The 141,467-nt window shown below is 37.9% G+C and overlaps 5 protein-coding genes across 8 annotated transcripts; 1 reads left to right on the forward strand and 4 right to left on the reverse strand.

The window, feature by feature from the left end:
- Window positions 1-8,864: 8,864 nt before the first annotated feature.
- On the reverse strand, window positions 8,865-25,598 carry LOC131785717 (sushi, von Willebrand factor type A, EGF and pentraxin domain-containing protein 1). Of its 2 annotated transcripts, none has more exons than XM_059102651.2 (12): window positions 25,290-25,598; window positions 17,360-17,554; window positions 16,669-16,869; window positions 15,476-15,673; window positions 14,729-14,980; window positions 13,948-14,193; window positions 13,252-13,500; window positions 11,970-12,273; window positions 11,406-11,587; window positions 10,431-10,592; window positions 9,621-9,800; window positions 8,865-9,081 (listed from the first exon to the last, which is right to left on the reverse strand). In XM_059102651.2, exons 1-11 carry the CDS (start codon window positions 25,561-25,563, stop codon window positions 9,628-9,630), a joined length of 2,436 nt encoding a protein of 811 aa, XP_058958634.2. In that variant the 5' UTR covers window positions 25,564-25,598; the 3' UTR covers window positions 8,865-9,081; window positions 9,621-9,627. The 2 variants fall into 2 exon arrangements, with proteins under 2 accessions (XP_058958634.2, XP_058958636.2); XM_059102653.2 differs by lacking the exon at window positions 25,290-25,598 and adding an exon at window positions 19,413-19,689 and having other exon boundaries at window positions 8,866-9,081.
- A 1,483-nt stretch (window positions 25,599-27,081) lies between these two features.
- On the forward strand, window positions 27,082-35,899 carry LOC131785417 (uncharacterized). 2 transcript variants are annotated; one of them, XM_066161291.1, is made up of 16 exons: window positions 27,082-27,122; window positions 27,798-27,837; window positions 28,152-28,254; window positions 28,899-29,086; window positions 29,437-29,604; window positions 30,023-30,161; window positions 30,318-30,490; window positions 30,663-30,902; window positions 31,168-31,344; window positions 32,059-32,256; window positions 32,626-32,802; window positions 33,346-33,525; window positions 33,896-34,097; window positions 34,435-34,495; window positions 34,927-35,095; window positions 35,514-35,899. In XM_066161291.1, the coding sequence occupies exons 3-16, from the start codon at window positions 28,205-28,207 to the stop codon at window positions 35,624-35,626; spliced, it is 2,235 nt and encodes a 744-aa protein (XP_066017388.1). In that variant the 5' UTR covers window positions 27,082-27,122; window positions 27,798-27,837; window positions 28,152-28,204; the 3' UTR covers window positions 35,627-35,899. The 2 variants fall into 2 exon arrangements, with proteins under 2 accessions (XP_066017388.1, XP_058958286.2); XM_059102303.2 differs by lacking the exon at window positions 27,082-27,122 and having other exon boundaries at window positions 27,689-27,837.
- A 451-nt stretch (window positions 35,900-36,350) lies between these two features.
- On the reverse strand, window positions 36,351-41,394 carry LOC131785416 (fibroblast growth factor 16-like). The gene is made up of 4 exons (XM_059102301.2): window positions 41,320-41,394; window positions 40,846-41,045; window positions 37,770-37,873; window positions 36,351-37,088 (listed from the first exon to the last, which is right to left on the reverse strand). Exons 2-4 carry the CDS (start codon window positions 40,988-40,990, stop codon window positions 36,636-36,638), a joined length of 702 nt encoding a protein of 233 aa, XP_058958284.2. The 5' UTR covers window positions 40,991-41,045; window positions 41,320-41,394; the 3' UTR covers window positions 36,351-36,635.
- Window positions 41,395-42,733: 1,339 nt separating this feature from the next.
- On the reverse strand, window positions 42,734-64,163 carry LOC131785418 (von Willebrand factor D and EGF domain-containing protein-like). Its single transcript, XM_059102304.2, has 24 exons — window positions 63,816-64,163; window positions 62,298-62,354; window positions 61,378-61,691; window positions 59,620-59,715; window positions 58,230-58,541; window positions 55,489-55,568; window positions 54,767-54,836; window positions 53,968-54,189; window positions 53,463-53,623; window positions 52,344-52,779; window positions 51,308-51,573; window positions 50,678-50,792; window positions 49,891-50,154; window positions 49,606-49,720; window positions 48,644-49,048; window positions 47,886-47,996; window positions 47,342-47,452; window positions 46,514-46,708; window positions 45,870-45,983; window positions 45,376-45,495; window positions 44,943-45,043; window positions 44,549-44,607; window positions 44,270-44,424; window positions 42,734-43,630 (listed from the first exon to the last, which is right to left on the reverse strand). Exons 1-24 carry the CDS (start codon window positions 64,045-64,047, stop codon window positions 43,245-43,247), a joined length of 4,497 nt encoding a protein of 1,498 aa, XP_058958287.2. The 5' UTR covers window positions 64,048-64,163; the 3' UTR covers window positions 42,734-43,244.
- A 13,862-nt stretch (window positions 64,164-78,025) lies between these two features.
- On the reverse strand, window positions 78,026-113,360 carry LOC131785410 (von Willebrand factor D and EGF domain-containing protein-like). 2 transcript variants are annotated; one of them, XM_066161290.1, is made up of 24 exons: window positions 112,851-113,360; window positions 108,209-108,265; window positions 107,567-107,880; window positions 99,858-99,953; window positions 98,851-99,162; window positions 93,316-93,395; window positions 92,597-92,666; window positions 91,798-92,019; window positions 91,284-91,444; window positions 90,164-90,599; window positions 89,091-89,356; window positions 88,465-88,579; window positions 87,834-88,097; window positions 87,544-87,658; window positions 86,016-86,420; window positions 83,176-83,286; window positions 82,631-82,741; window positions 81,679-81,873; window positions 81,048-81,161; window positions 80,551-80,670; window positions 80,115-80,215; window positions 79,899-79,957; window positions 79,634-79,788; window positions 78,026-79,157 (listed from the first exon to the last, which is right to left on the reverse strand). In XM_066161290.1, the coding sequence occupies exons 1-24, from the start codon at window positions 113,314-113,316 to the stop codon at window positions 78,724-78,726; spliced, it is 4,779 nt and encodes a 1,592-aa protein (XP_066017387.1). In that variant the 5' UTR covers window positions 113,317-113,360; the 3' UTR covers window positions 78,026-78,723. The 2 variants fall into 2 exon arrangements, with proteins under 2 accessions (XP_066017387.1, XP_058958280.2); XM_059102297.2 differs by having other exon boundaries at window positions 80,551-80,925.
- Between the last annotated feature and the right edge of the window lie 28,107 nt (window positions 113,361-141,467).

Below are 141,467 nucleotides of genomic sequence, written 5' to 3' on the forward strand. Positions count from 1 at the left end.
ATCAGCACTTAAAAATGTTTTCAAAGACCACAAATTTCACTCGCCCTACGGGCTCGTGCATTTTGGTAAGCCTTTGAAAAATTTACTTATGCTGATCCATCCCAGATCTTGATTGCACTCGAAATTATGTGATAACTTTTACTAATAATTATTCAGGAGGCATAATGCCCCTGCTACAAGCCAAAAGAAGGCTGCGTTCACTAAGTTAACTAGTTCAGACGAGTGGAGTGTTACACTGACGCAGGCGATAATTTGAACACACGAGTGTTTTCGATTTTTTTTTGTAGACTTTTTATTACCACTCATTACTTGGTCTACTATACTGATTCTAAACTATTGCGAAACACCATGGCGGCCTTTGGAAATGCCTCCCTAAATCACCTCGAAATAACTCAAAGTAACAAGACGTCCTCTCCAAAACAGTGCTTTTCTGGAGTGAGTCAAGTGTCCATTGCAGTACATGTTTTCACTATTTTAGCATCCTTGATAGGAAACTCCCTTCTGATCGTCTCTTGCACGAGGAAAAAAGAATCGTGGCTGCTCTATATTATGAACATGGCTATATCCGACCTACTTGTGGCGATATTTTTACTTCCACGCTTCATTATAGATGAAATTACTGGGTCTGGTGCTTTCCTGGTTCACGGACTCGGAGGCACATTTTTGTGTAAAATGTGTAGTTTTCTGAGTGATATATCCCTGTCCGTGTCCACCCTTACCTTGGTGACGATCGCTGTTGAGCGCTTCCTAGCAGTGGTTAATCCTCTTCTGCACATTAGAACAACGAGCTCCCGCAAAAGACGTCGTCTTGTGATAGCTTTAACTTGGATCCTGGCTGCAGCAATTCACTTGCCGTATTTTTACACATTTAGACTGACGAGAGTAGCTATTGGTCAGGGTGACTACATCCAAATCTGCTTCCCAAGCTGGGAACCAGCTTTCGATGACAACACGGGACAAGTTTACTACAACATCTTTCTATTTACGACCGTTTTGATTCTACCACTACTCGTGATATCTATTTTGTACATTGCTGTCGCTTTGCGCGTTCGCAATAACAACAAGGGGAAATTTCAATTTAGAAAAGTTTCGAGACGAAGACAAGAATTCACCCGGAATTTACTCAAGATGGCCGTCGCTACCGTTGCAGCCTTTTCAGTATGTTGGACGATGTTTATTGTGATTGCCTTCATTAACATTTTCTCAACATCGCTGATTCTGACCTGTAACAAGAGCTATATGGTAGTGTCTTACATTGCGAACCTATTGGCAAGTTGCTATTGTGCAGTTAACCCATGGGTCTGCTTTATATTTATTCCAGGATTTTCTCGTGAATTGAGAGTTATAATACAAAACCAAAATTACAGAGGGTTCAACGCAAAAGACCGAAACAGCTCGCGGAAGTCACAAACAACCCACGTTGTCCTTCCTTTAGAAAGTTTTGTTAAGCACGAAGTTCAAGAAAGGTATCATTTGTAATAACCATTGGTGCAAAGTGTGTTGTTACATAAATTTTCATGAGAAAATTAGAACAGTTCGTTATGTATGAATATTGGGTGCATGCAGTGCTTATCTTATTTACGTTAAAAGTTCTAATAAGCCCTCGGGAGGGCACAGAGCTTCTACGCAGGAGTTATTAGAGAGGAAAAGCGAGTTAATTTTCCTTAAAAACTCAGCGGGTGGCATAGTTGGAGGCATTGAGGAAGGATGTTTTTCCCACTTAAAACGGGCTTGAAGTATAAAGAAAATCCGAGCTAAAAGAGCCAAGAGCTAAAATTGATCGCTTCAGTTCAGCCTTTTCCTGTGGAGGTGACACATTTTAATATTGTATCTGTCATGCTAAAACAATGATAATTGAACTTAGGATCACTTAATTTATTACAAATAACAGTACCACTAACTTCGGCATCGTTATCGATCTTGGAGAAGGAAACGTCTTGAATCACCTCTTCATCATGTTTATCACTTTCGTCTTTGACATCAATTTGGAAGTTCATCCTTCATTCACCCCTCCAAAGATCATCAAATTAAACCAAGTATAAAATGATTACCTTTATCTATCTCATTCGAAATAGAGGAACAAACAATTGCACTGAAATCAAATAAATTTGTCTGCATTTGATATCAGGAAATTTTTTTTCTCCAGACTCATATAAATTAAAGAGCTAGCGAGCAGAGGGGCGAAAAAACCATTTCTTGGTGTGGAAGGAGGGTATATTAATTTTTAGGTGTTCCTACACCACCCTGATGCTAGTAAAGGAGACTTGAATGATTATGCCCTCGGCGATTCTTGGCCAAAGGTTCCCTGCGCTTGGCGTAAACATATAACTTAATGATTGTGACGGACCTGGCCAAGTTTCAGGTTTCAGCGATTATGTGCTTTTGCTGTTTCACAATAAATAATTCAACTTCTGCGTTATAAAAAATGAATGTACGTTCTGGGCGATCCAGCGGGCATCACATTAGTCATTTCTTTCCCAAGTTTCTGAGTGTGGATCTCACTAACAACATATATGTGAATCTTTATTGTTTCAGATCTAACCCGTGAAGTAAAATGCATGTACAGCTGTGACCGAACTAAAGCAGCAAGTAACGGATGGATGAGAATCACCTCTACCAGTTCCGGTGTACATCTTACTTTTTATTACGCTAGAGCCATGATGATTTGAAAAGAATGAGTAGTTCTTCAATTTTCGCTTTCCTCGTCGGGTTTTATTTTGCTGTTACAAGGCTAAAGGTTAATCCTTTTTGATCGCTGGATCTTTTCGTTCCAACCATTGTTTTAATATTTTTACCATGTATGTACAAACTGAATTTTAAGATCATATTCTTAGATTCTCGAGTTGCAAAAGTGGTAGGTTCTTTGGAACATATACTTGAGATCAGAATCCTTGAAGGAAATGTAAAGACTTCAATTTGACTTTAACAGAACTCGATTCTTTGTTCGCTGAAAAAAGAGAAGCACTAGGAAGAAAATTTCACTTAAATTAAGAAATACACGTTGACATTTTTTGCTGAACTGCTGATAATGACGAAATTTTTCTTAAGCTACACTATTTAAAAACTGCCCGCGTCTCCATTAGAATAGATATGTTTGGAGACAAATTAAAACACATAGAAAATGAACAAGTGTATCTTGCTAAAGTAGCGCGTAGGACCTGGCGATTTTTGTTGACACTAATTTTAAGAACTTTTAACTTGTCTGCAGTGGCCAGGGTCAATGTTTCTGTCAAAAGCGTTTCTTCCTACTGCTGTAATTTTGGTGTTTAACAAGATATTGGATTGTAATTGGAAGCTTTGCTACATTTCCCTGGAAAAATATCATTTGCGGTGTTTGAAGGTAATTACATACATCGAAGAGGAACATCACGAGCATTCAGGTCTTGAGATACGACTCAAGGGGGAATGAAGATTATTATTTTATTTACCATAGCCCATAAACCTATCAGGAAAGAGTAGCTAACTCATAAAAATAGAAGAAAACCCCTTTCGCTTGTCATACTGTTCTGCTCCCAGCTACTGATTCCAAGCCGGATATTACTCCAAGATCATGATATCACAGGGTGTGAAATTGCGCCTAATACAGGCGCCAATGCGACTAAATTTTTCACTTTGGCGACCAAATCCTGAAAGTTAGTCGCCAAATTGGCGACTAGAACGTTTCATCATAGCCTTACCAAGAGATATAGTGAATTAAAAAAATTTGCAAAGATAAATCCGCGGCAAACTTCCTCGTTAAGTTTGTTTCCAAAACGTAACACATGCATCTCGAGCGATAACTAGACGCCATCTTGGATTTAGATGAGCCTGAACGTTGTATATCATCCATCCTAGTGTCCACTTTGTAGCACGTTAAAGATCTTTTCCCTAACTTAATTTTGGAGGGTCTATCTTGAACGCTGGCAGCGTAAAGAAAGATTTTGTTTGTCTTTGAAAATGGCGACCAACTTTTTTGAATTGGCTACCACTTTGAAGAATTTAGGAGCCAAGTGGCTATCAGAAAAAAAAGTTAATTTCACGCCCTGTATCAATGCTTTAATTCTTGAATAACTTCATGTGTTTACAAAAAGTAGGCTTCGTACGTCGTGAAAAACACAAAATACTCGTACATTTATCATTGGATATTATCTGTTCCTCGAAGCTTATAGCTTCCCTAGTGCCTTGCTCTTTGATCGTCCGGGTGAGTGTAGTCCTGAAAAGGACTGTTGTCGGTAGTGGTGACTGAAGTTCGACAACCTGAGCGGAAGTCATCATCAGAGTCAAGATCACATGTTACCCCCCCGGGCTGAAACCATTTACTTACTAAGTAAACTGTTTTAGAGCGAAGGTCGATGAGAACCTGGTACAGATCTTCAGTGACAAATATGCCGGCGAGTATTGCAGTCAAAAAACCATCTGTCACACATTTCAACACGCTAATTTGATTTTAGAGTACATTGTTACGATAGTGGTTGCAAAAGAACTCCTACTTAATTACTGGTTGGAAAGGAAAACAAACGATAAGAAATTGGCATGACATATTTAAATTTTGGGTTAAAATTTCGCCAAAGGCTCGATGTTTTTACCATCACTTATAGCGCTACATCTCAAATTCAGCATAATGTATGTGAGCAGCATTGACTTGTTAACATAACGATTTCCACCCGCAGACTACTCAACTTTTGTTGATTTGGCGTTGTTATTTTGCAAATGACGGCCAAGGATATTAAAAGCTTAAAACGCACCCCCTAAGCTTTTATTCTACTGATAAGATCTTTGGCTTTTCCACATACCTTAAGCTGTCGTCGTCATGGTTTGCTGAAGGTCCCGACTAACCGTGGAGATTATAATTGACCTAAAGTCGATGGACGGAAAATAATGGGGACGAAAACGTGATGATGGTAATCTCGAAAAATTTAAAAGCAAAAGGTAAAATCAACAAAGAAGCCGAAACGAATCGCGGATCCTGAACGTAGAAAAAAAACCTGGAAAAAAGAAAACAGAATTCCGACCACGCAATCAATAGGGCAAAATTTCATTCATTTTTGATAATAAGAATACAGGAAACATCTTTCACTCGAAATGTGGCCGCAACGGGCAACATATTTTAGAGCGATTAGAAGGAATTTCGTTCATTGCCCTTGAATTTTTTTTTTTTGTTTCCGTGTAAGTGGTAAGTTGTAACTTGTCCCCTTTTTTCTTGCAGCAATAATAAAACGCTCTGTCATCTTGAATTAAGCTTTATACGAAGACTTTCAACGCCCATAGAACGTTAGGTTTCAAATCGGAGAATGTCGCCTTGGGAGAAGGACCGAAAACTCCCAAGTTTAAGCTAAGCCATATTTGGTTACGTGAAGCGCTTAGCCCAATCGCGCGTAAGGGAAGATATCTGGCGTATGAAAGGAATTTTTTAATATTTTGCACATCATTGAAGAAAATGAAAACATCAGTGCCATTTTCGAATGGGTGTAGCAAGGGATCCAGGTGTCACTGATTTTTCCTTGCTGCGCTAAGTAATTTGTTTGTAAGCCACGCTCAAATAAATATTCACTACTGGGTGTGATTATTTTTTTCTAGTTCTTCCGGCGGATTGCCACGTTCGTTTCTTATCCAGCTAGTAATATCTCGATCCTTGATTGGTCCAGATCTGGCCCGTGAAGGAAAATGCAGAACGAGAACCAAAGCGAGAAAATAGTGGTCGCGAACCATAAGACCCAGTTTCTGCCGGAGAGAAAAAAGTGAGGGAAAAGTAGGAAGTATTATGACCTAAGAAAAATCCTATTTTTTGGTTCCAGCGGTTGATTCACGTGGGGTGGTTTGATTTTATCAACCAACATAACAGAGACACACAAATGTTCTTACTGTTGAACATTATATGAATATTTGTATGAATGCCATTTCTAATTTCTTTTACTTTGAATCAATTCTTCTGTTTCTTCCGCTAATAAATCTGAAAATTTTTCCTGAATCTAGGATGTGCGAGAAGCTTTAAAATCAAGTTCTGTCAGATCATCTCTTAAATAGAAATCCGGCAATAGCATGAATAACGAAGTAATAATAAAAAAGCAACATGCAAAGTAAAGCGAACAAAGGAATGAAAAACTGAGAATAAGTAAAAGATTTAGATCAATTTATCAAATGATTAAAGAAACCTTACCAACATTATCTACCCAAGTTCGAACAGTTTATATCCATAAGAGCTGTTATAAGCAGCTTGCATTGACGAAACCACTCGTAGATTACGGCAGATTTCTTGGCACTGCATTATTTTATTAACTTGGAGTTTTTTAAAACATGCTGGTATCGAAAAAACATCAGATAAGATTAAGGAGTTAAGAGTAGTGTTCACTTTTATTTTCCTTTAAATACTAGACGCGGGATATCTGGATTATGTTTCTTTAAAAGCACTTTTACAAAGAGGTGAAGTACTACGTCGGCTAACAGATAAATAAACTTGCTTTTGATTCGCCACGGTGAATTTCGAAATGGTGTGTCGGTGTTAAACTTCTAGGAGAGCTAGGAATCGAAAAGTACGTTTTGGATTTCTTCTGGAAGGATCGATTTTCCATCATCTGCCCCGCGTCCATAATCAGCTAAGGCTAGTCAAAATAAGCTTCCCAAGTGAGCTTGGGCCGTATATTATTCTGCAAAATAAGAAAATTTCAGTATCTGTACCAGCTTCAATTCAACAGCCAACCAAACTCTCATTTATTTTATTTCATTGTACAAAATTACAGGAGAACCCCGAACCGATTAGACACAAGGATTTCGTTTGAAGCTTTCCCAAAGGTATCTAGATGCTTCAAAACTTTATTATTAATGGCGGTAATAAAAAATATTCAATAGCCAAAAGACTATCAATCGACATCTGGTCTTAAGATTAGAGCCTTAGCGAGTCAAGAGCTGACCTGATTTTGTCATAACATTGTGTTCTTTGTTTGCGGATGCACTGATTGGGAAGAGAATCTGACCAACGTCAAAGAGAAACCTTTCACCCTCGTACGCTTAGTTCCCTCACTTCAAACTTCTTGATGCCCGTTTGACTGAAAGATCAATTTTTCTTTTCAAGGTGCACTTGTCAGTAACATTTTGAAATGTTCGAGTCTGAAGTTACGAAATGGTTTCAACGGCGCTTATATTTAGAGAGCTTGGTAAGATTTCCTCACATCCCATATTATTCTAAAACAAAGTCGTAGTCCTTAAGGTTGTTTCGTCATATATTTGTATTTTATATTTATCTAAGAACTGTATGAAGAAGGGGCCGTGCGGTGTTTCCAACAGATAACTCTAGACAGATAACGTTAGCAGTTGCAAATGGTTTGGGTGATTACAGCTACTGAAAATGATAAGAAAACTCCATGCAAGAAGGGAATGAAAAAAAGGTTTAAAAACTTGAAAGACATTTGTATCAAAATAATGTTTTTCAATTATTCTCATGTGAAAACCAGATGGTCTGCAAAGTGCGGAAATGAGATTGTTAAAATCTGCCACCGGTGGTTTCTGAGATGTGGGGAAGAGTATAAATAAATGAATGAAGAGGAAGTGAATTCAAGAAAAAAATTGATTCTGAAAGACCACCACAAATATTGCCCAAAAATATGTTTAGAGTATGTTGCTCTTCAAGACTAGGTTTACACTAAAGCAGATTTTTTAAATATTCTTGTCTGGAATGTTTTGGCACTGGGTTCGTTTTGCCGATGTAACAATAGACGAATCCACAACGAAAACATTGCTGTTCGACTGCGCGGTCTTCGGAGATTTTTAATCCGGAATTAAAGTAAGCATTTTGCTCCCGAATGCCTTAGAATTAGAACGTTTAGTTGTGTAGATGATTTTAACATGTCAATGGAATATATTTTTTTTCAAGGCTGGTTTGGAACTATAATATATTTTAAAAGAAGATGCAGCGCGAGCAGCACCATAACAGCAAGGAAGTGAAACAAATAGCTGATTATTAATACAAAGCTGTCGTTCCAAACTCTTTTGTTTTTTCTGTTGTTTCCTTTATCCAAGAACTGTATGCATAATTAAGAATGGGGTTGTATAGAAATCTTGCCTATTTTTCTGTCAAGACAATTTTAGTATTGCAGCAACGTCTCGTTCGCCTCTCACCTGAATGTTTCATCTTCCTTACTCAAACACAGATCCATGCAGCTAAGGTAAGTTCAAAACAGACTTTCAGGTGTAATGATACTCACATGAAGAAGTGAAATCTCTGTATAAAAAGCTGAGCCGGTAACCATCACCTTGGAAAATGCCGTTGAATCAGCAGCACTAATTTTTTTTATTGCAGTTCGTTTCACTCTCAGTAATTTCAGAGGTATTAACACATGCCGGAAACAACAAATTGTAAAAGCAATGCACCTATTCTTGGAATCCTTTTTGGATTTTTTTGAAAGCGTTACTTCGCATCATTCAAATTCGATTCTAAAATTATTTCAACAACCTTTAGGAACATGCATGGAATCGAAAATGGTATCCATATCAATACTCGTTGGTGCCTTGTTTACACTTTACCTTGGGGAGAGCAATCTTCTCGCTAAAGATGAGATACAATGTTCTGCAAGAATCAGTCACAGCACGGCTGTGTTTTGTCCTTTGTTGATGACATATCTTCACCAAGTAATGCAGTTGCAGATTTTGGGTAAAAAGAAAGATTTCCGTATAAGATCATACTTTAATTTCTAAAAGCCGTTTTCCCGGAGGCATTATCTTGGTCTTCGTCATATTTTCATCCATCCAAGAACTGTAAGCACGTTATAGGTTTACATTTATATTCTCTTGGTTTACTCACCAGGTTAAAAATCAACCATGAAAATATGCACCGCTTCGGTTCGAAATTTCACAACATTTCATCTCACTTATTTTTAACATACAAAAATGAATAAACGCTGTGCTATTTTGGCTTTCATTATTATTTATTTTCTTGGCAAATAATTGGAACCGTTTGCCTTTCATTCCATATACAGCTATTTTTCTACTTCTACAGCACTGAATAATTTCCACGGTCTAAACATAGAAAATTATTTTTGTCACTTGGATGCTTAAAGTTACACTCGTATGCTAATTTTCATTCGCCTGGGACCAGGAAAGCTTCACTTCCTGAAATAAAGAGAACAATTTTGTATCAGTGGTTTGAAACTGACTCATTGCTCCTCTCGAAGTCATGTTAAGAACGTTTAGGCCTTCCAAATTTCCATAATCTTTCGAAATGAAATTGTCTTGATCTTTCTTTTGATAGAAGTTCGCTAAAGAGCCAAAATCTTCCATTTTTATGAGATTTAATGGCCATATTCTAGAAAACATGTGGAACACGAACAGTGGATTCCCGATTTTTCGAGCCTCCATGGGAAATGAAAATCATTTGGAGTAGTTGGGTTGACTGGGGGAAGGGGAACGATTTTAGTTCGAGTTATCGTACCTCGTTTCCCATTTAGTTATGATTTTTTCTTCAATTCAAGATAGATTTCAATCTATAGCACAAAGTTAGCTTGAATAGCCCGAAACATAAAAGTGTATAGAATTAAATTGCTAATAAAGTACAACGATAGGGACGTTGATGATTACGATGATTATGATGGTGATAGTGATGGTGATGATGGTGATGGTGGTAATATCAAGTAGTGACGACAGATAGTTACCACTGGGTTAATGACAATCATTTATGGAAGTAGAAGCTTTCTGTGCAGTGGTTTTTCCACTTGGACAGGGTTCACATTTCGTGGCGCGAAATTTTGGCTGGTACGTTCCAATTGGGCACATCAGACAGTTGATAACTCCAGATTTTTCTTTCTTTGCATACTCTCCTGGCTCACAGATTTCTAAGTACACAAATTCAAAATAAATATATTGTCTCGCCGGGCCGACATGGCTCCGTCGTGAAAATGTTTCTCTTTGAATCTACTTTTTAAATTGACTTAGGATATTACTATTCCCCTTGGCTAAGGTGACCAGTACTAAGTAATTCAGCAGGTTTAACCCTTAAAATCTGCAATGCCTATTTTAATCCCTGGTACCGTAAGAACACATTGCTTTTTTCTATAAAACATATTCTTTGCTGCGCATTCTTTGGAAATACTTAGTTGGCTTCTGTTCATAGTCAGAGAATTTCAATTAGCAGAATAGAATTGTTCCCCATACCTATTGTGTCTCTGGAATAATTCAGTCTTAAGAAACTGCCCAAAGTTCTAATTAATTACGAGAGGCAACCCCTTTCCAGACCCTTCTGGCTAGAGGCAGTTGAAAAACTATCACGAGCTATTACCTACTCTCATGTTATCGTTGGAAGAGTCAATCAGTGAAGAGTGAGGGGTTTTTCGTTTCTTAGTAGAAATTACCATATATTTTTGTCTCTTTTTACTATCCGAAGAAGACAATAAAATTGCAAAACAATATTGAATATTTGTAATATTCAAAGTGAACCTGATCTGATCATAAAATCATTCACGTACCGAAACATTCTATGAAACTCTTGGAATGGCCTCCAAAGCTCCATCTTCCTGCTGGGCACGGCTCACACGAAAATTGTCCGGTGCGATTTTGAAAGGATCCTTCCGCACAGTTCTGGCAAGTGTGGGTGTCCTTGTTATAGAATGTACCGGCGTTGCACTCGACTGAGGTTATAAAACACTTAATCAAAACTATAACAAAATTATCAAACGCGATTTGAGCACTAATAGGGTAGTTTACGCGTCATGCTTGTACTGGACAGTGTAATAGAACAGTTAAAGGGACAGTTAACATGTCACGCTCGTGTAAGTGGACAGAACGCGTCAAGTGCGTGCGCTGTTGTCTCGCATTTTGCCGAGTTCACTGATGGTTTCTTTTTTTTACTTTCGTGTCGTCCAATTCTGTTTGTAATCATTCTCGTGATTAAATTCTGTGAATCACTCTTATGATTACAGACCGAATTGGACTCCACTCGGTCCTAGTACCATTGTCAATATTACTGATAAAGTTCCCTAAACTTACAAGGTACTTCGAGTTTGTGGTGCATTTTTAAAATATTAGTTAATAAACGCATCTGAATCGTAAGACTACAAGTTTGCCATCACATAAGAACATTAATGACAGAGGTGATATGACTACAAAGAGCGGAAAGAAATGTAAGGTACCCAACCAAGGTCATTTAAGGTTCATTCATCCCCTCTATTGCCGTAAAATATAGCGGTATGTTGAGCTTTGGATAAGAGCTGAAGGAATTGTCTGGACGATCATTTTTTTCAGGCAATAGAAAGCTTATAAGGCTTTAAATGAATCTAAGGTTTTATGAATCTCTTGCCAACTAAAAATGAAATACTTTTACAATTATCTGAAATCTTCCGCATGGCTTCTCGTAGTGCTAAAAGAAGGATATTTCAAAACCCCAAAACTTCCCGTGTAGCTTATAGCATGAGTACGAAAATGCTTTTTGGTTTGTTACTTACTGCAGACAGTCCTCTCCAATTCTGAGCTATCACCAGGTACAACCTTAATCACTTTACCGGCTGGGCAAGCAGCTGAACTGACAGCTGCTGATATTTGCATTCCAGGCATCTGTGCATCGTTTGCAAAATCCCCCCTCAAATACGATTCCAAACTGTCCAGATCTTTCATTATCTTAGCGATTCTATGAAGAGGTACCAGACGAATCAAATAGATATATTAATAAATCAAATAAAAAATGAAAAAAGGCAGTAATGTGAATATGAAAGTGATCTTCACAGTAATGAATGAAAAATGAGATGAGTGGAGAAAATTTTCCTTCATGTATTCCATTTCATTCGAAGTGATCATAAAGAGAAGAAACAAATGAGTAAATACTTGGATAGAAAACAAATTTAGAATTGCTCGACAGGAACGGTAGCTCACGGAAAGATTTTATCATTTGATAGGAGACTGACCCTTATACGTGGTTTGGACAGCATGAAGGACTAACATAACGTGGTAGCTTCTTATGTTTAGGAAGCATTCATTCAGAAAATTTTCTAAAAAGACCTATTTCTACATACTTAGGGGCTTCTTCCTTCGGATCTGACGAGGCCTTCATATCCTTGATTACAAAATCAAATGTGATGACGCGTTGTCCACCTACGCTTCTCTTTCTGGAGTTCTGTCCGCAGTACACTTTCACGTTTTCAACCACACAGTCCTGGCCTTGACTGACGTCGCACAAGGCGTAGTTCGCCAGGGGACTATTTTGCACGGCATTCAAGAAGTTCAGGCGAATTCGTGCCAATGCTTCCTGCTCGTTATCTTCGCAAGAACCAGTGTAGAAAGTGAAGTTTTTCTTGGCAGCGTTCACATTTTGTTCGGCTGTTGAAAAATAATTGCAATAAAAGGTCGTCATTAAAGGAAGCGTGGAAGTAATTATCACAATGGAACCTATCTAGAATAATGTTTATAGACTGTCTCTGTTAGAGGAAGTCTTTTAGAGTCCTTACCACATGACATGAAACCTCTTCGTCACAATAAGTGAAATATAACCATGACCAAACCAACGAGGTCTTTCACCAACTACCCTTATAAAATTTTCATGAAGACTGAGAAATGAATAAAGTCTTTCAAGCACAAGTTCCACAATCCAAAACAATCTATTGAAAATTCAAGTTTCGGCTTTGCCACGCGCTGTAATGCATCAAGTATTCAGTCTTTTTATCCTCTGTTCATGAAAGCAGCGACTAAGAGAAAAGGCGAGGTGATGTTAAGGTGCTTATGGTTTAGCTGAAGGAAATGAGGGGACAGAGAGGGACAATCAGAGCGTTGGCAGGGAAATGCTAAAATCATCTCTAGAGTAACTTCAATTCAGTTTGAGACGCCGGAAAACAGCAATCTGTTCACCTGGGGGCTCATACCGTAGTTTCTTTCCTGAGAAATACCGCTTCCATTTTTTCTAAATAGCTGAAAATGTATGCTCCAATTTGAAGGCCAAAATACTATTTTTATTATTTTCATTCAAAGGATGAACTTAGTCTTCTTGTGGACTTCTTGAAAGCAGCCGACTTCCGTTTAAAAGGTTGTATGAATATCGTATGTGGAACCAACTAATCCCAATCAAGGCCTGGATCATCAGCCCCTTGTTCGTTCCGTTTGCTCACTGCCCTGAGCTCTAAAGGCCTTAAACGCCCTGGTAGATGAATCAGCACACTAACTTACGCGCCCAATCAGGCCAAAGCCGCTGACCATCCAGGCCTGTACCATCAGCCGACTTTCCTTTCCGCTCCTTCATTTTATATAATCTCTACCTACTTTCCTCTTAAACGCTAAGATAGATTAATCATCATAATAACTTACGCGAGCAATCAGGCCACGGTCGTTGACCATCGGGTACTGGGATATGCTGTATTCCATAAAAAAGCTTGGTCCACACTCCATCCGATCGACACCAGTAAGTATTTGGTGTTGTTGGATCTGAAAATCCGTATCCCTGTTTACATTGAATCACGCAAATCATTTCATATTTCACACCGTTAGAATCCGTTGTCTTTTTGTTGCAGGCTCGTATTCCATACGCCGGAGCATCATAATACTTGCATGGTACCGCTAATGGAATGGAAAAAGAGAGATGAATAAGTTCACATAGGGGCATTATAGAAGAAAATAATGAATGAATTTAACAATCAAGAAACATTAGAAAATAAATGACTTCATGAAAAAGAAAAAGCAACAATCATCGCTAGATAAGATCTTTAGTTCACTTGCACATAATTTTTCTTGATTACCCTGGAATTTCTCGCTAAATTGTTTAAAACGAATGCAAGCTACCTCTTTAGAGCTGGGAATAATTTATTCACAATCACTTTGTAGTTTCATTAAATCATGATTTCTGTCAAATTGGCGATGACTTTTATAAATATACTGAGGTTTTATTAATCCATATGGATGGTACTAACTCAGCTATTACTCATTGCTTAACCCCTCAAACTCTCTTTTTTGTCAAATTTGCTAACCTAAAATGTGCCAAGTATACTTTTTCACATTAAAACTTACGGCCAACTTCCACTGTAAATTCACATTTAGCCTTATTTCCTGCCCTGTCGGAGGCCTCGTAAATCACTGGATATATACCCCACGGGAACTCAACTCCCGGATTTCTATTGCTGGAAATTAGAAGCTGAACTGGGGGCTTGTCAAGGTTGTCTTCGAATCTAGGATACTCCCACGTGACCCGCACTGCATTTTCGCTTTCCCTTTTGATGTCGCTCGGACAAAAATCAACACGAGGTCGCTCAGTATCTGTAGGCGAAAAAACATACAAAGGAGGTCGTCAAGAACGCATTTCAGAACCTCTCTGGCTTTTTGAGTCACAATAATTGTTTCTTTGAAAGCAAAACATTTGACGCAGAATTGATGTTTCAGTAACGCAGAAAAGGTAGAACAACAAGAAAGAATCATTGGCGATTGATAAAAAGAAAATTGTCTCATTTTATACATTAAGTAAACTCATGTGTTATGATTGACGGCTATAATAACTTTGCTAATTCCTTTGTTGTACTGGCAAAAAATTAAGTTGGTGCATGTCAGAACACTTTTTATCTAAACTGTTGTTGCACTTGCTTTCTTTTTTATTAATTTCGTTAATTTCGGTGACACCTTCGATCAGCTTCATACACTATTCATGTGTCCCAAACTCTACAAAACCAGTCTTTTCTTTTCTTTTTCTCTTTAAAAAAATTATTGTTCGCTTGAATGAGAACCTAACATTTTGCAAGCGGGTAAGATAAACTTTATACAATTACTTAGGATTAACTACCCCAAGAAAATCACTGACCTGATACTGTTATTTGAAGTGTGCATTTCGATTCCAAACCTGCTGCATCTCTTGCAGTATACACCACTTGGTGAGGTGTTGATTGAGCTATGAAGTCTTTACTTTCAGCACCTACGCTTGTGGTGATCGTCGGCTGCTGACCGCTGTTGTCGCTGGCGGCGGCTTTGGGTAGGCAAACTTTGGCGGTTGCTTTGCCAAGATCAGTAGAAACAGAAATCGAACTTGGACAAATAATGGTGGGAGGTCGAACGTCTTGCAATTGCGAATTGAAGAAAAAGAAAAAGAAAAAGAAAAAAGGATACAAGAAAATTATCGAAATTCCTGTCATCTATCCAATAACTAATCTCATACGCCAGTAGCTCATTAGCATACGCCTAGAAACCGTAGCAGGTGAAAAAAAAAACAGAAGCAAAAACAATTTATGTGATATGCTGAAATGTACACGCCTTTTGATTGGTTCTTACCTATAATATATTAGAGGACAGACGGATACATGCAACAGATCACAGAATACGTCAAAATGCAATAAGAGCATTAGTGACGTATCTACCTGCGCCTTATGAGTTACTTTTTAGCTCTCACCACATTTCCACGTCACTTGTTATCTCTAGCTAAATAGACCAACGGCAACTAGGAATTTATTTATTAGATAGCGAAAGGACTGAAAACAACTGCCAACGTGATTCAGTAGGTGTCTCCACAGACCTTTAACCCAACTCGTTCATGCTCGCTATTATCGCACCATACCTTTACAGTATGAATTCCAGGGCGTGGACCACTGACCGTTTCCCTGACATGTGCGCTGGGACGGGCCTTCCAGCTGAAAGCCATTGACAACGTCACATCGAAGGAGACAAACTGACCTGCATACTTGTGGGTTAGCTCGACAATCGTCTCGATCCCAGCTCCCGTGTGCCGGATTTCCAAGGGCAGGACAAGTGACAACTAAGTGAAGAAATGGAGATTGTTTTGCGATAATCTTTGTCGCCTTTCTGAGAAAGAATATTGCCTTAATAACGAAAGATATATTTTATTAAAAAACTTCCTTTTGCTGATCTAGCTTGCTCTTAGATGAATATTTAAAGCGGACAATCGATGTTGTTGCTTCCAGTACTAAACCGTACGGAGAAGTGAAGCGATGTACCCAAAATAGCAATTTAAGGTAATTAACGATCATCATAAACTTCTTTTTAATTTTTCGACCCTTTCACTCCCAAGATCTCTTTGCAATTCTCCTTATTGTCTGCCATATCATCCTTAGGATATGAGCTTGAAGAATTTGGAATTGGATCAACCAATAGTCTCCTAATTGCTATTTTTCGTTATTCTCATCAATGGTCTTCTTGATACAAGGATAAATTCTGTCTTAGTTACTCCTAGGATTTAAAAGGTTACAGAAATTGTAAAGAAACTGTAAATAATGGTTGAAGTTGAAGGTAAATGTCACATACGACTACGGTTTTTCATCCCTGAGCTGAGTTATTACGAACTATAATAGATCAAAAGGTCAGATCAAATAGGAAAACTTTTTCACTTCATTGAACTGAATAAGTAGTGTGTATGTTATATAAACAAAAAGGACATAGGGGAAGGGTAGAATTCAGCACCTTTGGCAATCCGAGGTTAGGTGGACTGACGTGTAAGAGTAGTATTGTACTCTTTTATTTGAAAATGTTAATAATTGACAAAAAGCTTAAAAGTAAAAAGTTGCATTTCCATGACTGGGATTGTGTGGCATAAACGTTTTCACGATAATTTTAAGATTCTCATTTCTCTGATAATTTGCGCAAACCGTACGCATTTTTTCCATAATTTGGTACTTGAAAGATGTTATGTGGCTATGCTAACTATTTTATTTAATTACAAATTAGAATTTTTCATCTCTATTCGAAAGTGAACATTATCCAAAAATGGCCCACAATCTAACTTCTGACTCTTACCTTTTTCTCTATCTTCTGATTGAGGAGACGGACAGGACTGTGGTCCAATACCATTGCAATTGTCTTGTCTTTCAGTATATTGCCAAGTAAGACTGTAGCTCCTGGTACGGCGCTGGGAGGCACAATGTCCACCTACAGGAGATGAAAGATCCGCCCAATTGCTCCATCCACCGAGGGAGCAAGTCGCATACTTGCATGAGCCTGGATGAGAGGACAGCAAATGATAATGATAATTATTTTTCAGCTCTTTTCAGGTATTTTTTCTATTTTGTTTATTATTTGTTCAATGATTCTTATTTTTTAAGATTTTTTCACATAGAATCCCGTCCCAGGATCTTGCCTATATTCAGTTAACCTTATTCGACATGTATTCAATCCTGCTAAGACCAGGCAACGCACAAACATGCGAGGCCATTTCCTAAAATCCATCATGCAGCTTTAAATCTTAGCAAGGGCAGAAGATCGTTCCATTGTAACAATGGAATCTGCTGGGCAGTAAAGACTGAAGTGCAGAATCTGAGGCTCCCTTCCTTGTTCCGGCAGCTTAATTCATCACAATTAAATGTCATCAATCGAGGTATCGGTATTAACCCAGTGGCTGGCTCCGATGTGTTAGGGTGCTTTCCTAGAAATTACTTGAAAAACCAAGATACTGCCATATTAACCTACGAACGCCGTATATTTGACTTACACCAGTTTCTGTAGTTGTACTCTCGGTTTCCACAAATGCTTGAGATACCATGGCAGTTGTTGTCCCTAATGTCATATCTGGTGTGTTGATTGTAGTCGCGGTAACGACTCTGACGTTTGCATGTCCCTTGGGGAACCGATCCAGACCAGCCGGTCCATGCGTGGAACGGACAGTAATAAGCATTTTTACACGAACCTGTGGAGTAAAATAAAGAGAATGGCAAAAGTTATACATAAACCTCGATGGATAATTCAAGTTGAGCCGAGCTTTCAAGATTACTTAAGATAGAACTTTGCATGGAGATACCGTCTATCGTTGGTGCGTTTTTCTCTCTTGCTTCTTCACCCAGTTAGGAAACTAAGTCGCCCTTAGTATTTACCATTGCCTATTCACTTTGTCCCAGGTTAGCTTATTTATCCGGTTAATAATGGTCCTTCGTAGTCCACGAGATTAATTTTGTAGTAAGTTAACGCAGCACGAGCGGCCATAAAATATCCAACGAGATTGTTCTTAACCAACACGATTCTTTAGAAAATAGGAGTCATCTCTTAAAGTATTCCTTTAACTAGCTTAATTCAACGCATGTACGGCGGCATGAATGAAGTTTCCGGCATGCACTAATTCGGACGAAATGAGAGTGTTAAGATCAATTATCAAAAAAAAAAAAAAAAAGAAAAAGAATGATATTAATGATAATAGTAATAACAGTAGAGATAATAATGATGTTATTATTATTAATAATATAAAAAATAATAATTAAATAATAATTATAACTAAAATGATACAATAATAATTATCAGATTTAACCAGACTGCAACTTTTATATTTCTCTTAATGGAGGTGAGTAAAATTTTTATCTTTACTTTACTGCCATGATAAGAAAAAATACAACTTTTTAAGAAAAGATAATTCCGATTACGATTTTACTTAATTTTTTACTGTAAACAGACGAAGGAAAATTATTATTGACGCAATTTACCTCAGGTTTCACGTTATTCCAAACACAGCCGTTTATGAATCTTTGCGTTTTGCTTCTGGTGTCATTCATTAATCTCACTTGGGTCAACATATCATCTAATTACAAAATTCTAAAGATCTTAAACAAAACTATTCTTTTTTTTCAGCCTAAGGGAAATTCGTGTTTTGGCTTAATGCAGATTTACGTGGCTCTAGTCAATCAAATTTCATCGGAAAAAAAAATTAGTTTCTTTCTTACAGCCTTGCTGAGTGACACGTGATATCACGGTTATATTTACTTTTGCTTCACAGGTGCAAAATAAAAAATGCATCGAAACTATGTCCTATTTGAAGAAACAGTAAATGGTTGATTTTACTCAAGCAGAATATTACAATGAAATCTTTGCAATGGGTTTCCTAAAATAAAGCCACAATATGATACTGATATTAATTTTATCTGTTGCTTGGCTTACCGTTCTTTGCCGTAAAATAATGTATTGAATAGCGATTTATAAACGAGGAATTAACTTTGAATTTAAAACCTTTCGTTCCCTACACAACTCTAATAGGGTGATCTGTTGGTAAAAAGAGTTGTCTTCGGAGAAATAAGGACTTCATGTACTCATTCATTATAGACAACCATAGCAAAATGTTAAAGGCCTCAGATTTTAAAAAGATAAATTGTCGCCTTTTGGTTCTTTAAACAGGTACTATCAGTATATCTATGTGGCCTAAAAACTAATTAAGTCAACGGAATGCGAGTGATCGCATGGAAATAAAAACTACAAGTAGAACTTCAAAGTATAGATATCAAAAATTTAAACCCAATTCTATTTTACTAATTAGACTAAAAGGTTAAGAAACAATATGGGTTTAGAATTTATGGCCATGGGATCAATGTAAGAACCAACAGAACACAGCAAAAAATACAAGATATTTAGGAATTTTTCAAAGCCTTATTGTCCTAATTCTTAAGCATGGTTATATTGATCTCTTAGAGAGAGGGTCTCGATAGGGTTAACTAATGGTCGTAAAACAGCCAAACAATGTAACCGTTAGGTAACCGAAAAGTTAACACTTTACGAGTTACACTTACATAGTGTTCTGTATTGAGTGCTCGGACTACAATGCGATGGAGACGGACAAGGAGTCTTGCCATTATGAGTGGTAGTAATATGGTGAGCATTACGATGTTGCCTCCGGCATTGTTCTTGGGGAAGCGAAGGACCCCAATCGTTTCTCCATTGGTGTGCACAAGTGGTCCATGAGCATGGAGATGGCCCTCCGCCGCCGCCACAGGAAAAGACAAATTCAAGGGTATTGGCGAGCATAAGAAGCTTCAAGACTTTAGACACCGCCATGGTGTCTTACAGCGCTCAAGACTGCGCAATCACCGAAATATTTTGTTTTCTTATCAGCTTTTGTTTGGATTGACGGACGAATTACAGATACTCGGGTTTATGAATGTACACAGCTGGAATGGGAAATGATGTTATTGTCAACTAACCTTGAAATTATATCTTTAGGAGGCGATTCATTGAAATAATTTTATTCTAAACGAGTTATTTCAAAAGGGATTAGTGTATCTTGACTAATGGTTGAATAAAATGAATAGGGAGAAAAATCTAAGGGCGGATAAGGAGGAATATTTCGCCTGCACCTGTCAAAGCATTAAGAATGCTTCAGGGATGTAACGTCCTGTTTTAGAATATAGAGATATATAATAGATATCTTTCTGCATGGTACATGAAAGGGGAAACATCGATCATAGTTATGAAGTAGTATGATTTCGTGAAAGCTTTTGTAATACATAGAGTTTTAAATACTTAGGCAAGCAACCAAAGTTTCCATTCAATCAGTACGTCATTGATTGATTGCAAAGAAGACTCTATAGCGTAATTATATATTTCGAGACCTTAACATTTTAACAATGGTCGTTCTCTTAGATTTTAAATCTAATTGATTGGGAAAAAGCAATAAGCCACAACGATCAATTTTTTTAATGCATTTACTGAAAATGTGACAACCTCCCAGTAAGTCTTCGAGAACATTGTTGTTTTTGCCGACGTAATTGTTAGCAATGGAGGACGATTGTCAGCGGTGCACTTCACAAGTTCGTGTGAGCGTCAGCGCGTGCATCCCACATATGTTGCATCACACCCTGTTAACGAATTGTAATCCATGTACTTAAAAGTAAGATTTTGACTTAATTCAGGAACTTGGGTCGGATTATTTACCTCACTTTCAGAGGTCTTTAAGTTTTTTTCGAGCGTGGTCTGCCGTCGTGATCCTTGAGGATCGACAAAGACTGCTGGTCAGGGAACTTTGCTCCATGTTTGGCCTTGAGCCTTTATTTTGAAACAGCGAAATTTTAAAGCGTAGAAGGTTGTGCGGTCTCCAAAGATAGACAGCCTTCTGTTTCATCATTGAATTGATCAGCTGTTCAGGGTATAATTTATTCTTGGGAAGAATCTCTCCATTCAGTCACCGCGGCGCTTCCTTTAAGGAATGAAGCACAGAAAAAGACGATGGTGAAGGGCTATCAAGCTTAGTGTTCAATACGCATCGTTTGCGGCGATTTTGAACGATACCTTGATAATGCAACAATAAGCCAGTGTTGGTAGGCTTCACGTAGATGTTGATCTCTTTTATGAGGCGATCGACTGGATAGCTAGAGACCAATTAAGGGTAGTATGCCATTTCTTCCAACTCCCTCGGTAACTACAACTGAAAGGTGAGCTTTGAGTGGAATGATAGCTGAGAAAGTAGTTGATGTTGCCTCGTCCGGCAGCAACCCACCTGTGGCGGAAATTTCACTCTTATACCCGGCCTTCTTTAGTAGAAAATGGGTAGTTTTTTTTCGTGCTGATGGTTTTCTTCCGTCAATGGCAGACATTAATAGGTTACTAATAGTGCGTGCGAGGAACCCGTAGCAACACTGTTAATCCTTCCGTAGAAGGTAAACTTGATTTGAAAAAGAAACCATATTTAGGATCTTTTGAGGTTTAAGTTGTATCTTGTGTTGGGCCAATTGTTGATGAAAGCTCGCTTAGCGAGGAGCTTCGGTGTTTAGTCCGAAGGTAGGTCAGTGAACATGGTGGAAACCACTGCTACAACACAGCCGGACCAGTTAACAAACCAGACTTAAACTTACTAACTGAACAATCCCGTCTTTTCATTCAACTAATTTATTCTTGTTTTCTCGTCACCATATTCCCACCAATAGCATAGCTTCATTTTCTACATATAAACCCACACACAACCCACAATTCCTCCAATCGCTCAGCCTTCAACTCTCCCACCGACGCAGCACCACAGTTTCTGTAGAAACTTGCCACCTCCCCCCAATTTCTCGTCTAAGACTAGGATGAATACTCCCTCTCTGGGTATCGAAAGACTCCGTCAATATGACTGAACTCAGATTGTTAACGTTCCTTCATTTCTCTGAGTCAAACTTAAGTTTTTGAGATGCGGAACAGTGCCCTTGGCTACAAGACCTTACAAAGGCTAAGCCGTAGACAACGTTTATCAAAATCTGCATTTTTGTTTTTTCTCGAACACTTCGTAATTATTAGGCTCTCGTTGTGACAGTACAATAAGTATATATATCATAGACTTTTCTTAGCTTTGAAATATCATTTCGTAAGGGATAGAAAGCTCACTTACACTTTGTCCTTTTCTGTGATAAAGGGAAACAAGGAATCGTAGGAGGACAATAGAAACTTCCGTGATGAGTTGTATAGGAATAGTGCGCAGAGCGTTTTTGTGTAATGCAATCGCCCGGTGGAATGTTTGATGGACTCCAGTCGTTTCTCCACTCGTATCCATTACAGGTTTTCCAAGAACATGGTCTAGTAGGCATATAAGCAATAGCGAGGCTGTTACCAAGAAAAATCAGGCTAAGAGCTTGTAAAAGAGACATTGCGCTTTCGAAGAGGTTCCTATCCCAACTCAAAGATATTATGGCCGGGTGGTGAACAATGAAATGCAACGTAGCAAAGTCTTCATGATAAATTAGGACGTATGGGCAATTCAGTGTTTCAGAGTTTACCCAGCTGACGCAAAATACTGAATCCATGAATAGGATATTTACTCTTCTTGACTTTTATGCAGTCTATGCAGGCTAGGGATACAATGAGTACAAAAATACAGTATAGTTGATTATAACGTTTTTTTCCAATCGGCGACGCACGAACTGGATTTAAAACAGTTTTGGTTAACTAATGTTGACCTGATTGTAGGATATTTGCTAATTACCCTTACAACATGAGAATTTGGGGTCATCACTGAGTAGAGAGGTAAATTTATGAGATTGATTCATTCTCAATTGGGGTCAATTAAGAATGTTTATCTTTTGCTTTAGCACTTCTTCATTTTCCTCATTTGCATGAATAAACTGCTCTTACGTCTCCTACCAAAACCTCAATACGGTACGATTTTCTTAAGGAAGAAAAAAAGAGCTCTAGCAATAATGATTTCCGTGCTGTTTTCGATGCTTTGTCAAACTGAGTAGACTAGGCTGTTGCGGAAACTTAACCGGAAACCTGTCAGATTTACCAAAAAAAAAAAGTCATAAAATTTTGTAAATCTTTTTTTTGCTAACATAATTTTAATTACTTATACATTGCACTTTTTGATGTAACAGTCGCCTCCAGGCTGATTCTGTGTCGGAGAATTATGTGTGCTCATTTTGGTAAGTCTTGGTTTGAAAAACTTCCGTATGATCTTGTGCTATTCCAAACGAAGCATTACTCCTAGGGCTGAACTATTTTTTTAGTCGTTGTCTTTCTTTATCAATGAAATGTATGCTTTCTGAGGTATGGGGTTTTATTGCCATCTAATAAGTACAAAAAAATTTCGGTGACCGTATTTTTTGAATATTTAAGTCAACTTCAAACAAACGAACATTCGTAAAATGTTTTGGAGTGTATTGTTGTTTAAAACAACTAATGAGGTATAATTCATCAGACAGATACAAACACTATGAAGACTATCTCTAAATAACAACAAGAGATTATGTTTGCTGGGGCCTGTTACGCTTGGCGAAAATAAATGCGACACAACAACTTGTAGGCGTCCATATACCTTGTGTTCTCGTAAACAACGATGTTTGCACGAGGATCTATCCGGCGGCGATTCGAAGTTATTGCTTCTTACAGGATAGCCTCAAAATCCTTAGCTGTAAAATAAACTTGACAAAAAACGGCAAAGAAAAATTACAAACGACGCTCAAGCAATTCACAAGGCATGGGAAACTGTGCCCAAGGTATATTGTCAGCGGCGTTATAGACAGTAGGTAAATTAAACGAATCGTACAATATTATAATCTCTTGATAACAAGTAATCCAGTTAGCCTTCCTTAGAGAGATAACTTCTTCAACTACTGTTGAAGAGCATAATCCCTGACCCTTAACTTAACCTGAGCACTCTACTGACTTCAGTCACTGCTGACACAAACTCATAGTTAATCCTGCCATCATAAAATCCGTTTTTAAATCTCACGGCAAAGATTTACGACCATAATATCTCCTTACAGCCTCTCCAAACGGTAGGTATATACGTACAGAAGACAACCAATAGAAATCAAGTAAAAATTTTAAAAAAGCCTACCGAAAAAAAAACAACAAACAAACAAACAAACAAAAACAAACCAAGTGAGTGAATTACATAATTATTCTTCGTAACTATTTCATTTCAACTCCACAATTCTAACAACACCTGTCAACAATAGAAGTTGATTCGGAGTTTTAGAAATACATTCTCTTTGTACTCCAGCTGCAGTATTATGAAACCATAATTTCGGTCCAGTATTGTCACATCTACACGATTATAATACAACTTGGAATAATCTAGAAGTTACATCGTTATAGCTACTCTCCAAAAGAAACCAAAAGAAAAAAATATTTCACGTTGGTATCAATAGTATCAATCAATATGGTATCAAAAAACAAAAAAATCCAAACTAACAAAACAAAATAAATAAACAAACGAAAAAGAAAAATTTCTGCTCGAGCATATTTTATCCTTGGTTATTACAAGAGGTTACGATTCATGAAAACCGTCGCCCCTTTCAATGAACTGGTATTATTATATTTGTTGCAGGTGACAAAACTGCAATTTATTGCCATGATCTAAACATTTAGCCCAGAAATCTGTCAACGAACTAGACTTAACCCAATCGACGGTCAAATTTCTTCTCTTTGTACCTTGATGACGACTTTTACTGTCTCGTGTTAGCGCAAAGTCAGGCCTGAAATTTATTTCACTGATACCGAACACAAATAAAAATATGGACTGAGAATATGGCCACCTGTTATCCCTACGTGCTCAACTTATTTCCACCAGAAGAGAAGTTGAGATGTTTTTCCCAAAAAATAAACCTTCCCATAAGATGGGGGAAGCAGAATTGAAGAATTATTATCATCATAGTCTAGATAATGCATATTGAAAAAATCAGCTCAATCTTCGTCTACTCTAATACTTTTAAAGAAATGCTGTCCGAAAACGTGCAAATGCTGTCTGAAAAATGTAAATGTCAGTGCCGGATTAATATCGAATTAAGATTTCTAATTTTCTAATTTGGTGATTTTGGATGTTGGTGCAAATTTCTTGAGTAATTCAACACTTTGCTATTCTGAAGCGAGGTGTGTTTTGTTCGATAACGATCGTCCGCTCTTCTGGAAATCTAACGTCATGAAAGTTTGATGATTAGCGCACGTTCGAATTGAGGCGAAAAGAGGCAGTTGTGTTTAAGAACTGTGAAATTCAAACCAAGTCATCACCTCTTTCTTTTAATTCAAAGAGTATGAATTATGAATTTTCGTTTTAACAAAAAACTCGCCATTGGGGAAAATGCCCCTTTTGACATTTTTTTTGAAATTGGCCCATAAAACAAGACTGACATTCATGTCAATTTTATGCTGTAAAAGTGGATAATTTCTAAACACGAAGGTATACACTGTAAAGTACTTACATATACTTCTCTTCTGATCGAGATTTGCACAAGGAACCGTAGGAGGACATATGAGATTGCCTTTCAACTCAGTGTAAGAATGGTGTGCTTTGCGATTTTGCGTTATACACTTCCCCTGTGGAATACTTGTTGGGCTCCAGTCGTTTTTCCATTCGTGCCCTTTACACACTTTCCAAGAACACGGCCTTCGAATAACTCTAGTGATTTTTCTGAAGAAAGCATGAGTGAGGTTGTTTCCGAGTACAAGCAAGACCAACACTTTTAAAGGATCCATTACGCTTTACCTGGCAGAGCTCCTCATTTCGACTACAAATTTTCCGTGACTAATAAACAAGGAAATCAGTTGGTGTCGCGCGTGCATGACATACGCAAGATACGTCTCTCTTCACGTGATTCAGCATTTCAGAGTTTAAACAGCTGATGAGGAGGATTAATTTGGTTTTCCTGTTTGCCGTTGTCTTTTCTTCTTGCTGAATCGTTCAGTCTTACATTCTATCATGATCTTGCAGTCAATACTTCTATGCTAACATCGGATTTTTATGTTGTCGTAGAAAAAAGGTCGTAATTTGTTTAAATAAGTATTTCAGTAGGTAAATAAGTCACGTCTAAGGCAGTACCTTGTTTTAAATTGGGAACAAAAAATGAAAATTCATCTTTTATTTTTGGCTCTTTCCAAATGTCGATATAGCTAAAGTTAGCCTTAATGTTCCTTAAGTAATCTTGTGTGACAAAAATGATAACAACTTTTTGAGAATATCTGTTTTTTTTTAAACCATTGCCTAGGAAACAAAGCAGAGAGCGCGGAAGCCACGCTCTAACAAAGGATTGGTGAGTAAGTGCGTGATATTGAGGTTATTATTTTTTTCTTTAATTAAATGTTCACTGATAGCAGAGTGAAAGTCTAAAGTCTTTTGTAATTCGACATTGTACAAAATCGGTGAAAGTCAAACGATAAACCCTTATCATTCATTTTTTCGATAAGATCCTGCCGAACACAGCTGAGGAAACGTTCGGTGTTTTATAAGTACAGTTTTTATGTTATAGTAAAATATTAAGTGAGAACAAGTGAACAAATTATATCTCATTTTACAAACACATTACGATTTACAAGAAAAGTAATTTTCTGATGCTTCTTTCCTTTATCAGTGATTTTGAGTCACGTATTATCATGTTGTGTCTACTAATACTCTCATTTAGTGGTCACACATTAAAATGATACGTTACTTACACACGGTCCTTTTCTATATTTAGGAAAAGCATTTAACTGGTGGAGAACATACCGAGGCAAACTTGATCTTAAGAGATTTATGTGAATGATGTGCATTACGCTGTTGTTTTATGCACTTTCCTCGAGAGACCCCAGGGCTTTAGTCATCTTTCTATTCATAGCCACGGCACATTTTTCATGTGCAAGATTTCTTGTTCGGGAGCAAGACGGTTCCAAGGATGTCTCCGAGAACGAGAACGCTTATTCAATTAAAAAAATGCCATATGTCTATTATCCATTACTGGTTTTAAGTCAATGCCAGAAATTCACTAATTCGTATCAACAGGTTGTAATGTCACTGAAATGACCAAAAGAGTGGTTCCCATGGAGATTTTGAAGAACGAATGTATACTTTGAAGAGTTTGCCTTATCCGAAGGTTGTCCAATTTCTTCAGTAATAAACTTATTTCGATGATTAACTACAGAAGCCTGTATAATGATCGAGATTTACATATTTCGATTAACGTAAATCATCTAATCGCAGACAACGTGAATGGTTCATAATGACATGATGATGACATGGCACTGTACCTGATCGACTACTCTTCACCTAAAATTAAGTAAACGTATGAAGCAATAGATTATTTCATAAGGTTAAATCACCACATTTAGTATAGTAAAAATATAATGACGCATAATCTTTACAAGAAAAAAGTAACATAAGAACATGGATGGAAAATTGCAAATTCTAGGAAATTATCTAGTAACTGTATCAGTTTGGATATCGCGAATCCTTTTTGATAGGAAAAAAAACTTACGGCTTAGAGGAATCAAACTTGCCCTTGCTCTTCGAGGCAAAAAAGTTAGCGAAAGTAGCGGCCTCTTTAGAACTTTAAATATATCAAAAGTAATCCGTCAGAAGAAGTAAAAAATTATTCGTCAATAAATTTTTCCTCAGAGGAAACTGTTGACAAACATCATAAGTCGGTACACTTTTCAGCGATAGCGAAATGGAGCAGGTCATACCTAGCTGATGACCTGTGTATCATGACTTTCAATATATGCAAGTTAGCACTACAGGTAGCCTATTAGTGACTTTACAGGTCAAACTAAAGCTTTGGTTACCGTTCATCCTATGAAAACATAGCATTATTTATTCATCACAGACAAATTTTGAAAGTGACAATCTTCATGTGCACGGTGAAGAGTTTGTTTTTCGAACGTAACATTTTGAAAGCTCACTCAGTTTCCTGGGACAACAGATCCAAATGATCTTCGCTCTATGTGTTTCACTTTTCCAGCTTGTTCTGGTGGCAACCGGTGACACTGGTAACAAACTTGGTAAGATGAAATACCTCTCAGTGATTTTTCTGTTTTCGACTGCTAGGCCGTAAACTCCTTTGTTGTTTCAAGCCTTGTATTTTCGAGAACAAGCTGCTTCAAGCTAGTTCAAGCCAGTTCCGTTTCTGACAGACATACAAATAGATCTTTGAAAAACCTTCAAGTGTGTTTATTTCTTAAAATGGCCTAAAGATTTTCATATCTTTTAAGTCCATTTTCCCGTTATATGCTTGGTGACCTGGCCTGTAGCAGGTCTATTCTCTTAAGTGTCAAGGTCATATTTCAAAGTTGCAAAAATGTTTTTTATCTTAAAGGTTACGATAGCCTGGGTTGTTGGAATCTTCCAGAAAATGACACGTCAAAAGTAATGAGTTTAGAGGGTCATCATAGCGGATTAGAAGGACTATACTGGGACAGGTGATAAATTTTAACCTATTTTCTGGAATCCTTGTTGAGGTGTCTCCTTAATTGAAGGGTTTTTTCTTCTTTGTGCTTTGTAAGTGATGTTGGAGAATCATTCCATCGTCCCAACAAATTAAATAAAAACTGCCTTGAAATAACTATTTCCGCGCTTGAAACGGTTACACGCATTACTTTGATTTTAAATTTGTAACCTGTGATGTCAAGCGGATATAGCATGCCAGCAAGAGTTATCTGAGTGATGTCTACGGGTCTTTTCAAAACGGTCAGTCGTGAAGTGTTTTATCAGGTACACAACGTGTCTATTGCAAAACGCAATGACTGCAATTTGGTTCTTCGTAATTTTTTCAACAGCTAGAGTCACTGTCTTCTGGTTTAATGTTGAACATACTGCAAATTTAGGTCATCGCAGATAACTTGTAAACACGCAAAAGGGCACAAACTGCCAACTGACAGAATCTCTGAAAAGAAAAGAGTATATGGAAATATTTTTTACATTACAGTAATATTCAGTCTCTTGCAAATATAAGTAAACGATAATCTCAAGAAAACTTCTAGCCCTGGCGTCAAAAGTCCTTAGGAAGACTTAATCGTTGGTCAAATTACTTGGTCAGCTGGTCATTGCGCTCTTTTCTCTCCAGAGTTGATTCCGTTACAAAATGTGCCGAAGTCGCGCAGAACAAAGAATACAGATATTTCGCAGTTCGTAATGGCGGCGAATGCGTGGCGGGTCCCAGGCTTCAAGAGAGTTTTAAAGCGCATGGAGAGTCGCTGGAATGTTTTGAAGGAGAAGGAGGCCACGAAGCTATAAACGTCTACAAAATAAGAGGTTGATGTGAATAAAACGAAGCAAAACAAAAGGAAGAACATAATAACAATTAAAATAGCAGAAACGTACCGATTACGAAGCACCGAGCCTGCTTGGAAATTGCATCATATTCAAAGCACATAGGAAACTTTAGGATCTAATGAGAATATTAGTTTACATCTTTTTCATAGTCTCATTGACTTAACCTTAAACAAGTGCGGCAGAAGACCAGCAAAGGACTAATTCCTTTCATAGATTGAAAAAAAAATGGTCATTTTGCAATAAAACTGTTTTTTTTAAATAAAAAATACGTTAAGACTTGCTTTGCTTTGTTCACTTATTAGATTGCTTGTTTTTTCTGTCTTTTACAGGGAAAATCGCTTCAGCAGAGGACTTTGAGGGTGATATCCTTCTAACCAAGTTGCAGAGAGCCATGACAAGTCCTTTCCATCAAGACGTAGCGGCTGCCGACGTGTGGGAGAAAGCGAGTTTTCTCTGGCCAGAAAGAACTGTGCCCTATTACATTCCATCTGACCTCGGTGAGAACGGAACAGTAAAAAATAAATGATATACTAGCTTAAGTGTGAGTTCTTCCTTTCATGTAAAAATTCGTCGTGTTCACATCACCATTTACAACGAAGATCAATTCATATAATAACAGGTTATTTTTCCAGGATACGTGAGTTGCATCGATTTCTCGACTTATTCTCCGTCCAGTGCTATCATTAAAGTGCACAATGACGATGTCCACATACCCTGTGAGCCTATTAATTGCGCATAAATGTCATTATACTTTAACAAAGGTTGCGGTCTCACGGTAATTTCGACCTCAACTTTTTGATGAGGCCGGTAAATATCAACCGGTGTGCTTCATCTCAGGTTTTTTTGGCTATCTTTCACAGATTGACATCATCTGATAGCCTTATCCCTAAAATTTTTGTTTTAAATGGTCAACAGTTGGACATAATTTAGCTGATAGATTTCACCACGGTATACGACACTGGCTTGAACAGACCTGCGTCAAGTTCGTACCAAAGAAAGCTGGTCACAGAGACTGGGTGGAGTTATACAGGGAGAAGGACCCTCGGAGCCGTAGGTAGCTAAAGCATTTTAAAGAACTCGTTAGGATTATGAAAGAACTCACTCTAGATTTTTAAACGCGAAGGCAAATACTGATCTACTGTTTGAATTATTAGGAAATTGTAAGACGAGTGTGGAAAGAAAATGATATCCAATTGATTTTTTTATGCAGATGCGCATCTTCTATTGGTCGAATTGGTAGTTACCAACCAATTAAGTTGGGAGATCATTGCCCACCTGGCAGTGTCATTCATGAAGTGGGGCACGCCCTTGGCTTATGGCACACCCAGTCTAGACCCGACAGAGACAAATACGTACAAATACTTTGGGAAAATATTCTACCAGGTAGGATATAAATTGAATTTAAGGTTCCTAACCTACCAAACATTATTGCAAGTGACTAATAATCAACTATCAAACAAACAAGGAAAAGTACCAATAACAAAAGCAACAGGATTCCCTTTTTCAAGGACCCAAAAATCTTGGTTATTTTTTTATTTTTATCTCGCTCGCGCAGGTAGATCAGACCAATTCAAGAAGTATTACCATGGCTCCCAGGACACGTTAAAGGTCAAATACGATTACTTGAGTATTATGCACTACGGAAAAGACTACTTTGCAAAGCTGAACCATAACCGAAGATATTATCTGACTACAATAAAGACCAAGGATCCAAAGTATCAGGACAAGATTGGCCAAAGAAAATATCCCACACCAAGTGATATCTTGATGATTAACACCATGTATGGATGTCCAGGTTAGTAACGTAATTAATATGTTACTGCGTCTCAATATTTCAAAATTGTATACATTCGTCAGGTTATTGTGCCATATATGACGTTGATATTTCAGTAGTACCTATGCCATAAATCACTGGACGGGTCCTAATTAAGTTTTCAAACGCTCCTTTGTGGCATGGTAGGGCAAAGGAGTAACAACGGGAACAACTTTTGTGTTGGTATTAGAAGGTTTGGTTTCTTATGCTTATCACATGTTATTTCTTATCTCTGTAACTCCAAAAGATTATCCATACATGTGGCACACGGGAAAATGGGATGACTGCTCTATTCCATGTGGCTCCGGCAATCAGACGAGAGACGTGTATTGTGCCAAGAGTGACCGGAATCGAACATCCTCCGAATATTGCAGTGAAACGAAGTTACCGGCAAAATATCGCAGATGTTACGGAAAACAGTGTGGTAACTTTTGTATTTTACTTCTCATTTGTAACATATTCATTAAATGAATGAATTAAGAAAGACTAATGAAGTGAATGATTCATTGAGCGGCTGGATGCGTGTATGCGTGAGACGGCGAGTGCGTGGGTGAGTAAAAAAATGAGGATGAATGGATTGGGTAAATGGATGGTTGTATGGACGGATGGATGAATGATGGATGGCTGGATAGATGAACGCTTGATTGAACAGATTGTTTGACAGAGAGGGCAGATCGGGTGGGGGGATTGATGGATTGATCGATGGATTGGTGAATTGAAAGATGGTTTTCGGTCAAGTTCAAATGCAGCTGTTGCTAATTTTTAGGCAAATCCTTAAATGATTATAACAACTTATGAACTACATGCCTCTTAAGTAAATAACTAATAGGAAAAAAATTGAGTTGAGGAAAATTTTTGATGAATTTATCCATTAACTGAGACACCAATACTTTTGAACAGAGTAGGAAAGTAGTTTTAGCCAGCAGTAAATGAGTTTGAATCGGTTGGCCAGGCAATTTACCATCTGGGTAGGTCCCACGGTTAGTCAGTGAGTCAGTTATGGACCCTCTGGCAAACAACCATTAGTTACCTATTCACTAGGCAAGTAGACACCCTTACGCTATTATGTTGTTTTATGTATTCATCCACACAAATTCACTTGGTTGCCATGATTTGTCGATTATCCCTTTTTCTACAGATTCCTGTCCAAAGGGCTGGATTTCTTATCACGATGCCTGTTATCAAATAAACTTGGCCAGAACAAGTCTGCAGGAAGCAAGTAATAAATGTTTAGATCAAGGGGCAGGGATCCTAACATTGAGAAGTACAGAGGAAGAAACTTTTTTGAGAGCAGAACTGGAGAAAAAACAGCTTAACAATATATTTTATTGGCTAGGTAAAAAAAAAAATAGTCATAGAAGGATTTCAATTACGTTTAGACCACAGAGTTATTTATGGAAATGATGTATCTGCTGGCTTTATTAAATATATTTAAGCGAGGTCGATGACGATCTGAAAAAAGAGGAAGGAGAAAAAACAATAAAACCAAATATTTGTGCAACTCAGACAAACACAAGAAATAGAAGCGGGAGACTGATAAAGCGCAAATGAGACGATTAGTTAAAACAAAACACGAAGACTAACAGAAAATAATACAAATGATTGCTTGATAGTTGTTGTAAATCATCTGTTCAAAACAGCCCACCACGTACAAGTCTATGTGAAAAATAAAATTTATTCATTTAATTTCGTTTTCTACGCACAGGTGCAAAGTACAGCCCTAGTAGAGGTAATTTCATCTGGCCTGATGATACAGATGTCGTTTACTCTGCTTGGAATCCAGGAGAGCCTCGCTTTGGATTGGACTGTACCCTGATGCTAAACCGAAAAGGCTGGGGCTCTGATCGATGTGATATGGATCGCAGCTATATTTGTAAGAAAGGTATGTCACACCAGTATTGTGCGTTATGAATTAAAGGCTGTCTGATTTTTTCGCTTGATACAAAGCATAAATTCACCATCATCGAGAACGCCACGATAGGAGATCTTTTATGCGCAAAACGAAGGGAACCCTCCAAGCTATTTTTTCATTCTTATTCTTATTATTACACGCACGATACTATCGTTCATGAGCCCTCGGATGAGGTAACAGATGAAGCTTTCTTCCACTCACTGCCGTGGTTTACTCTTCTACTTCATTTCTTTCTTACGCTCTTTGCTCTCATGGTCTATTCCCGCTACGTATATTTGTTTCCCTTCCTAAGCCCCAAATACCGATGGCAAAATATTTATGGTGGACCACAATTGACCCACCGTCCTCTATCTCCTGTTATGGATGAGTACGTTTACTCTAATATGAAGGAAACTTGGTAACGAATTCTTAGTCTCTATAATACTACAGAGGTAAATTTGACAGCTGTCTACATATCAAACAAAAATAAAATTGTTATGCGTAACTAATGATTCACTCGTTCTCGTCATACAGAACTAAAAAATTACAAAAGGAGCGAAGTGGAGATAAAGAAAGAGAAGAAGGAAAACTATCAGTGGCGTGCAGAAGAGTGGGGTGATTGTTCTGTCTCCTGCGGTGGAGGGAAACGAAATAGAAAGACCCTGTGTTTTGGAATGGACGAACAGAATGAGGTGGACGAATCTTTTTGCGAGGGTGAGGCTATTTCTTATCATATCTGACTATGTACCAGGATTAAAAGCTGAATATTTACGGTCATGGCAGCAATGGCGAGGTGGGTGTCAAACTGTAATATAACAAGAGTTTTGCCAAAAAACGATCACGGTAATTTGCGCAATTTTTGATGATCAGCGCTCTTAAAAATGGACCGACCTTTGCGCAGTGAGGGGATTTTCGCTCAGAAAAAAATACTTTGCATTATTTCGAAAAAGCAAGGTTGTTTCGATTACTTTTAGAATGAGACAGATCTATGAGCAAAATGTGAAAGAAATCGATCCTTTGGAACCGAAATGCGACGAGCCGCTTTTAGAGAGATTGCGTCTTAAAATATATCCATACTTTGTAGACAATCCACCGCCTTTAGCGTGGGAAGACTGCAGCTTTAACCCATGCCCCACTCAATACAAATGGCACGTAGAGGATTGGGGGGATTGCAGCAAAAGCTGTGGAGGTGGAATTCAGCGGCGAAAGAAGATTTGTGCTGGGAAGGATATGATTTCTACCTCCTGGAAACTGTGTAAAGAAGAGCCTCCAATCACCAGAAAGAGGTATGGAAACGACAATTTAATTATATCTTTATTGTAAAAATTAAGATTGATAATAACAGAATCTGTGGAAAATTTTTATTGATTGAATGATTGCATCACTCTGATTGTTCTTGGACACATTTATTTTGGAAAGAAGTTTCGCTCGGTGAGCTTGTGTTAAATGATGTGGAAAGGAATTATTAGACCCGAACTTCTTTGATTATCATAGAGATCTAAGCCTGTATATTATACAGAAAGTTGATTTCTCTCCAATTTGTCATTTTTATTACAAGATAATTTTCAAGAATTTGTTATGGAGATTATGCTTAGGTGCATCCTTTTCTTTTCATTAAATTAGGTGCAACACTAATTCTTGTCCAAGAAGAAACACCAATGTTTCAGTGGCACCCGTTTGGAGGGTGAGTAAAAATAAAGAAAAATATACGCCCCTTTTCAAAAACGTCGCAATTTGAAAAAAAAAAAAGAAATATATACGCCTTTTGATCTCTTATCAAACAAGTGTCTTTTTTTGATGAGAAAACAAAAGATATATAATACGTATTCATATATATATATATATATATCAAAAAGCGAAGCCTTGACTGTGATCTATTCTGTTGTAAAGCACAAAGGAAACGGCTAGAGCAGGAAATAAATGTGGAGTGTTTCTCCCCACTTCTTGACTCAGGAACAGAATTGGCTAGTTGCAACATTAAACTTGTAGTCGAAGGACCTACTGATCGCGTTTTGAATACGAATCCAATTGTTCGTCATTCGAAATTCCATAGGAAAGATACTTCCCACCCGTTGCATTTTGAAAGAACTTTCGACTAACATTTCTCCTTTAAAGGTGAGCTCGTGGAGCAGATGCTCCAGGACTTGTGGGCATGGTCATCAGATAAGAAGAGTGTTTTGCTCCAAGAGTGACAACAAGCCACTGAATGAGACAGCTTGCGCTGGGCGAGCAAAGCCTCTTTCTTTACGACGATGCTCTGCTACGAATTGCAGTCTAAAGAAAGGTATAATTTCACTTTAGAATTGGCTTCTGAGTGTATCGCTTTCTTTGTGAATGTGCATATAGTTAATGATTACTTTTCTCTGTCGTCTTTTTTACGCACTTTCTGAGAAGTATAAGTCGTTCAGCTTCAACGTAAGAGTTCCGGTTCCATTTTCTTATCCTTTTCTTACGTATCAGGATACATATTTTTAACAATTCCTCGTCTGGATTGGTAAACAGCAGACTGGGAAAGAGGAATTTTCAAATGCCACCGTGGATTCATCCAAAATCTTAGTCGGGGTAAGCCTGCTTTAGACCTTCGCTATTCAAAATACTTTTCACACTATTAAACACACCCTGAGAGATGAACCGAAATGGTCTGGGCTATTCCTTGTTTTATCTTATTGATCATTTGGTATCTCTGAATTTCTTGAACAAAGCTCGAGTTTGCTCTGATGGTCATGTGATGTGCAAGATTTGGGCAAAGCAGGGAAGCTGCAAGACAAGCAAGTGGGTTCGGACAAAGTGCCGCCGCAAATGCCATACATGCTGATCATCTGGATCCCAAGAGCGTATGACAATGTATACAGAGCGTTGGCTCACTAAATCGAAATAATCCACCATAAGTGAGACTGTAATCTCAGAGGTCCTCTGTTATACTACTATGGACCCATTGCCGGGTAAACGCATGCAAGATATCGTAATTCTGCTAAGAACTAATTTTTCGGGTCAGCGAAATGTGGCTACTTGGGGTACTTAATATGGGCAGAAAATAGTTCTATTTGATATACCAGAGCAGTTTTATATGACATCGCATTAAGTTGTAAGTCAATCACGATGATTATATTTTCATATAACTGAGTCACAAGGATTAAAACATTCCTTCTGATTTTAGAGCTAAAAATATACATATCTGAATACCGTCGACTGTTCAAATAATTCAAAGATTCTTAAATACACTATATAAATATTTATCAGGCTACCAATTCATCAATTATTGCCCAGTGATAAGTTTCTGCTTCAAAGCTTCTGTTAGCAGACTAAAGTATGTTAGAAACTGAGCGATCTAAGCAAAGAAATCAATCCTCCATATTAGTTAAGGAAAACTGTTTTGTCATTACCTTTCTCCGCCCTTATTAGAACGATAAAACTTTCGAAATATAACTCGGTGATATAACGGAAGAAAACGGAGTAATAATTTACTTTTTTGACGTAGTCAAGTTCTTATATTAAGAATAGCAAGGACTTTCTTTCATTCAACATTTTGATGATTATCAGAATAACTGGGGGTTTGAAAACGAAGGAGCTAATTCAATAAAGTTACATGGGGTTCCTGTGCAACGTGATCATAAGATGACATTTTTTCTGTCCAGTTCTAAGTTTTCCCTGTTCCAGGGTATATAAAATAAGCCTCATTCGTACATAACATTTTCTGAGTGAAATACTAGTGTTTCGTGAGGTCAATTCCCCCATTCAAAGCTCAGCCACACTGTCATTTAACCACTCAGTTAAACTTTCTCCTACTCGATTATGAAACGAGCTGTACTTCTCGTCACCACTAATCATACCGAGGTGGAGTATTCGCCCGATCCAGTCCATTCTCCAGTGGAAGCCGAACTGCCAGAAACACACGAAGAGCTTGGGGGGCTGGGCGTGCTTGACATGCTACCCTCAAAATGGTAAGGTTGCTGCATGATCCACACGATTTCTGAGGAGGGAAGCCCAAAGTCCTTAGCAGTTTTCTTATCACATCTCTTGTTGCTATTTTGGCTTTTCAACGTGTCAGCAGGATCTTTTTCCTTAACTTCATTCTCTTCTTGATCCTTGAGTGTTTTAACGATAAAATGAAGTCTCGGCTCATCACTGTAAGAAACTTTCTCAGCGGTTATTCTGCCATTCTCGTCTACGGATAGGTACCAACCCTTACCGTCTGCGTCTGAGTGACACGTGCGAAAAATATTGTAAAAGTTTTTTCCAAAGAACTCTCGAAATACGCATTCTTTTCTCTCAGCTTCCTGAAGGTAAATAGAAAGAAATGTAATAGTTCAGGAAAGCGCTATGGGTGTCTAATAAGTGGCGAGTCCTCAATAGTTTTTTTTAAAATAACACCTCTAAAATCTTTTCCAACCGTAACTATCCTAGGTGCTTTTTAAGTTGTTCTTCACCTTTTGCTGTTTTTTTCTTTTTTTTTTTTTAACTAGGCGAATCATTGTTCCCAAATTCTGTTTGTTTAAATTAATTTATTTGCATGAAATGATTCCAACGAATCAGTAAATGCAATAGATGGTAATAGATTTTAAAAAGTAGGAAACATAGGTAAAAGTAAAAGTAAAAGTTTCTATGAAATAACTTTAATTCAGGATTATTAAAAAATATTTGGCCCTCTGCTCCAGAAAACGGGCTGATGCCTCGGATAATCTCAGCTTTAAGCACACCAGTTTCATTGTTACTGATCATGACTCCTCATGTCATGAGAGGGATATGAATCAAAACTGCAGAAACATATCTTTAGAAAAACAAGAATAAATTCAAAAGAAAATTTGAGAAAAAAAAAGTAGAAATTTATAAAAGTACAACAAAACAAGCCAACGAATGAACGAATAAAACAGAAAACCACTAACAATCCAAGATTAAAATTGCTTGATAAAACAAACGGTCAGCGGCTTCTCTACCGAAAGTTATTTGACTTGACTCACCGTAGCAAAGATTTTCCCTTTGTTGTCTACTGCCAGATATTTTTTAGCCTTCAGTCCCCAGATGGCGATGAGGTCAGGTCCAATAGAGAGAAACTGCAAAACCGCTAAGGGAAAACACATTTTGTACGATATGTATCAAATGATGAAAACAGTTGTGATATTACGGGCTTTGTTTTGTTTTGTTTTGTTTTGTTTTTTTTCGAGGAGGGGGGAAGGAGTGTTGTGATGGAGATTCTTACTCAGCAGAGGGTTCACGCTAATACTCCGTCACGAAAGCTAAATTTTTAACATTGTTGACCTAAAAATGGCTAACCCTTTCCTAAATCATTCCATGTGCTCCTACAAAGTGGTCGCATTAAAACACCGCATTCCTAAAAATAGCTTGTTATGGAACAGAAAGGTGCTTTGGTTCAAAGAGGTAAACAATTTTATGGTTCATTGATAATTTACCTTATCTTTCGCTAAACCTCATTTATTACCGATTCTCTTGCCTTTCATGTACCTTTTGGGTGAACTCCTCGTTCGGGTAACGATCACGTACGGACTGAAGTAGTACTAAGATTGGCAGCTGACTTTTTACCGCGTTACAAAAAGGCAATGATGCATCAGTGATTAAAATTTACACTGCAGTACTTTTATAAACCAATCCTTAGGCTAGTAGTGAAAAGTAACTTTGCTTGTCCGAACGGATCTTTATGATGCCAACCACAGGTCACTTAAAGAGCTGAAGTCGATTGCATTTTGAGTTATGTTCTCATGCAGGATTACTCTTTCCTGTTAAAAGATGCTTTAGACACAGTCATTGCAGACACGTTTACACAAACCTGTGCCATTGGAAGTTTTTTCTTTTTTTCTTGACCATAAATCTGTTTTTTTTTCAATTTGTTGAAATCTACAACTAAGTATCATACTCGACAGATATTTCTTTAGCATGAAAATAACTTCATTTATTGTTTTTTTAGAGGGCACGGTAACGAATCTTGCAATCTGATTGGTTCTTTACCCGGTCAGTATTTTCCTATCTCTGCCCACGGGCCACGGTAACGCTTTCGTGAGTCGCCGAGTACATCCCAACTTTCGTTGTCATTTTTCATAAATATACCTCGTTTTCCGGCTGGGCAGTATTTTTAAGCAAACACTTCGGTCACTACCTCAAGCCGATAAATAACTTATGAATCCTCTCTTTTCTTTCTATCAAATCACTTTGGTTGACAGAAAAATATTGGTTTCAGAATGAATTTGTATAAACAATAGTGTCATTACGTTGGTTGACAAGCGGCCTAAAAACCGTCTGGAATTAATTTTAATCGTTCACAAAAAGTACCCAGAAAGTTGAAACGCGAGGTATTTGGTTACAGTTAAACTGAACGATGGAACTTTCATTCATTTAATATCTGAATTTTCTCGAGCAATTTGTTCATAGTGAAAGAGCGAGCGAAGTTTTTATTTAAGTTCTACAACAAATATACGCTCCTGGTGAGTCTTTCCAATTCCGTTCAATTTGGACATTTGTACCTTAAATTGCACAACAGAAATTGAAGAAATTTTTTGAGAAAAGGTCGCATTACATCCTCTTGTGTCTCGTTGGAGTGTGCCGTTCGAATTTAGTTTTTGTGAAGGAAAGATCAGAGTTAAACACGCCATTACAGCAAACAAACGAGCAAACTCTCACAACTTCAAAATAAAAAATTGAATTTACTCACAATTACTTTCCTCGCCGTTTACTTAATGAACAGAGGTAAATCTTCGTACATGAATGAATGGTCGATGAGAGTGAATAATACTTTCCATTAGATCATTAACTGATTTTGAAGAAAACTGTTGGTTTTCAAATGTTCCTACGCTTTTTTTTTTCTTGCGCGCTCTCTAATTGACAGGTGTCAGATTGTGACAGATACTTGTAAAAATAATGTTTGGACTTAATTAAAGTTTGTTTGGAAGCCTTTTAAATCACCTTTATCGTTACGGAAATGAAAATGTTTCGCTGAGGCATCTCTCTTAAATTTGCATCACCTCTGTTTTAACTACCATTTACTCACTCAAAAATTGTTCAGTTTATGGAAGATCTTGCCGTATTTACGGCCATAAATCATTCGGGTTCTTTCGGAAAGAATTTCGTCAAGTTCAAAAACAATAAATATGTTATTTACCGGCTAAGGGTCGGTCCGTATGGTGAAAAACTGTGACCTCGGTCTTGAAAATGCTGCCCTCGGCCTACGGCCTCGGGCAGTATTTTCAAGACCTCGGTCACAGTTTTTCACCATACGGACCTCCCAGCCGGCAAATAACATATATTTACAGTATCAATAGATTACGCAGAACGCTCATTTATATGCGTCCAAACAAAATCTTAATCTCACTTTACTTATATAAAAAATAAATCCAAGATATTCAGTATTAATTCTTTGAAAACATAGAGTCAAAATAGAGTAGAAACATAATGAATATGCCGTAAAGCGGTATCTTTCTTGTTGAATATTAAAACAAAACAACGAATATCTTTAGGTGCAAACATACGGTGGAAAATTCATTTCGTGCTGAACTCGTAAACATTAAAGATACTGAATGAATCATGTTTTTCTCTGAAACACAGTCATTTTTATGCAGGCAAAATTTGGTATTTTCAACGCAAGATGTACACTTTTCATTTGCCTTCCTATAGCTTGTAAATGTCGCTAACCGCAGATTAATAAAAATGTTTTATTCTTGTAGACCAAGAATAACATTTGGGCTAAAAAGTTATTCGAAGAACATTCCCCTTCGTTCTAAAAAGCAAAATTGAAAGGTATTTATAAAGAATGAAATATTAATTTTGATTTATGTAGGCAAAAGGAGTAAAGTCGCAATAATATTTCAAATGTTCAGTGTTTACTGCATTCGTAATATTGGAATATTTAGCCTCACCAGAAGAGTTTGTAATTATTGATTCATTGCGGACCCTGGCTTCTTGTCAGAATTTCGCAAATATAGGCTTCAAATTATATTGGGAAGTAATATTCGATTCCCAAAATAACATTAAAAGCAGCATAATACATGTTCAACAAAATTCTATCATCTATGAATAAATTTTCCTCACCGTTTAAACAGCTTTCGTCGCTAGTGCCTGTCACCTCGCCAGTTGCGTTAATCGCGATGTAAAATCCGTTTTTTGCATACAGCTGTCGTTTCCGCGTGTATTTTTGGAGCGAGGAAAAAGTCAGAGAAGACTTTGGACCAGCCATATCGAATCCTACCTCGAAAATTTACACGCAGTCTTTACTTGTCAGTCATAACGACCTGCGAGGAAGATTCGTGATGGATACCGCCATCAACCAAAATATAAAATAATGATGAATTAACGTATGCGAAATTGTTTCCGTTTCATATGACTGTGGCCAATGAAATGACTGGAGATTTGAGTGACTACTCGAGATACAAAGGTTTTATTGTTTCCTCGCTTCGTGGTAAACCGCTGTTGTTTTTGTTCTTTTCTTGCTGTTAACATTAAGACTCTCAATGATCGTTATTGTAAAGTGATCACCTGTGCGAACGAAGTAGCAAAGTAACCTACCTATAAATGTAAACAATTCAGGATTTGAATAACTCAGTGACGGAGAAGGGAAGCTGTACAACGACGAAAACCGAACCACTTTGTTGAACTTTGATCAGTTCGCAGAATACAAAAATAAGATCATTAGTCCACAAAGTACACAGCTTAAATAATCTGGCATGTAAGTGTTTGGAGCTTTTTAAATCCTATGCATTGGATTCTCGATGATGAATACTTGGCATGAGGTCTAGTAGATAGAGATGTTTGCTCGAAAATCTTCTGGGCTAGACCATAAGAATAACAGACCTTGTTTGACCAATGAATAATCTAGAATCATCACACCAAACCAGACTGGTAAAAATGACTAATATATTTACAATTTGGTATGCAAATTCATAATTTTAAAGGTGAAGTGAGCCATGTGCAGACACTAGCACATCTTGTGATAGCCAGAGGAGCTTGTCGAGCCTCCATTCAAGATTACTAAAGAGTGGATAGCTAGATATTTTTAATGCAGCGTGACAGGTTTAATGGAGGTTTTAGAAGCTTTTTCGATCGCCGCATTCTCAAAGACAAATTCAAATTTTAAGGTCGTAAACTAGAGTTAGACTATTTGAAGAAAGGTAATTATCGCTCTAACTTTTGATTATTTTTCTGAAACATCATCCATTCTCTCGGATCATGTCTGACACGGAAACTAATTACTTCATGTTCGTGTTAAGTATGTTGTTAAATACTCAACGCTTTACATATTCGTCAAGTTACTATGGAGACCTATATTAAATTATTACAGATCCCAGTTATTTGTGTGTGTGCGCTACCGTTTCCTACGCTAAGGGTCGATATTGAGTTTATTCAATTGGTGGGCATTTTTCAAAAATCTCAGATAACACCATTCTATGGGCAGCTTCGTGATTAAATTTGGTTGGCTCGGTATTTTTTGAGATGGGATGCAATAAAGCATTAGCATAACTATCTGTGGTATTAGCAAATTTTTGTCCCATAATGACAGCACTGCTTTGCTCCCGATGTCATTCCTGGAAATTTAGTTCTATCGGTCTGGTACTGAGAGAGAGATGTAAAATGTTGTGTATGAAACAGATCTTCGTCGAGTTTGATGCGCAGCAGTGTTCACAAAAGCACTTGGTGCTGGATTCAGGATTAGTTCTGTGGAGAAGGAGAAGGAGAAGGACGGCAAAGAGAACATGATCTAATTTATCTGAGGCTTATCTATGGTTGATTAGCACCGTACGATTGGCGAACTGCACAAAAAAAAAAGAATTAAAAAAAAAGAAAAATAATAGCACACTCAGGATAAAAATTTCAATCTTTTTATTTAGCAGAAGCAAACTGCAAAAGGCGGAGTCTAATCTAATTAATTTTTAAATTATCTAGTCAAAAAATCTAATTAAAAAATCTGCATGAAAAAGGGGACAGCTTAGCGAGCTGTTCTAATTAATAATTCCGCAAAAAATGGGCTGCATAACAGTCTCTTACTATTGTAAAACCTGCTAGAATTTATTCTAATTGGTATTTTTTTTGTCTTTTTAGGTCTTTTTTGTGGTCTCCTAATTTTACCGATGGCTTCACAAAATCAAATAACAAACGTGCACGAGTTGGTGCTATTATAAAAAATAGAGCAGTGACCTTAATAGCGAACAACTAAAAAGCATCTACTCCCATAGAAAATAGTACGGAATCCTAAATATGTTGGAATTTTTAAGAAATTATATCATGAATGGTCGAACATTCGCTACTGACTCATAATCATCATGAGATGATTATCTTACATTTCATCTCCGGTCCATTTCAAGCTATTTATAATTCCCATTCTTCCTTGCAAAGCAAATCACTCTCCGCCTTTTTTTCTACTAAAATGCAAGCTAAAAGAGAAAAAGTCCATGTCGTCATCCTTGATTTATCCGTTGGTTTCTTTGGGTGTGTGCCTAAGCTTTTTTAAGGGAGGAGATTTCGGCTTCATTAAAGGTACCCAAACCCTCAAAGCAATTTGCAGATGGACTCGAGGCACCCAGTTTCTCATAATGCACGGCTTCATTCGAGATGCCCAGTGCGTCATACCGATTGTTTCCAATGTGGGAGACTGGTTTTTCTTCATGAGAAGTATTGCCATCCTTTTCATCATTCAAGGCGTTAGAGGTGAGAATAGGGAGCGGAACTTCAGTAGGCATCACACCCGACCTATTTAATTTGATCTTACCCTTGCTTCGCTGGCATTGGCGAACGATGCAAATTGTAGTGAGAGCAAGAAAAAGAAATCCCCCACACGAAATACCGATTACCATTGGCAAAGGAAAACCTGATTCCGTCGGTCCTAATTGTGGTAGAGAAAAATAGGAGGACTGTTAATCTAACTTAGCATTATGAAATTTTCGTCTTGAGGTAGTGGCAATTAGTATATAATCTCAAATTTGTTTGGCAGCGTCCGTTGGCACTAAGAAGAGAATCTGTGTTCTGATCGGCTACCCGAGCGGGTTAAATGGGCCCTTCTTGCCCGCTCGTGACCGCCCGCTTTGATCTCTCGCAAGAACAAAAATATTGCAATGTCGGCGATGAAGTTGCAAAGAGCGACAGGAGACATTCAAAATGAATAAGACATACAGGAATCTCGTGGGTTTATTGTGCCAAACAGTTGACCTTCTTTCCCAGTTCTCGAAATAAACAGGTCGTTCTTGATTCTTAACAAGCGACCTCTTTCAGCTATATAACAAGTCCTTTATTGACCAAGCTTGTTCGGTTGATCTCTTTTTGCGTTTCTATAAACCTCGAATACGCCTCCTTAAAAAAGCGAAAAAAAAAAAAACTCGGCCGTTATTTAGCCATCTTGACCTCACGCCTGGTCAAAAACGCATATTTATTAGGTGTTTTAGTCTAATTCATGACTGATTGGGAGACCATCACGACTTGCAGATCATGTAAGACTCTTTTAAAGGGAGTTGATTTGTCTTTTTACCTTCTCCTTGCTCGTTTACTTTTAGGGATTCAGGATCAACGCTCCAAGGACCCATCCGGCCACCTTTTATTCCCTCTTTAAGTGGCGTCAATGCCTCTGAATTTTCTAGCTTCTTTTTAAAAGTTAGCTTAAATTCAACCAGAACACTTCCCTTCCTGGCAAAGAAATTGACAAGAAAATATGTCTTAATTACCAAAATATGTTCTGTAAATTCCAACATCGAATTCGAATGCAGATGCACAAAAAGGTTAGCACTTCCAATTTCTTATTAATCCTTACACGAATGATAATATCTCTACGGCAATAAAATTGTCATCCTCAGAATATAGCTCCCGTATCTGAAATAAAGAAACAAATTAAAACAAAAATATACAGATCAGTAAACGGCTAAGAATATATGAAAGTCATATATATGAACTGCGGATAAAGACGTGAATGAAAGTGATCCACGCAGTAATGTGCATTACTTGAGCAGCAGTTTCCACTACTGCTTAAGTAGTGCACATTACTGCGAGGATCACTTTCATTCACGCCAAATATACGTATAGATAGATAGGATGTATAAGCACACGAGGAAATGGTCAAATCAATCAATGAATAAGTACATCAATCAATCAGTGCAAGAGTAGATTGGTGTGATAGAAGACATTTCTATGAATGCGCTAGATCTCACCACTTTTCCAAATTCAAGAGACAACTTTTTGAAAGCTGCACTGGTTTTCTCGTTTAATTCATCATTCCATTCCGTCTTCACACGTAATTCGAAGATAAGTTCTGAAATTAAATAGCAAATCTTAATACACATCGTGAAAACGAAATTAACTTTATAACAGATAGACTTACGAAACAAGATGAGCAAGCAGTCAATGACCCCGAAGAGTAAAATGAACGACCAAAGCAAGAAAGATCCGGAAATGTAACCAAAACAAAATGAAAAAAAAGATAGGAATAACAAACAAATGTACACAAGGATAAGAATAATAGTAGTAAAAATAATGAAAATAATGATAATAAAAATCATGACAAAAAGAAGAGACAATCAAGCAAAATAAGAGCAGAAAACATGAAAGTAAAAAACAACAATACAAGATAAATAAAACAAACACCTGTTTTGATTTCCTCCGTTGTTGGTTCTTTGGTCTTGGGTTCGTCTGTCTCAGGCGAGTCTGTTGTCATCTTTTCTGTCGATGATTCCTTAGTGCGTGGTTCGACAGTTGTTGGTGGCGCTGAGGTATTTTGATTTTTGTGATCAGTTGTAGGAAATAACTTACCGACCGAGGAAGAAATACCGAGCTCTTTCGAGGACGAAGATGGACTTATTTTCTGTGATGCGCTAATCATAGTACTGAAACTTGACGCAAACACGTGTGTGGCCGTAGGAATGACTGCTACATTGGGGTCAGATAAAATCACCCTTGACGCTGAAGGACTTAGGGAAGTGTGTAGTGCGTAGAGATGACTGATCATTGATACTGGGTACCACTTATGGAAATATAGGAAAGAGAGAACTTATCATACTTCAAAAAGCACCCCCTACCCCCCAACAATAAAAAAATATCAAGGTTTCGATAAGTCGTGAGATATAATAATCATAGCTTACCAGTTTCACAATTGGGTCCAGTGAAGCCAAACACGCATGAACACGTGTAATCATTAACACCATCAACACAGGTTGCTCCGTTTCGACAGGTATGACTATGACAATCATCGATGTCTATCAACACCATGAAACAATAAAAAAGGATAGATGTTAAAAAAATAAACATCATTTGGAACTATACTTGAGATGTAAAGAAAGTTAAGTGCTCAGGACTGAGTAAGACAAGAGAAGCCAACGTGGGCAGAAGCAAGATAATAGAAAAAAATTACTAAAGAAATAGGAGATAAATTTAAAAAAATGCAATAAAACAAAGCAGTAAAAACAAGAACAGATGAGAGGGAAAAATACGAAAGCAAAAACCTTTTACCATTGGAAAATAAATCTTTGTGGAGGTGCAAGGAGCGTTCGCTATTAATTTTAATTTTAAGGACAGTCTACTTACTTGCGCGGAATTCATCAAATTTGTTTTTCTTTTAGATCTAGAAAATTCGAGACTTGAAATTTCCCCGTAGATCTTCAATTTTGAATGTATGTATTTACCTTTAAATAACTGTTTTCCTATAAAAATAAGCATCTCAATGGTGTGATTTACTTATCCTCGAGAATATTTTTCACAGGATCATAAACTGAAAAATGGGTGTTACCTATACAATTTTTTCCATCCCCAGTATAGCCAGATGGACATGAGCCACAAGATATCGTGAGGTTATTCTTTGAGCATTGTACACCAGGATAACAAGAGTCGTTATTGCAGCGCGTGATCGGGATATCACAATCACGCCCTGTAAAGCCAGCTTTACATATACAGCTGTAATTATTCATTAAATCAAGGCACGTTCCTGTCGGAAAAAAACAAAAAAACGTAGATTGGAATCCTTTGCTTGCTTAGAATTTGTTGAAGAAAGAAAAAAAAAACCATTTTTTTAAAACTCTAATCTGTAGCATAATAATTAAAAACTACTTAGGAATTAATATTTCAAATTACCGAGAGTAAAAAGAGATACATTGTTTTAGTGTTCTAAACAGTTTCATACATAGACTACCAAAAAGAGCCTTTGGCCTAAATTCTCAAATTATGGCCTTTCCAGGGAATATTTTCATCATCTTGCTTGGATAGAGGCCAAATTTTTTTCTTTTTTTCTTTTTTAAGAAACCCAACTCAGAGAATGAATTATTCCAGTATACTGAGACAAACTGAAACCGTTTTTCTTTTTTTTCTGTTGTGGAACAGCCTCTGTAGCAAAGCATTGTTTCATGTTGTCAGCCATTGTGTAACTAATATTAGGTAAGGAGTTAGTACTTTTCACGATATAGAGCACACACTCAATTAATTGTTTGAATTACCGAGATCACTACGGAGCTAATTGTGACAGGAATCTGGAAGCGAGTAATATAAAAAGATTACCATCATTTTCATCAAAACAACAACGACATTCATAAGAACAATAATTCTTATAAGATTGATACCTTACCATTTAAGCAAGGCGATAACTGACATTCATTAATGTCCACACTGCATTGTTTTCCAGAGTATCCTGGTACACAACTGCATCGATAACCATAGACCTGATCGGTACAATTTCCTAAATTGGAACAAACAATCTAGGATCAATTACTAGATTGACAGTATTCGCACTTGTTAAACTAAATAGTTCATATTGTTTCGTTTGGTTTTAACACGCTTTGGTTACACTTTGCGAAAATTTGTAAATTAGAGGGTGACTTATGAACTTTAAGTGGTCCAACCCAGCAACGCTACTGCTGTTTACGATGCTTGTTCACGTACCATTGGAGGCAAGAAAAAATGTACAACTTTCCCCATGAGGAAACATGGCGTTCTGTCTTGAGCAAAGCCACCAGCTGCTGTCATTTAGCAGTACGTACATTTTCTTTTCTTTTTCAAAAAAGAAGGAAATTAAACTATTTTGGAGCTGGTGCTCCAAAAAAAAAAAGTTTGAATGTAAATTTATATATTGATAGAACATTAACTTTCAGCGCTCTATTTGAAGACATTACCGTGAGAACAAGGAGATGATTGGCAATAATCAATATCGTTATCACAATTTCTGCCATCAAATCCATCATCACAGATACAGGTGTAGTTGTTAATTCCATCGATACACTGCCCTATAAGTCAAGAACACATTCATAACTACAGGTTTTAGTGCTAAAGAAATTGTGGTGCTGCGTTGGTGGTGAGTATAACAGGTTAATTAAGTATTATCAATTTAGTTGATAACGTTTGTTGATTTATGTCATCGTTAGAATCTCGCATACGCTGATTGGTTTGAGGAAAAATAAGCTCTTTTACTCGGCAGAGTACAAAACCCACTCATTTGATCAATGGCGGACCAATTTTCGCTGAGAAATTTGAACAATTTGAACCCTACAAAATTTTCTCTAAGGCTATGAGATCCGAAATTGCTATGTTCGATCAGACATCACAGTATGAAGGTCCTTGGACATACTGCTGGTGATCAATCAACAAAGCTAAATATTCCATAAATGTAGATGTTACATGTCGTGCTCTTGAAGACACGCTTTTTAAAGCTTTTTGAAGACCGCATTCCATATTTGGTCTTATATTCATTCTTCGGGCGTTCACTCAGTAAAATTTCTTACTTCGCATGCGGGAAGTTCCGTCTTTTTTAGCTTTTTCCTCGACTGAACAACTGTTTACTGAGATACTTTATATGTGAAGCTTATATCATTATAATGCTTTCCACAATTATGGCAATTAATTTTTATAATAAAGGAGAGTTAGAATTAATTACCTCGTAAACAAGGAAAAGACTGACATTCATCAATTTCTGTCTCGCAATATTGCCCCGTATATCCTCCGACACAGTCACACGTATAAATACCACTTCCTCTGGGCTTGTGAGGCACGCATTTACCTTTGTTTTTACATGGACAGACATTGATGGTGATGGTGATGTTTAAAGTAGATGAAGCCTGACAACTGTCGGTGGCTTCAAAGTAGAATGGAGTGGTTTTATTCGTTGTGACATTCCAAAATAAAATATTGTTCTGTATCCTCGCTTCTTTGGGAGTGCCTTCCAAACTAGAGATGGTTACTGGCATACCTTCAGGATCTGATACTTCGATCAGCAGCTCAAGCTTCTCTCCATAAAGTGCATAGTAGTCAGTCTTGGGTGTGAATTTGGGTGGGTGGTTGACTAAATGTATATAAAATAATGTTTGAGGCTGTTTTTAGTTTAAGTATATGTACTTATAAAACAGAGGTTTCAATAAAAGCCGAACAATCGCTTATAAGAACTTTTACTGCTAGGTTCCTGCGAGCAGGCTCTTGTATTTAGATTTCGAGTGAGCCTCACACGAGTAAGTTACGAGCCGACTGACTGGGGAGCTATTGATTCACAACTTTTCCCCTCACACGAGTAAGTTACAAGCCGACTGGCTGGGGAACTACTGATTTACAACTTTCCAGCGTTTATCCTCGAACACAGCATTCTGATTGGTGAGGAATGACAGGCTAGTTACATAAGTTTCGAAAAAAGTTATTATAGAAAGTGTTATTTTAGATGCCCAGAAACTAAAGCTAGAATGTACATTTCAGAGCTTTTATATTTCAATTTTTCTGGGCAAGCATGCGTCCAGAACCACAAAACGTGAAAGGGACCTTTACAGCTCCTTTTCCTTGTAAAGACGCCTATCATACCATTAATAGCCGCCTTTGACAGAGTTATTGAGATCGTTTATATTACTAGATTACCTTGTCGCTTACTCCAAGAATTTGCATCAATGTGAGGCAGGCATTGACTACACCAGTCCTTTGGGTTTGCTTCATTAGATGCGAAGCAATAATTGTTGATTAGGCAAGAATTTGTCTGTTAAAAGAAAAGAAGAAATAAACACAAAACTATTGTCACACGGTGCACAGTTATCAAGTATTTTAAGTCGATGTTTAAATGAGGAGGGAAAAGCGAATAATGACTATTCAAGTAGTAAATCCTGAAATAAGCCTGGCGTTTTGCATAATATTAAAATGTCTACTTGCCTTCAGAAAGCATCCTTGTGAAGAATTACAGTTCAAACAAACAGAGTCGTAGGATATGAACTTAAGTTTCTGGTCGCTTTGAGAGAAGCCATTGTTTGACACTGAAATCATCAGTCCAGCTGCTGGTGTTCCTTTCACATTCTCATCATATCGCCTAGCCATCACTGGGGAATCTGGTAAAAAGCAGTCCACTAAAACAAGATCCGTCATCATCGCTGGATATTTAACCTCGGCGTCATTTGGTACCCATGAACTGTTCCAAATCTGGCGAAAGAGAGAAAAAAGGGAAGAAGTAAGTCGAAGAAAAGGAGGGGAGGAAGAAAGAAAGAAAGCAAGAAAGGAGGAAGGAGGGGGGAAATTTCTCATAAAATTTAGTATTTTCTGTCGTATAATATAATTATTACTGCAAGTTGAGGTAGCGCTGAAAGGAGATGTTGTTCGTGACAGTGACTACATTGATTACAGCGACTGACATTTCAAAAGTCAGAGAGAAAATAGTTTTCAGAGTCAAGGGAATTATTGTGTATAATTACATCTAATACCTAATTTGAAAACGGTCCTATTGAAAGTGTTAAAAACATCACTTACGCTGTAAACGGAAGATAAAAATGAGCCGTACGAAATCAAACATCTAATCAGCTCTTTTAATTGATATTTCCTTTTTTCTTATTTTATTAAAAGAAACTCTTTTTTAAGAAAAGAAGGAAATTGAAACAAACTAACAACGTCATATGATCAAATAACACCGTCTTGACAGTAATGACAACAATGTAGTTAGTTTAATTACCTTGACTTCACTTATATGGCAGGTCAAATTGGTCGAATTTAAAAATTGAGTTCCTAAAACGGTTGCCCTCTTACATGGTCTTTGTCGCCTATCACATAACCCATCGCTTTGAAGACTGCAAATGTCAAAATTTAAGACACGCATTAATACATTTCTACTTGTTACATTTCTTTCCCTGTTGTAGGTCGAATACAATCTTGTTGTAAACATAGGCAACTTACTCTTTTTTAGTGACTAATTGATTATGCCAAGCTTGGTTATGGGTGCTTTTACCTTCCTGCAAAACAACCTTTCCTGATATAAAAAAAAAGCTTCAAGGGCTTGATGGTTAAGCGATGCCTTCAATTGAGTGGCGGAGCATTCAATTACAATCTAGAGTTTGGTCTCTCTTGGAACTAAAACGTTGGTCCTTGACCTACCAGGAAGGTTACTCTAGCAAATTGGAACAAAATCTGACTGCGAAATCAGAAATCAGAATTCAGATGGACTGGGGTTCCGATTCTAACAGGGGACCCAAATGTATCCTTTCTTTGTTTTCCAGCACTCCTCAAAAGTGTTTAACATTTCCGACGAGCCCTGAAGAACGAAGAAAGAATATATTTGTATCAAATGAATATTTCGTGAACTAACCGCTTTATAGAAGGATTTTGGTAAATTGATATTGAGCAATCGTCAGCAGTATAGCCCTTATCGCAAAGACATGACCCGTTGACACATTTTCCATTAAAAGTGCAGTCATTAGGGCACATGATCTTGGCGATCTGGTCTACTATTGTAGGCATTTCCAAGTCAGTCATATCAGTTACATTAAATGTCATGTTACGGACTGCCTCATCGTTGCATTCACTCATTAAAAGGGAAACAGCTCCGATGGCAAAAGAAAGGTCGCCAGTGTACTGCAAAACATTAGATAAAAACAAATTTTAAAAATCAAGGAAAGGACAGTTGCTGTGTGTTAGAATATCAGTTATTAGACAATCAAATGGCGGGAATTGAGGCTTATAAATACTAATGCGGCAATAGTGCACCCAGTTTTTATAAAGTTGTTGCTTTCCCTCAGTTTACCTGTCACCGCATTTTTTAATGCCACCAGGTTCGGTATTTAGGAGTGTCAGTTAGTCGTATGATTTTTTCCGCAAAACATCTATAATTTTTTTTTAACGAAAACAGCTTTGTGATGGCCATTCTTGTAGCACGCTTATTAATATTATCAATATACCTGTATCAAAATGTGTGCCGAGTGTGGGTATGACAGTCGTTCTTCATGAGTCAAGTTTCCGATCGTAGTGAAACTGAACTTAACAAACAATGAGCGTACTTAACGAACGGTCTGCATTTCATCTTACTTCATGATCGTTACGAGATCCTCCTGAATTAACTTCGCAAGGCTACCATGTTTGCTTTCATAATATTATGAGTAGGATAGCTATGCGGCAACAGGAACGGGCTGCTGCTAGAGGATTGACTCGCATTGTAATTATTCAAATATTTCTCTGGCAGGTAGAACGACAAGTTGTTTTTCTATTGACTATCATAAGTCTGACACAGCGGTTCAAGAAAATGTCGGTCGCAGTCGCCAAGAATGGCTTCTTTTAATACTGTAACCCCTGAAAAAGCAGAGTTCAAGCCACAAGTCTTGATTATACTTAGAGTGCTTGAAACTTACCTCGATATCAGCCGAGCAAACATTAACTAGTGCTTGTATGTTTGTTCCTAACTTGGCACACAACTTTCCTATGGTTGTATTTTCTAATTTTTCCGTGCAATACCGCGTCGCATTTTCCTTTGAAACTTGAAGTATAGATCGTTTTTGTCGCTCATGAACTTCTGGATGATCACGTTTCTTGAACAACTCAAAATCGTCCTCCGTCAGGTCATCCGAACTTGTTATGTCTCTCTTAATATTCCTGTTACACATCAGTATTCTATTAAGCTTTTGATTAGTTGCGAGGCCCCGGAAGAAAACAGGTATTCCATCATGACAGTCATCTGTTATATTTTTGTCTTCGTCTTCGCTGCAAGCACAGGCCTTTTCAAAGTTTACTCCACCACTGTGTTCATTGATCTTGTCTGGAAGTTTATGGAAGTAACTTGGGAATTTTCTGCAGCATAAACGAGACATAGATTGAATTTAAGCATTCCAAAGTTATCAATTATTTATCAGACAATAAAAACTAAAACAAAAGCAAAAATCAAGCAAAAAAAACTTGCAACCAGGTGATGTTTAGAAAGCTGGAAAATTGATGCTCTTTATGAGGTCAATTACGGAGTGCATACAATGAAATGTTCTATCGGCGAGTTTCTTTCACAATTTACACAAGCTGCCAATAAACTGGTAATAAGAATTTAGCGTGTCGTAAATTCAAGGTAATTAGGCTCAATGAATATTTCTGAATAATCCCCTGGATTTCGTTTCGGGGACTATTCAACAATATGCACTTCGCCTAAGTCGAATAACTGTTAAGTAGCATATAGTGAAGCAGTGGATAGCGTTAAAAGCGCGCTTTGGTTACTCAAACTCCGAATACCCTTTGCTATTAACCTCCGAGCACTGCGCACGGGATTTGTGACCGAAAATATTGTAATCATTGCAGGAATGAATGGATCAAATCATCTCTTTGCGCCTCAATATCTCACTGTTTCAATATTTACTAAAAAAAAATTCACCTCAGTGTCGGCGGCTAGCGGTGGATATTTATCGAGCCCCTTTGCAGTTAAGTAAATATCCATCACCAGCCACCAACATAAACCAAAGGCGAACTAAAATTTTATAAGATATTCTTGCCTTTGACTGTTTCCGAATGTATTTATATCACCCTTTGTTGGTAAATACGTGCATAATCCGTCCTCGTTAGCCTCTTTTTCCGCTTGCGGAGCGTAGATGGTGACATCTATGCCCCAATAATTTCTTTCCAACTCAACCTTTATTCCAGTGGGAAATATAACCTGAAAGAGGGTTTGGCCATTAGTTGCGCGATAGTGCAAAAAATGCAATCGACTTTGAACTAAGAGAGAAAGTTTGTTATTGATATGTTAGAATAATGTTGATATTGCTAATGATAACAACAATGGTTAAGTGATAAATCTGACAACAACAATTTTAATGGCGATGATGATGATGGTATGCATTGTAATCCTGAAAGTAAGTTCAATAATATGAATGACAACGATACTTGCAATGCATCATCAACATTCTTTCTAGTGCTCCCCTTTAACAACAACAACTCTGGCCTCCGACTAAATCTGTTGCCACTTTATTTAGTTGCCTAGGAAAAATTCAAGGCACTTACCTCGTACTTGCTGTTAAAACCTTTAATAACCTGTTTTAAGGATATTCCAGGGGCTAGGCATTTGCTCCGAGGTATGGTGACTTGTATTGGTGTGGTGTCATCTCTGGTAAGACTTGGGTTGCAACAACTAAATTTAATAAGGTCATTATGATCTCGTAATATGACTCCGCAGTTACAAGTTACGCTTTTGGCATTGTTGCAAGCCCACTGTCTTGTCTGCACCTGCAGAGAGGAAGATCACCAGTAAATTCGGCGTGCTACAACAGCGTAACAAAAGGGATCGCTTCCTCGGAAATTGTTTGAAATTTTTTAAAAGGATTTTCTTCCGTTGCAAACAACAGAGCATAATTTCAAATAAACAAAGGACATCATCCAATCGGTAATGGGTGTAAATGCATTGATAAAATTTGGCGAGTTATCTTAATCCTTGATGGAACAGTAGATGAAAGAAAAGCGAACATAATTTAGGAAAAAAATCTGTCTATGAAACATTTAGCACTATATTACATTCGCTGTAATGTAATTGACTACTTCTAAATTATGATAATTAGATATTACAGCTCTGTTTTTATCAAAATATGGAGAACTAAAGAGGTTTGGAGGCCACTCAAGAAGATCTAGTGTTACTCGTATCGTCAACTCTTATTTTTTGTCCCTTCCAAACCTCCAAAGCCAGTTCATTACGCTCTTGATACTAGAAAATCATCGAAAGGAGGCTTCTAAAATTTTTTTCACAAAAAATTTTAAGGTAAATGATATATTTAAGGTGCGAAAATTATAGACATTTGATATATGTCACCTCAAAGTTTTTTTCGGTGTTGCTGTACAAAGTAAAATCACCATGGCCCATGAAATCTCTCCAACCCACGCTAGAAAAAGATTTCAAAAAAAAAAATTAAAACAAACAAAAAAACAGAAAAAGGAGAAGGGATATTTCTTCGAAACGGAAAGAGAGGAGTGTACGAGTTAGGAGGACTTTGATGCTGAAAATGTCAGCAGTGTCGATTATGGTGGAGATATGGCAATTATTAATGGTTGACGGTACTCTTTGTGTTGATTAGGGTTATAATGACTTCCGATAGGATTGTGATGATGGTGGACAGGTGCTTTGATTTTTCCAAGCGTTGATATTAGCCTTTATCTGTATGATTAGTGGAAGTAGCTTTCTGTAAGTTTGGTCTCCGAGGACCATGAGACTTGTACTGCTGCGTCCCTAGCTAGCCTTGTGCTATCTATCTGTGAAACACATTTCAACTTCTAGCTTTGTCTGTTAGTGAAAAATTGGTTCCTCAGCTTCTCACTGCTCTGTGACAGAATTGAGCAGTGTCCTTTAACCGTGCAAATTTTTATATAGCAATTTTACTAATTTTGCCAATTTTAAAAGACCCTCTTAGTATTTTGGCAGATTAATATTTTATAAACGTTTGAACATATCAAATTGGATAAGGCTGTATGGAGATAAACTACTTTTGGGGCTTCTTCCTTTACGTGTTTAGGATTGTTATTGTTATATTTTGCCACCTTGGATCCATCATAAGGAAGTGAGGATCAGTTACAGATCTGCATTTCCTCATCTCAGTGTTTTTCTGTTGTACAGTAACCTGAAAAGCGTAGAAAATTAAATGTATTTGAACTTTCAAATGTGGCTGAGACTTACTTCTCGCGGTCAGTGAGAGGGAAAGCAGTCTTATTTTTTCGCTCATTAGTTGACAAACAAACAGAGAGAATCGCCGTTTGACGACTTAACAGAATATCCTATCTTAGTGTAAACTAAACACTCTTCTTCACCGGTAGCTTTTAGACTCAAGAATAATCAGTTAAAAGAGGGGAATTGAAAAAAGCAAAACGAACAGGTTAAAACCGAATAGAAAAAACAAACAACTCATGTTCAACTAACATTCCGCGTGGCTTTAATAAAGTTCACATATAACGCGCCGTCATTGGTTGAAAGAGCGTGCTCTATCAGAGTACATAACACGGAGCTGAACTAAAGCTGTCACGTCATCTGCCAGTTTGTACCATGTACGACCCATTCCCCGACTTCTCTCTGGGTTTTATTCGTTAATTTGAAGGTGAAATTTCGGAATAAGTGAGCTGGTAAATAACAACAAGAGAATCAAATAAAGGTTTGTAAACATGCTAAGCGCCGAAATTAACGTTTTTATAACGTAAACAACAACAAGAAGAAAGAAGAAGAAAACGAAGCTCAGTTAGATTATAAGCTTACGTACGGTAATAAAACTCAAACCCAGCTAACACTCGTATAATTATACAGTTTCGTGCTCAAAAACAAAACAGAACAAAACAGCAATGTCGAAAAATATTATCTAACAAGCATAACTGTTAAAATTCATACAAATCATGATGGTGACACCAGTTTGTGAACTACTGCAGATTGCGAACTTTGATGGTTTGTGAACCTTGTTGGTTTGGCATTTTTGACAGCTTAAGTCTTATTCAACCAATTAGATTATTTGAACCACTCTAACAAGGATTCTGATTGGCCTTGTATGGCGTGCTTTATGAGAGTATAGAACATGCTGACGGCACTTTTTTTCGCTTCCAAATTGAAATTTGTTTAAAAATAGTAAGAAATGCTTAGGAAATTTGACGAATTCTTTATTACTAAAGAAGTGGAGAGAAACACTCGACTACGTCTCGTGTTTCTCCCCATATTTCTTTCTTGCTAATAAAGAATCCGTTAAATTCCCCACGCATTACTTTCAATTTTCAAAACAAACTTTTTTCCAAAGTGAACAACAGTGTCGTCAGCATGCTCTATGTTCTCATAGAGCACGCTTGGTTCAAATAATTTCTAATACAGAATCTGAAAGTAAAATGTTCAGTGAACTCCGGCCGAATTGTGGCTCATAAAAACACGTAAGTTTTTTTTCACATGACAATTAGAAAACAAACTGTCCAAGTTGTCGGACGACAGCCGAATTTACCGGAAAATGACGGTTGCTCGGGATATGACAGCGCCGGAAAACTCGGCTGATGTGACTGATGTGGCCTTATACTCAACGCATCGGAAAAGTTCTCGGAGAAAACTGTTAGTTGTTCTCTCGAAGGGCGGCCGATGTACTTTTTGAGGCTTACTTGACTGCGATGACCGGAGATCGCCGTGATGAGCTAGCCGCGTTGGACCTCAGCATGACACCGTCATGATAGTATGAGTTTTAACAGTTATGCCAGTTTGGCTATATTTTTCATCATTCCTGTTTTGTTCTGTTTTGTTTTTGAACACGAAACTATCTTTACTACAAGAGTGTTAGCTGTGTTTGATTTTTATTACCGTACGTAAGCTTGCAATCTAACTGAGTGTGAAAACCTTTATTTCGTTTATTCTTTGAGGATTTTCGTCTCTGCTCAGGTTATAATAACGTTAATAACGGATCCTGGCATGTTTAAAAACCTTTGTTTGGTTCTTCTGTTGCTATTTGCCGACTTGCCTGTTCCGAAATTTCACTTTCAATTAAAGAAAAAAAAATATGGAAAAATCCCGGAGAAAGTTGGATATAGTACAGATTGGCAGATGGCGTGACAGCTTCAGCTCAGCTCTATGCTCTATACTCTCATAGAGCACGCTCTTTCAACTAATGACCGCGCGCGCTATATCCGAAATTTATTATAAAAATGATTAAAGCCTTCCCTTTGCTCTGTTCTGTTGTAAAGCATTTAAGAAGCGGCTACAGCACTCAAGAAGTAGGGGGGGACACTCCACTAAGTCTCGCCACTTCGTAGTTACAGAAGTCTAAAGTTGCTATATGACTGAACGAGATCTTTTCCAAACAATTTACCAAAGCTTAATCCAGTCTAATGACCTAATGTGTCAAAATTTGCACGCCTCTTTATTAAGAATGAACTATTGTTCATGCAGTTTTTGTCAACATTTTGTTAATTTTTTGGCCGACTGCGCTTATCTTAGACTTCTATTATATTCGATTCCAGAGGGAGCTAATGGATAACTTTCAAATGCAGAAGTTCCGCGTCTAAAGTCTAATCACATTTGGTAAAAAGTAAGCGTACGAACAATCTCCGTTTCTGTTTAAGTATTTTGGTCGTACTGCAAAACAGGTTTCCTTCATTGGAAAGTGAAAGTTACTTAAGTGAAACTTTTCCTGAGGATATATGAAAATGGGCAGTGAATTTGCTATTTTCGTTAAAACCGCGTAACAAAGTAACGAAACGCTGGAGAGAGCCCTTATTGACAAATAGAGCAGGTTCTATCCATATCTTGGAATTAGTGTAAGATTACGTACCCAGATTGTCGGCAGACCGAGGAAACCCCAGAATTCACTATCCCAATTGTTGTATATCCTAGGGGTGACAACATTCAGCCTATCGCTGCTATGAAGAGTTGTACAAGTAGCCCCTATCTGTACTGTAACAGATTTGGTTCCTTTCAGTTGTATGAGACAGTCTTTTTTGTCCATGATCCATAGGCCCGGAGGAAGGAAAAACTTCACCAAGAGGTAGGAGCCAACGGAATTTTTTCGCACTGGAATTGTTGGGGTGAGTGTGATATTTTTAGGGGTGTCACATTCCTTTATGATGAGGGTGGTGGGATAGACCTGAAAATGCGAAAGATGTAACACTTGTAATGAGTAATGAGTGCAAGTAGCAATTCACCTGTTTAAACTTACTTAAACTAAAGGAAGATGCAAAAGTGACTTTGCAAGAATGAGTAGCCAGAAGCTATTGTAGTTATTTTATCATTTCTTCTTTTATGTCATTCATGTTTTTTTTTTATCCCCAAACTGGTATTTAGGTCAACCAGTACTTTGAAAACATTGAAAAGGGGCGAAAAAATGTTTATTTTCAACCTGGTCGAAGAAGCCGAGAGTCAATCGCATAGTGCGTATGTATGAGGAAAACGATACGTCCAATCTGGAGCCGTTTATGATGTTTTTTTTTTATTCATGTGTGAATGGTACCGAAGTGATCCACGTTCAATTTCACTGGCAGAGTTTCGCTCTTCAAGCTATTCGGAAAATTGTAATTTAAAATCCGCTCTAACCACAGGCGGCCCAAGCTCCAGCTGTGAGGTGATCATCTTGCGAAATAACTGTCATGGCGAAATTATAAGAGTTTATATTAGAAACCATTTCAGTAATCCATTTCGAGGTTTTCCACGTACATAAGGAAAGGGCTCCCTTCAACGTAGTAAGCGGTCAGATAACAAGCGATGCACTGTGGAAGTAAGGTGAAGTATTTTTATTGAGAATTTGACTTATTTTTTATTCCTTAGAGCGGTCGTAAATATTCCCATATAAACTCTTATAATTTCGCCATGGCAGTTATTTCTTAAGATGATCATCTTACAGCTGAAGCTTTGGCCGCCTGTGCTCTAAATGCTCCTTATTGAGTCAAATTACTCACAAAAGATGCAAGAAGTTGTCACACAGACATAAAACTTCCGCGGAGGATTATATGGAAAGCATGGAGAACAAACACACACATACACGCACACACACATAGAACAAGGCGAGTTTTGAAACTTGTAATTAGATTTTGTAGACTACTTTTCTGGAGACAAGACTAATTTGATGAATTTTCATGAATTGAAGACAGCCAATTTGAATGCCTTGTTCACCAGGTCCTCACGTATCATGGCCCTACACCAATTGAATTAATGGTGTTTTTTTTTACCTGTATACCAGCAAAAAAAGGCTGCGTGACATGCAGTGGATCTGACCAGCTACTGGGCTCAACATTAGTGAACCTCGCAGATACATTGCATGATATCTGTCAACATAATGAAGAAATTAAGTGTCACTCATTCAGTCAACGTAAAAATCGTAAAAACGATTGTGTATGGAATGAATCATCTAAGAATGAAGATAAATGGAGGTTGCAATCTTTGAAAAGATCTGTTGGTAATAAGCAGCATATCTGTAATGTTCTAAAACAATTATCCTTTGAAGTGCAGCTGTATTTCAGTAATTCAGGATGAAATTGGAGTTGCTTTGGAAATATAAGGTGGAGAAGGGCATATTCCTCATTGCATTTAAATGGAAGAACATCACACTAGCTGGCAGATTTAAGTCTTCTTGACCCATATCCCTTGGATTTAATAATTCAAAAAAGGTTTAGTTAATTTCCACTTGCTGTCCATGTTTCTATCGTGTGCTTTTCACACGAAAAAAACAATTGTTATATCTATATAAATGACAAATTGTTAATGACATATGTTGATAACCATAATTACGAATATTCTGTGAGAAATGTAACTCAATATTGGTTTATCACATTTATGGTTTAATTTGGTGAGGTAGTATAATTCGCATGCTTTGGGTAATCACATGACACATGATCAGTACCACCAGAAACGGAATTGAAGTTAAAAAACAAGAAAAGAAAAGAAAAAGATAAATCAGTATATTTATAAAGCACGTTTTACAACAACTAGATAGCGCATTATTCACACAAAAATTCTACCCACAAACACAGTTAGCTCTCTCCATGCTGCTCTTTTGATAAAAGAGAGTGATGATCCCATTTACAGCTTTGTTTTATTTTGAGAGCATCATGACTAATGGATGATACCATTTAATTTATTGTTAAAGGGCCGGGGCTGATATATCAGCACAAATCTCATCTGCAGAAATCACATCTCATTTCTTCAGTTTAGATCATATCATACTTCGTAATTTTCCTTGCATTTTATAGATGAAGCATGAATTCAAGTGAATCTGTCAGCTTACCTGGAATATTTTGTTTTTCCTTTCTGTCGATTCATTTTAATCAATTAAATCAAGTAATTGAATGAATTCAATATATTAAATGCAATTAATGCAATTAATGCAATTAATGCAATTAATGCAATTAATGCAATTAATGCAATTAATGCATTAATGCAGTTAATTACATTAATTTGATCAATTACATTAATTTGATCAATTACATTAATTTGATCAATTACATTAATTTGATCAATTACATTAATTTGATCAATTACATTAATTTGATCAATTACATTAATTTGATCAATTACATTAATTTGATCAATTACATTAATTTGATCAATTACATTAATTTGATCAATTACATTAATTTGATCAATTACATTAATTTGATCAATTACATTAATTTGATCAATTACATTAATTTGATCAATTACATTAATTTAATCAATTACATTAATTTAATTAGTTACATTAATTTTATTAGTTACATTAATTTAATTAGTTACATTAATTTAATTAGTTATATTAATTTAATTAGTTACTTTAATTTAATTAATTACTTTAATTTAATTAGTTACATTAATTTAATTAATTACTTTAATTTAATTAATTACTTTAATTTAATTAATTACTTTAATTTAGTTAATTACATTAATTTAATTAATTATTTTAATTTAATTCTATACCTTGGGACAAACTCTCTCAATCATTAATGACTTACTCTCTGGCCTGGCCCAAAGTTGCTTAACTGAGAGCGAATTTCTTTACGTCGACCTGAACCTGGACAAGATTTATCATTTTCCAACTGACCACTTTTTGGAAGGCAGAATGGTGCTGCATTATCTATTAACGTTCCTTCCGAGTACCACTGGATACGGTACGTCACATTCTTCCAAAGCTCAATACCCTTTAGAAGAGACACCTGGCAATAGAGTTTGACCTTGTCTGTGTCAGGAGCAGCGGTGCCGGCGACGACATAGCCTATAGTTGGTCTTCCCAAGTATGTGCTACTTGGAAATGTCACAGGCCCTGCGACTGTAAAGAAAGGGGAAAAGCAGGAACTAGTTTGCTACTGTAAGGCCAACATTTCTTGCATTAAAAAAAGTCGTAAGCAAACCATAACCGAAGAAAAACCAAAGAGTAAAATCTCTACTAGCTGAGTATGTAGGTTTATGCCACGATTTCCAGTCTTTTTAATTGTCTAAAAGTGGTCTGTCTGTCCGATAATCTTAGCTGATTTTTTTTCTAGTATGAAGGATGCACGCCTGTTAAGAAATTTCTTTATTATCCGTTTCTAGGGATAAATGGTGTGACAGGGAATAGCATATTTCATTACAGTAAATGGTGTGAACCTGGGGGTAACATGTAATAGTGTTGTTTGATCCTCCGGGTGAGTGCATTTATCAAGACCGACCGACCTCGACCGACCTACTCCACTTAAGTCTTACAGCCAATAACATCACGGCGAAACTGACCAATCCGTTTATACAAACCGGACTAAAAACAATCGACTGACAACAACTATTCACTTGACTTTGATGATGACTTCCGCTCAGGACTAGACTCACCCAAACTACACTATTAAAGTACATTTAATTTTTGGAGTTTGCATGGAGATTGCCTCTTACAATCCTAGAATACCTGAGCATTTATTCAATGATATTCCTTCCTGTCCATAAGGGCAAGGCTGTCCATTTCCTACGTCATGAAATAGATAAATAAATAAGTGAAAGAGTAAAGAAATACACAAACACTCATATATAGACATACATACATACACGTGTATCTGCACCCGTTTTTAAAAACGTTGCAATTTGATAAAAATTTGTTTTTTCGTCAAACAGTTTCTCTTCTTGATGAGAAAACAAAAGGTATATATAGTTCATGTTTATTTTCAAATTGCAACGTTTTTGAAAACGGATGTATGTACATATATATATATCCGTTATATATACAAATGTTGCAATTTGAAAATGTATATAAATTCGAAATATATATACCATTTATTTTGATTTCCCACTGAAAAAGGTGTCGATAGAATTAATCATTTTAAATTATCATAAAAGGAGAGTACGAAAATTGCTATCAAAGGTGACTTAAAGAATGAGCCAGCAATATTTGTACCAGTAGCCTATGGCAACTATATATTCTCCTGCAGTCTAAATTTTTCAAGATCCCTTCTTATTTTCTGCCTTGTTTGCTCTAAGAAATCTCGAAAGTTGTTCGCATTTCTTAGCTTCCTTTATCAGTCATCATGTATATACTTGCTCAAGTGACCGCTTAGAGCCAGAATTGCGTGACAAGTGACAGAAGATTTTAAATATATGAAATTCATATATTTGCACTGCGGTGAAGAGATGATATTAGGAGATCCTCGCAGCTAAGAACACTACTGAAACGAGTAGTTGATAATAGGACCTGAAAAAAATTGAGGCCCGTACGGGATTTGAACCCATGACCTCTGCGATACCGGTGCAACGCTCTACCAACCGAGTTAACAAGCCAACTGGGAGCTGGTCAATGTGTTGGGTCTAAATAAACCATCCAAGTAATGATTTATCAAACTATTATCAACTACTCGTTTCAGTAGTGTTCTTAGCTGCGAGGATCTCTTGATATCAAGTGACAGAAGCTTGTCACAGTCGCAGTCCCAAAAATTTTTTTGATGGTTTATCAAATGAAGTTATCAAATATTTGGATGAATCTAAAAGTCTAAAAAACAGTGATTTATTTGGCTCTGTTTGGTTAAGAAGCCTTCAATCAAATTGACTGATACTTGCGTCGTACATTCATAAAGAATGTAACAATAGGTATGCAATGTCTAAGGGTAATGGGTTGAATACCATCGCAGTGAGAGCTTCAAACATTTTACCTAATAAGAAGCGATTTCCTTAGTGAAAACCAGGAAAAACCGGTGAGATTGCATGTAGCACGACTCAAATCTCCCAGTTGGCGATCGAATTTCGTTCTCAGCCGTGAGAAATGCCAGTTTTAAAGCCACATAGGCTTAAATAATGAAACAGAATTTTAAGGGTTCTGAGACTGCCGAGCGTTTATGAGTATTCCTAACTTAATATGATAATGACCTTCGAAATTTTTCAACGCTAATGCAATAAAAGAAGTAAGTAGAAAACCAGTTCGAAATGTCAAGATTCTTACCAGCACAGTAGGCAATGTAACAAGAATATGTTGGCTTGAGATAATAGACGTAATATTTCCCACTGCAGTTCTTGACAGTTATTCCAAATTCGTAAAAACAACCACCTCTTCTGTCAAATATGTTTACGCAGGCTTTAACTGATTTTATCACATTAGTAGCGGGATGCGCTTCCTTCAACCAAATCGGAGCTTTAGTACCGCAGTGGTTTTGCTTTACCATCGAAGTCGGCATTGCTCCTCCAACAAAGCTGGTAAAGCGATACCAACCTTCTTTCAGAGTTTGATCACATAACGGGGTTTGACCTGGCTTCCATACGCTTTTTGTACTGCGTCGGGAATCACTTATTTCTTTATAATTTCCCTGTTGGCAGCAGCTCTCGGAGTGGCATGTAATTACAGTAAATCCCACTCGTCTTAGTCGTACGCTGTCATCAAAGATATGTAGCGAGTTTGAATTGACGTCTAAATTTAGATGGACTTCCTGGATGTCTGTCACTCTCGCAAGTGACGATGCATAAAAGGGCAACCCAAAGGAATTGAGGACAGATAAGAATAACAAAAAATGCTTCTCGGCAAAGATTGTCCGTCACTTTGTTATTTCTTTAATTGTATGTCCGGGCATTTAATGAAAACAAAAACAAAGAAAACAAAACACCATTAACAACGACAACCTTTTAGAATCCAAATGCAAGTCATTTTCTTTTCTTCCGAAACATGAATCACTCAGCTTTGACGAAAAAACATTTGAAATTTGCATTTGTGGGGTGAAGCACCTTCAAATTTTAAAGAGAAAACTTTTGCAAGCTTTAAACCTTTGTACCCGTAATTAAATGCGCATAACCGTCTTTATTTAAAGCTCAATACAACGCGAGACGTTTGTCAAACGAATGAATCTGTTCAAACACAATCGAGTTGCAAAGCTAAATCAAGGTTAAAGGTCGTATAGCATTATGAAAGAAAGCAAACCATACAAAAAAAATTCTTCGCTCACAAGGCTGCCTTCTCATAACGATCGTTCTTCTTTTCACGTCAGTGAAGGAATATTTGGATGATCACAAAAGGAAAAGCTATTTTTTGCCAGTACTGCCCTCCGCCAAAATGTCCTGACCAGTACATTCTTTCCCTTGCTGCTAGCCGACTAGTGATGAGACCTTGTTAAAAATTTGTTGGATTAGGCTTTAATAAATTGATATAGCCAAGATTAAAAGCAGAGCTCCAGTTAATTATTTTCTAGCCCTTTACTTTAGTAAAAATCCTCAGCCGTCGAAGAAGTTATTGAAGGAGATTTAAGAACCAGTCCGGATGGGGAACGAGGGTGGGGAATTAGCGGGGCCTGAACCGAGGGGCGATATGCGGGCTACGTGTAGTCGTACCTCCCCCTCCCCTCCCCAAAGGTGACAAGGTGAAACGGAAGCAAGGGAACGTCTACGGCAACCTGACACGAATTGTGTTCAATGACGTCACTCTAATCAATGCATTAGTATGTAACTTGATAATAATTTTTGCGTGCTAGCGAGAAAGGTCATCGATGCAAGCAACAATTCAAATAAATTCATTTTATCCATCGATTCGGGTAAATTGGCAGTTCAGTGCTCGCGTTCCTTTAAGTACTTTGCTTCAAGGATTAAGAAAAAGATTATAGGTGATATTTGAAGAGGACGTTTGTTCGATTGGCATCGCGCATAGGAAACCAAATTTCAACGTTCACGTGGTTTCTGCTAACATTTAATCGTATACATTGCTGCGGTCGTCTATAAAAGTAAAATCATTTGCCGCAGAATCTCAAGGGCTTACAGATTTCTTTAACAGATAGTTACGCGGCACATGTGAATAAAGAGCGACTCATTTGTCAGTGGAAAGGATCGCTGCAAGAAACAGGACTGGCTTTAGTTTATTAGCTTCGCAGCATCGTTCGCAAAGAGACCGAGAGTTGAAGGCGGACAATCCGGACAATCCTCTTAGCGCAAGACCACTGAGATAATATATCTGGTCTTCCGTTAGAGCTTTAACGGGAAGCACAATAACTGTAGCGAATGGTTTTGTTCTAGAGAAGAGAGGGGGGGGGGGTGCGGATGGTGTTTTCACAACTTGCAAGACAATCTACACGCATGCTAATCAGCGGTGTTTTCAAGCAGCTGAAGGCCTTCGTTCCTGATATTTTGAGCGGATTTTCGAGGATTATAGGGGGTGTTTTCTTCTTCAGATACAGTGTACGATGTCAGTATCGGTCGGAAGGATATTCGTGAATGATGGTTTCAGTTTGGGAAAACGAGGCAATATTGAAATGAACGACGGGAAACGGCTATGAGTTAAGCAGTATCACCGGTCGATTCAAGGGTATACAACGCTTATTAGAGTGATATAGCAAGTTGACAACAGCGCGCGCCCCGTCGTGTCTCAGAAGTGACTGAGAAGTCGTTGCAACGAGCCGTCAATGTTACGTTTGTTCTTGAATATCCTAACCTCGGCTCTTTAAAGATCACCATCACCTTTGAATTTTCGGTTTTATAGCCTTAAGGACAACGAAATTATCTTCTTTGAGAGTTATGTAACAAGCGCAAGCAGAGAATAGTTATAGATACCGCAAGTAAGTTGTTGACATGAATCCGCAAGGGCGATTAAATTTTGAAATTATTCCATTCCAGTCTAGTCTCGAGTGAAAACGACAACGACAATGACAACAAATAATACTGAATAATACAATAGGCAATCCTCGTGATATTTCATTATAATAAACTTCAACATGAAGCAAGTTTAATTTATTGATGAATTAATTCACGATAAATAATAGCATCCATTCTTAGAGTTTTCATACAGAGTTAAAGAAATGTACCAAAGAAAAGCCCTTACGTTGTTTAAAGTCTTGCTCTGAATTGAAAGGAAAAGCGAACTGAGCTCTGAAATCTTATATTGCTTGCTAACGACCGTGTTTCCCTTTGGGAATCCTAAATAAATGTAGCGGTAAATTTTCACAAATACACCGAATAAAACAAAGAAAGAGACCTGGTTGTCCTGGAAATAACTTTTGAAATCATTCCAGATAGCATTATCTTGTTTATAAATGCACAATTTACTCAAATCCCAGGCGTTTTGATCGCGACGGGAAAACCAGCGAAATGACGTCCTAAACTTGTTAGGAACTGAACGGCAACGCTAACACTGGAAGTCGAAATTGAGTCGCGTCCAGACTATCTGCACGCTTTCCCATTCTGAAAAGACATTCCCGTCCCCTTGCTAAATCACTCTACCATTGCAAAACAGAGGTAAACGCGAATTACTCTGGACACTCGAGTGTAAATCACTCTGAATATACATTTGAGGGATGCGGATTCCTCTGAATTGTTTTCTTTGTACAGTCTCACTTGGGCAGCTTTAAATCTGAGGAATGCTTATTGCTATTTTAGCATCTTAGTCCATGGAAGTCCACATATTAATTAATAAATTCAAAAGAAGATTATAACAATCATTATAATATAAATCTGTTTTGATATGCTTGTAGATCTGGATTCAGTAGAAGCTTATTTCCTTTTTATCCTGTTATTTCATTTTTATCAAGTAGTATAGAAAGGGGTTGGAGTCATGGTTTTAAACATGAAGAATAATGCTTGAACATAGTCACCACGGTGAGTGCGAGTGCGTAGTGGAGAGAGAAAGAAATTTGTACCAAAACAGGCAAATTTTATTACGATTTCGAGCTGTCGATTGATATGATAACGTTGAGTGTATTGTTATCAGTCCTGCAAACAGCCTGCAGTGCAAACGTCTTATTAGGGCGAGTTAACGTTAAGTAGTTTGCGATCGTTTATTCAACCGGCCATATTTGAGTTGGAGTTAGAGTGAACGTGGGGGGATGGGCGAAAAGAAACTATTATATGTCGATGAGGAGTTGTAAAGTTATCACACATGTCTAATACGCCCGACCTGAGTCGGGTTGTCTTCACCAGCGAGCGGATTGAGTCTGATTGCGACCGGAACCCAAAATAAGCGCAAGGCGCTTGATCAGTGGTACCGGAAGTAAGAGGTTAACAGGAGCGACGGGGGTTGAAGATGTTGGCAAACAGACTCGATCGGATCCGATGGAAACAGTTCGTCCTGGCAAAAGTCGATCGGACTCCCGGAGGTCGGTTCGCGAGAGACAGAGAAAATATCTCTCAGCCATGAGGCGAAACAAGCGTGCTACACATGAAATATACGTCGTTCTTAAAGCCATGTCGAGAAACAAGCATGCGACACCTGCAACATTTTCTCGAAATAATTTTGCGGAAACTTGCGAACTATGGGGTTGATCAAAGTGCTCTACGATTTTTTGCGTCCTACTTATGTAATAGATCCCAAAAATGCAGTGTCAATGGAGCGTTATCCAGTGCAAGCAGATTAACCTGCGGGGTTCCCCGGGAAGTATACTGGGACCTCTGCTCTTTTTAATATATATAAATGATCTTCCTAATTGCCTCGATATTTCCTGCGCAAAAATGTTTGCCGGCGATACTAACATCACCGTCCCTGGTTGCACTTTTGCCGAACTCGAACAAGCAACAAATTCTGAACTTCACAATCTTTGCAGCTGGCTAAAAGCCAATAAACTTAGTCTAAACATCGCGAAAACTGAGTATATGGTGATTACTACTCGTCAAAAGTTTATTGCAGAAAATTGTAGTGAGATTGGCCATCCAATTTGCAGGGTTGAGCATGCCAAATCATTAGGTTAAATGATGACCGACTTTCATGGTTTAATCACATCAAAGAACTATGCAGAAAGATATCTTCGGCAATAGGTGCTGTGAGACGCATTAGGTCCCTCATTTCTCAGTCCACTGCAGTACAAATATATAACGCTTTAATCCAACCTCATTTCGATTACTGTGCCTCCGTTTGGGATGGATTGAGTTCTTATCTATGTGAGAAACTACAAAAATTGCAAAACTTAGCAGCTAGGGTTATTCTGCAAACCAACTGTGAGGTAAACTCAAGCCTGCTTCTTGAAACTTTGAAGTGGGACCAGCTATCACTAAGAAGAAGAAAGCAGAAAGCTAGATCAATTCGGCAGTTTAAGAAGGAAATCAACCGCGCACTTGAAACATTCCATTCCCACTCGGCAATCTTGTAAATCAGTTTTTATAGTTATTTTAATTTTTTGCAAATGATTGTAATTAAAATACTATTTGTATAACTGAAGATTCTTAACCGAGATTAAATAAAGATCTACTACTAAAATTAGCTGTTCTTTACGCCATGGGGCGAGACAAGCGCGCTTCTCATGAAATGTACGTCGATCTGAAGGCCATGACGAGAAACAAGCGCGCTACACATATAACATTCGTCGTTCTTTAAGCCATGAGGCGAAACAAGCGCGCTACACATGTAACATCCGTCGTTCTTTAAGTCATAAGGCAAAACAAGCGCGCTGCACATCTAACATTCATCGTTCTAGAAGCCATGAGGTGAGACAAACGCTACACGTGAAATATACGTCGTTCTTCAAGCCATGAGGCGAAACAAGCACGCTACAATAAAATATACGTCGTTCTTAAAGCCACGAGGCGAAACAAGCGCGTTACACATGTAACATTCGTCGTTCTTTAAGTCATGGGGCGAAACAAGCGCTACAAATGTAACATTCGTCGTTCTTTAAGTCATAAGGCAAAACAAGCGCGCTGCACATCTAGCATTCATCGTTCTAGAAGCCATGAGGCGAGACAAACGCTACGCATGAAATATAAGTCATTCGTTAAGCCATGAGGCGAAACAAGCGCGCTACAATGAAATATACGTCGCTCTTAAAGCCATGAGGCGAAACAAGCGCGTTACACGTGTAACATTCACGCGTAATGACTTAAAGAACGATTTTTTTCATGTGTGGCGCGCTTCTTTCGCCTCATGGCTTTAAGAACGACGTATATTTCATTGTAGCGCGCTTGTGTCGCCCATGGCTGAAAGAACGACGTATATTTCATGTGTAGCTTTTGTCTCGCTTCATGGCTTAAAGAACGACGCAAACGCTACACATGAAATATACCTCGTTCTTTAAGCCAGGGGCGACACAAGCGCACTACAATGAAATATAAGTCGTTTTTAAAGCCATGAGGCGAAAGAAGCGCGCCACACATAAAAAAAATCTTTCTTTAAGTCATTACGCAACACTCGATCTCCGAAGTCAACTTCACGAAACAAGCACGTGACACATGTATATACCCTGTTCTTTAAACCATTCTTTGTTTCCATTGTTTTCATATAGTTCACGTTAGAGAAACAAATTGGTCACACTTATTCTTTTTTCCTTGTTAGATGTATATCTTTGTTTAGCCATTGCACTATGCCTGTTTTAATGTAACGTAAAACATACCACAAGCTTCAGAGTAAGTTTATCTTATCTCCCAAATTTTAAATTATCCCTGCATTGCTTTCGTATATTCATTACTTTTAATTTTCTACGTGCCTTCGCACTGTTAGGAATTGTGTTTATTTATTGCAGGGTTTATGGGGTCGTTAAAGTGGGATCAGGTACCACGTTGGCAGACCTTTCTTTCATGTATTCGCTTTACCCTGTGCGAGTCGTTCGCGTGGCAAACATTCGCGTCGATTGTTTACTTGGCTTGTTTCATTCGCACGTATTGCGTGCTTATTCCAACTTTAAATCAAATCAAGCCATTTCGATTACACTATTTGGTCCACACCCAAATATTAAGACTCCACACGGTACTATTAAAATTATTAATAACCATGGCTTTCTGTTTAATCAAAGCACCTTTCGTATCGCAGTTTAATATTGCATATAAACATAGCGATGATTTCCTGTCGTTGTATAGTTCACATTGCGATTGTCGCTCTTCGTCTATGCCATTGTCAGCATTGCCATTTATCCAAGATTCTTCCTTTGGTATTTTCCTCAGCCTGTCTTTGCCAAATTTGAAGACACCATCCTCACTGACCACGAGGCGGATGTAGTGGACAAATTCAAAGTGCGCGTTTTGGTAAAAAAAATATAATTCTGATAATTCTATTTTAATTCCACCACAAGAATACAACTTTTTCAACAGCGTTACAAAATAAAGTTCCTGTCATTCTCAATATGAATGAAGCAAGGCTTTGTATTGTGCTAACTTTTGGGTTTGGGAGGAGAAATGATTAAATAATGAAATACCTGTAAATAATCGCTTTATTGGCCTTTTTCATGCTTTTAATTATACTCAGCTCATATCGGTTGCTACAAGACCAATTTCTGGAACTTTTGTAGATCATATGTTTATTGATGATAAGGCTAGTGTCTTGAAATCTGGTACTCTATCCCTATCGCTAAGTGATCATCTACCTGTCTCTGTCTCGTGGAAATCTAGATCTATCAAGTCTAAGGTTCCTGGTCATAAGACTTTTATTTTTCGCTCGACCAAAAACATCTCTGTTGACAATGTTTTTGTCTGACTTAGATCGTGCTCCTTGGAAGACATTAGAAAGGTTTGATAATCCTAATGAAGCATTCGAACAATGGTATTGTTCATTTAACAATGTACTTGAGATACACATGCCTTTCAAGACACGTCGAGTTAAAATTCAACACCAACCTGAGTGGTTTTTAGCCACAATAAGTTCTGCGATCAAACAGCGTAAAAATTTTCCATGGGCAAGCAATTCGGTATAATACCGAATCACATTGGCGAGAGTATCGTCTGGCGCGCAATCAAGTTGTCCATTTAATAAGGAAAGCTAAGCGTGATTTCTGTAGAAACTCCATCGATTGAAACCTTGACAACCCTAAAAACTTATGGAAAATAATCCGCAACTTGACTCCTTCTCAATGTTCCAATCTTCCAAGCCATCTATTGGTTGATGGAATAATTTATGACAGTCATAGTGATATTGCTAACTTGTTCAATGCTCACTTTGTCAGTATTGCTTCCTCAGTTGTGCTTAACAAAAACGAAAATACGAATCCCAACTGGGATTATCTGAAAGAAATCAGTTAGGTCCAAGCTTCCACCGGGAGCTTCTTTTTTTGTTCTTGACACTTCATTTTATAACTTTCTTATTGGAAATGACCTGCTCTCTGATTCCCAGTTTGGCTTCAGAAAGTCTCGCCCATGCGAGCTTGCTGTTACTAATCTTATTGATCGCCTTCTCAACAATATGGACAACAAAATCCTAAATGGGCTCTTGTTAGTCGACCTTAAAAAGGCGTTTGACTTTGTAAATCTAACATTCTCCTTTTAAAGCTTCAAATCTATGGCTGTTCACCTTCCACTCTAAAGTGGTTTACTTCTGGTCTCTCTGACCGTTTTCAATGTACTAACTTTAAGGGTACGCTTTCTGACCTTTCGCCTGTATCTATCCGTGTTCCGCACGGTAGCATTCTTGGTCCTTTTTTCTTTCTATTTTTCATAAATGACCTCCCTTTATTTCTCCCACAGAACACTACTCTCACTATATTTGCTGATCATACTTTTATAACTCAATCTAGATCGACTATTCATGAGTTAAATGCTCGCCTTAATCTTGACACTTCTGGCGTGTTTGCATGAGCTAACTTAAATGGCATTGCCCTCAACACGTCTAAAACTAAATCTTTCTTGATCTGAACTTCACCTTCTAAATGATCATTCTCTTGATGTTATGTTTAATGGGAAGTCAATTGAACAAGTTCAGCATGCTAGACTGCTTGGTATTACTTTTGATTGCCTTCTTAGATAGGAGAAACGCATCGATAATATATGTTCAATTTTAAACAGCAGATTGTCTTCTCTTGAGAAGGATCAAACCATTTCTTAATCATCACTGTATTCTACGTTTCTAAAACTCTAGTATTCACAACCTTTTTATCTATTGTTCGAGCGCGTGGGGTAGTTGTTCTAGTTATTTATTGTCTCGTCTTTTTCGCCTTCAAAAACGTGCAGCTAGACTGCTCCTTAAAGACGACCTCTCCCAACCATCTGTAAGCTTATTTTCCAAGCTCAAATGGCTTCCTATTTTCGACCTTAACTAAGAAAACTTGTACTCTTATTCACTATTTTTAATAATCCTGATGCTCTTCTTTATCTTAAACGTAAATTCAATTCCTTATCTTCCGTTTGTTCAACTGGTTTGCGCACCAGAGCTTGCGCTTTTCATCCTCAAGTTCCCTTCCTGCGGTCTAATTCTGGAAAGCGCACATTTGCTTACTCTGCTGTCAGCCTTTTTAATTGCCTTGACACTGATCTTAAGAAAATAGCTAGAGTATCTCTTTCTCCTGCTATTTATTCATCTAGATTAAATAGTTTTAAGCATCTTATTCCTTAAGTCTGCTAATAATGCTTCTCATCTTGAGGAATTATTGTGTTATGATTGTCGTTTTTCTCTTTATTGTAACTGTATTAGAAGGTAACTGTTTATATCATATTGTATCGGTGTTAAACCATACAATTTATAGTTTTAGTTTCTCTCGTAGTAAGTCGTTTTGCTGATTAGTCGTTATTTTATATATGTATTTGTACTGCTGTGTTTGCCGACATTTTCCACCCCTTTCACTACTCTACTTTGCTGTATATTTTCTAAGTCTCTCGTGAACTAACACGCGGCGAGTCCGACATACTCTTGCCAAGGCATTCCCGTCTCCATCGGATCCGATGGAGTCCGGCCGTTTGCCCACATGTATTTCCACCCAGTCCGAAACTCTATACTTTGCTGTATTTTTACTAAGTCTCTAGCGAACTGACTTCCGGTGAGTCTGGTTGTTCACGGCCTTCGTCCATCGGACTCACTTTAGGTGTATTGGACAACCCTCAAAGTTATTACTAATCATATCAAACACAGACTACAACTTTTGGGCAACACAGTTTATCGACAAGCAGAACGAGACGCTAGCACTAGATATCGGTAAACTAAACCAGTAAGGGTGGTGTGGACGGGAAAGCGCTGATCAGCTCGAAACTCAGGCAGAGTGTCACAGCGCGTCTGAAACCCGATACACTGGAACAGCTACGACTAACTGTCTAGGGGCGTGTTCTCTTCGTTACTATCAACCATCATCACCCTGAGTGATCATTATGCGACATTCACTCCTCGCCTCCACCCCTCTCCTTATTTTTTTTATTATCGAACACCTTACCCTCTCTTTACTTTTTACTTTAAAAAATAATAAACATTACAGTTTTCGGCAAAATAAGGCTTTATTCTAACCTTAAATCATAAAATCGCTATCATTTCATGTATATTTACTATCAAAAAATTGTTTTTCCAGCTCTAGCTGTTTACATCTTAATTGCAAACTCAGTTTCTTTTGTCGCCGATTTCTATATTACCACAGTGTTTTGAAGGTTGATTTATCCGTGGATATGAAAATTTCGGCAATAGAAGAAGCAGTTTCACCTATAAGATGTCGTCTGAAGCAAATACTTAAGAAGCCATATTTAATTTTTGTATACCATTTAAAACCACGTGACCGCATACCTCAAAAGGTCTACTAGTAAGTTGCAAATTATTCCGCGGTCTTCACAGTCTACACGATCTTCACCCTGCGTTTTAGCACGACCGTTTGAAACTTTATTCTACACAAGAAGACTTGACCGGTGTATAATAAGATTGTATTTATTTTTCGTCTTTCTCAAAAGTATGACTACGTGTCTTAAAAAGGGGAATTTTATTTTTATAGTAATGATCAAAATATACCTATGCTTTCAAATATTTAAGAATGATTGCCTAGATAAAATGCTCTTGAAAGAGTTAGGAAAAATAAACAGAGGGCGGGTCGTTTTATTCAGCAAAAAGCAATCGGCAAAACACGAAGTCTTATCTAATGCAAAAACTGTATAAATCGAAATAAAGTAACCAAACACGTTTTTCTTTTAAGCCATTTCATGAAAAATCAGCTTCATAGTAGTCTTTTAAAATTTTAAATCTTGATGATGTTTATTCTCATGGCCATTTTCTTTAATTTCTTGTCTTTTTTTTAAAACCGATGGCTTCATAAACTTCATCAACACAAGCATAAGAGTCGGTTCTATTAAAAGTAATACAGCAACCTTTTCCCCACGAAATCCAAATATAGGATTAATTTTGCTCATTAAGACCTTATTTTCAGAATAACAGAAGGACTGTCCACATTGCCTCCTTCCTATTAATATTGTTTGGTTGCTGAGTGCATTAAACACTTAGAGGGTCTTGTAGCCAGCTAAATGATTTATGTTGTGGATGAACAAGCAAAAGGAAGGAAGTATGGCATTCACCCACTCTTACAGAGGTATGCTGACAGCATCAAAGATCATAAAAACTTTCGTGCTCCTTACCTGGAGGCAAAAGGCCGCTTTTATGAAATCTTCATCCTCAGAGTGAAGAATATTGCACAACTCATTGATCCAGATTATGTCAAGGCATTCCATTTCTTTGACACAGACAAAGGGAGCTATGAGTTCACTATTGACACTGGATGTTATGTGAAAGTCTACTGCTGAATTAATTTGAAATGGATGTCCATTGAAGTAATGGAAGCTTGAACCCCATTTTAATTATTGTGTTTTGATTGTTTAGATGAAGGCTCTGATTCAGACAGATTAGTTTCTAGAGGCAATCATGAGACTTGAAGGTAAAGAGATACACCTACAGTGTATGCCTTAAAGTTAAATTCATATGAAAAAACTCTGCTGTAGAGCTTCAAACAGTGTAGAGCCAAGATTATCTCTCCTTTAGGTAATTGCTTTTTAGTGAAATTTGTACTTCATAGTGTTTCTTCCTGTAATCTTTACTTATTTTATTCATGTTACCGAATGTACATGTAGCTGAACAATCCATTCTGGAGCGGGGGGAAGGGGTGAAGAGTGTGGTTTATAAAATAAAAGGAAGAAAACAAAATCATGGTAGAATCTATCCAAGTGAAAGCCATTAGGACTGTGGGAGAGACTGTAGCCAGATCTGATGAGGAGATGGTGGCCAGCTCTGGGGAAGACCTTGGGGCAGGAGACAAGAGGACAGGTATATCTCTGGATAACTGAAGTTGCTCAAACTAAAGCTGGAGGTGCCTTTTTTTTCTTTTCAATTTTGGATTAATTTTTTGGATACTTAATTTGAAATCAGTCCGCTTAAAAAGGTTAAAACATGCTCTACTGGAGTAATGACTGCAGAGTCTTGGAAAACACTTACATGTTGCATAAGCACTTACTGCCACAACTTGTGTTATGACTTGGCTTCCGAATAACTCAAAGATTTTACATGCAGAACTGTTTGTTTTACTTATGTACTAAAATCTTTTTAATTATAATGGACACGTTAGATAGCATGTGATATTTAAAACACAAAACTATTCTTCTTTGTATCAAAATAGATGTAAAGCACTGCCTTAACTTCTCTTCTTGAATTTTACAGACTCACTGTACCAACACTTGTCACCCATTGTTCTTTTAAAGAGTCAACATTTGGATGTTTCAAGGCTTTACAGGAGAGCAAAGCGAACACCATGCCAAAATGGAAAAAAAGGTAGAAATATTTAAGCCGATAATTATGTTGTGCAATTCCCACCATTAAAGGAAATTGAGGTTTTTCGTTAAAGATACAGAACACAAACCACAAGTCACATTCGAATAGCAGTTCTTTCCTATTCTTGGAAGAATTTTGTTAAGTGGAAGGCCGTCTAAGTCTAGTACTGAAGAAAGAGTTTGAAGAAGTGTCCAAGTTTGTCAACAGAGGCATTTGCGGAGATATGCCATGTTTTCAGGTCACATCTACAACCAATTTAATTACGAAAAAAAAAGAGTTGCCTGTTTCTTCTTGGTCCGACAAAACTTTGGTCAGAATTAAAATGCAAGAAAAGTTACCGTAAAATATCAAGATTTTCCCATTGGTTGTTTCATTTCTTGAAGGGTTTTCTTTATATATAACTGTTAGAGTAATGTCCATAATTTAGACATCCCATCAATTATCGATTACCGTTATTGTAGATTCTTTCACTTGGAGATTCCCTCTTTTGAAGTTCCCCTCTTTCAATTTTTCTGAGTTGGCATCTTTCTGATATTTGCTCCTCTACCATCCCTGATTTTAATTTCTCTTTCTTTTATGACAAGGCATCGTAGCAATTTCTGTTTTAAGAGATGTTCTTTTTTAGAAATTCCCTTATTTTAAGTTTTCTACTTAAGTCATTACCAACATTCCAAGACAAAATGGCGGATATCCCTAATTGTGTAAGCTTTTAGGGCCCTTAAAAAATGGCTGCTGCTAAGTAAGGCTTGTGTTAGATCCTAGCTTTTAAGCTAGGGAGCAGCGTTCATGATAACTTGGTGAAAAGAGTGGTATTTGATAGAAATGATAATCGAACCTCAATACACTTAATTACCATTATCAAAATGACAGGCATCTTTCGGGGTTTCATGCGGGGAAATACAATTCCTGATAACTGCAATAATCACCCATGTGTTCTCTGTAAGTTGCCATCAAGTGCCACCAAAAATCCTTCCATCTCCCCTTGAGTAACAAACGAGTCCAGAAAGTGATCTTCGCATTCTCTACCTCGAGGGTTTTCCTCTCGTAATAGCCTTTTTTGGATCAATTTCTCATAGTTTGGAGCAGGGAATTTTCCCCTAAAACTGCTTACTTTTCCTCTTTTAAGTATGAGCAGGGGAGCCAAATATTAAGCGAAAATCTCGCGCAAATCCAAGTAAACGAACGAAAGAAGGAAATCTGTTCGCCATTTTGAAAAAAGTAAAAAAAACAACAACAACAACAACAAAAATAAAAAACAAAGACAACAACGAAAACAAAACAAAGCAAAAGAAAAAAAGAAAACAAAAAACAAATTCACCCAAAATGGGTGGGTGAGAAGCGGTAAAATAATTCATAACTTTCATAGAATTTGTTCGGAAGTAAAAGCGTATTTGTAACGACATTTCATTCCAAATATGACAAGTTAGTATGCTGAATGCTGCATATGGAAAATAGAAAAACAAACAAATGTCTATGTAATTGGGCATAATCGGTTACGTCCCGTGTACGCTTGACACTACGGCCCGCCAATTTGGAAACACCTGAGCATGCGCCTGCGAGTTTTCGCTGGACTACCTCTTAAAATATCGTGGGAACAAAATGTCACCAGTTGTAGCTTTTGAATGTGATCAGATGCATCTCATAGATGATATAAGCAATCGTAACGGGTCTTCCTCGTCAAACTTTCTCGCCTCCTAGCTTTGCTGATAGTTGTAGTTACGTGATTATAAATCACGTCTAAACAATGTTCTATAATCGCACGTCCTAATCTCATACCCATTTATATCCACATTTTTCTTCCACCTTGTACTAGGTAAGCGTTCCATCTTTTAAAAGTTCCATCTTTTTTATTCAGCAGAAGCAAACTGCAAAAGGTGGGATCTAATCTAATTAATTTTTTAATTATCTAATTAAAAAATCTAATTAAAAAGGGGGGAGCTAAGCGAGCCGTTCTAATGAGTAATTTCGTAAAAAAAACTTGTTATTGTAAAACCTGTCTGAATTCATTCTAATCGGTATTTTTTATTATTCTTCTTGTGGTCTTTTTTTTTTTTGTCCTTTTAGGTCCTTTTTTTCGTTCTCCTAATTTTTCCGATGGCTTCACAAAATCAAAGAACAAACATGCACGAGTTAGTGTTATTATGAACAAAAGAGCAGTGACCTTTATGGCGAACTACTAAAAAGCATCTACTCACATAGTAAATATTACGGAATCTTAAATGTGTTGGAATTTCTAGGAAATTATACCATGAATGGCCAGACATTCGCTACTGACTCGTAATCATCATAAGAAGATTATATTACATATCAGCTCCAGTCCATTTCAAGCTATATTTGATTCCCATTCTTCCTTGCAAAGCAAATCACACATTGTTCCTATCCGCCTTTTTTTTTTTTACTAAAATGCAAGCTAAAAGAGAAAAAGTCCATGTCGTCATCGTTGATCTATCCGTTGGTTTCCTTTGGTGTGCGCCTAAGCTTTGTTAAAGGAGGAGATTTCTTTATTTTCACCAGTGTTATTCGAGAGGTTTAATTCTTCGAAGGAAGCGGCTTCATTCAGGGTACCCAAATCATCAGAGCGATTTGCAAGGGGACACAGGGCGCCCAGCTTCTCATAATGCACGGCTTCATTTGAGATGCCCAGTGCTTCATACCGATTGTTTCCAATATGGGAGACTGGCTTTTCTTCATAAGGAGCATTGCCATCCTTTTCATCATTCAAGGCGTAAGAGGTGAGAATAGGGAGCGGAACTTCAGTGGGTATCCCATTCGACCTACGTGATTTGATCTTACCCTTGCTTCGCTTGCATTGGCGAACGATGCAAATTGTAGTGAGACCAAGAACAAGAAATCCACCACACGAAATACCGATTACCATTGGCAAAGGAAAACCTGACTCCGTCGGTCCTAATTGTGGTAGAGAAAAATATGAGGACTGTTAATCTAACTTAGCATTATGAAATTTTCGTCTTGAGGTAGTGGCAGTCATTATATAATCTCAAATTTGTTTGGCAGCGTCCGTTGGCACTAGGAAGCGAATCCTGTGTTCTGATCGGCTACCCGAGAGGGTTAAATGGGCCCATCTTGCCCACTTTGATCCCTCCCAAGAACAAAAATATTGCGTGGCGCGGACTTAAAAGTTCGTTATCTTTTGACAATGTCGGCGATGGAGTTGCAAAGAGCGACAGGAGAAATTCAAAATTAATAAGACATAAAAAAAAGCGGAAAAAAAAAACTCGACCGTTATCTAGCCATCTTGACCTCATGCTTGGTCAAAAACGCATATATATTTAGTGTTTTAGTCTAATTCGTGACTAATTGTGAGACCATCACGACTTGCAGATCACATGACTCATTTAAAGAGAGTTGATTTGTCTGTTTACCTTCTCCTTGCTCGTTTACTTTCAGGGATTCAGGATCAACGCTCCAGGGGCCCATCCGGCCACCTTTTATTCCCTCTTTAAGTGGCGTCAATGCCTCTGAATTTTCTAGCTTCTTTTTAAAAGTTAGCTTAAATTCAACAAGGATACTTCCCTTCCTGGCAAAAAGATTGACAAGAAAATATGTCTTAATTACCAAAATGTGTTCTGTAAATTCCAACATCGAATTCGAAAAGGTTAGCACTTCCAATTTCTTATTAATCCTTACTTGAATGATAATATCTCTACGGCAATAAAGTTGTCATCCTCGGAATATAGCTCCTGTATCTGAAATAAAAAGAATGAATTAATACGAAAATAAACAGATAGATAGATAGGATGTATATGCACCCGAGGAACTGGTTAAATCAATCAATGAATATCAATCAGAGCAAGAGTAGATTGGTGTCATAGAAGAAATTTCTATGAATGCGCAAGATCTCACCTCTTTTACAAATTCAAGAGACAACTTTTTGAATGCTGAACTGCTTTTCTCTTTTAATGCATCATTCCATTCCGTCTTCACACGTAATTCGACGATAAGTTCTGACATTAAATAAGAAATCTTAATACACATCGTGAAAACGAAATTAACTTTATAACAGATAGACTTACGAAACAAGATGAGCAAGCAGTCAATGACCCCGAAAAGTAAAATGAACTACCAAAGCAAAAAGGATCCGGAAATATAACCGAAACAAAATGAAAAAAAGAAAAAGATAGGAATAACAAACAAATGTACACAATGATAAGAATAACAGTAGTAATAATAAAAATCATGATAATAAAAATCCTGACAAAAAAAAGAGACAATCAAAAAAAATAAGAGCAGAAAAACATGGAAGTACAAAACAACAAAGCAAGATAAATAAAACAAACACCTGTTTTGATTTCCTCTATTGTTGGTTCTTTGGTCTTGGGTTCGTCTGTCTCAGGCGAGTCTGTTTTCACCTTTTCTGTCGATGGTTCCTTAGTGCGTGGTTCGACAGTTGTTGGTGGCGCTGAGGTTTTTTGATTTTTGTGATCAGTTGTAGGAAATAACTTACCGACCGAGGAAGAAATACCGAGCTCTTTCGAGGACGAAGATGGACTTATTTTCTGTGATGCGCTAATCAGAGTACTGAAACTTGACGCAAACACGTGTGTGGCCGTAGGAATGACTGCTACATTGGTGTCAGATAAAATCACCCTTGACGCTGAGGACTTAGGGAAGTGTGTAGTGTGTAGAGATGACTGCTCATTGATGCTGGGTACCACTTATGGAAATATAGGAAAGAGAGAACTTATCATACTTCAAAAAGCACCCTCCCCCCACCCCCTAACAATCAAAAAATATCAAGGTTTCGATAAGTCGTGAGATATAATAATCATGGCTTACCAGTTTCACAATTGGGTCCAGTGAAGCCAAACACGCATGAACACGTATAATCGTTAACACCATCAACACAGGTTGCTCCGTTTCGACAGGTATGACTATGACAATCATCGATGTCTATCAACACCATGAAACAATAAAAAAGGATAGATGTTAAAAAATATACATATTTGGAATTACATTTGAGATTTAAAGAAAGTTAAGTACTTAAGACTGAATAAGACAAGAGAAACCAACGTGAACAGATATCTAAAAAATTATTAAAGAAATAGGAGATTAAATTAAAAAATGCAATAAAACAAAGCAGTAAAAACAAGGACAGAAGGGAGGGAAAAACACGAAAGCAAAAATGGTCATTACAACCTTCCACCATTGGAAAATAAATCTTTGCAAGGAGTGTTCGCTATTAATTTTAAGAACAGTCTACTTACTTGCGCGGAATTCATCAACTTTGTTTTTCTTTTAGAACTAGAAAATTCGAGACTTGAAATTTCCCCGTGAATCTTAAATTTTGAATGTATGTATTTACCTTTAATTAACTGTTTTTCTTATAAAAATAAGCGTCTTAATGGTGTGATTTACTTATCCTCGAGACTATTTTTCACAGGATCATAAACTGAAAAATGGGTGTCACCTTTACAATTTTTTCCATCCCCAGTATAGCCAGATGGGCATGAGGCACAAGATATCGTGAGGTTATTCTTTGTGCATTGTACACCAGGATAACAAGAGTCGTTATTGCAGCGCGTGATCGGGATATCACAATCACGCCCTGTAAAGCCAGCTTTACATATACAGCTGTAATTGTTCACTAAATCAAGGCACGTTCCTTTCGGAAAAAAAAGCAAAAAAACGTAGATTAGAATCCTTTGTTTGCTTAGAATTTGTTGAAGAAAAAACATTTTTTTTTATAAGAACTTTAATCTGTAACATGATAATTCAAAACTACTTAGGAATTAATCTTTGAAATTACCGAGAGTAAATAGTATTTAGTATTTAGTATTTTAAATAGTTTCATACATAGACTACCAAAATTCATTTTGTGGAAAGCTCAATTTCTGCATTGATCTTAAACTGAACAAGATAGCTTTTAGTTGAGACACTTCAAAGAGAGTTTTCTAGTATGGAAGATCTTCTTTTGTATCAGACACCGACATAACATACTTGAAAAGAACCTTTGGCCTCACTTCTCAAATTATGGCCTTTCCAGGGCATGTTTTCATTATCATGCTTGGATAGAGGCCAATTTGTCTTTTTTTTTTTAAGAAACCCAATTTAGAGAATGAATTATTCCAGTATACTGAGACAAACTGAAGCCGTTTTTCTTTTTTCTGTTGTGGAACAGCCTCGATAGCAAAGCATGGTTTCATGTCGTCAGCCATTGTATAACTAATATTAGGTAAGGAGTTAGTACTTTTCAGGATGTACAGCACACACTCGATTGATTGTTTGAATTACCAAGATCACTACGGAGCTAATTGTGACAGGAACCTGGAAGCGTATAATATTAAAAGATTACCATCATTTTCGTCAAAACAACAACGACATTCATAAGAACAATAATTATTGTAAGATTGATACCTTACCATTTAAGCAAGGCGATGACTGACATTCATTAATGTCCACATTGCACTGTTTTCCAGAGTATCCTGATGCACAACTGCATTGATAACCATAGACCTGATCGGTACAATTTCCTAAATTGGGACAAACAATCTAAGAACAATTAGTAGATAAAAGTATCCGCACTTGTAAAATTAAGTAGTTTACATCGTTTCGTTTGGTTTTTAACATATGTTTTAGTTACACTTTGCGAAAATTTGTAAATTAAAGGGCGACTTATGAACTTTAAGTGGTCCAACTCAGCAACGCTACTGCTGTTTACGATGCTTGTTCGCGTACCACTGGAGGCAGGAAAAATATACAATTTTCCCTATGCCGGGGAAACATGGTGTTCTGTCTTGAGCGAAGCCACCAGCCGATTTTATTTAGCAGTACGTACATTTTCTTTTCTTTTTTCAAAAATAAGGAAATTAAGCTATTTTGGAGTTAGTGTTCCAAAACACTAAATGGATGTAAATTTATATATTGATAGAACATTAACTTTCAGCGCTCTATTTGAAGACCTTACCGTGAGAACAAGGAGATGACTGGCAATAATCAATATCGTTATCACAATTTCTGCCATCAAATCCATCATCACAGATACAGGTGTAGTTGTTAATTCCATCGATACACTGCCCTATAGTTCAAGAACACATTCATAACTACAGGTTTTAGTTCTAAGGAAACTGTGGTGCTGCGCTGGTGGAGAGTATATTAAGTATTCTAAATTTAGTTGATTACTTAAAGGGCATGTAAACCCAAAAATACATGTTTTTCTTATACTATGTAAAAAGTGGCGTAGAAAACGAATTTGAAATTAGTTTTGTCCAATTCGACTTATTTTAGGAGAAAATCGGCATTTTCAACTGAAATTCCATTTCCGGTAGAAACAATAGCGAGAAGTCGTGACGTAAGCGGTGGAACCAAAATATTGCGCAACACATATTCCCCAGTAGAACTGGTGTGGGAGTTCGTGTAAGTGGCGGTAGTTCGGAAGATATTTTTTCAGAAGATAGCTACTCGAATGCCTTAAGCTTAGAACATGACAGCGCTGGGGATAATCCAGAATCTTCAGGAGAGTCTGGGCCACGTCCTTAACAATATGAGCCGCGTAGAGTTCACCGAAGCGATCCGCACGAAGACAGTACAGAACATGTCGACAGCGATGCGACCGTCTCGGAAACTCAGACTGGTATTTAATTTACTTTGTGATTTATTTGTATTTAACATGAAAATGCAATAAAGCGAGGGTACAATCTAAAGGAATGCAACAGAATTTTTTTTTAACTTGAGCTTCTGAAAGTGTTTTATATAAAATTATCAAAGGTGCGAGTGTGGAACTTGTCAACCAATGCCGACAACTCATGAAAGTGTTTGTTGTACGGAAATCGGGCAATTGTGGCAAAATGGCCTGAAACCCAGATAAGTTGTATCACTGAGCATCCAGGTTTTCAGTCAATTTGCCTCGATTTCTGGGTGCTGGAGACGGCCAAGTACGCGTACAGGCAGCAGCAAAGCACAGATAATCACACCGGAAACGACTAAGCTAAATATTTTCTGTTTCATCTGTTTTGTTACATTTTGAGATCGATTTACTTGAGTTGTCTCTGCCATTGATTTAATAATACAGTACTAGAGCTAGTTGTTTTTCGCTTCTTTCCTGGCAGGAAATTTCGCTAAATTGCCTACAGATAGCTTGTTCGTTGGTGTTGGGGATATCTCGGAAAACACTTTAGGGTCGCTGTGCTATCTTGTGCGGTAAACAATATCCTTCATCTCAGAAGCATTTCCATCGATAAACAAGTTGTATCATGTACAGCTCAGCGCTGGCTCCCGAACAACTGGCTTCCCCATAATATTTCATTAGATGAGAAAAAAGATGTTTTTAGAGAACCAATAAAGCTATTGTTGTTTAATTAACGAAACGTTTTCGTGTAAATCGATTTTGTACTTTCTCTGTTGACCTCTAACTTTTGAAGAACTTAACTTCTTTCTCAGTTCGGTCGGCCACTTCCGAATCCTCGTCGTCTGCCGACGGTATGGGTCGTTTTTACACTTCCGAACAATTTGCTTCTGGTGAGGCCTGAATCGTCGGTACAACACCAGGAAGAAAAATGACTGCTACAAACAACAGAACGTTCGAACGGCTCGACGAAATCGGCTATTTTCACTTGAACAAATTTCACAAACTGTCGCTTCAAATTTGCGTCATTTGGAAATATTTGCATTGTATGCCCAGTTTTGTTTGAATTAGTACAAAACTGGACGACACAACGCTTCACCATTACGAAAAAATCGAATATATTGAAGCAAACTGTAAGTGAAAAAATCATGACGAGACCAGCAAACAACGGCTGTAGAAAAGACTCCTTCGTGCCTCACGCGATTATAAAACGAGACTTTGGAGGGTCCACCCGTGACGTCACAGGAAAGATGGCGCCATTCAAGATGGCGAATGTTTCGAATTTGGAAGAGCTTTTACAAAGTGAAAATGGACTTTTGAGAATAAACGAATGGTACCTTTGGTGTACTTGATATATTTACTAAACATCTATGTGAAAAGAAAATGAACGTTTTTTGGGTTTACATGCCCTTTAAATAGACCGCCATAAAGAGTTTTAAAGTTGATGTTTCGAGCGTTAGCCCTTCGTCAGAGCGAATGACGAAGGGCTAACGCTCGAAACTTCAGCTTTAAAACTCTTTTCCGTGGCCAGTTTACGTCATCAACTCAGTTGATAATACTTAATTATATACATTAGTGCCTTGTTCAGTTCTGGAGTTATGATTTTAGCACACTATGAGTTGATGATTTATGTTATCGTTATAATCTTGCACACGCAGAGCACAAAACCCAGTCAATTGAACAATGGCGGACCAATTTTCGGTGAGCAATTTGATCGATTTGAACCTTATAAAATTTCCCCTAAGGCTATGAGATCCGAAATTGCTATGTTCGATCAGACACCACAGTATGAAGGTACTTGTCATATGTTCCAACAAAAAGTACGTAGATTACAGTGCTGCATTTTGGACATACTGCTGATGATAATATGGTAATCAATCAACAAAGCTTAATATTCCACAAATGTAGATGTCACATGTCGTGCTTTGAAGACACGCTTTTTAAAACTTTTTGAAGACCGCATTCCATATTTGGTCTTATATTCATTCTTAGGGCGTTCACTCAGTACAATTTCGCTTTCGCATTCCGTCTTTTTAAGCTTTTTCCTCGACTGAACAACCATCCTTTCACCATTGGTACAACTGTTTACTGAGATACTTTATATGTGAAGCTTATATCATTATAATGCTTACCATAATTATGGCAATTACTTTTTATTATAAAGCAGAGTTAGAATTAATTACCTCGTAAACAAGGAAAAGACTGACATTCATCAATTTCTGTCTCGCAATATTGCCCCGTATATCCTCCGGCACAGTCACACGTGTAAATACCACTTCCTCTGGGCTTGTGAGGCACGCATATACCTTTGTTTTTACATGGACAGACATTGATGGCGATGGTGATGTTTAAAGTAGATGAAGCCTGACAACTGTCGGTGGCTTCAAAGTAGAATTGAGTGGTTTTGTTCGTTGTGACATTCCAAAATAAAATATTGTTCTGTATCCTCGCTTCTTTGGGAGTGCCTTCCAAACTAGAGATGGTTACTGGCATACCTTCAGGATCTGATACTTCGATCAGCAGCTCAAGCTTCTCTCCATAAAGTGCATAGTAGTCAGTCTTGGGTGTGAATTTGGGTGGGTGGTTGACTAAATGTACATAAAATAATGTTTGAGGCTGTTTTTAGTTTAAGAACCTCTACTTATAATACAGAGGTTTCAATAAAAGCCGAACAGCCGCTTAAAAGAACTTTTACTGCTAGGTTCCTGCGAGCAGTCTCTTGTATTTAGATTTCGAGTGGGTCTCACACGAGTAAGTTACGAGCCGACTGGCTGGGGAGCTATTCATTTACAACCTTCCAGCGTTTATAGGCCTACTATGGGACCTTAAGTCGCCGTAACGTTTGGCGACTTTGGGCGATTTAAAGCGACTTAAGGCGACTTTAGCAAAATTGGCACAAAAAATATTGCGACTTTAGGCGATTTTATGTGACTTAAGGTGACTTAAAGCGATTCCATTTGACTGAAGCAATAAAACCAAAGTTTGCAACAGTCTGTCCATAAAATTTAAAAATGTCTACAGAATCCCTTGCAATAAACACAACAGCCGTTTCCGTTACTTAGGTATGCTAATAAGTCACCATAGTCTAAAATATCCAGATTTCAAATCAATTTAGCTAAAAATGTTCAGACAGAATTACCACAATAGCTATTGTAAAATTATACAGTCAAAGCTAGTAAATAAATAGCCAGGAAAACATCATGGGTTACATAAAACTACTTCCTTTCCAGTCTCTCCAACTACTTTTCTAGCTGCAGAAAACTATGATTGGAGTGGAGTGGATAGGGTCAATTGGGAAAGGTGGAACCCTTATGACATTGCGTAACCAATAGCAACCTAAGGAAACTTAAGGCCACTTAAGGTGACTTTAGGCGACTTTGGGCGATTAGGTGACTTAAGGCGACTTAAGGTCTCAGAGTAGGCCTGTTTATCCACGAACACAGCATTCTGATTGGTTAGGAATGACAGGCTAATTACATAAATTTCGCAAAAAGTTATTATAGAAAGTGCTATTTTAGATGCCCAGAAACTAAAGCGAGAATACACCTTTCAGAGCTTTTATATTTCAATTTTTTCTGGGCGAGCATGCCCCCAGAACCACAAAACGTGAAAGGGACCTTTACAGCCCCTTTTCCTTTTAAAAACGCCTATTATACCATCAATAGCCGCCTATTGACAAAGTTATTGAGATCGTTTATATTACTAGATTACCTTGTCGCTTACTCCAAGAATTTGCATCAATATGAGGCAGGCATTGACTACACCAGTCCCCTGGATTTGCTTCATTAGATGCGAAGCAATAATTGTTGATTAGGCAAGAATTTGTCTGTTAAAAGAAAAGAAGAAATAAACACAAAACTATTGTCACACGGCGCACCGTCATCAAGTGTTTTAATTCGATGTTTAACTGAAATAAAGAGGGAAAAGCGAATAATGACTATTCAAGTGGTAAATCCTGAAATAAGCCTAGTGTTTTGCATAATATTAAAATGTCTACTTGCCTTCAGAAAGCATCCTTGTGAAGAATTACAGTTCAAACAAACAGAGTCGTAGGATATGAACTTAAGTTTCTGGTCGCTTTGAGAGAAGCCATTGTTTGACACTGAAATCATCAGTCCAGCTGCTGGTGTTCCTTTCACATTCTCATCATATTGCCTAACCATCACTGGGGAATCTGGTAAAAAGCAGTCCACTAGAACAAGATCCGTCATCACCGCTGGATATTTAACCTCGGCATCATTTGGTACCCATGAACTGTTCCAAATCTGGCGAAAGAGAGAAAAAAGGGAAGAAGTAAGTCGAAGAAAAGGAGGGGAGGAAGAAAGAAAGAGAGCAAGAAAGGAGGAAGGAGGGAGGGAAATTTCTTATAAATTTAGTATTTTCTATCGTCTAATGTAATCTCTAGTGCAAGTTGAGGTAGTACTGAGAGGAGATGTTGCTCGTAACAGTGACTACAGTGAGTGACATTTGAAAATTCAGAGAGAAAACAGCTTTCAGAGTCAAGGAAATTACTGTGTATAATTACATCTAGTACCTAAATTGAAAAACCGTCCTATTGAAAGGACTAACAACGTCAAGTGATCATTTAATACCGTCTTGACAGTAATGACATGGATGTAGTTAGTTAATTACCTTGACTTCAGTTATATGGCAGGTCAAATTGGTCGAATTTAAAAATTGAGTTCCTAAAACGGTTGCCCTCTTACATGGTCTTTGTCGCCTATCACATAATCCATCGCTTTGAAGACTGCAAATGTCAAAATTTAAGACAATGTTACACTGAAATACATTTCTACTTGTTACATTTCTTTCCCTTTTGTTGGTCGAGTACAATCTTGTTGTTAACATAGGCAACTAACTATTTTTTAGTGACTAATTGATTATGCCAAGCTTGGTTGTGGGAGCTTTTACTTTCCTGCAAAACAACCTTTCCTGATATAAAAAAGCTTTAAGGGCTTGATGGTTAAGTGATGCCTCCAACTGAGTGGCGGAGCATTCAATTGAAATCTTGAGTTTGGTCTCTCTTGGAACCAAAACTTTGGGCCTTGACCTACCAGGAACGTTACTCTGGCAAATTGGAACAAAATCTGACTGCGAAATCAGAAATCAGACTGGCTGGGGTTCCGATTCTAACAGGGAACCCAAATGTATCCTTGCTTTGTTTTCCAGCACTCCTCAAAAGTGTTTAATATTTCTGACGAGCCCTGAAGAACGAAGAAAGGATATATTTGTTTCAAATGAATAATGCGTGAACTGACCGCTTTATAGAGGGATTTTGGTAAACTGATATTGAGCAATCGTCAGCAGTATAGCCTTTATCGCAAAGACATGATCCGTGGACACATTTGCCATCAAAAGCGCAGTCATTAGGACACATGATCCTTGCAATCTGGTCTACTATTGTAGGCATTTCCACGTCAGTCACGTCAGTTGCATTAAATGTCATGTTGCGGACTGCCTCGTCGTTGCATTCACTCATTAAAAGGGAAACAGCTCCAATGGCAAAAGAAAGGTCGCCAGTGTACTGAGAAACATTAGATAAAAACAAATTTTAAAAAGCAAGGAAAATAAAGGAAATAGAAGGAACAGTTGATATGTGTTAGACTATCAGTTATTAGATATTCAAATGGCGGGAATTGACACTAATTCGGCAGTAGCGCACCCGGTTTTTATAAAGTTGTTGCTTTCCCTTAGTTTACCTGTCACCGCATTTGTTAATGTCACCTGGTTCCGGCGGTATTTAGGAGTGTCAGTTGGTCGTATGATTTTTTTCCGATCTTTTTTTTTCTGATCTATTTTTTAACGAAAACGGCTTTGTAATGGCCATTCTTGTAGCACGCGTATTAATACTATCAATATAGCTGAATCAAAGTGTGTGCCGAGTGTGGGTATGACAGTCGTTCGGCATGAGTCAAGTTTCGGATAGTAGCGAACGTAAATATGGTAATATACCTACTGAACGTAACAAGAAATTAGCGTACTTAACGAACCTATTTCCATTGCATCTTACTTCATGATCGTTACGAGATCCTCCTGTATTAACTTTGCAAGGCTACTATGTTTGCTTTCATAATATTATGAGTAGGATAGCTATACGGCAACAGGAACAGGCTGCTGCTAGAGGATTGACTTGCACTGTAATTATTCCAAATTTTTCTCTGGCAGGTAGAATGACAAGATGTTTATCTATCGACTATCATAAGTCTGACACTGCAATTCTAGAAAATGTCGGTCACAGTCACCAAGAATGGCTTCTTTTAATACTGTAACCCCTGAACGAGCAAAGTTCAAGGTACAAGTTTTGATTATACATAGAGTGCTTGAAGCGTACCTCGATATCAGCCGAGCAAACATTAACTAGGGCTTGTATGTTTGTTCCTAACTTGGCACACAATTTTCCCATGGTTGTATTTGCTAGTTTTTCCGTGCAATACCGCGTCGCATTTTCCTTTGAAACTTGAACTATCGATCGTTTTTGTCGCTCATGAACTTCTGGATGATCACGTTTCTTGAACAACTCAAAATCGTCCTCCGTCAGGTCATCCGAACTTGTTATGTCTCTCTTAACATTCCTGTTACACATCAGTATTCTATTAAGCCTTTGATTAGTTGGGAGGCCCGGGAAGAAAACAGGTATTCCATCATGACATTCATCTGTTATATTTTTGTTTTCGTCTTCGCTGCAAGCACAGGCCTTTTCAAAGTTTACTCCACCACTGTGTTCATTGATCTTGCCTGGAAGTTTATGGAAGTAACTTGGGAATTTTCTGCAACATAAACGAGACATAGATTGAATTTAAGCATTCCAAAGTTATCAATTATTTATCATACAATAAAAACTAAAACAAAAGCAAAAATCAAGCAAAAACAACTTGCAACAAAGTGATGTTTAGAAAGCTGGAAAATTGATGCATCTTTATGAGGTCAATTACGGAGTACATGCAATGCAATGTTCTATGGGCGAGTTTCTTTCACAATTTACACAAGCTGCCAAAAAACTGGTAATAAGAATTTAGCGTGTCGTAAATTCAAGGTAATTAGGCTCAATGAATATTGCTGAATAATCCCCTGATTTCGTTTTGGGGACTATTCAACAATATGCACTTCGCCTAAGTCGAATAACTGCTAAGTAGCATATAGCGAAACAGTGGATAGCGTTCAAAGCGCGCTTTGGCTACTCAAACTCTGAATACCCTTTGCTATTAAACTCCGAGCACTGCGCACGGGATTTGTGACCGGAAATATTGTAACTATTACAGGAATGAATGGATCAAATCATCTCCTTGTGCCTCAATATTGAACTGTTTCAATATTTACTAAAAAAATAATTCACCTCAGTGTCGGCGGCTAGCGGTGGATATTTATCGAACCTCTTTGCAGTTAAGTAAATATCCATCACGAGCCATCAACATAAACCAAAGGCGAACTGAGATTTTAAAAGATATTCTTGCCTTTGACTGTTTCCGAATGTATTTATATCACCCTTTGTTGGTAAATACGTGCATAATCCGTCCTCGTTAGCCTCTTTTTCCGCTCGCGGAGCGTAGATGGTGACATCTATGCCCCAATAATTTCTTTCCAAGTCAACCTTTATTCCAGTGGGAAATATAACCTGAAAGAAGGTTTGGCCATTAGTTGCGCGATAGGGCAAAAAATACAATAGATTTTGAACCAAGAGAGAAAGTTTGTTGTTAATATGTGAAAATAATATTGATATTGCTAATGATAACAACAATGGTTAAGTGTCAAATCTGACAACAACAATTTTAATGGCGACGATGATGATGATATGCATTGTAATCCTGAAAGTAAGTTCAATAATGTGAATGAAAACGATACTGTAATCCTTGCAATGCATCATCAACATTCTTCCCAGTGCTCCCCTTTAAAGGCAACAATTTTGGCCCTCCGACTTATTCTGTTGCCACTTTATTTAATTGCCTGGGAAAAATTCAAAGCACTCACCTCGTACTTGCTGTTAAAACCTCTAATAAGCTGTTTCAAGGATATTCCTGGGGCTAGGCATTTACTCCGAGGTATGGTAACTTGTATTGGTGTGGTGTCATCTCTGGTGAGACTTGGATTGCAGCAACTAAATTTAATAAGGTCATTATGATCTCGTAATATGACTCCGCAGTTACAAGTTACGCTTTTGGCATTGTTGCAGGCCCACTGTCTTGTCTGCACCTGCAGATTGGAAGATCACCATTAAATTCGACATGGTGCGGCAGCGTAACGAAAGGGATCGCTTCCGCGAAAATTGTTTGACATTTTTAAAAATGGTTTACTTCCGTAGCAAACAACAGAGCGTTATTTCAAATAAACAAATGAAATAATCCAATTGGCTATGGGCGTAAATGCATTGGAAAAAGTTGGTAAATTATCTAAATCCTTAATGGAACAGTAAATGAAAGAAAAGCGACGATAAAATGTATTGTAGGAGAAAAATCTGTCTACGCAACATTAAGCACTATAATACATTCGTTGTAATGTAATTGACTACTTCTAAATTATGATAATTAGATATTACAGCTCTTTATTCATATGGAGAACTAAAGAGGTTTGGGGGCTGCTCAAGAAGTTATAGGGTTGCTCGTATTGTCGACTCTTACTTTTTGTCCTTTCCAAACCTCCCGCAACCAGTCCATTACGATCTTGATATTAGAAAATCACTGAAATTAGGCTTCTAAAATTGTTTCACGAAAATTGTGAGGTAAATGATATATTTAAGGTGCGAAAATTGTTAACATTTGATATATGTCACCTCAAAGTTTTTTTCGGTGTTGCTGTACAAAGTAAAATCACCATGGCCCATGAAATCTCTCCAACCCACGCTAGTAAAAAATTAAAAGAATAGTAAAGCAAACAAACAAACAGAAAAAGGAGAACGGATATTTCTTCGGGACGGAGAGGGAGGAATATACAAGTTAGGAGGACTTTGATGCTGAAAATGTCAGCAGTGTCGATTATTGCGGGGGTATGGTAATTATTAACGGGGAACAGTGCTCTTTGTGTTGATTATGACTACAGTGACTTCCGTTTGGATGTTGAAGACGGTAAAAAGGTGCTTTGACTTTTCCAAGTGTTGTTATTAGCCTTTATTTGTATGATCAGTTGTGGTAGCTATCTCTCACAGGACCATGGGACTTGTACTGCTGCGTACCTAGTTAGCCTTGTGCTATCTATCTGCGAAACACATTTTCAACTTTTAGCCTTGTCTGCTAGTGACAAATTGATTCCGAGTTGGCCTGTACCTTCTCACTGCTCTGTGACAGTATTGAGCAGTGTCCTTTAACCGTGCAAATTCTTGATATAGCAGTTTTACTAATTTTGCCGATTGTAAAAGACCCTCTTAGTATTTTAGCAGTTTGGTATTTTATAAACGTTAGAACGGATCAAATTGTAAAAAGATATATGGAGATAAACTACTTTTGAGGGTTCTTCATTTACGTGTTTAGGATTGTTATTACTATATTTTGCTACCTTGGATCCATCATACGGATGTGAGGATCAGTTACAGATCTGCATTTCCTCGTCTCAGTGTTTTTTTGTTGTACAGTAACCTGTAAAGCAAAGGTAATTAAATGTGATTAAACTTTCAAATGTAGCTGGGAGTTACTTCCTGCGGTCAGTGGGAGGGAAAGCAGTTTTTTTTTTCGCTTATTAGTTGACAAACAAGCAGATGGAATCGCAACTAAACTTGAGTCGTTTGACGGGTTCACAGGATATCCTATCTCAGTGTAAACTAAACACTCTTCTTCATTGATAGCTTTTGGACTCAAGAGTAATCAGTCAAAGATGGAAAGAAGCAAAATGAACAGGTTAAAACCGAATAGAAAAAAGCAAACAACTCGTGTTCGTCTAACATTCTGCGCGGCTTTAGTAAAATTCAGATATAACGCGCTGTCATTGGTTGAAAGAGCGTGCTCTATCAGAGAACAAAACACGGAGTCTCGCCATCTGCCAATTTTTATTATGTACGACCATTTCCCGGACTTCTCTCTGGATTTTATTCGTTAACTTCAAAGTGAAATTTCGGAATAAGCGAGCCGGTAAGTAACAACAAGAGAACCAAATAAAGGGTTGGAAACGTGCTGAACGCCGTAATTGACGTTTTAATAACGTAAACAGAGGCAAAATTCCTCAAAAAGAAACGAAATGGACTGCCCGAGTAATAAAGCTTGCCAATCTCAGTTAGGTTATAAGCTTACGTACGATAATAAAACTCAAATCCAGCTAACACTCGCATAGTTACATAGTTGCGTGTTCAAAAACAACACAGAATAAAACAGCAATATTAAAATAAATATTACCAAACTAAAAATTAAAATTCATACAAATCATGATGGTGACACAGTTTGTGAACTACTGAAGATTGGGAATCCTGATGGTTTGTGAACCTTGATGGTTTATCATTTTTGACAGCTTAAGTCTTATTCAAGTAATTAGATTATTTGAACCACTCTAACAAGGATTATGATTGGCCTATTATGGCGCGCTTTATGAGAATACAGAACATGCTGACGGTACTTTTGTTCGCTTCCCAATTTAAATTTGTTTGAAAATAGTAAGAAATTCGTGGGAAATTTGACGAATTCTTTATTACTCAAGAAGTGGGAAGAAACACTCGACGACGTCTCATGTTTCTCCTCACACTTCTTTCGTGCTCTAGCCGCTTCCTACGTGCTTTACAACAGAACAGCGCAGTCAAGGCTTCTCTATTTGTTTTATAATAAAGAATCCGTTAAATCCCCCATGTATTACTTTCAATTTTCAAAACAAACTTTATTTCCAAAGCGAACAACAGTGTCGTCAGCATGCTCTATACTCTCATAGAGCACGCTACAATAAGCCAATCAGAATCCCAGTTAGAATGGTTCAAATTATCTGATTGGCTGTACAAGACTAAAGCTGTCAAAAATGTCAAACCATCAAAGTTCACATTCTGCAATAGTTTACAAACTTAAGAGTTCGGCGTGTTGAATTTAACTCTTTCGCCTGAAGCCTTTTAGTCTCTAACGCAGAGTCTGAAAGTGAAATGCTCAGTGAAATCCGGCCGAATTGTGGCCCATAAAAAAACGCAAGTTTTTTTCAGACGACGATTAGAAAACTAACTGTTCAAGCGTTCGTTTTATGAATGAACAACAGTCGAATCTACCGGAACATAAAGATTGTTCGGGATGACAGCGCCGTAAAACTCGGCTGCAGTGACTGGTGTGGCCTCCCACTCAACGCATCGGAAAGGATACCAGAGCAAGCTCTTAGCTGTTCTCTCGAAGGACGGCCGGCGTAATTTCTGAGGCTTACTTGACTGCGATGACCCGAGATCGCCATGATCAGCTAGCCGCGTTGGACCTCAGCGTGACACCGTCATGATTAGTGTGAGTTTTTAACAGTTATGCCAGTTTGGCTATATTTCTGTACTGCTGTTTAAGTCGCTCTTCACTGTATCTATCTACGTTCGTTTTCTGTTCATCTTATGACCTTGATTTTTCTGGAGTTACGAAGATCACCAATGAAGGAGATTTATATCGTGCAAGTTGCCTGTCGTCGATGCATCGGACCCGCCATCTTGGATTTTCATCTTCGACACGATCGCATCGCTACTTCACTTCACGGATATCTTACACTCCGAACTCTGTTTCCACCTTTAACCTTAGGTGCCTTCGCTTAACAACTAGTGGCGACATCAGCCCGAACCCTGGTCCACCCATCATGTCCTTTCCAACAAATCGTCGAGCCGTTCAACATCGAAGCCATTATCATAGCGACCGTTCCAACCTTGTGCAGATCAATTGTGTATCAGATCTCCATTTGAGAAAATCGGCTACTCATCTGACTGTGTGCACTCTGCATTGTTTGTCGATTATATCAACGAATGCAAAGCTGACTTATGTGCAAAAACTGAAACTTGGTTGTCGGACAACGACTCTGCTGTTTGTTACGAGATAACTCCACCTTGCTACACACTGTTCCACTTCCCTAGAAGTGATCGTAGAGGCGGTGGTACGGCCCTTTTATTTAGGGATAACGTTAATGTTTGCATACTTAAATCTGGCTCAAGGAATTCCTTTGAATTTTCTGAGCATCTCGTCTGCACTGGCTCCTTACGCATTCGATTTGTAATTATCTATCGACCGCTATATTTTACAAATCATCCTGTGACGGTCAACAGTTTTATTGATGAATTTTCAGAATACCTGGAATCTGTTATATTATGTAATGATCTCCTCTGTCTAAATAGCGATTTTAACATCCATGTTGATGATCACAATGATCCAGCTCCTTTTCGTCTCTTGGAGTTATTGGAGTCGACGTCGTTAACTTAACATGTGGCGGAACCAAAGCATGAATATGGCCATACACTAGATCTGGGAATTACTCGAGAGTCAGACAGCCTAATTTGCGGTCGACCCGCACCTGATATCTTATTTTCAGACCATCTAGCACTACTATTTAAATTGAAAACAGTTCGACCACCTCTCAAAGTTGGCCGTGTCTCGTTTAGGAAGCTGCGATTAATTGATAGGGATGCATTTATGGATGAGACTCGTAATAGCGAACTTTTCCAAATGGATACTGATGATCCTGATGAGCTTGCTGCCTTATTTGACAGTATATTACGTTCCCTGCTGGATCGTCATGCTCCCGTTATGCATAAGAATACTACTAGTCGACCATGTGTTCCATGGATGAACGACAAATTAAATTGACTAAACTATAAAGGAGGAAAGCTGAAAGGAAATGGAGAGCTTCTATAGCACACATCGATTTACTGTCTTTCCGTACTATGAGAAATTGTGCGACGTTTCTGAGTAACAAGGCTCGTAATGACTATTATATCAACTTCATAACTGAGAACAGCACAGACCAGAGGAGGTTATTTAGAGCAAGCAAGTCTTTGCTAAATTTATCTAAATGTTCTGGCTTCCAATATCTACCAATGATTATCAGTTGGCTGATGATTTTGGAAAATTTCTTCGCCCAAAAAATTGCTGATATCAGGTCTGATATCAGGTCTGTTAGCACAAAACAGATCTGCCTTCCTGTCAACGCAACTAGTACTGTGACTGTTTCCTGTTTTTCATAATTTTATCTGTTGTCTGAATCAGAGGTGTTTGATCTAATCACAGCTTCGCCTAAAAAGTCCTGTTCTATTGATCTTATTCCAACCAAGCTTCTTAATGAGTGCATCGATGTGCTACTACCTTCGATCACCAAAATAATTAACCTTTCGCTTGATTCTAGTTATTTTCCGCGCACCTGGAAGCGTGCTCTAGTGTGACCACTGCTGAAAAAGGATGGATTACCCCCTGTCGTTAAGAACTTCAGACCAGTGAGTAATTTGGCATTTATCTCAATGCTAGTTGAGACTGTGGTTGCCAAGCAACTACAACATTATTTAAATTGTCACAATCTGTTCCCAGTGTTCCAATCAGCTTATCGACAAAACCACAGCACATAAACTGCGCTGCTTAAGGTTATGAATGACATTCTCTGAACATGAACAATCAGTGTGTTACTTTGCTAATTCTGCTCGACTAGAGTGCTGCCTTTGATACAGTTAATCACGACATCATGCTAAGTTGACTTGAATACTCATTTGGTATACAGGGAAAAGCCCTCTCCTGGTTTGCATCCTATTTGTCTGGAAGAACTCAGCGGATAATGATCAACGAGTCACTATCTAAGCCTTTTAAATTAGAATGCGGCGTGCCTCAAAGTTCCTGCCCTGGTCCGCTATTGTTCACGTTGCACACGAGTGAGCTTTTTGAGATAATTAAACATCACCTGCCGATGATTCACAGTTACGCTGATGATTCACAAGTTTACATCTCATTTAGTCTGAACGACAGAGCTGAACAACTTGCTGTGGTGAGGAATGTGGAAGACTGCATCAGAGACATTCGTTCTTGGATGTTGAATAATGATCTTAAGTTTAATGACGACAAGACTGAATTCCTCATCATTGGTTCATCACAACAGCTGGGAAAGCTAAATAATATCAGTATAAGTGTGGGTAACTCAGATATTCATCCCGTGCCACTCGCGAGAAATCTTGGTTGTTGGTTTGATTTTAGGCTGTCCACGGCATAACACATCACAAAAATCTGTGCCTCTTCATTTTACTATATTTATAATATTCGTCGGATCAGAAAGTATCTTTCACAGCAGTCATCTGAGATACTTGTCCATGCATTCATAATAAGTCGTCTTGACTATTGCAATGGTCTTTTATATGGATTACTAGACTACTTGTTGAATAAACTGCAATGAGTACAGAACGCTTGCGCCAGACTGATTTTTAGAGAACAGAAATTTTGTCATATAACGCCTCTATACTCTCATAGAGCACGCTCTTTCAACCAATGGCAGTGCGCGTTATATCCGAACTTTATTATAAAATTGATTAAAGAAGCTTTGCCCGTGCTCTGTTCTGTTGTAGACCTTTTAGGAAGCGGCTACAGCACTCATGAAGTAGGGAGGAACACTCTCGCCACTCCATAATTACAGAAACCTAATGTTGCTATATAACTGAACGAGATCTTAAGCACATTTCTCCAACAGTTTACCAAAGCTTAATCCAGTTTAAAGAGCTAATGTGTCAAAATTCGCACGCCTCCATGTTAAAAACAAAATATTGTTAATGCAGTTTTTGCCAATATTTTGTCAATTTTTTTTACTGACTGCGCTTATCTTAACATTTTTTATCTTCGATTCCGGAGGCAGCTGATGGAGAACTTTCTAAATCAAAATGCACATTTGGTAATAATTTAGCGTAAGAACATTCTCTGTTTCTGTTTAAGTATTTTGGTCGTACTGAAAAAACAGGTTTATTTTCATTTGAAAGTGAAAGTGACCTAAGTGAAACTTTTCCTGAGGAAGTGAGGAAACGGGAAGTGAATTTGCTATTTTCGTGACGATCGCGTAACAAAGTAACTAGACGCTGGAGAAAGTCCTTAATGGCAAGTAAATCAGGTTCTATTCATATCTTAGCACTAGTGTAAGATTACGTACCCAGATTGTAGGCAGACCGAAGTAAGCCCAGAATTTACTATGGGCATGGTTAGTAAACGTAGGGGTGACAACATTCAGCTTATTGCTGCCATGAAGAGTTGTACAGGTGGCCCCTATCTGTACTGTAACAGATTTGGTTTCCTCCATTTGTATGTGACAGTTTTTCTTATCCATGATCCATAGGCCTGGAGGAAGAAAAAACTTCACGAAGAGGTAGTGGCCAAGGAAATTTTTCCGCACTGGTATTGTTGGAGTGAGTGTGATATTTTTAGGGGTGTCACATTCCTTTATGATGAGGGTGGTAGGATAGACCTGAAAATGCGAAAGATGTAACACTTGTAATGAAAAACGAGTGCAACTAGCAATTCACCTGCTTAAACTTGCTTAAACTAAAGGAAGATGCAAAGATAACTTTGCTATTGTAGCTATTTTTTCATTTTTTCTCTTATGTCATCCATGTTTTTTCCACCCCCACACAGGTATTTAGGTCAGCCACTACTTTGAAAACATTAAAAAGGGGCGAAAAAATGTTCATTCTCAAAGTGGTCGGTGCCTATGTGGGAGGAAAACGATACGTTCAATCTGGAGCCGTTTATTATTTTTTTTCTTTAAGTTATTTATGTGTGAGGGGTATCAAAGTGATGCTCGTTCAATTTTCACGGTAGAGTTTTGCTCTTCAGACTGTTCGGAAAATTACAATTTAAAATCCGCTATAAAGGCTGCTTATTGAGTCAAACTACTCAAAAAAGATGCAAGAAAAAAAAAATGCCACTACAGTTATAAAACGTTCGCGGAGGATTATGTGGAAAACATGGAGAACAAAAACACACTCATATTAAAAGAAAACCAAGTTTTGAAACTTGTAATTAAATGTTTTAGACCACTTTTCTCGAGGCAAGTTTGAAATTTTCATTTATTGAAGACAGCCAATTTGAATGCCATGTTCACCAGGTCCTCGTGTAACATTGCCGTGTACACCAATTTAATTAACGGTGGTTTTTTTTTACCTCTATGCCAGCAAAAAATGGCTGCGTGACGTGCAGTGGGTCTGACCAGCTACTGGAATTAACATTAGTGAACCTCGCAGATACATTGCATGATATCTGTCAACGTAATGAAGAAATTAAATTTCAGTCATTCAGTCAGCGGAAACATCGTAAAAACGATTGTGTATGGAGGTTGCAACCTTTGAAAAGGTTTGTTGGTAATAAGCAGCATATCTGTAATGTTCCAAAATAATCATCCTTTTAAATGCAGCTGTATTGAATTAAGTCAGGATGGAATTGGATTTGCCGTGGAAACATCAGGGCATTTTCCCCATTGCATTTAACTAAAAGAGCATTACACCAGCTGACAGAATTAAGTCTTCTTGGCCCATGTCATTTGGATTTATCTCGGCTCAGCGCAAAATTCCAACCTCTTTCCTAGGATATTTTTATCCATACTGACTAAAATAGGGTAGAAGAGGATGGAAATATAAAAACATATTGTGGTTTCGGCGAACTACTAGAGTAGCCGGCCAACAAATTGCGTGCATTTTCGAAAATTCGACCTAACAGTGCACATGGAGTGGTCTAAAATAAACGAAACATATACAGCCAACTTATGTTTGACGAGTGATTTGAGTCCATAAAAGCTTTTTTAAGACTCGCAATAGGATAAAACATCATTAAGTAAAGAAAAATCTTCATCTTCATCTAGTAAAATACAGCCGCTGAAAGTTGAGTCTTAGCTTTAGGCGACCTACTGTTTTGTTTATCACTAAGTTAATATGGAAGGGGAAAAAACTTCGGAGGCAGGATAGCTATGACAAGATTCAGGTTTATGCAGAATATTTCATGCATGTTGATAATTTAGAAACTGCTCATCTTTATAGCACTTAAAGTGCAGTTATGTTAATTCAAAAATAATCTTTAATTTAAAAAAAAAATCTCGCCATGAGAACTATAAGTTCTCGTAGAATTGTAGGAAAAAGATATATTTCGATAAAAACTAGATTATTATTTCCCTGTAGATATAAAGAACGGTACAGAACTTCTCTCGTATTCGTGAATTTTGTGTCACGCAATGCAACCTTACAAAATTCAATTACGCAGTTCGTTTGAAATAATTTCACTCACATGCAGTTGCGTAAATTTAGAAAAACACCTATACCCACTACTTTTCAAAATCGTCTGTCGTGTAAAAGTAGTCACTATCATATATCTGTTAAAAGGCATTGTGTAAACTCGGATAGATATTCAATTTTTCAAATTGTTTTAGGAGGCCGCCTTAGCCAGAGAAAACCAACTTAATTTACCAATAATTTAATTCATAAATAATTCAATTTAATTTACACGAAACCTTTGTAACGATTTGGTTCACGATTTGCGAACAACAAGATGGGTTCTCCATGCTTTTTGTCGTGCTTTTCGAAATATAGAGGAACGTGTGGTAGCTCAAGAGGTATTACACAGTCCGTGAGCCTTAGGAATTGCAATGAGTCAATTGTAAACCATCTAAGCTCTTGTCATTTATCTCCCGAAACGCTAACTGAGCATGAACTTATTTTAGCTCGAGTGTATTTTTGAATGACCAGTTTCAAAGCTTAGTGAATCGATGATATGCCCAAGACATCGAAAAAAGTTGGGGAAGTACTGGATGCAGCGAAGGCCCTGCAATACCCCACCCACCAAGGCAGTGGTAAAGCTATAAAAAAGGAGGGATGTGGTTAATCTCAAAATGGCCAAAGAAATCCTGAAATTTCATAGAATGGTTGTCCCAATTGGATCAGGTGAGTCAGTTACGAAGTTCTCCTTGTTGTACTTGTTGGAGGACCAATTTTATATTTCCCGCATTTTCGATGTTGTCGCTTTGAAAATAATGTTAGATAATATCACTTAGCCTCAGTATGACTTCTAAAACTTTACTAAGACGTATTAAGCTAAGTGCACGAGTGATTATTACTAACTGAACACACCATACTTCATCGATTGTGTGGTCAGCAAATCCTTTTTTTAAATTGATCGCAGCAAAAGAAAGACTGAAGAAGTACTCAGTTTTACAACAATATTCAGTGATGACATTCGCTTGGGGTAGCCTTCTTCTCGGTGTTTCGCAGGTCATGCTCCTGGGGCGAGGAAAGAAAGAAGAAGATAAATTCTTGGAATGCACTTGCCTCGGGATATTTTGAGGAAGTTTTGATCGTGTGGCCTAAAACTGTTTATGACTGCTAGAGGAAATTTCAAAGAAAGCTTCAAATAATATATTTTTTCTTCCAGTAGTTTGCATTAATCGTCGGAGGAGACGTAAAGCTACCATTGAAGAGTCGGGTTGGGCTCCAGATGTAGAGAATAAGACCGGTATCGACTCAAGCAGCTCACCACACCTACATAAGAGGTAAATTCTTACATGAAAATATGGGATATCGCATGGTACGATTGAGCTCGTAGAGAATTAAATAGAAACTTATAAATGAAACGTAGATGGACGTAGACAGATACAGCCAGAGGGAGATCAGAGAAATGAGAGAGGAATGACTGAAAAATTGGAGTAAATGGAGAGGTAAAGACAGAAAAAGAAGGGGCTCCTAAGGAGGTTGCTGCGACAGCCCATTACGCCCACGAAGAAGTGCCTTCAACACCAGGAACCGACGTTAGCCATGTTCAGGAAGACACACTGTGGACTCCTCGGTTCTGTCCCTCTGATGATTTAGAAAGTAGTAGAGAAGAAAAAGAATCACATCTAACGATTAGGAGTAATTGCAATGCTTCCGTTCGGATTTTTAATTCTGCAATGGAAAACCTTAGAGGTGTCAGGGCAAAAAAAAATTGATCAGCTGCAATATCAGCTGAAAAGCTGGGATGCTCGTAGTGATATAGAGCGAGAAAAAATTGTTTGTAAGGCTACCGAGGCATGCAGGTTGGTTTGCAATGTCATAGCACCAAATGAAAAAAGCCAGAATGCTCAATTCTTCTGAAGGCCCCGGTATCCCAGTAGCCAAGATACCACAGCGTCGAGTTCGATTAGATAAATGTCAGTTGGATCACTTTCTGGAATTGACATCTCGCCTTACTACTATCTGGATGTGGCATTTGGAAGCCGAAAACTCAAGCTTGAAAGTGGTGAGAAATTAGTGATGCCAAACATAGTGCGTACCGTTGCAAGATGTACAATCATTAACCAGTACCTTGATTTCTGCAAGAGGAAAATTTCAGTCCCATGAGTCGCGCCATTTTGTGGAGGATTCTTGAAGTTCAGGAAGCCTCCCAAAGAAAATCCCTTGAAGGTCTTGATAACACGGCGGCAAATGGGGTCGATGGTTATTGAAGCACTTCGCAAGATTTTTTGGACGAATTGGAAGAAGTGGGGGCGAACAAGTAGTGGTGTGCGCTAACGTGCACAAGGCTGAAAGAGGCTAAGTTATATTTGAAGACGACCATTCGAGATAACTGCAAAGCGGAAGACCAGTGTCCCGACCACTGTACTGCATTCGCCCTGAGCGATCCCGCTGATGCTGATTATTGCACAGATTGTAGCTTCGACCATAATATTTCATTTTACGACTGTGAGGCACTGAAGGAGGCTATTCAGATATTTCATTCTGCCATTGGAAAGTATTGCTCCAAGATAATTAATAAAGATAAGGAGGATGGTCTTCGACATGATGCACTTGTCACTGAAGAAAAAGTCAAGGAGTGGATGGCACGCATTATGCGTGCCCACGATGAAGAAAAATGCAAGCAAAGCATCCCGCATTCTTTTCTGGAGGACAAAGTTTTTATATTATCTGACTGGGCAATGAAGCTTTTGCGAATAAAGTTTCGCGAAAAGCAATCAGAGTGGTTTCCAAAGAAAGGCATATACAGTGTCATTGTCAAGAAAGGAGGGGAGCTAGAATTCTCCTCTTACGCTCACCTGTTGAACAGTAGTATAGCCAAGATTGGTTCGCTGTTCTCTCAATCCTAGAGCAACTCATGGCTGTCATAAAAGTAAGCCATCCAACCAATAAAAAGGTGTACCTAGGATCAGACGAGGTGGGTTGTTATAACAACAGCAGTCTCTTAGCGGCCCTCCGAGATGTTGGAAGTCGTCAGGGAACTGAAGTTGTGAGATATGATTTCTCAGAACTATAGAACAGTAAGGATATTTGCGACAGGATTTTATGTCCGATGAAAGCCGCCGTCAAACGTTACTGCAACGAAAGTCATGATATTTTGACGGCTCAAGACATGCAGACTGCCCTCAAAGAAAGACCAGTAAGGGGAACGACAGTAAGAGTATTCTTCATGAACGACAAGAATATAGCTCTGAAGAAGTTAAAGAAGATCCCTAATTTCAGCGCATTGCACAATTTTGAGTTTACCCCTGGCGGACTTCGAATGTGGAAGGCTTTTAAAATTGGAGCTGTTAAGCTAATTGCATGGAATGACATCATATTTTGTCCACAAGAGGAAAAACCGTTTTTTGTAATCTTAGCACGAGAGAGGGATTAGACGAGTGAGAGTTGACGATGTCAGTTTCACCTTCGAATGTCCCCATCCCTAATGCTCAAAGGAATTCCTTATTCGTGTAAAGCTGGAAACCCATCTAAGTGTGACTGCAAATCACAGCCCAATGAAGACGGTACAAAGGGGCGTGTATGACCAGTAACGAATCGATTGGGTTCAGCGTTTCCAGAGCATTTCATTGGATTCCAAATGGAAGTCTCGCCCCTAGAAAGAAGTTCAAATTGAAACCACAACCGAGGTAAACTTGCTCCGAATGGGTTGGGCAGTTCACAAACCTAAAGGCGGACAAACACGCTTTTCTGACAAGGTCCGTGGGTACTTACAAAGAAAAGCTTGACATTGGTCAAAAAACTGGGAGGAAGGAAGATCCCGCACAAGTAGCTAAAGATATGCGCAATGCTCGCGACACCGATGGCACACGAATCCTTAGTAGAATGGAATGGCTTTCAAAGCTTCAAATCCAGGCGTTTTTTTTCGCAACTCTTTGCGAAGAGAAAGCAATCAGATGGTAAGGAAACCTCCAGCGATAACGACGAGCCTGACGATGAGATTTGATATCCCATCTAACTTAAGAGACACTAAATCACAAATAGTCGAAGATTGCTCATGCATAAAAGAATTAAATTACGCAATGTGAGTTTCAAACAACTATTTTGGTAAATTGAAATTCCACAACTTTGTCAATGGTGACATCTGTGACAGTTTGGATTATTTGGATTCTGGATTACGCGTAGCAGGAACATCCGATGAGGTGAAAAAAATACGAAGACTTGAAAAGATTTACATTTATTTGAACTTTCTTAAACACCAGTACCAAACAAGGATACCGAATGAAATATATCCTTCTTCTTTAAGATGGGGTTTGGGACTGCCTAAGGTTGTGTGGAAAAAAAATTAATTAATAGAAAACTCATCCGCGCACTTTTAGGTGCTTGAACGATTTGCAGGAAAAAGAAAAACCAAGTCTCGCATACTCTATAGCCTTTGGAACTATTCTACCCGTTTGATTTACTATGTGTTCTGGTCAAATCTTAAGTCGTAGATGACTATTTCAAAACTAGTGGTTAATCGACGTGGACGAAGGGTCAAGAAAGAACTTAAATAACATAGGTCAGTATGCCAATGGTTATTACTAACAAACCTGACGTCGCGTGACGGGTGAGTTAAGTTACCGAGTTATCAGCACTATTTTGAGACCTTACGGCGGTACACAGAAGTCTCATCGTCTTGGAAAAAAAATCCACCACGTTTTTTTTTTGGGGGGGGGGAGGGGAAGGTTTCATTCAATGTTTTTTTTTCTGGCGACTTCGTGAGATGTCATTAATTCAGAAGAAAGGACCTTAAGATAAATTAGATCGCGTGGTAAAAATATTAGTTGATTACATGTCACATACATCAACTGGAAACGACTTCACTCTAAGTCAGTACCACGAATACAAAAACTTCGACTTTGAAACTTAGCGTTATTCTGAATAAACCGGAACCTTGTCATAGGTATCCTGCCTCTGAAGTTTTTTTCTCCTTCCTTACTAATAGAGTGACAAACAAAACAATAGGTTGCCTAGAGGTCATACATGTCTGTGGAGATAAAGAGGAATTTGTTGGTGTGAAGCGGAATAGGCTGGATGGCGACGACGCTTTTGTCCGTGAAACAAAGAGTTTGTTATATTTATTTTCTGAGCTTGGCGATGTTGAGATTCGTCTCGCGGAATATTTTCTAAGTGTCTTGCATATTGACTTCCGGTATGACGGGTCGACATCAACTGTGACGATTCGCGTAGAATCGAGTCGATTCGACAATATCTGCAACCCCCTTTCGTGATCACTGCGGAACATTTTCTAGCTCTCTTGAAAATCGATCTCCGGTACGACGGATCGACGAGTCGTTCGATTCGACAACACTTTCAACGACCCTTGGTAGTTACTTGCGGATTATTTTCAAAGTGTCTTGCAAATCGACTTCCGATGTGACGGGTCGACTTTAACTGAGACGAGGCGTTTAATTCTAGTCGAATCGAGTCAATTCGACAACATGTTCAACCCCATTTAATAGCTAATTGCGGAATATTTTCTTGGTTTCTCGCAAATCGACTTCTGGTATTACAGGTCGACTTTGACTGAGACGAGTCGTTCGATTCGGTCGATTTCAACAACCCTTGACAGTTACTTGCGAAACATTTTCTAAGTGTCTTGCAAATTGACTTCCGGTATGCGTTCCTATCTGATGAGAGATGGTTTATAAGATTTCCGGTATAACGAGACGAATTATCCGCGAGCCGACCTCCAGTAGAACGATTCGCAAACTGCCTTTGGCGAATCGTAGCGGTTTGGGTGTATTGGACAACCCGAGCCAAGAGTCAACTTTCGGCGGCTGTATTTTTCTAGATGAAGATGAATGTTTTATCCTATTACGAGTTCTAAAAAAGCTTCTATGGACTCAAAGCACCCGTCAAACATAAGTTGGCCGTATAAGTTTCGTTTATTTTTTAGACCGCTCCATCTGCATTGCAAGGTCGAATTTTCCAAAATGCACGCAATTTGTTGGCCGGCTATTATAGAACTTCGCCGAAGCCACAACATGTTTTTATATTTCCATGCTCTTCTCCCCTATTTTAGTCAGTGTGGATAAATATATCCTGAGAAAGAAGTTGGAATTTTGCGCTGAGCCGAGACGAAAAGTTGCATATTTCCGGTAATGGTTTATCATATGTATGCTTCAATTTGGTAATGTAATAAAATCCGCATGCTTTGGATAATTACGTGACACATGATCAGTAATACCAGAACCGGAATTGAATCGAAAAAAAAAAAAAAATCCTTGAATGATAAATCAATATAGTTATAAAGCACATTTTACAACAACTAAATAGCCCATGATAAAACCACAAATTCAATCCAAAAACACAGTCTCCATGCTTCTCTTTTGATAAAAGAGAGTGATGGTCTCACTTGCAGATTTGCTTTCTTTACAGTGCATCAAGACTAATGGATATTACCATTCATTTCATTTACAAAGGGCCGGGGCTGATATATCAGGTCAAATTTCATCTCATAACCTCGAAACTTTCCTTGTAAATTATAGCTGAAGCATAAATTCAAGTGAATCTGTAAGCTTATCTAGAAGATTTTGTTATTTTTGCCTTTTTGTCGATTCATTCATTTAATTCAATTCTGTAGCTCGGGACAAACTCTCTCAATCATTAATACTAGTAATGATCATGACTTACTCTCTGGCCTGGCTCAAACTTGCTTAATTGAGAACGGATTTCTTTTCCCCGACCTGAACCTGGACAAGGTTTATCATTTTCTAACTGACCACTCTTTGGAAGGCAGAACGGTGCCGCAGCATCTATTAGCTTTCCTTCCGAGTACCACTGGATACGGTACGTCACATTCCTCCAAAGCTCAATACCCTTCAGAAGAGACACTTGGCAATAGAGTTTGACTTCGTCTGTGTCAGTTGCAGTCGTACCGGCGCCCACATAGCCTATAGTTGGTCTTCCCAAGTATGTGCTACTTGGAAATTTCACAGATCCTGCAGCTGTAAAGAAAGGGAACTATTTAGTTACTGTAAGGCCAAGATTTGTAGCTAAAAAAAATCATAAGCATGCCATAACCGAAGAATAGCCAAAGAGTAAAATCTCTACTTCCTGAGCACGAAGGTGTAATGCCATGGTGTCCAGTTTTTTAAACTGTCTTAATGTGATCTGTCTCTAATAACCCCTAGTTGATTTTTCCAGTACGAAGAATGCACACCTGTTTAGAAATTTCTTTACTATCCATTGTTAGGGATAAATGGTGTAGCAGAGAGTAGTATATTTCATTTGTAAGAGTCTGCATAGAGATTGTTTCTTATAATCCTAGCATACCTGAGCACGTATCAAATGATGTTCCTTTCTGTCCATAAGGGCAAGGCCGTCCATTTCCTATTTCATGAAATGGATAAATGAATAAATAATTGAAAGGGTAAACCATTACACATACATACATACAAACATACATACACATACATAGATATATATATATATATATATATATATATATATATAGAATATCTTAGAATACCCTATATATTGCAATTTGGAAATTTGTATGAAATATATATTCAGTTTCTTTCCATTTCCCATTAAAAAAGTGTGGATATAATAAATCAGGGACAACTATATTAAAAGAGAGTACGAAAGCTGCTGTGAAAGGTTAAAAAAGTCTTTGTTTCACCTCCTCACAATGAAAAAAAGGCATCATTCCTTCGATGTAAAATATACATGAATCGTCTATTACCTTTGTAATGAGGAAAGGAAAGGTACATAGATTTAATACAGATTTTCAAAATGCAATTTTTTTAAAACGGGTGTATTTGAGCGCGCTTAGATATGGAATTTCTTTTTGAGTTTTGAAATCGATAGCTCACAAATGAGGTATCGAATTGAATACAAAAAGAGAAATCCATATCTACAGGCAACCATGTATTATTTTTTTTATTTTAACAACACAATAGCCCTTAACTGACGAGAAAAGTAGACTCGAAAAACAAAATCCGCTTAAAACGCGTAAGCGGTAAGGCTTAGGATGAAAAAGTGCGTGGAATCATCACGAAAACTGGGAACAATGGGCGTTACTTTCAATTTATAAAATTCTCAGTTACTGATTTTTCCTTACCAATGGAAGAAATCTTCTCAAGTACACGGCCAAAACCGGCCTGTGTTAAAAGTGTGGCCACGAGAGCACCAAGCAGTCGCGCTACACAATAATGCCATCTTATCGATTTCAATGAAACTTTGCCAGTTTAAAGGGTCTAGCCACCGACCCCAAAACTCTACAAACAAACTGGTATCTGTTTTGCCTATTTCCGGAAGAATATTATGCATTCTATATCTACATGTAACTATACATCTCTCTCAATCGAGTGTTGACCGGCGTTGAATTGCGTGACTTAAAGAATGAGCCAGCAATATTTTGACCAGGAGGCTTCCTGCAAATTTCTCTTGATGAAAAATCCGAGGACATAGCCAGTTATTTTCGTGGTTAATGACGATAAATTTGAGAGAAAAGTGAGATGCAATGGTCTGTATCTTTGGTAGCCTATGGTGCCTCCTCCTACAGATTGGCAAGCTTCCCTCCATTTCTTCTGGATCTCATGAAAGACAGATTCTTTTGTCAGCTTCACTTTGTGTTTGCCTATGTTAAGGTGCTTTTGGGGGGCAGTGAATGACTGAAACGTCTTTATACATCTTCCTCTTGACGAGAATATCTCGTTTTCCTATTCTGTCTTTGACGGATTCGGTAGTTCTCGCGATGGCCCAGTTTCAGAGATCTGTGCACATCGCTGATAACCACCCGCTTCTAAAGTCAGAAGGAGGATCGCACGCCTCCAAACTGATCTCACCACAAGTTGTGCACAATATTTTAGGCATATCTTGAAATCGCGGCTTTTTTATTCTCTAAATAAGCCAATACGAGCTGGAATAAGCTTCTTCTCGGACGAAACGCACGTTTGGGGTACATTAACGTCTCTCAAATGTTTTTTTACGCTGTTCACCCACGAATTTCGGGTTTGAGCTATTGTCGTCTTGGCCAGTGCGAGAAAAATAACATTTGGTTGTACAGTTAGTTGCAAATGAACAAGACAACTGCACCATCTTAACACTCTCATTTTGAGTTTTAGGTTTAATTGAGGGCTTTTTAGACACTCACAGACTTATATGAAGAAGCAATACAACTGATGCTCGTACACTACATAAGATCAATAATGTCTGTTACGCTGTTGCGAGAGGGAGGAAAATTTTACCAGAAGTGTAAACTCTTTGACTGTTACATGACGTTTCAGATATGTCTATCTTCGGCTGTTACAAAACATTGACCTCCTCTTAAATTTACTCGGAAAATGAACTTACAAACTCCTTGTTGAATAAATTGAAATTCATTTTACCGATACACCGGTTGTTTCAATTTTGCTCTTTGCGCAGTTGAAAAAAAGAGCTCGCAAATTGACTAATGAATATACTATTTTGCATGAAATACCGTTCAGTTTGTCTTTCTTTTTTTGAGTACAAACCAAGGGAAGATAAAGTTTTTAAAACAAAATTGACAACACATTCATGGGGCTTAACAACCCATGAGGCCCCTGGCCGCATCATCGGCAATTATCGTCGGCCATAGTCAAGCCGTGCCGAGCCAACTGACCTCGCCCTCCATTGAAATAATTTTCCAAATGTTATATTGAATTAATGTAGCGAGAGTGAGGAAACGCACATTTCTTCGGTGCTGTGATCAAAGCGCAATGATATATCTGAATTGATACTTACGGTATCAAACAATTGATTATGAGGGTGAGCCTAGTTTTTTTGTCGAGGTCGACGTGACTTCACATTAAAGGCGAGTTTTCTTTTTTCTGTTTTTGACGGAAAAAAACAGGAGCATCACTGCAAGAACTGAGAAAGTATCTCCCACGCGTTTCGTGTGACAATAGAAGACTTCATGAAGGAGATTTACAAAGAGGGTAAATAAGCTTTCTTTAATACATATTGTCTCTTTTCGATTGAAGCGAGCGCAACGAATTCGCCAGGTGCGCCTACGGTGTTGTACGTGCGGTCGTTTCATGTACGATTACGTGTTCAAGTTGTTTGAGGGTCACATATTTGATGTAAATATTTGACCCCTCAACACATTACATAATCGTCCATGTAACGTCTCTAGTTTACCAAGGTCAAAGACATGGATTTCCCTCTTGCGGTTAGAAGGCTGAAAGCAAATATCGCGAGCGTAATTACTTTTGATTCTAGCGGTCAGCTTTTGGGAGTCACGAAACATAAAACTTTTTGGGACCTAGTTTCATGTTCTAGTTGCAATAATTAGCAAATTAAACCACATCCTCTTGAGAATTAAAGTCATAAATATAACAGGGGTTCTTTGAAAGAATTGGTAGTAGAAAGGGTTTAAAAGTCCAAATTTTTTTAACTTCTCGATAAGGGTCACGCAGTCACGCGTCAAATCTTATTTCTGCGTGGAATTTCTTGATGGTGGAAAGCGGAAAGAACATTTTCTAGTCTTATTTTCTGTAAAAATAGCACAGTTCATGAATTTCATGGGGCTATTGATATTTCCTTTCAAACGAGGGGGCAGAGTTTCTCGTCATCCACGGTCTGAAAAGGCCGAAGTTGTTACTCACGGGGACTTATACGTCAACAAGCACGCGACATGTGACTTTAAGATCTCCTCTCCTGTTACAGTTTCCCTATTGTGAACTGTGAGATAATGATTATAAACAATTAAATCATAGACTTATGAATGTTTTGTGTTGTACAAAAGCGATATTTGCTGATTCTAGAAAATCTCCAAAGTAGTAAACGACAGAAGAAAGAAACACTACGATTTTCCCATCAACATTTCGCTTACTCGCATCTCTCTTAAGCTGAGATTTTCGATTCCTACCAAAGATCTCGAAAGTTGTTGACATTTCTTAGCTTCCTTAATCAATCATCACGTATAACGAGCTATAAAATATAGGTGTATTTGATAAAAGGACCGCTTGGAGCCATCCAAAGGCATCAAAGACAAAAATATGGCAATGCCCAAAGATTTTTTTGATGGTCTTCAGAGATGAAATGATGGATTATAACATAGCGCGCGTGCTTGCACTATGTAAGTCCTATTGAGCTGCTATGAACAAAATCTTTATTTACGCACGACCGTGCGTAAATAAGATGACGTCAGCATTTTTTGTTCATTGCCGCTCTGTTATAAAAGAATTTGCTCATGCGTTTAGCTGTGCGTATATCGTGTTATGGATGCACTTGGGGAGTTTGGAGAGCACTCAAAAAGCTAGAGTTGCTCTCGGCTGCGCCTCGAGCTACTCCAGTATGTATTTTTCGTGCTCTCCAAATTTCCCGCGTGCATCCATAACTCGATATACGCACGCTTAGCATAAACAAATTCTTAATTATAAAGGAGAATTAAATTAGTGTTGTAGCTTTCCGGCAAGGAGAGATATTTGACCTCAAAGTTATCAAATATTGGGATGAATCGAAAAGTCTACAAACACAGTCATTATTTGCCCTTGTTGATCGACAAGCAGTCAATAAAATTGACGGCGTACATTCATTAAGGATGTAACAATAGGTATTCAATCTCTCAGAGAAATCGATTAAATACCGTCGCAGTGAGAGCTTCATACATTTTTTACCTATTTTGAAGCGATTTCCTTGGTGAAAACCAAGTAAAACCGCTGGGCGAGGGGGTGGTCTATCTACCCCCTGGAAATAAGCAAAACAGAAACTTGTTTGTCTGTTTGAGTTTTGGAGTAACCTCTATAAACTGGCAAAGTTTAACTGAAATCGGTGAGATTACATGTAGTACGACTGAAATCTCCCAGTTGTCGATCGAATTTCGTTCTCAGCCGTGAGAAATGCCAGTATTAAAGCCACATGGGCTTAAATAATGCAACTGAATTTTAAGGATTAACGCAATAAAAGAAGTAAGTAGAAAACCACTTCGAAATGTCAAGATTCTTACCAGCACAGTAGGCAATGTAACAAGAATATGTCGGCTTGAGATAATAGACGTAATAATTCCCACCGCAGTTCTTCACAGTTATTCCAAATTCGTAAAAACAACCACCTTTTCTGTCAAATATGTTTACGCAGGCTTTAACTGATGTTATCACATTAGTAGCGGGATGCGCTTCCTTCAACCAAATCGGAGCTTTAGTACCGCAGTGGTTTTGCTTTACCATCGAAGTCGGCATTGCTCCTCCAACAAAGCTGGTAAAGCGATACCAACCTTCTTTCAGAGTTTGATCACATAGCGGGGTTTGACCTGGCTTCCATACGCTTTTTGAACTGCGTCGGGAATCACTTATTTCTTGGTAATTTCCCTGTTGGCAGCATCCGTTACAGCTTGCAACGCCTTGACCAAGGGATGCATGAGAGAAGGCGACAAGAATAAACACGCATACCACTATCAATAGAGAAACATTCATGTCTTCGAATGATATTTCTGTTCACGACGTAAAACTAGTCTGACATCCACCAAATAATCTTCCTTATTTTAATCAAAGCTCTCAGAGTGGTATGTAATTACAGTAAATGCTTTAACCCTTGTCACCCGTCAATCGTTATTTTAAGCTCGCTACAATGCATTGTTAGACGGATTAATCTGTTCATACACGTTCGAGTCAAGCTTAATCCAGGTTAAAGGTCCCACAGCACGTTTGTTGAAAGAATGAGAAGCATACGAAAAAGTTCCTCGTTCACAAGGCTGCCTTCTCGTCATTATGCCTATTTTTTTGCGAGTGTACATCGTTCTTCACATCAGTAAAGGTATTTTTGGATGATCTTCAAAGGAAAAGCTCTTTTTGTTAGTGCCGCCCTCCGCCAAAATGCAATGGTTCGTTCTTTCCCTATGGGTTACTCCCCAACTTCGCGGGTGTCCTTCGGGAAAAACTCGTACGCGCGCTAGTTTCACTGAAATCCTAGAAAACTATATATCAGAAGAAAGCTTAATAACTGCAAATTACGATGAAATTTTAATTTAAGCGACTTTTCGTTGAAAGCAGTGCCAGGAGCCGGTACGGCGCGAAACGACCGAAGGTTCTTCTTTTGAATTTATCGGGTATCGGATGATTATTATACAATAAGTTTGTTATCTCCAATCATGTCCCATTTAAGGACATGTATAAGAGATTCGATTTCAATCATCGCTACTCGATCCTGGCTACGTGATCATCGCTACTAGTTCATCGCTTCTAGTTTGTTCCAAGACGCTATCGCTGTCAGTTATATGCTACCGTTAGGAGTAGACAAAAGAAAATCTTTATCTCTTTTACATTTACGATGTTTACCTTATGTCTGTGTTATTGGTATTATTTCCGTATTCATTTTTCTGTGCAATCGCTTCGTTTTTTTAGTTAGATTAATGTTACATTTCGCAACGCATTTTTCTTAGTTCAGTTTCTTTTGTATTTTCTTTTAGTTCGAACCACACAACCTCAATCGCTACTTCGATCAAACACAAACACTTCCCAACGCTATCTTCTACAATTATTAAAGACACTTCACATTCTATGTACGTTCGAATTGCCCACTCAGCCACTTAGCTAACTTTTGGTTACAGATGGAGGGGGACAAATGCAAAGTTGCTAAAGATAAAGGCAAAACCCACGGAAATCTCGTTTTTAACATTATGTATGGCAAATTTTGGTTTGACGGCGACTTCTTTGTTCGAAATATCTGGACGCCAGCGTGGAGCTCCGCCAGCACTAGTTGCTTTCACAAAGGAATTCTTGTCTTTTCTTGACAGAATGTTACCCCCATGGTGAAACGAAAGCGAGGGAACTTCTACGAAAACATGACTCTAATCGTGTTCTATGACGTCATTCTAATCAATTCAAAGATATGTAACTTGATAATATTTTTTGCGTGCTAGCGAGGAAGGTTATCGAAGTAAACAACAATTCAAGTGAATTTATTTTCCACTATTTCGGGTAAACTTGCAATTTAGTGTCTACGTTCAATTATATACTTTGCTCTAAGGATATAGAAAACGATTATAAGGAATATTTGGTATAAAATAAGAAGAGGACGTAGTTCGATTGGCATAGAACACGATTAGTTTTCCTAGACGTTCCTTCGCTTCCGTTTCACGGGTATGGCGACGCGTAAGGTAAGCGATTTGGGACGATATTCTCACAACTTGCAAGACGATCAACACGCATGCTAGCCAGCGGTATTTTAAGGAAGCTGAAGACCATCATTGATGTTCCTGATGTTTTGAGCGGATTATCGAGGAATATAGGGGGGGGGGGTGTTTACTTCTTCAGCTGTAATGTATAATGTCAGTATCAGTCCAAAGAATATTCTTCTGTGCGTGAATGATAATTTCGGTTTGGGAAAATGAGCCAAATTTGAAATAAACGACGTTAAACGGCTTTGAGTTAAGATATCACCGGTCAAGTTAAGGGTATTCACGTGAGAACAGTAATTCAGTGAAACAACACGCTAGAATCTTATGGGTTTCTCTTATTATATCTTCTCTTGATGTCGCAAGGTATGAGTTCTTGCTCCGTGGAATTTTTTTCTTACCTGTCAACCTCCTGTAGAAAGGGTGGAAATTTAAAACGAAAGTCACTTATAACACGAGGTTAAACCAGCTATTTTTAACGTTTCTTTAGACTACTCGCGTTTCATGATTATCCTCTTGATGATGAAAGGAGACTTAGGAATCGACAATGATGATATTGTAGAAACCCAGAAAAAATAACTGGATTCTATTTGTTATTTACAAGAATTAATTTAAAAAATCAATTGAGTTTTCTCTTTAGTTGGAGGTTGAGAAGCTCCAACTGGTAGTCTCCCATGTTAGCAAATAACTGAATTTCCTGGAAGATATAGTCTTAGCATTATTTTAACATGAAAAACGTATTCATTTGAACCATCTCCTGTGACTTTTGCAGATTCATCATTACAAAATTTTAACATTAAAGTTTTTGAAAAGGCTGGGTATTTGTTCAAATTGGGCAACTCGTGCATCAACTCAGGTTATAGATTTAATGCACTGGTTTTCTTCCATTCATTCACTAATACTGCAAAAAGCTGTGTATATCAACCCAACCATTTTCCACAACTTGTAAACAACATTATGAAATAATAATAAAGGATATAGAGAAGTTGATGGCATATACGCTCTGCCTGGAACGCTTTTTTCTGCATAAGCTAACAGGTTTTTTCTCATTGCCAGGAGAGCTAAGTCGGATCAAGTAGACCACGCTGGTAATTTGACACATTGTAGCGGCCCTGTTGGGTATCTTTCAATCGGCGACACGGCTGTGAAACGGCGACATTAGGGAGCTGAAATGATTACGAACGACGCGCCGCTCACGTGAAATTACGACAGCGACAAAGACAAAAGTGAAATAGACAGGGACATTGCGTGTTAAAAAATAGACAGCGACTTGCAGCGCATTCGGCAGAGGAAATTGTGTTTTACAATAAATTAAAACTTTCCGTGAGTATTGACAGTCCACAATGTGATCTGTGTCGTCTGACTCTCTTCTGTCATCTCCTCTTCTCATCTTTCATATCACGCTACGCTCTATGTCCTTCCTGGTCACGCGCCCAAAATTCAGATGTAACCTTCTGAGTTTTTTCTCTCTGTATTCCTATGTCGCATTTTACAAGCTATTTGGGTCAAATGCTTTTTGCTGAAACATTTCCGATGTCGATATTACTGGCTTTGGACGAAATTCCGACAGCGACATGCGAACCTTCCGAAATTACAACGTAAAAAGGTTTGAAACTCAGACGGGGGAAATTTAGAACCCCGTAACAGGGCCTCATTGTAGGCAAACTTTACAATTGATGAAATGCTATTTGATCATAAACATGCATGAAAAGCATTGAAGGAAATCAGCTTACACAATTCAATTGCGATGTATCTGTTGACTACGCTGTCATTCAATGTTAGCTTTGCTGACGCACTAAAATAACATCAACAACTTACATATACCAAACCATAATGGGGGAGGAATCTGAGATAACTTATAATTATTTCGCTTGAAAGAGATAAAGTAGACAAGCATTTCTCGCCATAAGAAAACTCGCTGAGGCGATATATCGCTAGAACGATATATCGCAATGAGTCACACCTGATTCAGCGATAAATCGCTGGAACTATATTTCACTGAAGCGATATACCGTGATTAAGTTCTGCACGCTCCACGATATATCGTTTTAGCAATATATCGCGGGAACGATGTATCGTTGGAACGATTTATCGTCGGAACAAGACATCGCAGGAGAGCTCCCATACCTCGTCGATTTATCGTTCTTAAGGTGTCAAGAAAATGAACGATATATCACCGATATTCGGCGATATATCGGAAGAACAAAGCGCAATAAACGACGATAATCGTTTGCATTACTTTTGCACAGTACTGTATCCATGGGACAGGTAAATAATTTCTTCGAAGGGAAATTTCAAGGTATTGCAAACACGTTAGACATTCAGCTCTGATATAGTAGCGTGGTTGTGATTGCACATTGAATGTTTTCAACGTGCCATATTTTCAACATATGGTTTCAAAACGAATGAGACGACGCTTTTTAATGGCTTTCGTTTCACCAATGTCGCCCGTGCATGAACGGTTAAAATTTAAGAATTTAAATCACAACACTTGATCCGTATGGATTCCTCGCTTTTTTACTAAAAAATTAACCATTTAAGTGCCGCTACAAAGTCACGAATCTGAAGGAAAAACGCGAGGTGCAGTAAAGAGCTTTGAACTATAAGTTTTGACCATCTTTGACATAATTTCTAAGTTATAAAAACAAAGATAATGGGAGTTCAGTAAATTGTTTTCACCGCAGTGATAAAGTGGAACAAGTGTAACCTCAAGGAAATTTTGGAGGGCTTCAAGAACCCCCAACAGCAAGAAATAGAATAATAACGACGATAGTAATGGTTTTTCTCCCGTTAGTTGCGAATAATTTGTTTTTCAGATTGTTGATCTGGTAGGACTGACGTTGAACCTGAACGCTTCGGCCGCCGCTCGCTTGCTCTGCTTACTAGGTCAAACAGAATGGTTCTCGTAACTCTATCATTTTCGAATTCACGCAACAGATCACCTCAAGTCTAATTTCCCGCCACTGAAATAAAACACACTTATCTCGATCACGAAATAGTGAAATTCGCCGAATGAAAGCCTTTCATTCTCTCGTTGAACGACTTAAATTATCGTTAAATATCTGCAAAAAATGTTTATTCTCGAGATATTGTTGCAATGGATACTTTTGAAAGTAAGATAGAATAGAAATTATGATCAGGCTCCAATAACTGATTTGTTAATAGATTTATTAATTCTCTTTATATTATGGATGGATCGCGAAGAACTTAATGTGATTGGGCATCCACCTTCCTCGAATCCGAATTCCATTGGTCACTTGTGCCTTATAGGTTAATATTCTGCTCTAAGGCTTGGCGCAACCTATAATTCCTGTGAAAATATATTGGCATCGTAAACAACAAAAATAAAAGCCTTCTTAAATTATTTAAGAGTATCGTAAGGATTTGATCCGTCAGGCGTGCACCATGACAAGATAAAAATTTATGCTGGCTTGACTTCATATTTTCAATTGGTGAAGCCACCTATTGTAATTTTTTTTCAGCCATACTACTATAAACTGTAATTAAGAAGCAGATTTGCTTGGCTGCATTTCTAAGAAAATCATTGTAATTCCATTTTATTTTAAACAATGACTGATCGTATTTCTATAAAACTTCTTAACAATAGCTTGCTGTAGTCAATGTTTCCTTTCAACCCCGTTTCAGATTTATGGTGAATTTTCATCACGCAGTAGTCTCTCTCTAGGAATAACTTCTCGAAAAAATGGTTTAGTTCATAGAACAACAACCATTAAAAAAATCGTAAGGGTAATGAGCTACCGAGCGTGTTAGATGAACTATGCGAAAGGGAAACATTTTTTCTTTTATGGGAAATTTAATTCTGAAGTACTGCAAGAATGTCAGATTATCAGACAGACATTGATCTGTAAATGTGATCTGTCGTTAAAATTAATGTTAAGCACGACTCAGAGATAGATAAGGCAACAAAAGTACTGTCATTTGAATGTATGCTATTGTTTGATTTCCATAGCTTATGTGAATTGTCACCTATCAAATTCTGCTTGAGCATGGTGTATGGGCGGCCGTCACAACCAAAAATACAAGGATGTCAAATAGATCAGCAAATACAAAGATGGTGTAAGGATCAGCTGCAGGATAGCATAGCTAATAAAAGAACGGCATGGCCAAATTATAGACAGTCTAGTTTTCCTTCGTGAAACAGAACACCCTAAACATGAATAGTTTAGCCAAATGAGAAACGGTCTAGCAGCCCATGTTGAGTTGGAACATGAGATTGTGAAATGGACTAGCTCAATTACGAATAGCTTAGCACTCATTTGCAATACAGTACTCAAACGGTGTAGCGTTGCGTTAAACGGCTCAGGGTAACGTTGAGTAGCACAGCGTACGCACAAACGGTGTAGCGTTGCTGATCTATTTGACATCCTTATATTTTTGGTGGTGACGGCCGCCCATAATGGTGTTACTCGAATTTACTTAAGTGTGTGACGAGCTTAGACAAACTTCACTTTCATCAAGATTTTAAAAGAGTTATACCGCCATTGACTTCGGTCTTGGTCAAGGAACTGACCCCGAAAGGAAAATACGCTTCATCTTTGCCATGGCATACTTATGAACATAGTTACAGGGTTCTGGAATGTTTTTTAAAAGGTGATTTCTCTTTGAAGGTTTTTCAGTGTGTTTTTTGTGGCAATTGCATCGCTAGTTAAGGTTCAAGTGATGCATATGCCACACATGCGCCGGTATGTTTTCACGTTTCAGTGAGCATATGCCGTGTTTACATCCTCTTTACCTTTTTATTAAAGCGTTTCAAAAAATGTCGATCAAAAGTTTCATGCTTTGGTTCAAACCAAACTTCATCAAGAGAAGTAGTGTATTCCACAAGAAGTTGTTCATATTCTTGGTCATCCAGTAAACCACGATCAACGCCATAGTAGCGAAAAATCTTTGAAGATCAGTGAGTTTTAGCACAATCTTCCCACAATCTTGAGTAAAGTGACCTTCAAAACTGTTACTGCAAATTTGAAATTTTTCAAGAGCTTTTATCTCGTGACCGTTTTGGTTGTCTTGGTCTCTTGTTGCGCCTTCTAAGAGCTTGTAGCGGAGCTCCAGCGTAGCCCCAGAATTATACGAAATAGTAGTAACACATCAAGCCGAAAAAATTTAGTTGTACGACCGTACAAGGTACTACCTTTAGCATGCACGGCCAACTGTACCACGGGCACTGTCTTAGCCACTACGTATATGTAATGGAGGGGCGAGGGAGAAGGTAATGCGCAGGCGCGATTGCTTGCGTAACTTGGATACCCCATTAGTGTGCGCCAGGAGACACCGTTAGATCACGATAAAGTGCGCATACTCGAACGTTGAGCTGCAGTGTAGCGTACTGCGGGCACACGGTTAGGCATTGCACGAGGGCTTCACGTGAGCTAGTAGATGTGATTTGCCACCCGAGTTTTGAGCGGGAAATTAAACTGGTCAGGATGTCGCTGAACAGTAATTCTCAGTAATTTGCAATTTCTAAACAACTAGTAAGGCAACAATACCGGCAGAGTGTAAGCTTTGTCAACCGGAGGAAATTGTCATAATTCAAGTTCGTAGTGAGAGGGTTTTAATTGAAAATAGGCTGGATATAAAGAGACAGAGCGACCAAAGAAAGCGCCAAGTAAACGGCGTAAAGCGAGTCCAGAAAATCGCGCAATAGAGTTAGAAAGACGCCAAAATAGGCGAAATACGGCGAGAGGAACGCGAAAGAGAACAATTAAGGACATCAGTAAAAAGGCGAGTTTCTAGCGAAGAGCAACTTGAACGCGAGAAGGAAATACAAAGTCCCTCTTGAAAACAGACTGAAAAGAGGTCATCAACAAAGAGAAGCGAACTACAAAGGATCCGAGAAAGAAGAGGAGGTAAGTCGTGTCTTATCTGGGTTTCCTCTAACGCTAAGGCCCTGAAATATTCAAACTTTTTTTTTTTTTACCATTCGTCGTTTGATACTAGCTTCAGTTTTTAATTCAACTGATCACGTTTCGGTTAAACATTGACTCTGGCATTCATCGCCTAAAAACTCTCACGCCGGTTCACCGCTCGAATAATATTTCATAGTGATCGTATTCTTCAAGTTATTTCTTGTCCTTTCGTTTGAAAGTTAAATACAGTCGTGGTGTTATGGGAAAAGAAGTTATCTTATGTATTTTTTTTGCCTAGAAAGTTTTAAAATGATGTCGAACGGCGAGCGCAAGTTTCTGCTTTTTTTTCTCTTCAGTTAATTATCGCAGGATTTACTCTATTCACTTGAAAAATTTGCGCTTTGCCGAAGATGTGTTGTAGGACGAAGTAATGGCCTTTCCCAAAATTAAAATAAAATGGGATTGAGTCAGCAATGTTCATGTTTACTTTAAGTCTAACGCGGTAATTTGATTTTGACGATATTGCCATGCAAATAATTGAATTTTATGTTTGAATTCATGCAAATAATTGAATTTTATGTTTGAATTCAAGATAAAATAGAAGTCTTGCAGAGTTCTCATTCCAGACTGAATTCAGGTGAGAACATCGGTAAACAAGTTAAAATCATATGCTTCTCCTGAATCTTTAATTTTATTGCCCTGGTTTATTCCATAAACCCTATTTTATATCTCTGTGTGATAGCTAATGATTAAAACCTCAGTGAATAGATATGCTATATTTTAGTGGTTTTTAAATTCCATCTTTATGTTTTTTGGCATTTACTAGTTTAAAATTCGAAAATGGCATCCCTTTTCATCCTTGTAAAGAGATATTGTACATTTCTTCAACTAAAATATGAATTATGAAGTCAACTTAATTTCAGTGAGTTTGAAACTTCATACTACATAAGAACACTTTGCTGGAGTATAATGTTATATTTATTTGCTGCCTTTCTGTTACACATAATTACCGTATGTGTCTTAACAATTTAACAATGATCTCATTAGTAATTCTCCTTACTATCTCCTATACAGTTCTTGTGATGTTAGTTTGGAGGATTTAGTATTGGATCATCTTATAATCCCCTAACTGAAATTTTTCTTTATTCTCATAACTTGTCTGCCTCATATTGTCTTGATATTGTAAGGAAAAATTTTTTCTTGGTCACTCATTGGAGTTAAAGGGTTTAAAATGGGGGATTTCAACATATTGTAATAATTAAAATATTCTTATGCTTTCAAATGTAACAAAAAAATGTGATGAGAATCTGATGATATGAAACACTTGCAATCGGAAAAACCTGTTGCTGGTAGTGTTGTTATGTCTAATGCCTAAATTTTCATGGGAAATGCTTTTCTTTGAAAGTGGGGATACAGAAGTTTTTAAAGCTGATAGAAGAAAGCTTTTGCAAGCAATAAAAGGCAAATTGACAATCATACCTTAATGCTTGACATGCTTCACTCATACATGTCAGTTGTGTGTACCTACCATTATAGAGGTGTCTTTGAAAAGGTTTTTTTTTTACACAAGGCAACCTCTAGGGTGGAAGAGTATAAGACCACAGAATGATGTTTACTTGACATTTGTACTTAATGCAATCATATATTGAGGCAGTACTCTACATATATACAACTGATTACATGATGTCTTTAACCCTTTACACCCCAATATCAGAATGCATATTTTCCAAACTGTTCTCTATATATTTCCTTATGTGCTAGCAAGGAGAATTTGTTTAACAATCAAGAGGTTCTTCAGTTGATTATCATTTACTTTATTCACATGACCTTAATGTGTGACTCAGGAGTAATATTGAATGGAGAAATTAGATGCTAGTCACTCTCAGGGATTAAAGTGTTATTAGCTGTACACATTTTTATGTATTATGCTTTTCACATCTGTTGGCAACAATAGATAAGGTTGTTAGGAAAGCAAACAAACAAGTGAAAAGAAGACAGTGAAATGAGGGAAACTGTAAACTTTACCATCATGATAGAAAAACATCACAGAATACTTTAGAGGGGAAACTTGAATTGTGCAAGCTAATTTCCTCTATTGCCAATCATGTTTTTGATCAAATGAAATTTAACCCTTTAACTCCCAGTTCAAATTTGTAATTCTCCTTACTGTCAACTATACAATTCTTATAATGTTAGTTCTTAGTTCTTATCCCCAAGTTTATATTTTTCTTTATTTTTGTCACTTATCTGATTGATATTGTATTGATATTGTGAGGAGAAATTCTGCCTTGGTCACTCATGGGAGTTAAAGGGTTAATCAGTTGTAGGGTTTGCCTGCAATGTGTCAAATTGCCAGTGTAGGTAGCAGGTTATTTAAAAAAAATTATAACTTTTGATTCAGGTAATTATTTGAATATGTGAGTAACATTTGATGATTTCAAAAGTAACAGGATGATCAAGCTGAAGATAGCCTAAAAAAGGATTGATCTCCACTGTAAGAATTAGGAAACTAATTTGGGAACTTGAGCACTTGGTAAATACACCATGGCTTGCAATTCTGATGATTACAGTCTGCTGAGGTAGTTGAAATGTTAGTCCCCATGCAGGAACCTTCCTGTACGGTCATGTGCTATGAGATAAATTTAGAAAAATGTATTTGTGTCAGCAGAACTAATATAAATACATTACCACCTAGAGACAAAAGTAAATGATTTCCTGTAAGATGAACATTTGGGAGAAGGTATGGTGGTAAATGACCCTTCTTTTGCTAAGATGCATTAAGGGTCTGATGATTGTCATTTATGTCTTTTAGCTTTCAAACTTTCAACTTTGTATTAATTGTAGCTGTTTACCATGTCTATTCTCTGTACCTTAAGCCCTCAAAAGTTGAAGCAGTCAAGTCAATAAACTGACTTCCTTTGTTTGGAATTGTGTGATTATATAATTTTGCTGTGTAAGTTACCATACTGTAACATGTAATATTATTATTTAGATTGCATTAAATACACTAGCTCAAGCTTTCATTAATGCATGGTGTTTCTTACCAATGGTCCTACCCAAACTGAACATTGAAATAAAGAATTGGTCACAAGATATGTGATTTTAAAAGGGTGGGAATCTGGAAAAACAAGGATCCTCCTTTAATTAGGATTAATGGGGGCCCCCTTTTTTCAATTCATGTTTTTTAATTTGACCTGCCTCCTCCCCTGTAATGTTTAGGGCACATAGATGAAGAGAACACTTTTTTGTATTTTGATGCATAAAAGTTAAATTACCAGTAATTGGCATCCACATAATTACAAAGCAAGAATGTAAAGCTTTAGCTTAATTGGTTAAAAATTAAAGTAAGAGAGTTTTGCAAACCAGACTTGCAGACTTTTTATCCTGGCTCTGGATATTTATTTAAGTAGCAAAGACACTATCAGTCTCATTCACGCTCACTTTCACTGAGCTTGTGGAAAGATGGTAACATTATTATTTCTTTAAATGAAGAAAGGAAAGCCTGCCCTCTTTAACCACGGATAGTTCTGTTGGGCATCATAAGTTCTAGATGATTGTTCCAGGTATGCTAACCTTGAAAATTTCTTGAACCTGTCATCGTACGTCTTGAATGTTTGACTCAATTTTACCCCACTAACCTAAACTGCATAAATAGAAACATGAAATTTATTTGTTCTCCTTTTGAGGTGTGCATCAACATTTCAAAGTCATCACAGGCTTAAACTATAGGTTTACAGGAAACCTATATATCAAGTTTTTGTTATAAAATATTGTATCCTTCTCAAAACTAGTTTATCCGAATAAGAATGAGTTACCAGGCACAAGTATGGCTTGGTCACGATGATAGTTTCCAGGTTTGAAAAAAGTCACTGCCTACTAAAATCCTCAGTTCCTTTGCCTTGATAGCCCAACCTCATCAAAATATTGCCAACAGGAGTGATTAGCAAATTATTGATACAGACAAGAGGGTCTATTCCCACATACATCCTCCTTAATCAATCATGGCATTTCAAACATGGTGTATATGCCATAAGTTTTCCATTTCCCTGACTAATTACTTTGTAATAGTGTTTGTATGTTGAGAAAATGGTTGTGTTGAAATATAATACAAAGACTTGCCAGAAGATAGTCAGATGAAAACTTTTACATATCAATAAAATGTCTTTTTGCATTTCATGTTAACATGTTGCAACAACTCCACCTCCCAGAAAATTCAATTATTTGAAAACATAAGAAAATACCATCTAAAACTTTTCAACCTATTTAATATAGCCAATAACAACATCAACTCAACTTCTAAACTTAAGAGAAAACTTGATTGATGTTTGGAATTGATTTCTGTGATGTAAAAATGAAATATAGGTATTAGCTCAAGTTTCTTAAAGACACCTACATTACATGCAGTTACAGCAGATGTTATCGAATTAAATAACAGAAAAAAACTCAGAAAGACGTCGTTTATTTCCAGCAAGAACAACAACGAAGGTCGTAAGCTGTGTGAAGATATCACTGACTAGCATGTATGTAGTTATAAGAACGTCGTCCCCAGGCTCCAGACTTCATCAATTCTTCCCCACCTCCCCACCTCCCCACCCCCTGAACTGGTCTTCCAATCCATTGAAGAAACTCTTCTACAGCCAGTGCTGAAGAGTTTTGTTACAGTTCCAGAGAAACATTTCCTTCTTCGGTTCCTGGTCATAATTTGAGCTTTCGAGCGCTTTTTCAATCAGGTCATAATAATGAGACAATTGAGACTCTTTTAATACCCTAGTTCTACCGTCAGAACCCTCGATAGCCACGAAAGAGGAACAATTCCCGTAGCTCGAGCTTCTCCTACTTTTTTGGAGCAGTTAACATTTCTGTGGATTCAGAGTGATGGCTGCCTCGTGGGGAACATTCCACAGATGTTGAACACTCCTCGTTGAATTTTTTGTCGGGCTCATCTCGCTTCATATTAAACGCCCTCGGATGTCCATAGAATTCAAAACATACACCGCTAGTGTCCTCATCTTCTAAAATTTTTCCAGATTTATCCTGACTAGGTGTGGGTATGTCTAGGTCAGTCTCCGTTTGTTCCTTAAAATAATCTGAAAATCAGAGGTTCCCATGACGATATTGAATTAAGTTTCAATTGTCACGAGAAGTGAGCTGTACTCAGAAAATATACTTCAAAAGAGTGAGTAAAAAAGCTCAAAATAAGCAATGCAGTGGAACCTCGATTTAACAAAGTGCTAAGGGACTAGGGAAATAGGTTCGTTATATCGAGAACCTCGATTTAACAAAATAACACAACCCGAATGTTCGTTAGCAGGCAAGGGATAGTCAAAGTGCCTTTCGCGAATCTCTGTAAAAAAAATTTTTTTTTCTGCATTAGTATTTAGCTTATCATATGAAAAACCAATTCCGATAGAAGAGAAATTTTAAAAAAAATTAAAATTCGATTTTTTCGGGCTTTAAAGTGCTCTTATTTTGTCTTAAAAGTGTCGCGTAGACTGGTAACGAATTAGCGAGTGATGACGTAGAAAACCGTGAAACTTAGTTGACCTTTATAAATCTCTCATCTCTCATAATTTTGTAACAGTCAGCTTTGAAATACTCTACCGAGAAGTTGTGACACATGCTGCTCAAGTAGTAAAGAAGAAATGAAAGTTGCGAGTACGGTTTAAGCCCTACGAAGGAGAAGCGCGTGCATCAAACGAAGATTTCGACGAAGACTGACAAACACGGTTTCTCGCCTGCGGTGTCTAGCTCAAGATTAGAACAAAAAACTCCCGTTACTGAATATTTAGTTAGTTGCGTTTGTGTTTTGTATTCTATGGTGAAATAATGGGTAGCTGTGTTCGTTTTTGTTGCAATAACATTTTATTCCTTCTCACTAAGAGCGGCGAAGGTTCCGCTTGGTCAGTACTCTAGAGTTTCGTTGCTGTACGTAGAGTAATTCCCTTAGCAAACCGAAAGCTAACTTTCGGCGAAAGCTGTATTAAGAGGGACGATGATTTTTCGCCGCGAAGTCATTGGGCGGTTTTACTGAAAGTTGGTCCTTTCCAAAGAGATTGCAAAGGCAGAGGGTATCTTCGTCGAACCGGTCAAACGGAAAACGAGTGAGTTATTGTCGTCTGATTCAAGTTAATCTCAAATATGGATTTTGATAGAGAAAAACTTCTTTAGTTTACGAGCAGCATTGTAATTTATGACCCTTTCCGCTGATGGAAAATAACTGACATCAGTATTATAAATGAATATTTCGTATGAATCGAGTTTTACACAGCACTTGGATTGGCTACCATCTAATTCAGTACAATTTGTTTTTCTTTATTTGTCTCGTTGCAGTGCTGTTATAAAAATGACATTGCTGTGCTGTTGCCACTTTTAGTTTCTTGAGGGGAGGGGGGAATTGATGGCTCGTGGGATGGATTTGCCGAAGGCCCCAAAACTGGCATAAACAAAAGCTTGTAGGGCCTTGGGGGCCTTCAAGTTTCAGTTTCGCACTGTTCACGCAACAGAAAATCGGTCAGCTCAGGAAAGGACTTGAACTTTACTACAAATGATGGTAGGATTTTCATGCGATGAGGAAAGCGCAAATGCAGTCATGTTGAAAGACAAGGAGTATGAGTACGCCTCAAGCGCGTGAAACAAACAAATGATAAAGAGCTCACCGTTCTTCGCTGGCGAAATGTCATCCGAAAAGAATGTTGAACAATCGTGTTCTGTGTGGCAACAGGCCCGTTAGTTAGTATTCTTTTTTAGCTGAATTCATTGGTTATCTTTACCTGACTTGATCAGAGGTATTTGTCCCTAACAGTCGTCTTCAAAGCCGGTACGAAGCATGAGGCCGACGACATTAAAGAGTAAAATCTCCTCACGAAAAATGTTTAAGGAGAACCCGCTAGGTGCTAACGTCGATTATCTCTAATTTTGAATACAGCTAACAAATAGAAAATACGAAAAAAACAAATCTTGTCATAGACACTTTTACAGTTGCTGCTTTGTTTTGTTTTGTTCTTGTTCTTGTTTTGTGTTGGTTTTTTTTCTTGTTTTGTTTTTTTTGGGGGAGGGAGGATGTGTGACGTGGCGCTACCCAGCATTTTGAGATTGAGATCAGAACGATTACTGAAAATATCATTTGTACTTTAATATCTATACGAAGCTACAGTACACTACACAGGTCTGTACATAGCCACAGCAACTTAATTATAAAGTGCGGAGGACAAATTTCATTGGAAGTCACTGGAAAAAGGAGAAAAAACGGCATTCCTGCCTCATACGCCTTTTATCGCAAGAGGCCTTCAAAAATAAAGAATTTAATACAGCTAATAAGAGGTAAAAGGATAAAGAGGATCTGTGGAATCTGTAGATGTGTCGATAGTGTCAGTGTATTGAAGGATTTTGATTCTTGTTTGTCTGTTTCGAATTTGTCTTTTGTCACGTGTGAACATTTGTTTGTTATATCGGGGTGTATTATGCGTTCGGGATCTGGATTGTGCTCATTTTGACGAGGACTTCGTTGTATCGTAGTTCGTGATATCGAGGTCCTGTCCCGTTCATTTTACTGTAACTTTGGTTTGGCGGAGGAGTATCGTTCGTTCTACCGGAGACTTTGTCATAGAGACATTCGTTAAATCTACTGTAGCACAATAGGAAAATATGAAATATAAAAAAGGAATTACATGAATGGATATTAATGAGTGAATGGATAAATGGTTAAAAGAACAAAAGATAAAGACCCTTCGAAGGCAAGCACGTCGTGACTATGATTGTAGTTACTTCCGGGTATCTATGATGAGATCGCGTGACTTATTTTGCATGCGTGTGAGACATGCAAAGTGGTCAGCAGTATCCTATCGATGATTTGAGTGTGTTACTGTTCTTATAGCTGGAGAAGGTTAACTGCTACGCTTCAGGGTTGCTATACTTCTCAATATATACCTCTGTTGCATCAATAATGACGGGGGTCCCCTTGTATTTATCTTTGAGGCACTGGGGTTTGTGATGTTCTATGATATCTCTATCTGGGAACATCTCCAATTCTTTGAATCTGAAGAAAACAAACTTGATCCAAGTAGTAAGAATTTTGCTTACAAATCCCTGGGATATTTTAAATCTACAAGCCAGATCTTCCTCGAGTAGGCCAACTTTACAACGACACAAAAGGAGAAAGAACTCATATTCGACTGAAAGAGCCATTTGAGGTCTTGGTTTTCCTTTTAAATCCAATCCTTGTCTTTCTTTGTTACCATAGTCTAATTTAGAAGCTACCTCTCTTCCAAGAAAGTTTAGAACCTTGCTGAAAATTTCATAATTTGTAAGCCTTTATAAAACTTGAAAATTTTGTCACTCTTCTTGATATTATCGATGTTAAAAATGCTCTCCGAAAGCTTTTGTTCTTTCCTCTTTTAGCTCCCTTTCAAGTTGAGTGATACGGCGTTCAAGTAAATCTTTTGTATATGCTAGCTTGTTATCCATTTCTTGGAGCGACTATTTGAGCTGTGCAATCTGTGCAGACTGTTAGTGTTCCAGTGGCTGTGATTCTTCGTCAACCAGTTACTCAAAAGAATTGTTTTCATTTGCATTTTCAAGTGGTGACGAATGAATATCACGTTCAATGTCATCACGTGTTTCTGTGTCACTCAACTCAAGGTCTGCATGGCTGCTACAAGTTTGTTTACTTGTAGACTGTGGTTTATAAAGTAGTACCTTCTTCGAAGGTTTTTCTTGGTTAAAATGATGAATTAAATGAATATCGTAGGGATAGATCCCGGTTTTAAGTAAACTCTTTTGCCACCAATAGATTTACGGAAACTTTCTCTCGCTTGATTTTTATCAGCCAGGTTCGAAGTAATGTTTTGTTCTTCATAGGCAGAGAATGCCAAGATAATCCGGCACACCCTGATTTATCGCTACTGTTGACACAACCATAAGCTATGTAGTGTCCCGTCGTAAAAAAGAAGGCTAAGCAACTAAGTGAAAGAAACCAAGTAAAATATCACATTCAACCCAAGAAATTTGCATCGAACCGATAGCCTCGTTTCCGTGTATTTTCACGTAATAACAGCCATTGTTATGGACACAGCAGAATACCAGCGGATTGTAGTGTAATCAAAAATGGTGGTAGTAAATAGCGAAACTGCGCAAAGTTTACAAAAAACTTTTCACAGATATTTCTCCGAAATTTAGTTGTAGAGTCAGAAAATATTGTGAAAATCTTGAAAAATAATTACGGAGGGAAATTCGATTTGCTGGATAATCGTGATCTGTTAGAATGTTTACATCTTCTTAAGAGGCATGTGTATGAATCAGACAACCATCTTATACTAATCGAAGATGTTATTGCCCCGAAATCGAACAACAACGTTCTCATTAAAAAAGATATAGATCGTTACAAGGCTTCCCGTCCGGTAACAGCTGATCCAGAGAAGGAATTGCAAGGACGGAGCGAGGAAATCACGAGAATTAGCAAAAAATTAGAATCGAAAGATACCAGTACTAAACTTGTTTGGATCGTCTGGTGAGGGAAAGACAAAGTTTGCCAATGAGGTTTGCCTGCAGTGGCAAGGAATTTATCGTGTTTTTGATTTAAGAGAAGCAAAGGACATGAGAGCGATCTATCACAACATGTTGCTTTCTCTCGAACTAGTAGTCCCAGTTGGTCGTGTTGATCAAAATTATGTTGTCACCAGAATTCTAGAGAAGGTTGAAGAGTTGGAAAGAGAGAAACATACCGTTCTGTTTATGCTGGACAATGCAGACCACAGTCAAAGGTGAAGAAAGGAAAAACTTCAAAACTACTTTCGTAGTGTATGATGCTTTCTCTAAATACCTTGGATTCAAATCTGATTCGAATATCTTAAAACTCACTCCTGGTCTTTTTGAGGAATTTAAGGATATGAATCATTTTCTTACAGAGGGTTCTGACTTCAAAGTGTTGTTGTGCGACCGCAGTGTTCCAAAAGACTTCAGGCTAAAAGACTAGACATTGCCGCCAAGGCTTTTGCTTGCAGAGAACTCAGGGAACCATCTTATCTACTTATATTTGTGGGTGCTTCAAAGAGAAAACAACAGAGGATGAGAGCTCCTCGAGTTTGGTATTGGAGAAGATCAGTTGTTCGTTGAAGAATGTGTAGAAAATACAGATGAAATGAAGAAGTTGCTTTGCGAAGTTGATCTGGCAATCATGCCCTCGCGGGCGGAGGGCTTTGGTCTTGTTGCCCTCGAGGCACTCTCCGCCGGTCTTCCTGTTCTTGTGGGCTAAAATTCAGGCTTTGCTCAAGCCACAAGAGACTTCCCGAATGGTAAGTCGTGCATTGTTGATTCAGAGGAACCCAAGGAATGGGCAACTGCAATCACAACTGTTCAAAAAGGGCATAGCGAATACCTACTGAACATAAAAGACCCACGTGAAGCTTATCGGAAGAAATACAGCTGTGGGAGGAGCAGTGCGAAGGTCTTGTGGACAAGACGAGGGAGATAGTACTGAGTGTAAGCTGAAAGATAGAAAGTGAGTGCTCTTCCTTTGATTTGTCTATTTAACTTATTAGAAGGCGAAGTAAAAGTTGTTGAAAGCCTAAAAGTAACCCGAAGTTAAAAGGAAAAAAAGAGGTTTAGTTTTCATAGCTAATTAGCCAATTTGAGATTGGAATACTGAGGTGAGCCTAAACCCTATCATATCTCCCTTAACCCTATCTTACTCATGCAAAATATTCAGTATCGTGTTTAAAAATAGATCGTTCTTGCTTTTCGACAGAGGCAGTAAAGCTTGTCCGGCGGGAAACGCAGGTGCAGTAGTGGCCTTAATGCACAACCCATGAAGCTAGAACGTAGACATTTTTTAGAATACTTTGCAAATGGATTGCACCAAACGTACTCCTCTGTTCATATCCAGTAACAATGGTTCAGTCTCGGAGAAAATTTTGACGTGTTCAGGAGTATGAGAGAGACGAGTATCCAATCGAAACACAAGCAGAAGAAGGTGAGTTTGTCGTCAGCCATTCTGTATCATGAGATAAAAAGGGGCGGCTAACCTATTCAAGAACGCAATCATTCTTGTGTATTGTAACATTTTTTCGAATTTCTAAGAGCCTGTGCAACCTGATCGGGGAAAAATGGAGATACATGTACGGTGGATTTTTAATGGTAATAACATAATTGTACGAGCCCACTAGGTGAGTGCAATTGGTATTCTTTGAAAATATACCAGTGCTTATTTGCACCAAATTGCACTAGAAAACATGTTATTACTTGGCTATGATTTACTTAAAAAAAAAAAATAAATAACAGAAAGTCAAGACAGACGAAATTTTGATAGCGCGCCTCTGCTGTTTGTGATTTGCTCTCGTGTTACAACTTTGTACTCGTTTGCAGCCAATCAGAAGCGCGTAATGTTTTCATGTATATTATAGGGCCGTAAATCCAAAACTCTCTCATGATGTATTATAGTTAGACGTAAAATATATTTACAATAATATTTTATTTCTAGTAATACTTAATCCTAGAGCCTTACCATGATAGGAGAACTTGACTGGAGCGGGACAAGACTAAAGGCAAAATGGCAGCACATAAAATTGTATGTGGTGCAACACTCGCATAGGCCGATGATGCTTTCCGTTGGTATTTTCGACATTCCTCGTGGGTCAGAACTCCTCTGGAATTCTTCTTAGAACACCCAAACTCTTGTACGCTTGTTTTTATTTTATTCTCAGATTTGTCTTAGATCTCTTGAGCGATAATGCCGTAGAGCAGTATTTTTCTTTTTAGATACTAAAACAAAACAACGAATGTCTGTAAGTGTAAACAAACAGTGGAACATTCATTTCGTGCGGTAATAAAAAACATTGAAAATACTTTATGAATCATGTTTTTCTTTAAAGCTCAGTCATTTTAATACTGGCGCAATTTGGTATATTCAGCGCAAGATGTACACTTTTTACTTGCCTTCTTATAACTAGTAAATGTCGCCAACCGCAGATTAATAAAAGTGTTTAGTTCGCGTAGATCGAGAATAACATGTGGGCAAAAAGTTATTCGAAGAACATTCTCCCTCGTTTTTAAGAGCAAGAATTGAAAGATTTTCATAAAAAATAAAATACTAAATTGATTTATATATACAAAAGGAGTAAAGTCATAATGATATTTCGAGTGTTTAGTGTTCACTACATTCTTAATCTTGAAATATCTTGCCCACACTAGAAGAGTTTGTAATCACTGATTCATTGCGGACCCTGGCTCAATGTCAGAATTTCGCAAATATAGGCTTCAAATTAAATTGGGAAGCAATACTTGATTCCAAAAATAACCTGAAAAGCACTATAATACATGTTCAACAAAATTCTATCAATTATGGATAAATTTTCCTCGCCGTTTAAACAGCTTTCGTCGCTAGTCCCTGCCAACTCGGCAGTCGCAACGAAGAAAAATTCAAAAGACTTTGGATCAGCCATATCGAATCCTACCTCGAAAATTTATACGCAGTTTTTACTTGTCAGTCATAACGACTTGTGAAGAAGATTCGTGATGGATATCGCCATCAACCAAAATATAAAATGATGATGAATTAACGTATGCGAAATTGTCTCCGTTTCGCTACTCTTTTGGTTCTTTTCTTGCTATGAACGCTAAGACTCCTGATGGTCGTTAATGTAGAGTGGTCACTTGTGCCAACGAAGTAGCCAAGTAACCCTACCTTAATGTAACAATTCAAGATTTCATTAACTCAGTGTTGGACTTTGCTCACTTCGCCGAATATAAGAATAAAATAATTAGTATACAAAGTACGCAGTATGAATAATATGACATTCAAGTTTTTGGACCTTTTAAAATCCTGCGCATCTGACTGCAATAAAGGGTATTAGGTATGAGGTCTGCTAGATGAAAATTTTTAACTTGAAAATTTTCTGGGCTAGACCATAACAATAACACAACTTGTTTGACCACTCCAGAATTGTGAAACAAGGCCAGACTTGCAAAGGTAACTAATATATCAACAATTTTACATGCAAATTCATAATTCTTAGTTTTATAATTGATTTTCATTTGGGTATTCGGCGTTTGCGAGTGAGCCCTGTGCAGACACTAACACATCTATTAAGCCCCAACGTGAGTGTGCTAAACTAGTTTGAAAATGGGAAGCTAGATACTTCGAACATGGTGTGAAACATCTAAAAGGTGTTTCAGTTAATGCCTTCTACTTCTTTCCTATTTTCCTTGCCTTTTTTCTGTATCTGAGGGTTTAAAGGCAGTTTTAGACTCCTTTTTAATCACAGCACTTGCAATGATGAATTCAAGTTTTAGGGTCGTAAGGTGGAGCTTAACTTTTTGGAGAAAGGACATTTCCTCTCTAAATTATGTTTAACCCTAATTTTAAACCTCCAGATTGGATCACACCCTTTGATTATTCTAACTGAAACCAGCCATCTCTCGGTTGTAGCTCGGGCTGCCTGACAGGGACCTAATTTCTTTAAGTTTACATTCTGCCGTGTGATTCTACTCAACGCCTTAAATTGTCGTCAAAATGCCACGAAGACTTTTATTCAAATATCATAGAAATCTCAGACTTTATTGTATATGTGCTAACGAATACTTCCATAATTGTTCGATTTAGAGTCTACTGAATTGCTTAGCCATATTTATTTGAAAAAAGAAATCTTCGATAGGGTCATGCCATGACGAACTTCATCACTAAATTTGCTTGGGTCGGTATTGCTTGATATTGGAAGCAACAAAGCATATAAGCTTAACTGAGTCTAAGGTACGTGTACATTACCAATGAGAAATTTCCTCCCAATGGTGTGTCTGAAAATTTATTTTTCTGGGTTTGGTAAAGTGAAGTCTTAACTGTAGAATACAATCCGCTGAAACAGATCTTCGTTAAATCTGATACGCAGTAATGCCCACACAGTACTCGACGCTGGAGTAAGAATGCTTCCAGTCCAGGAGGAGAAGAATGGCAGAGACTTCAGAGATCAGAATATCTTTCTTTTTTCACAAGATCACGGGGTCTCATCATTGGCTAATTGTGACCCTCTACGGAATTTCAGGGAATAAGGTGAACGCCCGCTCACGCTACACTAGCACGCTATAACAATAGAACGAGTTTTTGAAACGTTAGCTGCGTGTAAGTTACTTCCCTCATTAACTTCGCAGCCATTGTCTTGCTTCGCACCGTAGAAATAAATAAACGTGTTCAGATCTTGCTCACAACTTTGCACGATGTAACACGGTGACCGTGCCAATTTTATAACACGTCTCTGAGCTCGTAAGATGCCAAGATCGGCGTACTGTAAATAATACGCGGCTTCGCTCGGAAAACATCGTTTAGCGCTGGCTAACTAGCTGTTATTTATTTTAAAAATGCCGGTTTGTTGGTGCCGTAAAATTGGCGAAGTGCACGAAAAAACCACGGTAAATAAAAGTACACTTAAGATATAAATTTTCATCGTTTTATTGAGCAAAAAGCAATCTGCAAAAAGCGGAGTCCAATCTGTAAACAAAAAGTACATATATCTAAAAAAGCAACCGATCACAATTTTCTTACTAGTAATTCGGTAAAAATCAGCCGTATAATGTTCTTTAAAATTGCAATTTTTTTTTTTCTTTACTCCATAGACATACACACAAGTCGGTTTTATCAGCGATAGAGCAGTAAACCTTTACTGTAAAGTAATTAAAAGAAACTACACCAATAATCAATATCACGAAATCTTGGTGGTACATTAAAGGGAATTTGAAGAACATAAACGAAGATCGGGCATACAATTCCCTGCTGGCTCATAATTATCTAACTACATAATGGATACAAAAAAGCACTTCTGGCGTATTTCAAGCTATCTGCGCAAAAAATGACACAACATTTCTCTCTGCCTTTTTGAAAAACCACTAAAACGCAAGCAAAAAGTTGAAAATCCGATATCCTTGACTTATCCGTTGGTTTTTTTTTTTTTTGGGGGGGGGGGGGTGCGTACCTCCTCTGTCTGATAGAGGAGGGCATTTCATGCGTTAATCTAGATATTTATTTCGTCGTAATAAACGGCTTTATTTAGGATACCCAAATCTTTAGAGGATTACTACTTGAACACGGGGCGTCCAGCTTCTCGTATTGCACGGCTTCATTCGAGATGCCCAGTGTCTCGTACTGGTTGTATCCAACGTTGGAGACTGGTATTTCTTCATAGCGAGCGTTGCCTTCCTTCTCATCCCATAAAGTGTAAGTTGCAAGATTTGGGATGGAGACTTTTGTGGGTATACCATCTGAACTACGCCTTTGGAATTGACCATTGCGTCGCTTGCATTAACGAACAAGGCAAATTGAAATAAGGGCGTGAAAAAAAACTCCTCCACATGAAATGCCAATTCCCATCGCCGAGGAAATCTTTGCCTTTGTAGTTTCTAAGCATAATTAAGGTAAAAAATAAGAAACATAAGCATGGAAGGGAAAAATCACTGAGGAAAGTCAAGGCAAAATTCAACTAAAAAGGTGAATGAAAAAGGAAGGCCGTTCTAACCAGACTTGAATTTTGTATCTTAGTATCACTTAGATACATCAATCAGCATTAGGCAGCATTAGCGGGCGTTCTATTTCATTTTATCCTTTTTTTTTACTCCGTGCGATATAAAAACAACGCCAACAACAAAATAAAACAAACAGAAAGTAAGGTTTTTTTGAAGTAATCGAAACTTTGAAAAATAAAAAATTGTAGGAAACTATTAATGACCCAGGATAGTAGTGAACAAGACGTCAAGGCTTATGATCAAGGATTGGTTGCTTAAAATCATATACCCTCTCTATTTACCTTCTCTGCCATTTTTAACTCTTAAAGACTCAGGATCAACTCTCAAGGAGCCCATTCTGCCATCTTTTATTCCCTCTTTAAGTGGTGCTAACGCTTCTTCAGTTTTTGGCTTCACCTTAAATTTTAACTTAAATTCCACCACAATACTTCCTTTTCTGGTCTTAAACACAAAGACAAACAGTTAATTCATTATCTGACTGTATTTATAGCATAGAGCTCTGGTACTGCAGTGAAGACAGATGTAGTAGACCATTATCGTCGCTATTTAATCAGTTTCAAGTACCTGAATGATAAAATTCTTACGCAACAAAGTTATCATCTTTGGAATATTGCTGCTGAATCTGAAATAGATAAAGAAAGAATGCGTGAAAGTATAATTAACTAGAAAAAATATTATTAGACTAATATAAATGAATAGTCACAGGAAACCACATCAACGTTATAAACAAGAACCTAAAATTCGATACTTTTAAAGCTTGGTAAAGCCTTGGAAACGACATGATTTAGACTGTTTATGTTACTGAAGCCCTCTTCTGGAAAATGTAATGTGTAGTGGTGAACTCTTCAGTGTTTTCTAGATCTTCCTCTGTTGTTGCCAATCTGATACAATGTTGGGCATAATAAAATATTCCTCCCTATTTATTGTTATTAATGAAGTGTGGGGAATTGTTCTGGCCTGGGACACGCTAACCCCAGGCGCAAGGCGGAAAAGGATGGGAGGTCAACCCAAACCCAGTTTCCTGTAAAAGAGGTGGATGATGGCTGTGGTAGGGAACAGAAACCTCAGCTTTCCTTCCTGCGGCCTCAACTAGAGTGCCACATGGAACACGTATGTTTCCTTTCATCATCCCGTTTGCATTATCTTTAGGGACTTATGTTATTGATGCTAATTTACTTAGCATGGCTATCAGGTTTTTAAGGCTCTTTCTCAGTCGTCCCACTCTATTGATGGAGATCGTGACGGCTCTGAACAGAGTGATCTTCATCGTCTTCAGCAAGTTTACCTCCCAGGCTGCCTTCATATTTGTAAAAGTACTACGATATTCCCTTTCTTTTAGAACAGTGGATCCAGCTCCTTAGGAGGTAGACGTCTCTTGCAGGCGTTTTGCATGGATTTAACTTTGACAATCTCTTCTTCGACTGCCTTGAGATTTTTTGTTTGTAATGAAGACTCGACTGAGAGTCGCCCCGCCATTCATGCGAGGATCAAGGGAAAAGCCAAAATTGGCGTTATTGCCTTTGGCGTTATTGCCTTTCATTCGTCGAAACAGCGTCGGCTCCTTGAACGTCTTGCTTTTTGACTGGATCTTCGATTTTTATGGCCAAAAGGTAGCCATTAAAACTCAAAATACTTCTTCTTAATTGCAGTTTAATTATTCTCTTTCATCTCACTTGTTTGAATAAAGGTGTAACATACAAATTACTGTGAAGATATTCGGGATTGTTTTCTACACTCTGTGACTGGGAACCTTATCGAAATTAAAAATTCATTGTCAGAAGCGTGTACAGGGGCCAGGCAGGAAATGAAGGCTCATAGATGTACTACTTCCAGAAGATGTATTCGCTTAAGGTTGAGTGCTAGTGAAATCGATCTATCAGTGAGCCGTTATAAATAATGCTGAAGAAAAGCCTCTTTTCTAACGGACAGCATCTTCAAAAGTGTTGGTAACTCAGCTATATTTCCCAGGTATCAATGCACTTGGATAAATCTTGGCACAGCATGGCTAGCTGTTCAGTCCATCTTTGGGCTAAATGTTTAATCTTGTCAGCCTTGCCTCACCCAGACGTTGAAAGGAGACAACCGTCTAGGGCTTTATCCCTGTCAGAGCGTTATCGTTTGTATTCCGCGCTTATGTTTGTTGGTTTATTTTTTTGTCTATTTGCTTTTTCCTGCTGAAAAGCCGGTAGTGACACTAGAGATATCGTATGATGAAAAGAGAGAAATACTCAACAGAATAAGGATGTAGTTATTTTTTCGTCACTTGAAGAAATTCATTTTGTAAAGAGAATCACGAGTGGAAATTAAACCATAATAAATCCAATAACACCACCAAAAAATAGCAAAAAACATAATCTGAGAACCAAAGCATCAACTGGTGATAATTTTGATTTGGTGACTAATTTTTCAAAACACTGAAACGGCATTTTTAACTTTACACGTATGCAGGCTTAGTTCACGAATCTCGCTGTCTTTTGAATCCTTATGTGACGCTCACCTCTTTTTCAAATTCTTAAGACAGGTCTTTGAAAGCTGCACTGTTTTTGTCATTCAATTCATCATTCCAGGTCATGTCCATATGTAATGTCCAATGTATGTCCAATGGACCTCAATGCACACACACACACAACACACACACACAACACACACACACACACACACGCAGTATTTATGTATTTATTAAGGCGATGTTCTCTTTCATTTTCACTTCCTTAACCGCAGTTCACATATATGATTTTCATATAATAAAAAAACATAGAAAAAAGAAGAAAGAGGAAAACAAAGAGAAAGAAGTTTTAGTCATTTCCCTTTATAAATTCTTAGGTTTTTGGAGCTATCTACTCGGATATGACCAAAGTTATTAAGCATGCGTTATTTTGATTCAGCCGATTCATTTTGTAGAAGGTTGGGAGCTAGCACAGGTTAACCTTGTAGGTGCAGGGTTTAGCAAGAGCAACCAATCCATAATCAAGGGGGTGATATGATTTACCTAAATGAAGCTCGTACAGGATGAACAGCTCGGTGCAACTGCAAGAATAACTTGCACTTTGTGCGACGTACGTACAGCAGCATCCTCCACCTGCACTCTTCAAACTCGTAAACTCCGCTGGCCATCGGTTCTGCAGTGTTTCCGGCTTGTAGCCTATCTGCTGCCATTTTTTTGAAGTTAAAGATGGACCAACAGAAAACTCAGTGGAAGATGCTCAAGTATTCTGGAGTATGCTATTTCTACTATAGAGGCAGAAGGTGTGTTCCACTGCGAGGTTTCACCTGGAGTTCTATGACTGGATTTAGCCGAAGGTGCTTTTGTACTCTGGAGCTTTCAACTTCTACTATAGAGGTAAAGGTGTGTTCCTCTGCAGCCCTGGGCGAGGACTCACCTGGAGTTCTATAGCTAGATTTTGTGGCGGAAGGTGCTCAAGTACTCTGGAGCTTGCAACTTCTACTATAGAGACAGAAGGTGTATTCCTCTGCGGTGCTGCAATTAGGGAGGTTTTACCTGAAGTTGAATAGCTAGACTTGGCGGCAAAAGGTGCTTTTGTACCATGGAGCTTGCGACTTCTACTATAGAGGCAAAAGGTGTGTTAGCATTGATGTGTTTTGACGTGGAAAACTCGAGAAACCCTGATTTAAGAAATAGATAGCATTACACCGACAACTAACTATCCAAAGGACTAGGAATGTCAAGTATGGCAAGGATAGCTTATATATCTTTTTTTTCTCAAAAATGTAGAAAATTTAATTTCCGAAAAACTCAAATCCAGCCATACGTTGCGTCTCTCATCTCCTGTTGCTCAAACTATTGAACAGTATGCGACTATACGACTAAAGAAAGCCTCATTTATGTGCAGTAGCAGTTTTCGTTAGAAAGAGTCCGATTGATTGCGTGTCAAAATGTAACAAATTCAGTAGGTCTCGCCGATTTACGCTAGTTTCTCTTCTTGCCTTGTTGGCTGTTTTTTTTAAGTTCGCTCCACGTTCCACATGCCTCGCATTAGACTGTTACCGATTTAACTCCACCCTACAACGCGCCCGACTTACAACGTCAGTTCATTCAAAAAACGCTAGAGTATTCCCTACTATAGCAGCTTACAGACCACGCTGATTGTTTCGCGTTTACATGCTGGCGGTGGTTAGCGTGAGGCAAGCTTACGTGTGAACTCATGCATGCATATATATCAATTAATATCATTTACTGCTCTTAAATTTGATGGCAATCTGTTCCAAAGTTTAGGAGCAGATGCCATAAATGATCTATCACCTAAAGTTTTCTTAGTTATGGTCCTGGGTGGCAATAATTGTAGTTCAGACTGAGATCGTAACATGATACGTCCGAATTGTTGCTTAATTAGATCCGTAATGTACGGAGGTGCCAGCCCGTGGATAGCCTTGAACGTTAAAATAAGTAATTTAAATTCAATTCTGCAACAGACAGGTAACCGATGCAAGGAAAACAAAGTAGGAGTTATATGACAAAAACGAGAAAGGGAACAAACAAGTCGGGCAATACTGTTCTGAATACGTTGCAACTTGTTGAGATGTGCGGCTGGTAGATCATACAGCAAACCATTGCAATAATCAATACGTGCGGTGATAAATGCATGAACGAGTGTTTGTGTGGAGTCTTTAGATAAATACTTTCTGATGCGTCTGATGTTATACAGGTGAAATGACAAGGTCTTACTATCATTTACTTTAAGCTTGTCTTTAATCATCCAACATTTGATGGCTCTGATACAGCGTTCCATAGCGTCCACTGCGTTGCTTTGAGAAGATGTATTGTCAGGCTTAAAAGATAAATACAATTGAGTGTCATCTGCATAGGCGTGTGTCCGAGGAGGATGACCTTTGATGATGTCAGAGAGCTTACTCGCATACATTGTGAATAATAGCGGACCGAGGCATGATCCTTGGGGTACACCACAGGACAGATAACGACTCCGAGAGAAGTTATTTTCAAAAGAAACACATTGTGTCCTGTCAGAAAGATACGGCGCGATCCACTCTAACGCATATCCACGTATCCCAAAACTCAACCTAAGACGACTTAATAGTACTTGATGGTCTATGGTGTCGAACGCGG

The sequence above is a fragment of the Pocillopora verrucosa genome, chromosome 14 (assembly GCF_036669915.1).
Source record: "Pocillopora verrucosa isolate sample1 chromosome 14, ASM3666991v2, whole genome shotgun sequence".
Classification (NCBI taxonomy): Eukaryota; Metazoa; Cnidaria; class Anthozoa; order Scleractinia; family Pocilloporidae; genus Pocillopora; species Pocillopora verrucosa.

What these genes read in the sequence shown, in the direction of transcription:
- LOC131785416 (XM_059102301.2), bottom strand. Translation starts at nt 40,990, where the DNA reads ATGGCTGGTCCAAAGTCTTCTCTGACTTTTTCCTCGCTCCAAAAATAC. An exon ending in CGACGAAAGCTGTTTAAACG is followed by an intron (nt 37,874 to 40,845) that starts GTGAGGAAAATT and finishes GTTTTCCCTTAG; the next exon opens with CGGTTTTGCAGTTTCTCTCT. An exon ending in AAGGGAAAATCTTTGCTACG is followed by an intron (nt 37,089 to 37,769) that starts GTGAGTCAAGTC and finishes ATTTACCTTCAG; the next exon opens with GAAGCTGAGAGAAAAGAATG.
- LOC131785410 (XM_059102297.2), bottom strand. Translation starts at nt 113,316, where the DNA reads ATGAATGTTTCTCTATTGATAGTGGTATGCGTGTTTATTCTTGTCGCC. An exon ending in ATCATTTGATACGTGCTCAG is followed by an intron (nt 107,881 to 108,208) that starts GTATGCTAGGAT and finishes CTTTCTTTACAG; the next exon opens with CTGCAGGATCTGTGAAATTT. An exon ending in ATCCGTATGATGGATCCAAG is followed by an intron (nt 92,667 to 93,315) that starts GTAGCAAAATAT and finishes ATTTTTTACTAG; the next exon opens with CGTGGGTTGGAGAGATTTCA.
- LOC131785417 (XM_059102303.2), top strand. Translation starts at nt 27,765, where the DNA reads ATGATCTTCGCTCTATGTGTTTCACTTTTCCAGCTTGTTCTGGTGGCA. An exon ending in AAGGACCCTCGGAGCCGTAG is followed by an intron (nt 30,162 to 30,317) that starts GTAGCTAAAGCA and finishes TTTTTTATGCAG; the next exon opens with ATGCGCATCTTCTATTGGTC. An exon ending in CACCATGTATGGATGTCCAG is followed by an intron (nt 30,903 to 31,167) that starts GTTAGTAACGTA and finishes TAACTCCAAAAG; the next exon opens with ATTATCCATACATGTGGCAC.
- LOC131785717 (XM_059102651.2), bottom strand. Translation starts at nt 25,563, where the DNA reads ATGGATCCTTTAAAAGTGTTGGTCTTGCTTGTACTCGGAAACAACCTC. An exon ending in GTACAACTACAGAAACTGGT is followed by an intron (nt 16,870 to 17,359) that starts GTAAGTCAAATA and finishes CCTCTCATCCAG; the next exon opens with GCTCATGCAAGTATGCGACT. An exon ending in ACTTCAAATAACAGTATCAG is followed by an intron (nt 14,194 to 14,728) that starts GTCAGTGATTTT and finishes TTTCGCCTACAG; the next exon opens with ATACTGAGCGACCTCGTGTT.
- LOC131785418 (XM_059102304.2), bottom strand. Translation starts at nt 64,047, where the DNA reads ATGCCGACTTCGATGGTAAAGCAAAACCACTGCGGTACTAAAGCTCCG. An exon ending in CTCTTGAATTTGGAAAAGTG is followed by an intron (nt 44,608 to 44,942) that starts GTGAGATCTAGC and finishes TCTTTATTTCAG; the next exon opens with ATACGGGAGCTATATTCTGA. An exon ending in GTAGAGATATTATCATTCGT is followed by an intron (nt 44,425 to 44,548) that starts GTAAGGATTAAT and finishes TTTCTTTGCCAG; the next exon opens with GAAGGGAAGTGTTCTGGTTG.